The sequence below is a fragment of the Rosa chinensis genome, chromosome 3 (assembly GCF_002994745.2).
Source record: "Rosa chinensis cultivar Old Blush chromosome 3, RchiOBHm-V2, whole genome shotgun sequence".
In the NCBI taxonomy this organism is placed as follows: domain Eukaryota; kingdom Viridiplantae; phylum Streptophyta; class Magnoliopsida; order Rosales; family Rosaceae; genus Rosa; species Rosa chinensis.
The window spans coordinates 38,320,139-38,464,317 of record NC_037090.1 but is presented as its reverse complement, the minus strand read 5'-3'; the positions used below and the strand labels follow the sequence as shown (position 1 = coordinate 38,464,317).

General features: G+C 38.4%; 6 protein-coding genes and 1 long non-coding RNA gene across 16 annotated transcripts; 3 read left to right on the top strand and 4 right to left on the bottom strand.

Annotated features, from left to right (window-relative positions):
* Positions 1-23,138: 23,138 nt before the first annotated feature.
* LOC112194548 lies at positions 23,139-24,571 on the bottom strand. The gene is made up of 4 exons (XM_024334775.1): positions 24,242-24,571; positions 24,036-24,149; positions 23,314-23,762; positions 23,139-23,217 (listed from the first exon to the last, which is right to left on the bottom strand). The coding sequence occupies exons 1-4, from the start codon at positions 24,569-24,571 to the stop codon at positions 23,139-23,141; spliced, it is 972 nt and encodes a 323-aa protein (XP_024190543.1).
* A 4,808-nt stretch (positions 24,572-29,379) lies between these two features.
* On the top strand, positions 29,380-31,037 carry LOC112193148 (aspartic proteinase PCS1). Its single transcript, XM_024333200.2, has one exon. The coding sequence runs from the start codon at positions 29,505-29,507 to the stop codon at positions 30,804-30,806; it is 1,302 nt and encodes a 433-aa protein (XP_024188968.1). The 5' UTR covers positions 29,380-29,504; the 3' UTR covers positions 30,807-31,037.
* A 16,218-nt stretch (positions 31,038-47,255) lies between these two features.
* On the bottom strand, positions 47,256-49,791 carry LOC121052036. The gene is made up of 7 exons (XR_005807825.1): positions 49,654-49,791; positions 49,416-49,536; positions 49,134-49,209; positions 48,820-48,998; positions 48,653-48,739; positions 48,454-48,551; positions 47,256-47,495 (listed from the first exon to the last, which is right to left on the bottom strand). It is a non-coding gene; the product is annotated as an uncharacterized LOC121052036 (long non-coding RNA).
* Positions 49,792-64,941: 15,150 nt separating this feature from the next.
* On the bottom strand, positions 64,942-72,956 carry LOC112192569 (putative pentatricopeptide repeat-containing protein At1g09680). Of its 10 annotated transcripts, none has more exons than XM_040516425.1 (8): positions 70,801-72,956; positions 69,283-69,526; positions 66,984-67,214; positions 66,464-66,577; positions 66,176-66,352; positions 66,028-66,090; positions 65,792-65,844; positions 64,942-65,511 (listed from the first exon to the last, which is right to left on the bottom strand). In XM_040516425.1, the coding sequence occupies exon 1, from the start codon at positions 72,904-72,906 to the stop codon at positions 71,098-71,100; it is 1,809 nt and encodes a 602-aa protein (XP_040372359.1). In that variant the 5' UTR covers positions 72,907-72,956; the 3' UTR covers positions 64,942-65,511; positions 65,792-65,844; positions 66,028-66,090; positions 66,176-66,352; positions 66,464-66,577; positions 66,984-67,214; positions 69,283-69,526; positions 70,801-71,097. The 10 variants fall into 10 exon arrangements, with proteins under 10 accessions (XP_040372359.1, XP_040372361.1, XP_040372355.1 ...); XM_040516427.1 differs by having other exon boundaries at positions 64,942-65,506; XM_040516421.1 differs by having other exon boundaries at positions 64,942-65,844; positions 69,283-69,529.
* Positions 72,957-121,359: 48,403 nt separating this feature from the next.
* Positions 121,360-122,831, bottom strand: LOC112194547. The gene is made up of 3 exons (XM_024334774.1): positions 122,160-122,831; positions 121,990-122,092; positions 121,360-121,673 (listed from the first exon to the last, which is right to left on the bottom strand). Exons 1-3 carry the CDS (start codon positions 122,829-122,831, stop codon positions 121,360-121,362), a joined length of 1,089 nt encoding a protein of 362 aa, XP_024190542.1.
* Positions 122,832-130,721: 7,890 nt separating this feature from the next.
* On the top strand, positions 130,722-137,632 carry LOC112195367 (methionyl-tRNA formyltransferase). Its single transcript, XM_024335780.2, has 11 exons — positions 130,722-130,883; positions 130,980-131,042; positions 131,541-131,675; positions 132,632-132,734; positions 134,732-134,802; positions 134,959-135,063; positions 135,590-135,623; positions 136,388-136,488; positions 136,594-136,653; positions 136,713-136,916; positions 137,364-137,632. Exons 1-11 carry the CDS (start codon positions 130,749-130,751, stop codon positions 137,460-137,462), a joined length of 1,110 nt encoding a protein of 369 aa, XP_024191548.1. The 5' UTR covers positions 130,722-130,748; the 3' UTR covers positions 137,463-137,632.
* A 3,021-nt stretch (positions 137,633-140,653) lies between these two features.
* Positions 140,654-141,391, top strand: LOC112191703 (heavy metal-associated isoprenylated plant protein 21). Its single transcript, XM_024331106.2, has 3 exons — positions 140,654-140,736; positions 140,959-141,034; positions 141,102-141,391. Exons 1-3 carry the CDS (start codon positions 140,665-140,667, stop codon positions 141,389-141,391), a joined length of 438 nt encoding a protein of 145 aa, XP_024186874.1. The 5' UTR covers positions 140,654-140,664.
* Positions 141,392-144,179: the final 2,788 nt, after the last annotated feature.

The following is a 144,179-nucleotide window of genomic DNA, read 5'->3' as shown; positions in this document are numbered from 1 at the left end:
TCTAAACCTAGAAGTTAGCAATCAAGTCAGATCTAAACCTACCCTATGCCATCAACAACAAGAACTCATTCAAGAACAGTCACTCCAAAATCCCAGAAAGTACCCAAAAAGCCTCAGAAAAGCCAAAAACCCTCAGACACAGAATAACACAAAAAACCGTAAACATATCTTTTCTGTCCAAATAGAGCAAATACATTCACACAAACCAGACTAAAACAAGAACACCAAAAACACCCAGAAACAGAGCATACCTCAAATTTGCAGAAGCAAACGCCGACGAGCAACGAAGCAGACTAACCACAGAATGAACTTGATCACCTCTTCTCTCCGTCAAATTCTTTTCTTCCTTATTTCTTCCACTTGATCAACGGGGCTTCCAGATCCTTTCTCTCTAGTTCTCTCTCACTCGGAAAATTATGCAAAGACACAGAATGGGACAAAATGAGCGAACTCGACTTCATTTCCCCCTTAAATACTAACTCTGGCGGCAAATCTCGGCTGTCTCCGAAAAAGTAACCGCTTGCCATGATCACGCCACATGCCCCCACTAACCGAGATGACACCTCGGTAAAAACGACGTGCTCATAAATGCAACATTTATGTCGAAGCGACAACGGCTGCGTAGCGATGTCTTCGCGCACGCCATTCCTATCAACAGCCCCCACATGTCACTTACATTGTCAGAGGATCACACAGAATCTGGCCAAATAACCCCAAATTTCAAAAAAATCACATCCATAGTCACTTCTCTTCAGCTACGTAACTCATTTCCCGCTAATTAGCCTTATCCTCCGCTAATTAGCCTCATCCTCCGCTAATTAGCCTTATTCTCCGGTAAGTATCCTCATCCTCCGCTACGACTCACCAAACAACGAGTCAACGATCCGCCACAACATATGTGTTATCGCTAACAAATCCACTTCACCGCTAACACTTATCTCGTCTAAAACAAGCTTGCAAAACGAGTATACCAAATCATCAACCGACAACTACTGGCCAACATATCTCCGACATCGTTACTTCCGATAACAATCGACAATCACTCACCCGACATAATTTACATTCAGCGGAACATTCCCAACCAGGGATATCTCATTTATCATTGGTACACCGACCTAAACGAGGCGGTGCAGTCAAGTTCTTCTCCTCCAGGAAAGAGAAAGGGAACCATTAACACAGCTTACGGTAGCCATTGATCCGGCCGTTAAACTTCCCAACACTAAGGCACCGAAAGAGTGGGATCACTACCCACCGCCTCATGCTGTCAAACAGCTCCCCTCAACAAACAATCATCCGACCAAACGAAGGTCTTTCTTAGCCGAGGAGTGGGGGACTCCCTGGAGGGTCTAGCAGGGGCCCACCCGAAAGGGCAAAAGTGCTCGCTCAGACAAAATCCATGGTTGACGACGCACTCACACTGATTATGCCCGACATGTAACTAAAGGTTCCGCCTTAGTTGTGGTAACTCCCCAACCAAGAAATCCCTCCTTGACTGGGGACTTAGGGGACTTGTACATACATGGCACTTGCCGGCCATAATTAGCACTTAGACTTGACCATGTCACCTTGTCGGAATGACTTCAAAAGTGTAACCCCTGGAAACTAAGCAAGACAACCTCAACAGGCAACCCAACTCAGCAAACTGAAGTGTATTAGTCCCACATCGAAAACAAGACTAAGGTAACTCACTATGTCAACTATAAAAGGTCCACTTCTCTCTCTTCATTCATTACGCATTCAATAACTATTCACCGCTACATTTGTCAATACAAGTACATCGTTTAACTTTAGCATTGGAGGAGCGAAGACCGCCAACCGAGGTCTCCCTTCTTGACGCCGTTGTATTTCTCTTGGCAGATTAGCGGGATTTCATGAACTACACACATATCGGAAGATTGGACCCTCGTCCACGTTATCGGAAGCCGACATCATATGGCAGTATTCTGAGCATTAACACGTACTAATACAAGAACTAACTAAAGCCAACAAACAAACTAAAAATAAACTGGGAGTAAACGAAACCTATCAACATTTGCAGAGGATAGGTCACGCCCATACGAGCCAGTTATGAAGGCAGGTAAAGCATCTCACCAGCTAGAGCCAACATTAGAAGCACCATAGTTTGCTAAAACATCCACTACTGTAATTTTACAAGGGGTTTTCTACAAGTAATTCTGCTCTTAATGCATCATTTTTTTTCAGAATTTTTACATAAAGGGTTATTATCACAAATGATACCTGAACTTATCCTCTATCTTATCGATGGTACCTGAACTTCAATTTTGATCACAACCAGTACCTGAACTTTTCGATTTCATTTCAAATGGTACCTATCACTAACTTCCATTAATGTTCTGTTAAAAACTAACATGTGCAAAACACATGACCTATATTCAAGAGTAGTTTGACTAAAATACCAATTTAAATAATTTTGTTTACTAGATATTTTACTCAATTAATATGTTAATAAAAATAGAATTAAAAATGTATATCTACCCTCTTATGAGAATAAAATTTAAAAACAAGATTTCAACAAAAATTAATTTGTTTTATAGATACAGACAAAACATTTCAAATAAAACTATAAAACATTTAAAACCAAAAACTTATCAAAACTTTTGTAATTCTTTTTTTTCCTGTCATTCATATTTTTAATTGAAGTTGAAAGTTTTTCCTTTAGATAGTCTCATTTTTTATAGCCACATTGCCACAATATAAGTGAAAAGAAGTGATATTACAAAAAAAGAAGAATGTAATTTTACAAATTTATCATTGAAAAATGAGTCACATGTTTGGCAAATGTCAGTTTTTAACAGAACATTAACGGAAGTTAGTGATAGGTACCATTTGAAATAAAATCGAAAAGTTCAGGTACTGGTTGTGATCAAAATTAAAATTCAAGTACCATCGATAATGTCACACCCTGAATTTCGAATAAAAATATTCAAATCCGAAACGCGATAACTTAACAAGCACAAGAAAAACACATAGAAAATTTTTCATTTAAATTAAGCAACTAAACAAACTGAGCTGACAATGTCAATACCGACTCGTTCTTTAGAGTCATATATTACATTACAGATAGTTTACAAATTAAACTGAATGACAATTCAATAAGTAAACACACCCACCACAACTCACTACACAGCGGAAGACTTAAAACTAAGATTACCCTTCGACGTCCACGCTATCGAACGTATCCCTCAGCTTCGACGACGATTAATCGATATTCTAACCTGCACAATAAACCCTACACCATAAAATAGTGCACCAAGTTGAACAAAACAATCCCGGTAAGCTTTTTAAGCCCGTATGAGTAAACTCAAATAAAGTGACTCACGTCACGCATGCTTATAATTTCTCAACTCGTGAGAAGAATTAAATATTGTTGCTTTAATTCTTCTCACGAGTTCCACAAAATAATGCTTTCACCATCTTAGTCGAACAAAACAATATGCAATTTTCACAACAAAAACGTCATGTTCAAATTAAACAATAACATGCTCAATAATTTCAACCGAACTAAAAACCCACATGCTCTATCTCTCAATTCATTTTCCAATCACTACAAATCACAACCCAAAACTGTTCCCACAATAAGAATTAAGCAAAATCAGTAATCCCTGTATAGAAACTTAGTTCAGGAGATCACATTAAAACAAACAATACAAAAGGCAGTAATCCCTGCATATAACTTAGTTCAAGAGATTACATTAAAACAAACAATACAAACGGCACTAATCCCTGCATATAACTTAGTTCAGGAGATTACATTTAAAACAAACAATACAAACGGCAGAAATCCCTGCATATAACTTATTTCAGGAGATTACAATTAAATCAACATATAGAATGAGAAGGAAAATCAATAAGGAAGTCAAACAACTCACACTAAAATAGATGATCACCCATCAACCCCAAACACTCGAAACTCTCTTTTAAAAACATGTACTCTTGAGTGCCATAACACAAAGTTATCCCCCAAGAAGTACAACTGCAGACAGACTAGAGCTCTAACTGAATCGTAACCTGTCACCTCGGCCAAGGTTCAACCTTACGATATCATTACACCCAGGTTTACCACTGTAACCTTCGGACTTCAGACCTTTCGGCCCTCAGAACATAACCCAGGTTTACCACTGTAACCTTTGGACTTCGGACCATTCGGCCCTCACTGTAACCTTCGGACTTCGGACCATTCGGCCCTCAGAACAAACCCAGGTTTACCACTGAAACCTTCCGACTCATAATTGTCACACCACAACTCCAAATCACTCTTTTATCAATATAAATCATCAAAAGTCTACATATCACGATGCCGCACCATCCAGATAAATATATCACGTAAATATATATATATATATATATATGTAGTCACCCACTCAGGGATGCCACTAATACCAACTATAGTTTTACAAATTAACTACTCGAAAATCATTCTATAACAAAACATTGTTTTAACCTACCCATGAACCGTTGTCAATCAAGTTCATATATTTTAAAACAAATAATTTATTTTGATAAATATGATTTTGCATACTAACAATTAAATCTACTAAATTAAACATAACTAATTTATCAACCGAAACACCGTGAGATTTACTCACCTCCAAATCCTACTGTGTCTTCACACAAACCAAGACAAGTACAAAATTATCCATACTCCGCTCACACAATTTTGTCAATCACCTAATCACATCAAGGTCACATTCAATACAACACAAATCACACAATTCACAAAACACAATTATACAACGATCCAACAGTCGGATCGTCATTCGAGACCATCAATAAATCAAAACTACAAGTCGATCGGACGGCCAAATCCTCACGGATCGATAACTGAAACTATCGAAATCACAAAAATCCTAACATGCTCATACGATCTCCAAAATTTACGTATTGTGTATCAAAATGCTCGTATTAACGAGTAGATCAAAATCAGGAACAGAAACCATCCCTGAGGTGGCCGGAAACTGCCGAAAAACACCACCACAGGCCCAAAGTCAAAATTTGGCAAAACTCACAACATGAAAGTTCCTCATCTCAACTCCAATTGAAACTTTCATAACTTGCACAAAGTCTGAATCGAAGCCATATGGCCGGAATTTACCTCGCAATCTCTGAAACTCGATGAACCCTAGAATCACAATCTTCAAAATTCGACCGCCACACTTTGAATCGTTGCAAGCCGTCTTGGGTATAGAATTTACATCTTCTAGGCTAGAAAAGCCCTCAAGAATCAAGAGCTAAGGTGGCCGGAAATGTGGTCTCCAATCTGGGCGATTTGTAACTCCACCGTACGACTTCTCAGCCTTGCAACGCCCTCCACAGCTCGTTTCATGCTCCTATTCTTCCATAGACCTAAAGAGGGGATTGAGGCGAAGAGAACCCACTTTGAATCGCGTCCTATGGTGGCCGGAGGAGGGAGAACGAAGCCGGCGAAGGGGAGAGGGCGAAATGGGGGTCGGGACCGAAGAAAGAGAAAACTTTCTGAAAATGGAAAGTTGGTATTTTCTGAAATATTTTCCGGAAAAATCCCATATATACCAAAATAGAAACTTTTTCCGACGACCATAACTTCTTCATACGAACTCCGATTTTCGCGTTCCACATGTCCACGAACTCTTATCGACGCACTCTACAATATCCGTGAAGGAAGTTTTCACAGAATCCTAACGTATAAAAAGTCAGCCCTTGAATCAAAGCTTTCTGAGCGAATAATTGCCCGAACTAATTTCCGCTCCACCCTCGAACCACGAAATAGCTCAACGAACACTTAATTAATTCCCGGAAACCATTAGAAATTAATAACGAATTTCCGGGGTCTTACATTCTGCCCTCCTTAAAGAAATTTCGTCCCGAAATTTAAGCGCACTATCCAACAATTAGGTAAGGCTAACTCGTTCTCAAATCCAGTCCATGCCCTCATGCAAGTAATGCTCTTTTCATGAAGCATCCACAAGATATTGAACAAGTCAATTTCCCTCGACCCAAGTTGCTTTGTTGTCCCATCTGGAATACAAGCCGAACATCAACAATAGTCACATCAACATCCCCTCCAACTGTACCATGATCAACACACTGGATCACTTGGAGTCTCCATTTTCATCATAGGCACATCAATATGTTCCACACAACAGGAACACTAGGAGGTAAGGCAAACCCAAATGCCAATCTCCACCATTACCAAAATTGCAACAAGTCTGCAAAACAACAGTTCTATGCACAAACTACACAAGAGTCCAGAATCATGTCATCACGACAGTATCTGTAACACTTCATCGAAAATGCTACCCTTGCGTTACAAGAATTGCAAATGAAACCGTTATTTCAATTCAAATCAACCAAAGCCTATGCATCACAACTCAATAAGTGTCTACCCATCCTGGAACACAAAATCATTCTAAGGTCTAGCCCCACCTGCCCCCACACACGAATTATCAACTGTCATTGTAATTACAATCAAAAGTGGTATTGATACTCTACTACCACAACAATGACCATACTCGCACATAAATCAACACATAAATTTGCCACAGTGAAACCATTCCAAATCACAAGGAATTTGTTTCACCGAATCACAACCACACCAAGGTCTCGATCACCATCGATATAAGGCATGCACAATCACTCATCAATTCCTACCATCTCATAACCAAAATCACAGTAAGGTCTAGCCTCAGCTAACCTACACATAAGTCATCACAAAGCATTCCACAAACATAATCAACAATGCCGAAATGTCTACCACATCAAAAATCAGAGAAGCAGCTTTCCACAATCATTCCAATACCATACCAAGAACTCAAACCACACACAAGGTCAGTATAGATACCACGATGTCACCCTAAACACATAATAGTATGTCGAATAAAATGCTCCACTAAGACACCACACAATTAAACAAGATGACTATCCCCTGATAAGCACCTTCCACCCAATACCTCTACCAATCCAACTTAGGAAGGCGCAACTACACTCGATCAAATACTTGTTCCGACTTTAGATACAAGCATAGGTCAAACGCCATGACCCTAACCATCCAACTTCAATCGTACAAAAGGACATCACTTCCGTGAAACAAACATTGCCGACTCAATCAGAGTTCAATCCAGAGGTTCCTATTCCTCAAAAGACTACAACTCAAAGAAGCTACACCAAGCTCCTACACTTCACTTACAGAGCCGACCTATGCTCTGACGACTTAACACTCTAGACGACACCTAACACTCCATATACCCAATGACTATGTCAATACCTAAGAGTATATGATGGGGATCTGCTGCAGACAGGCCATCACTCGAGTAGTACTGACTGTCACCAAATATGTACCTTACGCTCTGATACCAAACTGTCACACCCCGAATTTTGAATAAAGATATTTGAATCCGAAACGCGATAACTTAACAAGCACAAGAAAAACACATAGAAAATTTTTCATTTAAATTAAGCAACTAAACAAACTAAGCTCACAATGTCAATACCGACTCGTTCTTTAGAGTCACATATTACATTATAGATAGTTTACAAATTAATATGTGACTCGTTCTTTAGAGTCACATATTACTGAATGACAATTCAATAAGTAAACACACCCACCACAACTCACTACACAGCGAAAGACTTAAAACTAAGATTACCCTTCGACGTCCATGCTATCAAATGTACTCCTCAGCTTTGACGACGATTAATCGATATTCTAACCTGCACAATAAACCCTACACCATAAAATAGTACACCGGGTTGAACAAAACAATCCCGGTAAGCTTTTTAAGTCCGTATGAGTAAACTCAAATAAAGTGACTCACGTCACGCATGCTTATAATTTCTCAACTCGTGAGAAGAATTAAATATTGTTGCTTTAATTCTTCTCACGAGTTCCACAAAATAATGCTTTCACCATCTTAGTCTAACAAAACAATATGCAATTATCATAACAAAAACGTCATGTTCAAATTAAACAATAACATGCTCAATAATTTCAACCCAACTAAAAACCCACATGCTCTGTCTCTCAATTCATTTTCCAATCACTACAAATCACAACCCACAACTGTACCCACAATAAGAATTAAGCTAAATTAGTAATCCCAACATAGAAACTTAGTTCAGGAGATCACACTAAAACAAACAATACAAAAGGCAGTAATCCCTACATATAACTTAGTTCAGGAGATTACATTAGAACAAACAATACAAACGGCACTAATCCCTGCATATAACTTAGTTCAGGAGATTACATTTAAAACAAACAATACAAACGGCAGAAATCCCTGCATATAACTTAGTGCAGGAGATTACAATTAAATCAACATATAGAATGAGAAGGAAAATCAATAAGGAAGTCAAACAACTCACACTAAAATCGATGATCACCCATCAACCCCAAACACTCGAAACTCCCTTTTAAAAACATGTACTCTTGAGTACCATAACACAAAGTTATCCCCCAAGACGTACAACTGCAGACAGACTAGAGCTCTAACTGAATCGTAACCTGTCACCTCAGCCGAGGTTCAACCTTATGATATCATTACACCCAGGTTTACCACTGTAACCTTCGGACTTCGAACCATTCGGCCCTCAGAACAAACCCAGGTTTACCACTGAAACCTTCCGACTCACAATTGTCACACCACAACTCCAAATCACTCTTTTATCAATATAAATCATCAAAAGTTTACATATCACAATGCCACACCATCCAGATAAATATATCACATAAATATATAAATATAATATATATATATATATATATATATATATATATACGTAGTCACCCACTCAGGGATGCCACTAATACCAACTATAGTTTTACAAATTAACTACTCGAAAATCATTTTATAACAAAACGTTGTTTTAACCTACCCATGAACCGTTGTCAATCAAGTTCATATATTTTAAAACAAATAATTTATTTTGATAAATATGATTTTGCATACTAACAATTAAATCTACTAAATTAAACATAACTAATTTATCGACCGAAACACCATGAGATTTACTCACCTCCAAATCCTGCTGCGTCTTCACACAAACCAAGACAAGTACAAAATTATCCATACTCCGCTCACACAATATCGTCAATCACATCAAGGTCACATTCAATATAACACAAATCAGACAATTCACAAAACACAATTATACAACGATCCAACAGTCGGATCGTCATCCAAGACCATCAATAACTCAAAACTACAAGTCGATCGGACAGCCAAATCCTCACGGATCGATAACCGAAACTATCGAAATCACAAAAACCCTAACATGCTCATACGATCTCCAAAATTTAAGTATTGTATATCGAAATGCTCGTATCGACGAGTAGATCGAAATCAGGAACAGAAACCATCCTTGAGGTGGCCGGAAACCGCCGGAAAACACCACCACAGTGGCGGCACCGCCACTGGCCCAAAGTCAAAATTTGGCAAAACTCACAACACGAAAGTTCCTCATCTCAACTCCAATTGAAACTTTCATAACTAGCACAAAGTCTGAATCGAAGCCATATGGCCGGAATTTACCTCGCAATCTCTGAAACTCAATGAACCCTAGAATCACAATCTTCAAAATTCGACCTCCATACTTTGAATCATTGCAAGCCATCTTGGGTATAGAATCTACGTCTTCTGGGCTAGAAAAGCCCTCAAGGATCAAGAGCTAAGGTGGCCGGAAATGTGATCTCCGATCTGGGCAATTTGCAACTCCACCGTGTGACTTCTCAGCCTTGCACCGCCCTCCACAGCTCGTTTCATGCTCCTATTCTTCCACAGACCTCAAGAGGGGATTGAGGAGAAGAGAACCCATTTTGAATCGCGTCCTATGGTGGCCGGAGGAGGGAGAACGAAGCCGGCGAAGGGGAGAGGGCGAAACGGGGGTCGGGACTGAAGAAAGAGAAAACTTTCCAAAAATGGAAAGTTGGTATTTTCTGAAATATTTTCTGGAAAAATCTCATATATACCAAAATAGAAAATTTTTCCGACGGCCATAACTTCTTCATATGAACTCTGATTTTCGTGTTCCACATGTCCACGAACTCGTATCGACGCGCTCTACAATATCTGTGAAGGAAGTTTTCACAGAATCCTAACGTATAAAAAGTCAATCCTTGAATCAAAGCTTTCTAAGTGAATAATTGCTCGAACTAATTTCCGCTCTCCCCTCGAACCACGAAATAGCTCAACGATCACTTAATTAATTCCCAGAACCATTAGAAATTAATAACGAATTTCTGGGATCTTACAGATAAGATAGAAGATAAGTTCAGATACCATTTGTGATAATTACCCTTACATACAAGATGCTTGGTCCTACTACTTGACAGGACCCGCCTCGGATTTCACCCTGAAATCCAAAGTGGCCCTGCGGGGCCCACCTTAGAAGAAATTCTACCAAAAATTTGGCGGAACTTCCCCTAAAATGGGCAACCCAAACCTGTAGAAAACATTTACACTCCTCAAACAATTCATCCTTATGCTCCTGGAGCCACCCTGCTCCCTAAATCAACATCAGTCTCCAATTCACAAAACACACATCTCAACTCGAAAAGCATAAATCTCATAGGAAATCAGAGCAATTCTAACAGAAAGGTATAAGAGGAAAACCTAATTCAACGACAGATGCAGAAGCCATGCTGTTGACTATGCCTCAACTCCGTGTACGCCCGACCTCAACCAATTCGCCTGCAAACTGGGCATTTGAAACCGAAGGGCCCAAGGGAAAGTACATAAAATACGTTAGCGTGAGTGGACAAAAATAAACAATTTTTAAACCAAGTGGATTTTATACTTTCCCACATTTATTTCCTTAAAAACCCTCGATGCATGTAATGATTTAGAAAACAAATCACGAGAAGCTCCGCTCAAGAAAAACCGACTAGACCGAGAGGAAAGATCGAAACTCAGATACTCAACAGGATAAGACCAGCCCCGTTGGTTACACGGAAATCAGACTAGGTCCCGCTAGTCGAGAAATGATAGGATATGGGGAAGAGATATCACCATACGGGCAATGGAGCCTCCAGGCTCTACCTACCCTCAACTGCCACTCACACATAGATTGTGCGAGGAGGAGAACTAATAACCTCAACTTCCACTCACACATAGATTGTGCGAGGAGGAGACCAAATAACCTCGACTGCCACCCACGTGAGGAGGAGAATAAATCACCTCTACTGCCACTCACCAACACAAAGTAGGTGAGGAGGAGAACAAGCTACCTCAACTGCCACTCACCAACACAAAGTCAGTGAGGAGGAGACCTAATCACATAACCCGCGTATGGTGAGGAAAAATCATCGAAAACCAGTAAATCCATGTAGCTTCCCCACATTTCTCACGAGATAGAAACCATGTATTCAACGACGTGACCCCGCACGCCGAGATTACTCTCAATCTCAAAATGGATAAGTGAGAAATAGGAATAAATCGACGGCGTGTCCCACACGCCCAGATATTCTCAAATCCGTAACCAAAACCGGAAATTAGTATAGGTAAATCCCATTTCCAAAAATCTCTCAAAATCTCCAAGAAGCCAACCAAATCCAAAATCCTTAATTAGGCATTCCCGATGCCAAAATTGAAAGTCAATAAACAATTGAGAATATCCAACTCCATTGAAACTCATCTTAAAAATCTTCCAGGAGCTTAACTCGGTGATTAGGGATATGCTTAATTCTAGAAATTTACCTCGGAAATAAGGAATTCATCAAATAATATAATAAAACAAAACCAACCTTTGAAGCTCATTATTGAAAGCAAATCCATGATATAATTCGAAATCAATTTCCGAAAATTAATTCATTTCCTCAAAAAGTAATATGAATAATCACTAGAGCATTATTTAAGAAAATAAATGCATGCATCGCTATTTAAAACAAAAGTCCACTCATAGTACTATTCCGACGATCACGCATTCGTGTTCCGTCATCGAGCAATAGCTCGGTACGTCGTCCTGTACACAATTATATTCCGTGAATAATTCTTCAATAATTTAATACAATTCCTAAAACCAATTCCTCATAATTTCACCTCCCAATTCTCCTCGGATTTAGCCCAAATTATACTACTAATACCAATTCGTTAATTTAAAGGTTCCAAGGCAGAACTGTGAGATATCCGACGGTCGGATTCTCGTAATTCGATAATCGAAACCCTAAACTTCAGAAATTCATAATTAATTCCAAGTTTCTCCAAAAATCACCAAACTTCACATACAAGCTCTACACAATTTATAGGATTTAATGGGCTAAAAACCGGAATTAAAACACTGTCCTACACGCCTCCACACGCCACCCACAGTGGCGGCGCGTGGGACTCACACGCCGGCGGCCACCACCTCCGATGGCCACCAGAATTCAACAGTAGCTGCAAAACCACAGACCCAACAACATTCTCAACTACAACTTCTCTCAATTTTACTTTTAAACGTCCGGATTAATCCCGTGAAGAAAACCCAGAAATGGTTTTCAGATGCCCTCTTCGATTCGACCTCTACACCGGAAATTGCAGCAAGAGGGGTTGGGGAAAACGTTCACCAGCTCGAGGAGTCCCTGCTGTCCACTTTTGGCGGTCGGAGGTGGTCGGAAACGATGGAATCGCCTGAAGGATCGAAATTGGACCTGGAAGGAACTTCACGTCGATTTGAGCTTTTCCGGCCAAATCGTTGCAAATCAAGGGCACCAGCGTGAAGGTGGGAAGGAGGCGAGTTTGTGGTGGCTTGGAACACGCCGGGGGACAGCCGGACGGCGTCGAATTGCAGCGAGGAAGCTGCTGCCCGAAGAGGAAGGGGGAGAGCGCGGGGAAGAGAGAGAGCTGGGGTGAGTTTCCGGAAATGGAAACCTACCTCGGTAATTTTTCCATATATATATAATTTTTACCATGAACAGTAACTTTCACATTTTCGCGTATAACTTTCGCATGCGAACTCCGATTTTTACGAACCACATACGCACGCGCTCGGTTTAACGTTCTCTACAACTTTCATGAAGAACATTTTCTCAAATTTTGACCCGAACAAAAAGTCATATTTTAGGGCCACTAAAAGTATTGAAACGACGGTAAAAATGAAAGTAGTTGTCGTTTACCGTCCAAATGACTAGTAAACGGGTAAGTGAAGATACGGGATGTTACACTACTGGTGAACGAGGCGATGCTAGGGTTTAGTAATAAGTTTATCTTTGTACATCTTTAAGGTTTGTTGATCAACTAAAATTACACTTTTAATTAGTGACTTGGCAGATTAAGTCATGCTTTCATATTTACTAGCTACCTTGTAAGTGGTGTTGAGCATTTATACATTTGGATGACAAGAGAAGTCATTGCTTAAGTTTGGATTCAAAATAATTTTTGAGAATAACACTCTTAATTAAGCAGAGAAAGTTGACAAGAAATTGTAATTTTGTTGTACTTTCACCAACTTGAAGTATTGGAAAGACAAGAAAAAGAAGATATAAAGAAACAAGACTAGACCCATTGTTGATCATATCAAGACATTTTTCTTAACTGAGCGACTGGGGCTCATCAAATTGAGATAGAGGCCAAAAACAAGAAAGAATGCCACAAGGGGAGTCTTGTAATTACCCTGGAGGAGTTGTCACAGAGAGAAGAAAACCACTACTAGAGACGGCAGGATGCTTGCGGCAAAGACTCTTTTCGGCTCTATGATTGGTGAACGAGGCAATGCTAGGGTTTATTAAATGAGGTGGGCCAGCCTTTTTGGTGAATGAGGCGAGCTAGGCCCAGGCCTAGGGCCTCCAATTCAAGAGACCTCATATCTTTAAAGAGGTATATATAATATTTTGTGTCAACTATTACTTCTTGAATGATTTTGCTGTAGTAGAAAGTGGCTGATGTGGCCCTGAAAATACCAAGGTTCGATTCCCACTTAGGCTTGTTCCTTTGTTGACTTTTTATTTTTAGTTTTATTCTTTTATTTGGTCATTCATATACCTTTTTAACCCTTTCTAGCTTTTAATTTTTTTTTTATTTGGAGCTGTTTATACTTTTAATTCATATGCTTTTGTTTTTTGATTGAAATAATTCATGTGCTTTTTTACCTTAATTTTTTGGGTATTTGACACCCAGTTTCTTTTTAAAATTTTATTTTATATGATTTTTTAATATTATTTTTGGTTAATTTTTACTTTTAAGTAGTTATATTTGAAGAAGAAAATAAAATTGTATTTCAAGTTTCATGTGGAGGTCTTATTTCAATTGTTCGCCTCAAGCCTCGGCCGGCCCAATAAATTAGTAATGCGTTTATATTTACAAAAGGTTTTCTGATCGACTAAAGTTATAGTCTTAACTAGTAAATTAGTAGAATAAACCATGGTTTTCATATTTACCAGGTTGGGTTAGACGAATTGACAGGACCCACCCCGGATTTCACCTTGAAATCCGAAGTGGCCCTGCGGGGCCCACCTTAGAAGAAATTCTACCAAAAATTTGGCAGACCTTCCCCTCAAAATGGACTACCCAAAACCTGTAGAAAAACATTTACACTTCTAAATCATCCATCCTTACACTCCTTGAGCCACCATGCTCCCCTAAATCTCAACATCTCCCATTTACAAGTACAAATCTCAACTTAACAACATTAAGTCCACGGTTATCAGAGCAATTCTAAAACAAAAGGTATAATAGAAATAAAAGTAAAGAGGGTGAAGGATTGATAGATCCTACAATACGGAAGCAGTGACAACTATGCCTCAACTCCATGCACGCCCGACCTCAACTAATCTAGCCTGCAAACTGGGCATTTGAAACTGAAGGGCGCAGAGGAAAAGTATTGAAAAACACGTTAGTGTGAGTGGACAAAAATAAATAATCAAGATAATTTAAATGAAGCAAACTTGAATACTTTCCCACTTATTTAAACTTATAAAACCTCGATGCATGCAACGTTTATAAAACATATTTCTTTAAACTCAAAATCTCGTGAAAATATACCAGCCCCCGTTGGTTAAAAGAGTCGGACTAGCCCCGCTAGTCAAGTAATAATAAAGGATATGGGGAAGAGATGTCACCATAAGGTAAAGGAACCCCTAACCTCGACTGCCACCCACATATAGATTGTGTGAGGAGAACTAATAACCTCAACTGCCACTCACAAACACAAAGTAAGTGAGGAGGAGACACTATCCGAACGACCCAAGTATGGCGAGGAAAACAATCGAAAACCAGTAAATCCATAAAACCATAAAGCTTCCCCAATATCTCACGAGAAAAATATATCTTCCAATGACGTGGCCCCGCACGCCAAAACATTCTCAAATCCGTAACCAAAGCCGGAAATTAGTATGAGCACAAATTCCTTCGGAAAATCCCATTTCCAAAAATATTCCAGAATATCTCAAAATTGGCTACTAAATATAATAGGTAATCCGGAAATCATCGCGATAAAATAAATCGTCGAAAAAAAATCACATAAATCATATTTCCAAAACCAATGCCGAATCTCTCTTGAAATCTCAAGAATTGATAATTAATCATAATAAAAATTTCTGAAAATTACCACTGAATAATAATAAGGTAAATATCACATAAATCAAAATTCTCAAATCGAGCATAAAGAATCTTAATTCAGAAGTTCAAACCAACAAATCAATTAATAATTCAAACCAAATTAAAATGCTCGATAATTAAATTGATAAATCAAAAGTCCACTCACAATACTATTTAGGAGATTGCGCATACGAGTTCCTTCATCAAGCAATAGCACGGTATATCACCTGTACACAATTATATTCCGTGAATAAACTATTCAACAATTAAATACGTTTCCCAAAATAAAATCCTCATAAATCATCTCTCCACTTCTTCTCGGATTCAACCCATATTCTACCACTCATGCCAAATCGTTAATTTAAAGGTTCCAAGGCAGAACTGAGAGATATCCGACGGTCGGATTCTCGTAAGTCGATAATTGAATTCTAAATTCCGGAAATTAATAATCAACACAAAACTTCTCAAATTTTCAACCAAATTCACATCTACAAGTTCTACAACAATTATAGGATTTAAATGGGCTAAAAACAGGAATTAAAACCAGCCTCCACGCGCCACCTACAGTGGCAGCGCGTGGGCCCCAAGCGCCGGTGGTCACCGCCTTCGATGGCCATCAAATTTTGGCAGCAACAACATCACAACAGACCCAACAATTTTCTTAACTACAACACATTCCAATTTTACGTTAAAGCACTCGAAATTGGCCGGGGAAGAAAACCCAGAAAAACCTCCGAACCCTAGAATATGCAATTGTCGATTCAACCTCCACACTGCAAATTGAAGTGAATGGCCTAGGGGAAATGATCACCAGCTTGAGGCGCTCCTACTGTCCCAATTTGGTGGTCAGAAAAGGCCGAAAATGGCTGAATCGCCGGAAAAGCTCAAACTGTCCCCGTGAGGAACCTTGCTTCGATTCGAGGTTTCCCGGCTAGCTCGTCGTAATCCAAGGTCGCTAGGGTGTAGAAGGGGAAGGGGCGCTCCTGTGGTGGTCGGTTGCATGCCGGTTGATGGCCAGACAGCAGTGAATCGAGGGGAAGAAGGGAGAGGCCGACCGGGAGAGGAGGGAGAGATTGGGGAAGGAGAAAGAGAAAGTTACCGGGTGGGTTTCCGGAAATAGAAACCTACTGTGGTAACTTTTCATATATATATATATATATATATATATATATCCAATTTATCATGAACAGTAACTTCCGTATTTCACCCATAACATTCGCATATGAACTCCGATTTTTACGTATCACATATGCACGCACTCGGTTTAATGTCCTCTACAACTTTCATGAAGGAAATTTTCTAAAATTTTGACCCAAACAAAAAGTCATCTTTTAGGGCCCCCTAAAAGTACCGAAACGACAGTAGAAGTGAAAGTAAAGGTCGTTTACAGTCCAAATGACTAGTAAATCGGTAAATTCAAGTTCGGGACGTTATACGAATGACACGATTGATTAGAATCATTAGCTACCCAGCTAGTAAGTGGTGTTGGGCATTTTATAGATTTCGACTGATAGGAGCATTTTAATGCAACGTTTTACTTGCTTTTCCCTGCATTTTCTGCATTATTTCCTTAATAAAACCCTGTTTAGGAAAGTTTCCATTCTTTGATTGGGAAAGTTCCTATTTGTAGAAAGTTTCTATTTTTGTAGTTTCTATTTATCATTTTTAGTAAGTTTCCATTTTCAGTAGTTTCTATTTTTCATTTTTAGAAAGTTTCCATTTGTTAGTTTAGGAAAGTTTCTATTTTTCATTTTTAGTAAGTTTCTATTTTCATTTTTAGAAAGTTTCTATTTTAAGTTTAGTTTCTATTTTCAGGACCTCCGAGCTAGAAAGTGGAAATGAACGCACGAATGGAAAGAGGAGCTTGCGAACATCAAGACGAACGAACATGAGAGAAAATGGCCCACACATTTGAGCAGAAATGAAGAAACAAGCTTTCCTAGTCCAACCAGGAAATCCTACAAAATAGAGGAAGGCTTCCCTAGCAAGTTTCCAACGCAACCATGAAAAAGAAATGGAAAAATAATGTGTTTTGCGTTGGAAAATGAGAAGGCTTGAAGATGAAGCAACGAGGCCCAAGAACTCTTTGGATTTTCGGCAAATTGGATAAAGGCCCATCAAAGCCCATGACATTAGGGTTTGTGACGCAAACCCTAGCACTAAAGTTGTTGTTGCCGTGAAATCCTAGAGAGAAACAAGGAAGATGACGTGGAAAATCAGAAAATAATAAGAAGATTTTGGTGGAGATTTTCTAGGGAGATTTTCTTGGAATGAGATATTCTTGGAAGAGTTATCTTGAGCCTTTGCCGTTTAAAGAGAGAGAGAAGCTAGGGATTGCCGTGAGAAATACAAGGAAGGAGAGAGAATTGCCGTGCGAATCAAGAAGTAAACAAAGAGATTTCGGCAAAAAGATTTCCTAGAGAGTTTTAAGGAAAGAGAAAAAGGTGGAAACCAAGAAACGGCTAAAAAGGAGTCTAGATTCATTCCTAGAATTCCTAAAGGAAGTTGGCCGAAATTAAACAAGAAAAATCAGAAATTATCTCAAGGAATTTCGGCAATATTTCTAGGGAATTAAAAGAGAATTTTGTGATTGGTTGCACCACCTCATAGGGCTTATGTGGCAAGCAAGCATTGGAGGAAATTATGTGGAGTTATGTCATTGTGCCGTGAGATTACTAGGGTTACACGGCTTGGAGAACAAAGGAAGCCGTGCTCCTATATATTCATCTCTTCTCTCAACGTCAAGGGGTCCGAAGTTCCATTCTTTACGTTTATACTTTGAGAAAAAATCAGAAAACTCTCTCTAGCTTAGCCGTGTTCTTCTCCATCCTCTAGGGCAACCACGAAGTTCAAGCAAGGCCAAGGAAGAAGAAGACAAGCCGTGCACACCATCCACCCTCCACCTTGAAGATTGCTTTCGAAATTCAAGAGACCACATCATCACTTCATTCATCTCATCTTCATCACGGTGTAATCCGATTCTCCTTGTACCTTTGCTTTGTATTTTCGTTGGTTTTGCCTTAGTTGACACATATGTATGAACAAGTATTGTTTTCTGAAATTTTATGATGAATTGTTAATTTTCAGATTCATATATTGCGATTTATGGTTGCTTTTGTGTGAGTGTTTGATTAAATTTGCATGATAGAAATCTTTTGTATGATTATCTTGAATGGTTCGAAACATTTAGGGTTTTTATGTGATTGTTGCTACGAATTTGAGAACATGAATCAACTTTTTGGTTTTGTGTTCTTGAATCGATAAGTAGTAAAGGTTTTGTACAAAAACCGAATTTAATCGAAGAAGATTGCAATTAGGTGGACTTTTTCATACTAAGTTGCACATTTGAGTTGATAGCCTTTCTAGGTGCTTATTGCGTTAAACATGTATGATTGACTAGCTTTCTAGGGCTTGAATGCATGTTTGATAGGATTAATCTAGGTGCTTTCGCTTAGGTTAATTAGCGTTGAAAGTAAAATATGGGAAATTGTTTGCTTTTGAACGTTTCACATGATCAACTCCTCTTGCATGACTATGATGAACAATGATGAACTTGAATCAATTTTAATCATGAGTTTCGACTTTGATCTTTGTTCTTACATTCCATTTATATTTTTATGTTTTTGCGTTTTTAATTATTTAGTTAGCTTTTATTTTCGAAAATAGAAAACCAAAATCAAAAATCCCCCCTTTTTCGTAAATATGTATATATTTTGTTTTATTTTTGTAAATATTATACTTTGTTTTAATTTTAATTGTTTAATTGTTTGATAATGACAGGTGTACCCTCAATCCCCGGAATAGAACGATCCCTATTTATTCTTTACTACTAATGACATTTCAGGGTTAAATTGGTCGCTCGATAAAAGCGACATCATCGACAAGAGAGCTTGCAGCTAGGGGCGTAACGTGTCACAGAGCTGGTTGGGCTATAGCCCAACCCAGAATCAAGGAGAAAAAGCCCCAAGTATAGGTATTGCCCGTAGTAGCCCACTTAAAATATATATGTGTGTGTGTGTGTGTGTGTGTGTGTGTGGTTGCTTTGGTAGATTTCTGCCGACTTCAGGAGGTCTTTATATATGCCAATATGCCATGTCCTGGTGTCCATTCTTTTGGTCATTAGAAATTTAGAATATTAGTTTGTTTATATAAATATTGCTCACTTGCTTCATCAGTTACTTAGTTTTTGTTTTGGTTATAAGTTATAACCTAGTGCTTGAATCTTGATGTTGGTTTTTGATTTTTGTATATATATATATGGGCTAAAGTCTGTTTAGTCCCTGTATTATGCCTCTCTCATCGTTTCAGTCCCTGACATTCCAATTTAATCTGAAAAGTCCGTGAAGTCTCAATTTCCGTCTAATAGGTCCTTTCCGCTGGAAATTAGGAATTGGCCTTCGGTGAAATGTCCAATATACCCTTCAGTTATTTCTTTTTTCTTTTTTTTCCTTTTTAATTTATTTTTTCCTTTTTTTCCTTTTCCTTTTTATTTTCTTTTTCCTTTTTAATTTCATTTTTCCTTTTTTTATTTTTATTTTTTTCCTTTTTCCATTTTAATTTCTTTTTTTCTCTTTTCTCTTTTTTCTTTTTCATTTTTTATTTCTTTTTTTCTTTTTTTTCTTTTTCCTTTTTTTTTCATTTTTCCTTTTTAATTTCTTTTTTTTTTCCTTTTTAATTTCTTTTTTTCCTTTTTAATTTCTTTTTTTCCTTTTTTCTTTTTTCTTTTTCATTTCTTTTTTGCTTTTTAATTCCTTTTTTTCCTTATTTATTTTTCCTTTTTAATTTCTTTTTTGCTATTTCTTTTTTTTTCTTGTTCCTTTTTATTTTTTTTCCTTTTTAAGTTCTTTTTTCTTTTTCGTTTTGCCATCTTTCTACTTCCTCAACCCACCAATCCCATTCTGATCAAACTCCACAACCCATCTGTTTCCCAATCAGCTCGGAAATTCGCCGCTAAACCACTCCCCTCTTGTTTTCACAGCCTACTTCTCTCTCTCCCACTCAAATCCCACTTTCTCTTTCTCTCTCCACATCAAGCCTCAATTTGGAAACTTTTCACTGAAAATTACCATTTTTGAACTTTTCACTGAAAACTACCATTTTTTCAAACTCTGAGGTTTTTGGGTCTTGCTCAAAATGGTGATTTGGATTTTGGGTTTGGTTGAAATGGTGGTTTTTGATGGCCAAGTTGACAAAAACCAGAAGTGAAGAAGAAGAATAGTGATGGAAAAGAAAAATGGTCGCTGGCGTGGAGAACAAGAATTGGGGTTTCGGGTCAATCTGGATTGGTTCGTCGACGTGGCGCTACTGATACAGCAGAATACGATGGTCATTAAAAAGGAAAAAGAAAAAAGAAAAAAAAAGGAAAAAAGAAATTAAAAAAGAAATTAAAATGGAAAAAGGAAAAAAAGAAAAATAAATGGAAAAAAAAAGAAATTAAAAAGGAAAAAGAAACAAGAAAAAAAGAAATTAAAAAGGAAAAAGAAAAAAAATTAAAATGGAAAAAGGAAAAAAAGAAAAATAAAAGGAAAAAGAAAAAAAAAGAAATTAAAAAGGAAAAAGAAAAAAGAAAAAAAGAAATTAAAATGGAAAAAGGAAAAAAAATAAAAATAAAAAAATGAAATTAAAAAGGAAAAAGAAAAAAGAAAAAAAAGAAATTAAAAAGGAAAAAGAAAAAAAGGAAAAAAAAAGAAAAAAGAAATAACTGAGGGGTATATTGGATATTTCACCCAAGGCCAATTCCTAATTTCCCGCGGAAATGACCTATTAGACGGAAATTGAGACCTTAGGGACTTTTCAGATTAAATTAGAATGTTAGGGACTGAAACGATGAGAGAGGCATAGTACAGGGACTAAATAGACTTTAGCCCTATATATATATACACACACACAGCAAGGTTCCAAAGAGGACGTCCTTGCTATACATAATCTGCGGATGGGTCAAGCACAGTCGTCCGTTTCTTTAAATGAAAACCAACGGCTCAGATCGATCTCTTCCCAAAAACCAACGCGAGTGGAAGTAGTAAACTCAGACGAACTGTACACTCTCCACTTCGATGCAACCAAAGTCTCCAGTTCTCCATCTCGTCTCCACCCAAAACATTGTGATGGTCTCTTCTCACCCAAAACCATTAACAGCGCCGGAGTGATTCCACCGGCAACGCCCGATATCAGTCACTACCGATGTGTTTATCTCCTTAGTCCTCCTAACTGCTGCCGCTTGGGTTTGACGATGACGCGGTCAACGGACCTCATCACCGGTGAAGACCCCGATGAAGGTCCCCAAGTCACCGTATAAGGTAAAACTTTGAGTTTTCTAAGTTTGAAGATTTGGGATTACTAATTTAATTTTGGGATTACTGATTTTGTTTTTGGGATTACTGATTTTGGGATTACTAATTTTGGGATTACTGATTTTGTTTTTGGGATTACTAATTTTGGGATTACTGATTTTATTTTTGGGATTATTGATTTTGTTTTTGGGATTACTGATTTTGTTTTTGGGATTATTGATTTTTCTGCAATTATCTACAGGTGACTCCTGATGTACATTTCCAAAAAGATTTGGGCTTAGATAGCTTGGATAATGGGAGATTGTAATAGCTCTAGAAGAAGAGTTCAAGCTTGTTTAAACATCTTTGTAATGTTTTGATTGTAAACAGTGACATGTTCTATCCAATCAGTTTTGAGGATTGGTTTTGTTCCTGCTCATGTTTTAAGTGCTATTTTTCATTATATGGATGTACCTGCTAGCTTGTGGTTAATGTGTCTTGGAGTTGAATGTGCATCAACCCCAATTAGCCTTATGGCCTTGGCTGGCCCCAATTTGACTACATTTTTCAAGAGTACTAGATGGACCCCTTGTTTTGAGTTTTCTAGTGATCCATTGAAGTGTTATTAGAAAGTTGCCAAAACCGTGCATTCAGGTCCAGTTTTGAGAGAGCTTATAGTTATGTAAAAGTCATTTATTTGTTAGAAGCACATGAAATTTCAAAAGAGCTTTTAGGATACTTATCTAGTGTGTGTGATTTTTCAGGTTTTGCATTTGCATGATTTCAGGTTGGCTATTGGCTTGATTGATTAGCTTTTGCGCTGGTTTCGATATTGTTGCTATTATTGGTGAATATTTTTATGAATTTTGTGATGTGTTTGATTCTTCAAGCTTGGGATGCACCGGCAATGAGTGACGATTTCTATTTGAGGCAGGTGGATTGGTTGCTGCATAATCAAATAGACCACAAAATCTGCAGAATCAAATAGAACCCAAAGCCTGCAGACTGATCAATGCATCCAAAACCTGTAGAATCAAACAAACCCCAAACCTACTGATCAATGCACAGTGCATCCAAAACCTGCAAAATCAAACTTACCACAAACCTATATAAAACCAATCACAGTAGCTATTTCTCAACAAACTCAAAACCACCACAATAGCTAATCAATAAAGCTAACACCGAACCTAAAATCATCTTCCAAATTCTAAACCTGAGAAATCAAACATGTACACCACAAAACCTGCTTACCTTAAACTGACCAAATCAGATGCAAAATCTAAAAAATACCAAATACAGAAAACTGAAAGCTTACCTTAGAGAGCATGTTTTCTGGTCGTTAACTGATGTGTTTGAGACATTATTATGCGAAATGAGATGATGAACAACTATCCTCATCCATACTAGTGGAACTTGAATCCCCATCTTTATCAATAGCAGGTCTACATAAATAAGCAAAAATAAAGTGATTAATATGAATCGATAAAAATGTTGAATAGTTTCAATAATATGAAACACAGGTATTTATAGATTCTTACCTTCCATGAAGTGTTGGACAATTTCTTTTGTCATGTGATCGACCAAATAGTCCACATCCATGGCATTGCCTACCTTGACTGTCCTTTACCTTAACTTTCTTCTTCTTTTTTCCTTCCTTCAACCTTCTCCCACACCCTTTTGCTCTCACTTGATCTGGTTTATTAAAAACATGCTGAATAGTATCAGTCTTGGTCACTTTGGAACCTACTGCACTTTGTCCACTTTCATTACTAATTAATGGTTTAATATTCTCCAAAAAAGCATCCAATGCTTCCATAAAGAGCTGTGTAACCTCATCACTCACCATAACCTTATCAATTGCATATTTAGCATGCTGGAATAGTTTAGTCCTTCTTGCAAGTAAAGCTTTGTTATCTTTTATCTCCATTCCATCAGAATCTATCACAACTCTCTGTCTTGCAGCTTTAGTCCATCTCTTCAAGATGTACTGAATAGGCAATTTATCAACATCTTGGATCTTAATCAAATATGCGAAAACATGTCGACATGGGAGCCCTTCACTGTCAAACTTTCTATAGTTGCATGATGCAAAATCAGAATTCTTTTCTTAAGTGAGTTCACGAGACTTACAAGTATCAATGTTCTTTCACATAACCTTAAACTGTTCTTGAGTGACATTTTCAAACATAAGTTCTAGTTTATATTTGAAGCTCTCTCTCAACTGTTCTTGAACTTCATAAAATAGTTTATGTGTATAAACCTTGGCCATATGATCTTCTATGTCAAGGGACATGACTGTTTTTGCCTTCTCATCAATATTAATATGATCCTCCTCTAACTCAGAATGGCATTGGTGAATAAGTTCCCTCTTAAACTGAACCATAAATTCCACTTAGAAACATAATTCTTGAAGAAAGAATGTTGACTCTCTGCTCTTTGACTACTTGACATACCAGCTGAGAAAACATGATTGACATATGCTGGTATCCATGATGAACGAGTTTCGTATATCGACTCCAGCCACTTGTTATCACTCAACCCACTCTTCTCAATAATTTCAATCCATCTTGAGTCAAACTCCTCTCTACTACATGAATTCCATATGTAGCTATGAAAGTCTTGGTAGGAATCCCGATATTTAATCGCATCTAGCTTCTCAGAAAATTTATTAAGAATGTGCCAACTGCAATATCTATGAAATGTTTGTGGGAGTGCTTCTGAAATGGCTTTAGTCATAGCAGGATCTTGGTCGGTAATGATCATCTTGGGGGCATTTTCTGGTGCATCTCCTGGCATAGCATGTAGAAATTCCTTGAATAACCAAACAAAAGTATCAGCTATCTCATCATTCAAGAATGCACAAGCAAAGATGATTGTCTACCCCTGATTGTTAACACCAGTGAATGGTGCAAAAATCATTCCATACCGATTTGTGTTGTATGTAGTATCAAAGATAACTACATCTCCATAAAAGCTATAAGCTTGTCTTGAAATTGAGTCAGCCCAAAAGCACTGTGTTACTCTGTTTTCCTCATCTCCATCCATTGTATAGACAAAAGAAGAATCTTTTTCTTTCTCATTCTCAAAATGCACGTACAATAGATCTCCATCACGCCCCTTCTTCTCTTCACGACAAGTTCTTCCATAATTATACAGATCATGCTGTATAAAACTAATATTTTGAATGCCACCTGCTTGAACACCAAAGAATTCAAACTGTTTATGTTTCTCCACATTCACCAAGCTTAGTTGCTGTGATAGAACTGTGTTAACTTCTGAAACACGACGGTGAGATCTCAACAAATGTACTCTAGGTGGGCTTGTTAATGGATGGTTGTGAGCCTCAACAAATACAGAGATTGCATATCTTCCAGACTCCTTCTTTCTCACAACTGCAATTCTCGCTTTACAACCCACTTTTGGTAATCCTCTCTTACGCTTTTCTCCTTCAACTTTGGAATCTCCTTGCTTATAACATACATACTCCTTCCTCATAAGTTGTTTCTTATCTTTGCTGGTCGCACTAGAATGACTTCTAATACAAAACCCTGCTTCTTTTGCATATCTATTGTAGAAAGCAGCAACATCATCTATTGTTTCAAACTCTTGGTATAATTTAGGCATCAACTCTGCCTTTACTTGAGGAATATAAACTTGATCATCCTCTGACTCCATTTATTTGAAACTGAAAAGCACACATAAGATCAACAATCGAAACAAAAACCAAACCCAGAAACAGAAAGAAGAAAAGTCCCAAATAAATATGGAAAAAAAGAACCCTAGATTTTGTAATTGGAAATCAAACAAATCAGAAAAGAGAGAGAATCCATACTGTAGATGTGTTTCTCTGCTTCCAAGTCTACAACTTTTGGCGCGAAAACTCCAAGGGATGTCGGGACCATAAGAGAGATGCAATTTTCATGAGAGAAAGGAAAAAAGAAAGCTTCGGTTGCAACAATTGTGCAACCTGAGTTCTCTTTCTAGTATTTGGAGACGAGATGAGAAGAGATTGTGGAGAACTGATCGAACCATAACCAGAGACTTCAATGCAACCAAAGTGGAGAGTCTACAGTTGATCGTTGTGGAACATATTAGTTCGACCCGCATTTTGGTTTTCAAGGAGATTGATCTGAGCCGTTGCATTTCATTTAAAGAAATGGACGGCTATGCTTGATCCATCCGCAAATTAACTATAGCAAGGACGTCCTCTTTGGAACCTTGCTATGTGTGTGTGTCTATATACATATATATATATATATATATATATAATTTTAATAATGATGCATATATATATATATTATTATAGGTATTGAATACAATAACGGATCACCGAAAATCCAAACGATACAAAAATCTTCTTTCATGGTTTACAAGTGATACTCCATCTAGTGGTAGTGGGAATGAAATTGGGAGTGAGCCTCGGAGGGTACGATTCAGTTAGTTTTTATTATTTTTCAACAAGTTTATGCTTGTAACTTTTAATTTAAGGGGTTTTGGCTTTAGATCCCCCCCTATTTTGAGGATGAGTTTTCCACTGAGTTCCAAACCTCAAAAGAAAAAAATTTACGAGCTTGCAAAATTTTTATGCACTTAAATCCAACCCACCCCATATTGAGATCTTGGATACGCCACTGCCTGCGGCTTAAGTTTGGATTTAATATATAATTTCATTTAATCACACTGTAAGACGCCACATGTTATTGTCAGACTTGAGTTTGAGATGTTATAGAAAAAAAAAAGCAAATAAAGTTTTCTTGCCTGACAAACATAGATACATTGTTTGTGCAAAGAAAGAACAAATGACCTGTGCATTTGATATGCTAGCTTCCTAGTTACGACAAAACACAAACCAAACAATGTTCTCCACGATGGATATCATAACTTACAATCCCGACAGAGGCAAACATTTCTTTCTATATTAAATTAGGGTTCTATCGATCTCTAGATTAAGATCATCAAATAACAAAGATACTGCGCGCGCGGCGTTCTTATTCCCTGCTATTTGTTTATAAATTTCAATAAATGGTTGTAGTGGTACTAATCTATTTATATGTTGGCACCCTAGTCGAAAACAATTTATATGTTGGCACGTACTACTGGGTTAATGGGGCACTATTAGGGTTGGATAAAGCAGCTTGATTAAATAATAAGCTCTGATATCATTCCATTGACTTGAACATATATATACATGGGTTTGGTTCCCATCAAACAAAGATTACTGTTTGGTAGATGAAACATCCAAGTTTTTTTAGGGTATCAACTCTAGGCGTTTTATGCTTATCTTCCTGTATTAATATGCAGCTGATGTGGCAATATAGATGAACCATTTTTGTAGGTTTATATATATGTATGAATAACCCGTGAATCATATCGATCTATTGTGTTAATAAAGAGTTAGATATGTATATATGCTGAGATCCAACACCTACCAAGCACGCTACATTATTTTAATTTCTAACGTATAATTAGTCATCTGATAAGGCCACAATGCCAGAAAAGAAAAATAATGGCAACTTAATTGTAAGTGGTGAGATTCCCTAACAAATTAACATGGATAAAGCTTTGTTGTTGTCTGCAGCGAGTTCAGTGTCTTTTGAAAATCTAATTAATTAGAGCTCGATATATGACGGATCATCAGCATGGTTGATTTTTAATTTCAATATTATGTCAAGAAAAATCAGAATCCTCTCAACTAAACCACTACCCTGCTACACCAAAGAAAATAAATGAATATATATGAACTATAGCAAGGACTACTACGTAGACGATACACAATTGTTCATCTAACATCTGGTATACCTATTCAAAATGGATGGGGCAGATACAAGGTGGAATAGTATTCTATCAAAACTCATAAATTTGTTAAACACTCAAATATGGATCATCTTTCAATAAGACTTGCTAAAGTTGAATCTAACTAATCTGGAAAGAACTGTTGATTGATATTTCACTATACTGGTAATTGGTTGTTAGAAAATTCAACTCGAGTGAATAGACAGTAATTGAGAATACTCCAAGTTAGAGAAGTCTTGTCTAGCTAAACTCGGTCGGAGATGCTCTGAGTCTATCTCATTAATATTACCATCTTATTCATTTATACCGGTCACTAGCACTATAAAAGCCAAACGCCAAAATTACTCCTGTATATGTACTCAAAATTCAAACGTCGTTTCACTCGTTTGTGATTCTTTTTATGTCTTAAAAACGAAAGGTTTGAAGACGACTCATGAGAGGCGGTGGAAGGAAATAAGAGAGGTGGATGTTAACGAGGGCATGACTTGACTAGGCTGTCATTTTTTTCTGTTTTGTGGTCAAACTTAGTCATCTACGTTATCACTTCTAACTAATTAGTGTAATTAATTAAATCAGTCAACAGTAGCATGAAAGTTAAGTGTGCCCTAATAATTACTGCTTTGACTCGATCATTATATCCGTTAACGTAAGTATCTGAGTTAGGTATCAAAACCATGCAATTTAATTATTTCGTTAATTGATTGGAAAATGATTTGTGGCCAGGTGAAATGTCATGTCATCTACATATATTACCTATTTGTCAAATCATGTCATGTAACTATTGAGAAAAATACAATCTTATCCTTTTAAAATCTAATGACTTTAAATTATTTTGGCTTTCTTCTAAAAAAAAAAAAAATTTGGCTTTCTTACATTTTTTTTTTTTTGCATTACACTCATGCTTAGATTTAAACAACAATTTTTTTTCTTCAATCAAGAGTAGAAAAAATTTAATGTAATTCAGTCAATAGATCTGCACGTACATTCGATTAATATATTTGTATAACACATGTATATGAATTCAACCTTTGTTGGGTTCCTGCAAATTTTGAAAATATAGTCAAAAATACATATTCATATGATTGTGTATATTTTTTTGTTCATTGTTTTCTCTTTATGTAGTTAGGGTTTAAACATTAGATCTGAATTTATTATTTTTTGTTTGTCTTTCCCCTTATATTTAGATTGCAGATGTTAATTAATGACTGCTAATTTGTAATTTTTTCTTACATCTTAATTTAGACATAAGTATTTCCCAAATTCAATTTACTAACGCTATATTTTTTTGAATGAAATTAATCAATATTTGAAAAGAAAAGTTAACGTCTATTTCTTGACACATAATTCAATATATTAATGCCATTTGGGAAGAAAAATTAAAGGAAAGAATTTAATTAAATGAAGAAAAATATTGATCAAAGAATCTGTAGACATATTTCTTAAATTAATATATAATTAATAATTGATATTTTTTTAGTCACCTAATTAAATTCATTAATATAATTAATTCACCCTCTAACATCTAAAAAGAAATGTAAAAGGGTAAAGTTGGTGTTGAAGTAGCTAATATGATGTGGCAAGATATATTATATGAAATTGAAAATAAATTTTTATTTACTTACATGACATAACACATAGAATTTGAGGCTACAAATCTTAAGTCTGCCCATATCATTGCCCTAATTTATTACAGACTCTGCCCTTAGTTGAGAAAACGCGTTTCTCCCTATACTCTCTATTCTGTGCCCTTTTCTTCTTTTCCCTTCCGCCCATTATTATTCTCCTGCTTATTCATCAACCAGCGAGAGCCACTTCTACCAGCAGCTAGCTATGGTAGTATAAATACTAATACCACAGCCAAACCCTACTGTACCCAACCCACTCAACTCACGCATCTCTCTCTCTCTCTCCTTTCTAATTCAAAAACATCCATCTCATGGCTCTCTTCTTCTTCTTCTTCTTCTGCTCTCTCTTTCCTCTCTCCCTCTCCTCCACCACCGCCGCCAATCTCTCTATCTCTTTCCCTCTGTTCACTCCACACTCTCGCCCAAGCACTACTAACCCTCTCCATGACTCTCTCATTTCCAGTAAATCAGTGGTACAACCCAAAGGCACCCCTTCCTACAACTACAAGCTTCCTTTCAAATATTCCATGGCTCCCATCGTCTCCCTCCCCATAGGCACACCTCCCCAGACGCAGCAGATGGTTCTCGACACCGGAAGCCAGCTGTCCTGGATTCAGTGCCACAAGAAGGTCCTGCGCAAGGCCCCGCCTCCGGCCTCCATATTCGACCCTTCCCTCTCCTCCACCTTCTCCGTCCTCCCTTGCAACCACCCTATCTGCAAACCGCGAGTTCCCGACTTTACCCTCCCCACCACCTGCGACCAGAACCGCCTCTGCCACTACTCGTACTTCTACGCCGACGGCACGCTCGCCGAGGGAAATCTCGTCAGAGAAAAGTTCACCTTCTCCAGGGCCACCAGCACCCCTCCCCTGACTCTGGGTTGCGCCCAGGACACCAGTGACACCAAGGGCATTTTGGGCATGAATCTCGGACGCTTGTCGTTTCCTTCCCAAGCCAAAATCACAAAGTTCTCCTACTGCATACCCACCCGCCCGGCTCAAACCGGGTCCCCTTCGCCGACCGGGACTTTTTACCTCGGTAATAATCCCAACTCGGCAACTTTTCGGTATGTTGACCTTTTGACTTTCGGTCAAAGTCAACGCATGCCTAATTTGGACCCCCTGGCCTACACGGTCGTGATGCTTGGGGTGAGGATAGGCGGCAACAAGTTGAGCATTTTACCTTCGGTGTTCCGGCCCGACGCGAGCGGGGCGGGTCAGACCATGATCGACTCCGGATGTGAGTTGACTTATTTCGTGGATGAGGCCTACAACAAAGTGAAGGAAGAGATCGTTAAATTGGTGGGGCCAAAATTAAAGAAGGGGTACGTGTATGCGAACGTCGCCGACATGTGTTTTGACAGTAATATCGGACCGTTGATAGGGGACATGGTGTTGGAGTTTGATAAAGGGGTGGAGATTGTGATAGCTAAAGAGCACATTTTACACAATGTGGAGGGCAAAGTGTGGTGTGTGGCGATCGGCCGGTCCGACATGATCGGCGCGGCCAGTAACATAATCGGCAACGTTCATCAGCAGAATCAGTGGGTGGAGTTTGATCTGGCAAATCGAAGAGTAGGGTTTGGTAAGGCGGATTGTAGCATACCGGTGTGATAGTATGAAGAAGCAAGAGTCAATATCATGCGCGTTGGTGGACAAACACGAAGGTCATTTTCGCGATGATGTGATACAAGAGACGTATAGAGGAGGCGAACTAGCTACTTGCCGTGTAATAAGTAGTGATATTAATGCTTGGACTATTCCGAGAAAACAACAAGCTAGATTGAAACTAATGTAAATAGAAAGGATGTGGGATATATTTCTAAATTTTCGTTTTTCTTTTCTTGTTTTCTTTTTTAATAAATGAGAATCAGAAACGTACAGTTCAACAATAAAGAAATAAAAAATCACATTTTAGGAAATAATGTCTTGTATCTAGAATTTTCACACAAGTCATTTGACAAGAAGGAAGAAACTTGTGGTCTTGTGGAGGACGTAGCTCCATAACATGCACTCAAATATCAGCATCCATTCTAGATTTAGAAAGCACATCAGCAATCTAATTGATCTCACGATAAATGTGGTTAAATCCCACAATGAAGAATCTGACTAGCAAAAAATTGACAACAGTTAATAAGAGTTTTACAAGAATGTAAATCGTCAACACCATGCTTGACTGAGTTTTTTAACACTTTAGAATCACTTTCAACTATCAGATATAAGCATGAATGATTATGAACCAATCTTAAGCCAAGTAGAAAACCCCATATTTAGGCATGAAGAACATATGCACACTCCATATTAGCACTGAATCCAGAAATCCAATTGCCATAGTGATCCCTCAAGACTCCACCAGCCCCAATTTTTTTTTTCTTTGAATAATAATCTCTATTAATTTTTTTTGATAACACTAAATTTTCATTTTTATTTTTAAATTACTAGCTGTAGATTCACTAAAGAGTGCACGCCAACAAAAATAAATATTTTATAAAAAATTAGATACTAAAACCAGAGTATCTAATTTACTTTATTTCTTCAAAAAAAAATAAGAAGAGACTCATGCAACTGAAATGGCAAGAATGCAATTCAAGTGCGAGCTTGTGACGCTTTTATAAAGATGGATATCCAACAACAAACACAACACAAAACACAAGTCACACAAGAGGATAAAGCAAAGATGTGGGATCAGGTGGATCAAGTGCATATATCAAATACGTGGCGAGCTAGGACTTGACGAACGGCAAGTGATGGGTTCCACGATGAGTTTGATCACTTTGATGCGTGTAAAAAAGAGTGTGGGTGGGGATGAGGGGCAACCTGGGCACCTTCGATTCAATTTTTCAGACCACATATTCCCGACACTCACATGATTCATATATATATATATATATTTTTTTTTTATTGTCATAATTTTTATTTTGGTCTTTGTGCCTCATTCACTCTTAAAGGTTTTTATCAAGTTGCCTTTTTACCTTAGCCATCATTTCAAAATTGTGAACGGTCACCTCAATTTGTGACTATTTATCCGATCGCTATCAAGTATTGCTATGTGTAAAGGAGTCTAACCGACACCAATATTAAGGAGATCAAACTCTATTTATATATCTATCTATATTATTATTAAGAGAAAATGTTTTGTTAACTAAAATCTAAAATTTTGACAGAAATGACTCTAGAAAATTAATAAATTTTGAAAATTAATTAAATTACAAGGACAATTATGACATTTACAAAATGTATTTTTATTAAAAAAATAAATAGAAATAGAATCCACAACCTACTTTCCTCTCATATTATCTCTTCTCTATAATAACCGTTTTCTTTTTTATTTTCAAAAAAAAAAAAAATTGCACATGCATGTGTGGAGAAATGCTAGTATTATATATATACAATATACTAGCCCGTCAATTGGTTTTTATTTTTTATTTTTAAATTAAAAAAGTTACAGTGATTTCTCTCCTCATTTTGGGAAAGTTTCTTTTTTCATCGGAGGTATTGCAATTTTTTCAAATATGATATAGTCTATTGACTATCTTATCCTCTTATAAAAATAATTTGTTTATTAATATCTATATTATGTGAAGACATATATGGTAGTTCAAAAATTTAACAATTCTCTCAATAATTGGCTTAATTATATAAGATATATAAGATATATATATATATATATATATATATATTAATTTGATTGGATTTGGGACCTCTCGATTTGATAATATCAATTGCAAATTTATTTTTTTTTTTAATCAAACCCAAACTTATAGGGTGGGTGCCAATATATTCATCTAAAGTCAGAATAAGTCGTTACATACCGTTCTGATGCCATTGACAGACAGACAATAAGATAGTGGTAGTACCCACAATGGTACATAAAAATAGACCCACTTATTAGACATGTCATGTACGAAGACATAGCTGAGAACCTCCTTTGGTACTACTCTAGAGGCGCTAGAGATACATAGAGTGTACAAACGTGTATTAGGTTTGCAAAAGGAAACTATTGTAAAAGACTACACTACAACATAATTTATGGACTAGGGAAAAAACCCCAGTCCAAAATTCGAAGCCCAAGAGGGCATCCACCAAAGAAAAACCACGCAAGGCCCATCAAACCTGGTTTGGGCCAATCCACCATTGTCATTCCCTCCCCCGCTGTACGTACCGGTCCTGCCATGCTCCGTCGACCCACGACCTACATCGCCACAACCACTCATTGTCCACGACCCAAATCGCCGCGACCTACGCAGCCACAAGCCAGTGCCACCACGAAAGACCCATCCCTGATCCAGATCCTCACATTCCACACCGCCATCGATTCGACCCATGGCGCCGTTGGCCAAGAACCATCAGCAAGCCTATACCTCACAACCACCGCCTCGCACCAACCCAACCGGAAAACCAACTGATAAAGCCCTGCGCGAAACCTCCCCTGACGGAGCCCTAAGAGCAGTAGACGTCCACCCATCCGGCAGCAGACCCGATGACGGCGGTGAGGCCAGAAGCCAGCCCCGATGTTCAGGCGCCGCCGGATGAGAAACCATATTGCCAAAAAGGGAAACCCGGCCTTAGGGTTTCTCAATTGCTGAGCTTCCTTATTATATAAGTGAAAGTCCAGAAACTCAGTTATTGCGAATAAAATTTGTTATTTCTGCTTATAAAAGAAAATGTGTCAAAATTATCAATCTATTAAATTATTTTTTTTTGAAAAGGATCAATCTATTTAAATTAAGTATTAATAATCCCAATTTTTTTTTTAAAAAAAAACTAAGTATTAATAATAAATAGAAAAAGCATTAAGAAAAATGGCTATGGCCTTTTGGGTACCAAGCACAAAGGCCATATGAAACGCTAGAAAGGTGCCAAGCAAACCTATTAGCTAATCCTCTCGTGAATTTTTATCCAATCTTCTTCTGCCAGCCTTCACCAATTATTAAGTTCATCATATGGAGGAGGTGATAGTTTTGAAATAAAGAGAGCTAGAGATCTTTTGCTTTCTCTTTGCTCCCATTTTTGTACATTAATTTGTTCACACATTACAGTTTCATGGTATTAATGCTCATTTAAAAAACAAAGCTTCAGGTACTTGCTTTATTTAATTGGTAGTACCCAAAATTTTTATGACTAAATATAAAGATACCGTAGGCATTTTTAACTTAAATGTCAAACAAAATGAATTGATATAATTTGTAAGTAAATAGATTAAATTACACATACATAACTGGGCAATGAAAAGCATAAGATTACCAAATTGATTGGCCAACATACTGTCTTCCCATAAACTATACTTGAACTAAATGTTAATCTTTGCTTCTAGCAACTTGATATTAGAGAGTTGAAACTGGTCCAGAGACTGCAAAGTTTTAAATTTAATTTTAATATGTATAGTGTAATTGGATTGTAATCTATAAGACTGTCACATTGTGAAATTAGATTATTGTTTTTTTGGTTGAATAAAGGCGTCGGCTGTCCTCAAGTCTTGATTAGTGAAAATGCAGAATATATGAGAAGGACATAGTGTCTAAATTCCAAATTACAATTTGCGTTACGAGAACTTCTATTGATTCGGATCCTGTTAAATGTTAACATGGTTAGATTAGAATCATGTTAAATGTTGACCTGGTTCTGAAAACTTTTGAAGATTCAATGATTCTGTTGGGTTTGTAGTCCCGTGACTCATCCTTAGGGACATCATATAGTACTGATATTGTATTGATTTAACTACAATAGATAAAGACAACCTCTCCTATTCATTAATGTGCAAATTGTAGATCTCCTATTCGCTCCACGTTATTAGAAATTTAATCCACTAGTCACACCTTTCACCTTGAAGAATGACTTCTAGTCGACCTATTAGCTATGTTACCAATATTTTAGCAAGAAAATTTGAGTGGCTACTAATAGTGAGTCTATATAACAACAAATCCCAATCAGACGAATCGGCTTTGGATACATAATATGCATATCAAATCACAATTGAACAACTAAAATTTTAGTTGTCGTTAGATATAAGGGTATATTCGTCAAAGTCAATGTGGTTGAAACTAATAGGATCCAAACTGCAATGTTTCACAAATTTTTTAGTCGATTTTGGTTATGAAAAATAAAAAACCAATGCCGTCAGTTTCTTGCTTGGTCAAATGGTCGCTGCCTCCTAGTAGCAGAGTGAAACTAAGTGTCACTGGATGTATTTTCCAGTGGCATCATGATGGGAAAGCTGTGCATATGAAAATTATGCTATGCTGTAATCGAGTCGCAGATCGAGTTATATTTCTGTTGTGTTACCACTGTGTCAAAGTAAATAGAGTCGTCAGTAGATCGCTCTTTGCTAGCTGGTGCCTTGTTGAATACAGTTGTTTAGTAGAGACTTATGATAGTATTTCAGGATGTTCTCTATATGCTTATTGTAATCAGAGGGTTTAGGCTCAATGTCCCCCCCCCCCCTCCTTGTATAATTAAGACTTAAAGACAGCCGTACCGGCCCTTTATTAAAAAAATAAAAATAAAAAACCAATGTCATCAGTTCGGTTAGCGATCAAATGTAAAAAACCAAATCAATGGAGCCAAATTCACCCTGAACATTGATATTATCTCCAATGTAGACTTAATCACTTTGAACAAAGATAATAAGGTGTTACTCTTAGAGATAATTCACTTACATTCATTTATAGATATGATGTATTTCTGGTTAATTGATGAATAAAGAGTGGCATGTACTTTTCAGCTAGAACATCATGTAAGATCAAATATGGACATAACACATATCATCATAAAGTAATTGATGATTAGCTTAATATCAATCCTAGTTTAACATGGATACAAACAGTAAATCAATACTAGTGACTTAATGAATAGTGTATCAATTCATTAAGGATAGTAATCTATTGCTTAGTCTACAAGGAAGGCTACAAGTTGTGATACATTAAGAATCTAACTAGGAAACCTAAACCGATATGGATAGCTTTAATGGGAAGCTTCTTGTGGTTTAAGTCACCTATATATACAGATGAATTGGTCCCTGATTACTACCGACGTTTTGCATATTGTTCTGTCCATTGAGAAGCAAGTTGGTAAGTAACAGAAGGCTATATTCAGTGTTCGTGTTTGCAGTTGCATAAGATGGAATCCATGCCAGTAATTGCTGAAGGTAAGCCTTAATCCCTTTTATGATTGTGTGCATATGTTGTGAGCATGTATATGGTTATTTTACAATTGGTATCAGAGCATAGGCTCACAAGTATCAAAATCGTTTTAGGGTTTTGCAAAACAAACACAAAAAAAAAAAAAAAAAAAAAAAGGGGTTTTTGCTTTACGGACCAAGTCACTGATCAGGTAACTGACCATGTAACTGGTCATGTAACTGATCAAGGTAAGTTACTTAAGTCAATTGCTGCATCTGGTTAAATATCAAGTTCACGCTTCCGCTGTGATTTTTAGCAGCAAATTGGGGAAAAAGCAAAAAAAAACAGGTTTTTCTGTGAAATTGATTTCGATTCATAGCATGATAATTGAATTTTGATTGTGCTCAAGAACACTAGTTGCATTCCCGGCGTGCGTTAGGTTAGAGTAGATGGTGACCGGATGAAATTTACAATTTCTTGATTGTTCTGTGGTTTCTTGGAATCGAAACAATTTTGATTGTGCTTGAATATGCATGATGAATTGATTGATGATATGGTATTGTATCTGTGATTGTGTAAAAATTGCATGAAGAACAAAAATCTCCCAGATTTTGTTTACACATTATTAAAATTGACAGATACGAGAGCTTAATTTTCTTACAAGGATGAATCTGGGTAGAATATAAAGTTAAAAGCTCATGGGTTTTGTGGTTTTCTGTTGGCATAAGTGATTATGATGCACAAAGCATTCTTCATTGATGTTGGCAGAAAACGATGATCAGGTAACTGACCAACTAGTCAGGTCACTGACCATGTAACTGGTCGGGTCACTGACCAAGTAACTGGTCAGGTCACTGACCATGTAACTGGTCAGGTCACTGACCATGTAACTGGCCAGGTCACTGACCATGTAACTGGCCAGGTCACTGACCATGTAACTGGCCAGGTCACTGACCATGTAACTGGCCAGGTCACTGACCATGTAACTGGCCAGGTCACTGACCAAGTAACTGGTCAGGTAACTAATCAAGTAACTGATCGAATAACAAAACTGAAATTGTGTTTTGTGTTTTAAAACTATGCTTCAGTTTTATCTTCCAAAGAAGTGGTCAAGTATGGTTTTAGAATACAAAACAGCAATATGCGTGCTTGATGAAAATAAATACGGATACTTAGAAATTTTTCTTCTGTCTAAAGATGTGGATAAATTTCTTTGGATAACTTGTTTTCATTGAACATGGTATATTGATAAAGAACTCCAGGATGTTATGCTTCTGCTCAAAAGTGTTGCTTAACATTATTTTTGGTTATGGACTGATATGAATGCAAGTATGGATTGTTTAGGTTTTCTGTATGTTCTTGTTTTGGTTGCTTAAAGCTAAATAAAACACAGAAAACTTAAAGTTATTTTCTTTACAAATTGAGAACTCACACGAATTTTTGTTTTGCTCCTTAGGTAACTCTTACATGAACTTGAACAGTGTCTTGATGCTAACTGGAACCAACTATAGAGCTTGGCTAGATTCTGTAGAGAACTATATGGGAATGCATGAGAACATAGACTATTGCTTCACTGAGGATAAACCTGAAGAGTTAACTGAAAAGAGCACTAAGAAGGAAACTGATCTTTACAAGAAGTGGCATAGATCCAATAGAATGGCTAAGAACCTCATTCGTACCTCTATGTCCAAGACTGTCAGAGGAAGTATAGAAGAACCTGAGCTAGCATCAGATTTTTTGGAACTCATAGGTGCTAAGTTTAAAGAAAGTGAAAAGGCAGAAGCTGCTAGGCTAACCAAGGAGTTTCATGATTTGAAGTACATGGGTTCAGGGGGAGTTAGAGAGCATATTATGAAGATGATCAATATAAATGGCAGACTCAGGGAGCTCTTGATGGGGTTAGGGATGAGCAGGTAGTGCATTATGCACTACATTCCTTGCCTAACAGTTTTAGTCATCTTAGGACCAGTTACAACTCTCAAAAGGGAAACTGGACTCTAGATGAACTTATATCCATCTGTGTGGATGAAGAATCTAGGATCAAGGAAGAAAAGGAACCTGCTACAACCATTAACCTCATTGAGAAGCCTAAAAGGAAAAAGCCCCAAAATAAGCTCAAGCCTATCAAAGCCATAACTAAGAGTTCAACAGCTGCAGTGGCCAAGGAAAATAGGCCATTTAGGTTCAAGTGCTACTTTTGCAAAAGAGTAGGACACATGAAAAAGGACTGCACTGGCTATAAAAATTGGTTAGCCAAAAAGGGTAAGATTTTTTCTAATACAGTTTTTCTTTAGAAATTAATCTTATAAATGTTGAACCACAGTCTTGGTGGATAGATTCAGGCTCACCTATTCATATTACTAATTCTTTGCAGGGATTCATAAGGAGGAGAATCCCAAAAAGTGATGAAGTGAACCTGTGTGTAGGCAATGGCATGAGAGTGGCAGTCAAGGCTATTGGAACCTTAAAGCTCGATTTAGGATTAGGAAAATTGTTAGTTTTGGACAATGTTTTTTATGTACCTTCCATGAGAAGGAATTTGGTTTCGGTTTCTCTTTTAGTAAAATCTGGTTGTAGACTTGTTATGGATAGTAATGGAATTCTTATTTCTAAAAATTCTGTTCAAATTGGTTCTGGTGTTATTATGAATGATTATTTACAGTTAAATTGTTCAATGGCTCAACAAGAAATTTTACTTGTTGAAAATAACACAAACAGTACTAACACTTTAATAGGTGTTAAAAGAACCAAACTAAATGAAAAGTCTGCATTTTTATGGCATAGAAGACTCGGCCATGTTTCAAAAGAGAGACTGAAAATTTTGGTGAAAAACAACATCCTAAATGAACTTGATTTTTCTGATCTAACAGACTGTGTTGAATGCTTTAAGGGAAAAATAACTAATACTAGAAAGAAGACTGCATATAGAAGCCAAAATTTATTAGAACTCATACACACTGATATATGTGGACCATTTAGGCATCAAACTATCTGTGGGAATGTGTATTTTATCACATTCATTGATGACTTTTCTAGATACAGTTATATTTATCTACTTTCAGAAAAGGCACAAGCATTGAAAGCCTTTCAAATCTTTAAGTCTGAGGTAGAAAATCAACTAGAAAAGAAAATCAAAACAGTAAGGTCAGATAGAGGGGGAGAGTTCTATGGAAAGTACACTGAATCCGGCCAACAAAAGGGTCCATTTGCCTTGTTTTTGCAAGACAATGGAATTAAAGCTCAATACACAACACCCTATAATCCACAACAGAATGGTGTTGCAGAGAGAAAGAATAGGACTCTTTTGAACATGGTTAGATGCATGATGTGTACAACTGGTTTGCCTAAATTTCTGTGGGGTGAGGCTTTAAAAACTGCAAATTATATTTGCAATAGAACACCTAGCAAAGCCATAGAAAATACTGCTTTTGAGCTTTGGTGTGGCAGGAAACCTAGTCTTCATCACTGTCATGTTTGGGGATGTCATGCAGAAGCTAGGATTTATAATCCAAGCTTGAATAAACTTGACCCCAAAACTGTTAGTTGCTATTTTGTAGGTTATCCAGATAAATCTAAAGGCTATAAGTTATATTCTGCTCATCATTCACCTAGAATTTTTGAAACACATCAAGTAAAGTTTCTAAGTGAAAAAGTTCACAATACAAACCTTGAGGATTTAACCTCAGTTTTTGAGGAAATTGTGTCAGATGAGAATTTAAGTGTAGCATTGCCTTTAGAACAAGATGTAACTGATCATGTCACTGGTCACGTAACTGACTATGTCACTGACCAAGTAACTGTCCCTGGTCGAGTAACTGGTCAAGTGACTGACCATGTCACTGACCAAGTAACTGTCCCTGGTCGAGTAACTGACCAAGTCACTGACCATGTAACTGTACCTGATCAAGTCACTGCCCATGTCACTGCCCATGTCACTGACCATGTAACTACCCAAGTAACTGTACCTGGTCATGTCACTGCCCATGTCACTGACCATGTAACTACCCAAGTAACTGTACCTGGTCAAGTCACTGCCCATGTCACTGACCATGTAACTACCCAAGTAACTGTACCTGGTCAAGTCACTGCCCATGTCACTGACCAAGTAACTGACCACGTAACTGGTCAAGTAACTGAACCTCAAAATCCTCCAGTAGCTCAACCTAGAAGATCACAGAGAGCAAGAAAACCAACTTATGGGGGGGAAGAGAGTGACTACATTGTTTATCTACAAGAAGCAGAAATTGAAATGGACTGTGCAGAGGACAATGATCCAACTACATTTAATCAGGCCATTGAAAGTAGTGAATCTCATCAATGGCAGCTAGCAATGGAAGCAGAAATTAATTCCATGAGTCAAAATGCAGTTTGGGAATTAGTTGAACCTGACCCCAACCAGAAGCCTATAGGTTGTAAATGGGTTTTCAAAACCAAAAGAGATGCAAATGGCAATGTAGAGAGACATAAAGCAAGATTAGTTGCCAAGGGTTTTACACAGAAGGAGGGCATTGATTTTACTGAGACTTTTTCTCCAGTTTCTACAAAAGACTCGTTTAGGATAATCATGGCTTTAGTGGCTCATTTTGATATGGAGCTGCACCAGATGGATGTTAAAACAGCTTTCTTGAATGGTGAACTAGATGAAGTGATTTATATGAGGCAACCAGAAGGGTTTGTGCGAGCTGGAAGTGAAAACTTAGTGTGTAAGTTAAGAAAATCAATTTATGGCCTAAAACAAGCTTCTAGACAGTGGTACAAGAAATTTGATTCTGTGATTTCTACTTTTGGATTTACAGAAAATCTTGTTGATGAGTGTGTTTATTTGAAGACTGTTGGGAACAATTTTATTTTTCTGGTACTCTATGTGGATGATATACTTTTGGCTAGCAGTAACATTAAATTGCTTAAAGATACCAAGAGTTTTCTATCAAGGAATTTTGACATGAAAGACTTAGGAGAAGCATCCTATGTACTAGGTATTGAGATTAAAAGAGATAGGGCACAGAGACTACTTGGTTTGTCTCAACAGAATTATGTTACCAAAATTTTAAAGAGATTTGGTATGGAGAAGTGTGCAGCTGGAGAAGTTCCCATGTCCAAAGGAGATAAGTTAACCAAGAAGCAAAGTCCCAATAGTGATGTTGAGAAAGAAAATATGGAGTCAAAGCCTTATGCCAGACTTGTAGGAAGTCTCATGTATGCACAAGTCTGCACTAGGCCGGATTTGTCTTTTGCAGTAGGGATTTTGTCAAGATTCCAATCTAATCCAGGCCATGAACATTGGGTAGCTGGGAAGAAAGTGTTGAGATACCTGCAGAGAACTAAAAGTCACATGCTAGTTTATAGGCAAGTGGAGGATCTGAAACTCATTGGATTCTCAGACTCGGATTTTGCAGGGAATTATCCAGACTCCAAGAAGTCCACTTGTGGATATGTGTTCTTGCTTGCAGGAGGTGCTATTGCTTGGAAAACCATGAAACAAACACTTGTTTCAACTTCTACTATGCAAGCTGAATTTATTGCAGTATATGAAACTGTGTGTGAAGGACTTTGGATTAGGAATTTTCTCATGCAGACCAAAGTATTGAGTCACATTGTGGCTGGAACACTTGTAATTTATTGTGACAATGAGGCTGCAATTTTCTTTAGCAAGAACAGTAAAAGGTCAAATAATTCCAAGCATATTGATCTAAAGTATTACAGTGTTAGAGAAAGAGTAAAGCATGGTGAAATAGCTGTTTTGAGTATTGACACAAATTCACAGCTAGCAGATCCTTTCACTAAGGCATTGTCAGTAGCAGCATTCCAGAAACATACAGCAAGCATTGGAATTTTAGCTAATTTAGATGCTTAGGTTCAGTAGAGAGTTAGTCCAGTTGGAGCATTTAAAATTCTAAGGTTTTTTGAGTTCTTGTGTTTTAGTTGTGATCTTTTATTTTGTTTATCACAACTTGTTTGTAATGACAGATTTTATTATTAATAAATTTTGAGGTATTTTCAGATTTTGGTTATTACTGCAGTTTTGTTGAATGTTCTGAAAATTATCGATTTTGTGTTTAAAGTTATACTTGCTATCAGATGGCTTAAATCATGTGAAGCATGATGTTAAGGTTCAAGCAATATCTTTAAGCCATCAGTGTTCAGTAAATTTGCTTGAGTTTTTGGTTTTAGAAACATAAAGTAGGACCTAATATATGTTTACTTGTTGATACACATTAACATATATTGTATCACTTCTGGTTTGACATATGTGGATTGCAGGAGCTTGTGTTTGTGGTTTTGAAACTCTGCATTTTTGTTAAAATGTATACTGTTTCTTGCTCTGCATAAGTAACTGTGATCTGACCATGTTGGAATGGATTTTCGATTTAAGTTTGTTATCTGGCGCGCACTTCAGTAAGTTAAGTAGGTTTTGATGTTCTCTGGTGCAAATCATCGAGCATGATATGTGTGAGTCCAAGGGGGAGATTGTAAGATCAAATATGGACATAACACATATCATCATAAAGTAATTGATGATTAGCTTAATATCAATCCTAGTTTAACATGGATACAAACAGTAAATCAATACTAGTGACTTAATGAATAGTGTATCAATTCATTAAGGATAGTAATCTATTGCTTAGTCTACAAGGAAGGCTACAAGTTGTGATACATTAAGAATCTAACTAGGAAACCTAAACCGATATGGATAGCTTTAATGGGAAGCTTCTTGTGGTTTAAGTCACCTATATATACAGATGAATTGGTCCCTGATTACTACCGACGTTTTGCATATTGTTCTGTCCATTGAGAAGCAAGTTGGTAAGTAACAGAAGGCTATATTCAGTGTTCGTGTTTGCAGTTGCATAAGATGGAATCCATGCCAGTAATTGCTGAAGGTAAGCCTTAATCCCTTTTATGATTGTGTGCATATGTTGTGAGCATGTATATGGTTATTTTACACATCAACCCACTATACTTTAGTTGCTAATCGCCTACATTTGTCAATTATATATGTCACACTTTTTCTATAAACTTGTGATCTATTTTGTTTTGTTTTGTTCTTAAAAGAGAAAAGAGGTTGGAGAAAATCTAAAAAAGGTGAAGTAAAGGCTGTAAAGCTAGTGAAAATGCGAGTGATGATGATGACTAAAGCAGTGAGATGAAGTTAGTTTCAACAAGGTGGTCAACAATGGAAGCACCGAGTGGGCTTCCAAGATCTCATTCTCATTATAATCGTCATCATAGTATGGGGGGGACCTAATATGGAATGAAAATAATTATGGACGCGAGCACACGAACGAAGTAAATGATATATAGATAGAAAGCAAAAGGTCGACAACAGCTGGCTAAACTCGATCATAAAGAGGAAAGGCCAATGTGCTACTTGCTTAGCTAGGTTAGATTATCTATGCTAAGCTAGCTGGATCCATCTCTTTCAAGTTTGAGCTGCCACTTCTCGATAACCTAACCCTAGAGCTCAGTGAGCACTCCATCTCATACAGCTAGCCCTAGCTCCATCTCAAGTTTCGACACCAGCTTCTAATTAATCTTGCAGACAATATAATTTAAATTTTTTTACCGACACTCTCAAAAAGTTAATTGTTATATACGTACGAAATATCTGAATTAAGAAAAATGAACGAATCCAATCGAGGAATGAATAGTGTACGCGCTCCATAGGTTGTTGATCCTTCACACTCAAGGAGGATGCAATGCTTTTGATCTGTACATGAAAACACGGAGTCCGGACTTGTTACTTTGGAAAAAACCAAATGACCAAGTCATTGTGCAAGTAGATGCTAATAACGGCAGCGCCTACAAGCAAAGATGGTTTGTCATGTTTAATGGTCCCCTGCACCAACGCGTTTGTATGGAATGAAGCCAATGCCAGCTTTCTCTTGGTTTTGGCGTAGATAGCTCACCACTCTCTCTTTAATTTGTGTCCGATTCCCTGATTCTCTGTGGATGGCAAACAAAACAAGACAAGACAAGTTCACTTGATGATCGAGAAACCAAGCAACTACGTGCACTTCACTCAAATCTATCTATCTATCTATCCAGTATTTATTTACTGCTAGCTCCATCGATCTACTGTGAGTGACTGAGCGTTTAATGCATGGCTGGATCAACACTCCAAGTCTTCAACAAATGAAGAGGAAAAATAATTCCAGTCAGAATTAACATATATACAGATAATAATGACCGAGGGAGAGAGAGAGAGAGAGAGAGAGAGAGAGAGAGAGAGAGAGAGATGTATGCAAGTACAATCAGAAATTCTAGTTTAAAGCAGAAGCTTCTTAGAGTTTAACACATAACTTTTTCTGTTTTAGCTCGTTGTTTTTTTGGTAAATCGATGTTTGCTTCGTAGGATGTTCTTGTTAATTATAATTGGTGAAAATTTAAAAATATTTGATTTTTATACTACAATGTATAGTATGTATTCAAAAGTTCCGAGATATGGCGAACCACGAGAATTATGCAACTCCATTTGCTAAGCTCATAACAAATTGATTACGAGATAGCTCCAACATAATCGACAATATATGCAGTCCCTTGACATTAAAATGAGTAGATAATTTTTGTAAATTTCAATCGAACGGAAAATCATTAGGGTATCTATAATCATGATTTACCATCATGAACATGAACGGTTTAGGTTGGACAAAAATTTAGTTTGTCTATAGATTTGGTATAGTTCAAGGCCTTAATTATTTATAATTTAGCTGAAAATTTAAATAAGCAATTTACTTATAGAGACCTAAAAATTAAATGGTCGAAATAATGAGATGTAATTGAAAAAAAAAAAATCCCTACAAGTGATCTTTTAAAATGACAAAAAAAACAAAGCCTTAATGGATTTGTTGTTGTTTGCTATCTTGATGTACTAGTCTTACAATTACTTCTGATACAAGTTGTTAAAATTCATTTTCTAAAGCTACCAACAGAGAGTTGTAGTAAGGGAGTTTCTATTTATACCTAAAAAATTGGTATTTGGACCTCTATTTTTTTTCAAGTAATAGTTGACTTTGTTAGCTCATATCAAATTACCAACAAAAACACAAAAGATGGGAGGGAAAAAAAAAAAAAAAGGTCTCCTCTTACCTCTAGTAGTCTTCAACTTAGAGAAAACCTTCTCCTTCAACACAAACCCTAAAATCATTGATCATTGTATCGTACCATTATCTAACTTTGGTTTCTTGATTAGTACTACTAAAAACTAGAAGCATCCATTTGAGAAAATTGGAACTTTGGTTATGCAACTTGATTACGTGGTATGATGTTCTCGATTAGTACTACTGTACTCAAAACTAGAAGCATCCACTTCATAAAAACTTGGAATTTGGTTCTTGGTTTGATTAAATGGTTCGATTTGGCACCATATTTTTTTTGTGCAGGCCATTGGGAAAAAGAATTTGTATTTGTCCTTATAGTGTCCAGTATCTAGTTGTGTTTGATCTTACTTTGAATGGCCTTTTATTTAATTAGTCTTTTATAATTGTAGGCTTTTCGATGCTATCTTTGAATGGCCTGAAAGGTTGGTGCTATTACTCTATCTAAGACCATCTCCAAAAGATTGGTCTTTTCCACGTGGAGGCTTTTACTGGTAACAAAAGACGTATGGAGGCACTCCAACCCATATGTCTTATCCTATGTGTAAATGACATATGGAGCTGGGCTGTCAAATTTGACAGAACAAAATCAATCTGTCTTTTGTTTTTGTAATCATTATTTCTCTCTCTTCCTTCTCTCTTCTCTCTCTCCCCACAGAGCTTCTTTCTCTTTCCTTTTCCAGTTCTGCATCTTCTCAGGCAATTGACCCACAATAACATCTGCCGGTGTCGACTTGGACGCAGTCCTTCGACAGGGTTTTGATTTCTAGCTTTGCGAAGTAGAGATCGGCGTCGGAAGGGTGGCCGTTGTCGCCCAATTCCAGATCCGCAGATCATTCAAAATTGAATCAAGGGACTAGTGAGTGAGTAGTGACAGACTGAAAAAGAATTCGGCGATGGCCAAGTTGACTCAGCTTGAGCAAGTCGCAACGATTCTTGGCCCCGACCCCCTCGCCTCTTTCAAAACCCTAATCTCGTTCCTCTTCTCCTCCGATTCTGAGCAACGATCCCAGGCCGAGCTCGTCTTCAACATCTGCAAAAACTACGATCTCGACTCGCTCTCCCTCACACTCGCTCACCTCCTCCGATTCTCGCCCTCACCGGACTCCCGATTTATCTCCGCCGTCCTCCTCCACAATCAAATCCGCCTCTGGCGAAGCCTCTCTGAGAACACACAGTCCACGATACAACAAGAAAAACAGAGAAGAAGAAGAAAAAGAGAGAACATGACTGACCACAAAAGAGGAGAGATAAGAAGAAAGAGGAAAAGTGATTTTTTTTTTATATATAAAAATTCAGAAAAAAATAATAAAATAATATTTGAATTTAACACATCTATTGGAGTATAAATTTGTCAAAATTGACAATTGCCACCTCAACCTTCAAATTCAAATTTGACATGGGCATTTTGACTCAACCATTGGAGCTACACTACAAAAAAAAATTCAATTGGCCACGGCGCAAAACCGTCGCCAAAAGCCAAATTGCCGTCGCAAAAGACCAATGGCGACGGCAAAATTGCCGATGTCGTTGGTGGCGTGCCCATTGCTATTTGCGACGGCAATTACTCCGTCGCATGAATTTTGGCGACGGTATTTACGCCGTCGCATGATTTTTGGCGACGGCATAATGACGACGCCATCAGCAATTTTGCTGTCGCCAAAGGTCATTGGCGATAGCAACATTGCCGTCGCAAAAGTGCATATTTTTGATTAAAAAAAAAACTTGGCATGCAATTTTGCATACCAGATTTTCTTTTTTTGAGCAAAAGAAGCCATATAAATCATAAATTTCACATGTTTTTTCACATTATTTCTATACATTCATACAACTTCACCAATCTTGAAAAATACAAAAACATTCAAAAATTGAAATACATAATACTAACGCCCGGTAGGCTAAGTATCATGACCTACATACTCTGAGCTATTGAGGTGATTGAAAATCTTCTTTGCCTTGATGAGCCATATTCAATTGCTAACTCATAAACCTTGGATGTTGCAGCAGCCGATACTTGATAGGACTCATTGTTTTGACAAATCCCCAAGCTCCCTTGAACTCATACGTCCTTCATAGACCATAAAATATTCCTGCACATTCTTGAAGAAACCAAAACAAAGTCAGCCAAGTAAAGCCAAATTACTCTCTTCAAGCTCACTTTACACCAAACATAATATCTAGAAAGAATAATTAAGTAAATAGCAGAGCTACACTATTATGAAATACACTGGACAAAGTAAAGAGTTATAAGAAACTTTTTAACGAATCTGACCCACAAGTCTTAAGAGTAACTATTGCATCATAAAATGAAACAGAATTGAATAGACAAACCAATCCTTTATGCCACAAATAATATATAACTAATTACAGAAGCCCTAATAAATAACCTAATGGTTTATGATGGCCAATGATCATTGAAATCAAGGCATGAAGCAAAATTAAGGTAACACTTTGAAGTTGTAGTAATGTCCTTGTGATTCAGGATTATCATGAATCTCTGTTGTTCAGTATAGACAGTGAATCAATCAGTGTTCATAGCTTTGGAATCGTAGATATTATTTCTATCAATAATAGTTTTATATAGGTTTCATTCAACTCTTTTGACTAGATAGTCCAATTACACAATTCACAGAAAGAAATTCCAATGATAGCTTTTGGATTTGATCACACACATAACACTCTTGGTGGCATAGTTATGAAGCCATGCATATAGCAAACTAATGGTGACATTTAATGCACAAGGCAAGCAAACTTGTAGTAGAAGCTGGACTCCCAGTACTGGTTATTTTGAAGGGTTAGTAGTATAGAGAACTAACATAGTGCATAAAAATGAAAAAAATCAGCAAATACTAAAATAAAATGCACATTCATAACTGGAATAAATGTTTTGAATGACTCAGATGCATCACAAACCCTGAAGGAGCATTTTTGCAACAAATATGACATAAGCAAGCCTAAAATTATAGGAAGCGTTATTCAGCCTCAGGAACTAAACCTATAATTATATACCTGATGCTCATTTCCACTTCTGTAAACATATAATCGTACCTTGACCTATTAGGACTGCACATCGTTGGCCAGCTGTAGCTTTGAGCAATGTATTAAGATCATATGATGTGTAAGGTCCATCTGTCAATCTACCAGCCCTGAAAGACATATAACTTATATTCATGATAAACAACAGTTTTAAGAATATATAGCTTATTAGTAAGCTGCCCTAGTTTAGTTTCTTAGAACGTTTCGAAACCTGATTATTGTAAATGGTAGACCAGAATTACAAAGAACGTCTTCTCCCATCTTCTTATACTTGTGAACACCGAAGAGGTTCATAACACTACAAAAAATAAAGCGTCTTAAATCAGTTTCAAACCTCACTACAATGAAATCAATTAGACTTAAAATAATTAGACCTACCTGGCTTGACGAAAGAACTCCTTTCCATCAATTCGAGGAGTACAAATAGATGCACTCACCACTCACCATGAATAAAAGCAAATAGATGAAATGTCTGTAAATACCTTCATCAGCTGTGTTCCCCATATCAGTAAAACCAGTTGACAAATATTGTGCCGAGTAACCATTTGTCTCCTCATCTGGCAAGGCAAACAATATAGCACATTGCCCATCAACCAAAGGCAACAAACAAAAAATTAAGTTAGGAACGGTAGAAAATGTGGGCGCCATCATTAATCTACAGTTAAATTAATTACAGAGGTAAGCATACAAACCTTGAATCTGTAACTCCCATCCACATTGACATAACAACCCAAGACACTGTGTGCTTCCAGAATCCCAATCAAAACTCTATAATACATCAAAAACATAAAAGGGGCATCAGGCAGATATAATAATGGATACAAAGGTAGGCTTGTGCCTGTATTAAAGAACTTAACAATGATTCTTTAATATGGAAAGAGAAAGAAGCTAACAATTATGGGGTAAATTATGAAGTTAACAATTAATATTTTAGCCTCTGAAGTAACTGAGTAAAGGGTAAAAATGTTCCTTACCCTCCAGCATAACTTAATATTAGAAATTGTTTACGGAATTCTAGTTCACCCAGAGCTACTAAGTGTGCTTCTCCATGGTCTCCAGGTTCCTCTATAACTGTGGACCTAGTGATACTCTCACCTGCAGCAGCAGCACACTAACACTGAGCCAGCAATGAATTTAATATAACATTATAATCATAATAACTACCAGCTACAATGAAATGGATGAAACTGAGAAAGTTAGAGTATGACGGACCTTGAAACCTCTCATGAAGTTGTACAGGAACATCAGCAGACAGTCTCTGATATGGAGAAATGCAGACGGCTTTTGATGGAGAACCAGAGGGATATGCTGATTGTCCTTGAACAGGTGTTTGATCAGTACAACAAACATTCACAAGAAACAAATTAAACTGTTTAGTTAAACTAGACACTATCTCCCAGGATCAAACGATCTAAGCGGGAGAGCAACCTGGGGAAGGGGAAAACATCACCATGAAGACATGGAGGGAGAGAAGGGGGGGGGGGGGGGGGGGGGGTGCACAACAGTTACATAAATGGAGACAAATAAAGCAGAAAGCAAAAGAAAGAGATCCTACAAAACAGAGTCAGTCCCACAAACTTAACAAGCATAGGATTCTTCTAGTTAGGTAATTCCAAAAGAATAACATAGCTGCAATACAAGGAATTCCATAAGAATAACATAGCTGCAATACAAGGAATTCATAACATATTTATCCTAGGCTATTTTATGTTTATAGGTGAAGTACAAAAATTACAAATGAATATAATTGGAGAGCTCCTCCCAACCTAGTCCATCCTTCAGATTAATTTTAATCATCTTACGAAAACCATTGCAAAGGATTAAACCAATTAAGGGATAACAAAATTTGAACAGAAACCAAGTTGATTACAACCAGACCCTCTTTCGATTATCTGCACAAATCCTCAATACCCTAAAACAAATTGATTACAATTAATATTTCAACCTATAGAGACTTCGGTGCTTATACCCACTACCATTACCCAATTGAATATCAATCAAGGTTCAATAAGGCATAACCCAAATCCCTCAAACAGTCACCCAATTGATGATTGAACCCTAAAATAATCCTAAAATTCCAATAATCAAGCAAAAAACAAAACTGAAATTACAAGATACTTACAATATGCAATAGAAGATTCAAGCTGCAAAACTCCCAGGAGCCATTGCTGCAACAAACCAAACCCAAAACCCAATTTCACCAAAAACCCAGAAATCCAAAACCCCCAATTTCCATCCAAACACCACAATAACCAAGCCCAGAAGAATGGAATCAAGACAATATTCCGGAAATTCGAAACTCCCAATCAGACCTGAGAAGTATAGAACACAGCCTACACTATTTCAATTTTGATTAAAGTGAAATAAACACATAACAGGGGAAATTGAGAAACCAAGAACTGGGTTTCAGATTTTAGATCTTCAAACAGATCTGAGATTTTAGAGAGAGAGAGAGAGAGAGAGAGAGAGAGGACAAGTCACTATCGGCCAGATTGGGTTTGAGGAGAGGGTCGGACCGGAATCAGATTCGAGGATAGATTGAGAGAAGATTGATGTGTCGTCGGCCCACTGTGCCCATGCCGTTGACCATCATCCGCGGAGGAGATTGGGGGAGAGTGAGTCTGAGAGTCGGAGAGAGAGGGATGAGATTATGAGAGTTTGAGAGATTGCTATGGTCGACTTCGTTGTCAGGACCGGATGGAGTGAGCGGGAAATAGCAGATGGAAGGAGCGGGACCAAGAACAAAGTTTCTGAACCCAAAAACCTAAAAACTTGCAAACATGAAAGAAAATGTATAAAATGAAAATACACGACGGCATGTATTACCGTAGCTAAAATTAAAGAAATTTGGCGACGGAAAGAATATGCCGTAGCCATTGTGGGTATATTTATGCGACGGCGACGCCATGCCGTGGCAAATAATTTTTCTCTTTGCGACGCCACATTTGCCGTAGCGAATTTTAGATCAATGGCGACGACATTCTCACGCCGACGCTAACTGGTGAAGCTAAATGAATTCTTTTTTGTAGTGGAGATGCTCTAACTATCTAATTGTTGGATTTCTTTGTTTCCACTTCAATTCTCTTATATTATACTTTCATAGACTTAAGAGCATGGTAGACTTTTTTTTTTGGTAATACAATAGCAGTCCATAGAGACCAGAAGGCCAGAAGAAACATAGCAAGAAAACATAATAGAAATCAAACTAAAACAAAAGCCAAACTATGATAGTTAGAATGGTACCTAGCCAACCCAGATAGTTAGAATTTGTACACCAGCCTTCTAAACATACTGATATCAAATTGTGAGAATTGAAAACAAAGAATTATTTGGTCACTACTGGTTTCAAAATTTCACCAAGTATTGTAGTTAGCTATTTTTGGTCCTTCATTCTTCTCCTCTTGGCTTTTTTTATTTTTTTTTTATCAAAGTTTATTTACTTTCAGGAACAACAACAATAAGACAATGAATCTAGTCGAAGAGGGGTTAGATTGGAGTCCACAAAAGACTATACCAACCAATTTACAACTAATTGATGCGGCTGAAATAGCCTCACAATTTAACCCTGCAAAATGTAGTTGTCAGTATAGGATAAGCAGGGATCGTTCAGTCCGGGGATTGTAGGGTACACCTACACAAAAAGGTCAATTAACAAATAAAAGAATAAAATGGGGGGTTTTGGAATTTGGTTTCTAATCTACTAAAAATAAAAACAAAACAAATAAAACTATATACAGTGATCGACTTCCCTAACCTAGACCAGTACCACTCAGAAATTACTAAGTGTAAAAACAGAAAATCCATTTCAACATGCTACAAAAATGTGCCCACCTTAAATGCCTAGATAAGAGCTCAAATGAAAAGCCTCAGCGGATCAATCCACTTATCTGATTCATTCTAATGTAGGCTTGAATCGGAAAAGTCCTTACCAAGCCTAATACTACTAATTTTCGAAAACACTCAGCGTAATTCTCTTAACTAGTAGTATTATCTAACCCTCGAATCAACTCACACGTGCAAATTAACCATTAGACATAGAATTTAACACGTAATTTCCAGAATCATTTAACCATTGAACATAGTTTTTACCACTTTTTAGAACTAATTGCTACTTGTTTAACTCAGCGCCTTAACAAATAACAATTACTCTTGGCAAATTAAGAAAACACACAAGAACTCTCACCGTTATTCTAGCATGCAAACTTATGAACCTAACTCTGAAAATTACCTAAACACATAAAAGGGCACAATATTGTAACATGCATCATAAAAGAATTCTCGAAATTAACTCAATAATAAACTGAAAATCTCAAAAATATTAATAAAAATATTCTGAAAATTCCGTGTCTCCAATTACACAACTCGCAAATTGAAACACACAAAACCGAAACAAAAATTATAAGTAGAGTCATAGTTACACTTTGAAACTTTCCTCAGCGGCTTAGCAACAAGGTGATGAACTTGTCTCTGCTATGGTGGTGGAGCGTCCTTGACTCAGCGCCTTAGAGCTTTGTAGATTGATGGATGGATGGTGGTCACGGTCTTGTAAGATATGGAGGTTTAAGGAGTGAATTGGGCAGTCTTGGAATGGTTTTTGGCCAAGAAGTGATAGGCCAGGAAATGATCTTGGCTAGGAAGTGATCTTGGCTGGGAAGTGATAGGCCAGGAAATGATCTTGGCTAGGAAGTGATCTTGGCTGGGAAGTGATGCAAATTCAGTTCTCGACGTTGCCTATTTATAGGGGAGCATTGGTTGGCTTTCCCAACTGAAACGTCTTCTTTATGGCCTTAACTCCTCTCATAATGGGGCAATTCCTTTAATTTCCAAGCTGAAACGTCTTTCTCTTTTATTTTTCCAGCTGAAACATCTTTTTCTTTTATTCCTCAACTGAAAACGTCTTTCTCTTATTTATTTTCCAGCTGAAACGTCTTTCTCTTTTATTCCTCAACTGAAAACGTCTTTTCTCCTTTATTTCCCTTCTTCATTGCTTGGTCAAATATCTTAATACTTTATTTTATGACTCCATCATTGATGTTTCCAAGAGTTCCACCAGGCAAGGTTTCCTACAACAAGCAGGAGAATATCAGAATTTTCTAGAAAAAATAAAATGTAAAGACCGCAAAAATAGTCGACAGTGAGGAATCCTGATCCAGGTAGGATTTTTCATGAATTTTACTTTTTCCGCTTATTTCACTCCAAATACTCAACAAGACTCTAAAAACGACTCAATGACTCAAAACACTAAACTTAAGGGAGAAACAAGGCTAAAATGGGGCACATATTCAATAATATTGTCACACTTTTTGCTCCTATCACTAATCAGGTGAGTGATGTTGAATACTATTCACAATTGTATGTGCAAAGGCGTAAATCATATATATATATATATATATATATATAATTCTCTTTATTCCCTTGTTCATACACAGGTAACACATGCCATATATTAGGTAAAAAAAAAAAATTGTGATTCAATATACAAAATATAAATCCCATCATTGCTAGGCTCTTAATCCCTTAATTGTATGTTTGATGAACATTAAAGCAAAATGATGGGCATATCAGATGGCTACATGCACCTTTGATGATAATTAGTTAGCTGTTTGCAGAGCTTGCATAGGTGCCCTGTAGTCATTAAATTGGTTATGCAGATTATGTAGGTAAGCCTTCTCGCGTAGAGTTATAGAATTGTATGCAAAAGTCCAAATGATTTACATATGTGATTATAGAGTTGTTTGTTTGCAGAGCTTGCAATATATGGGAGAGGATCCTCTCCTGTAGTAACTAAATTGGTTTTGCAAATTATGTAGGTAAGCCTTCTCGCATAGAGTTATAGAATTGTATGCAAAAGTCCAAATGATTTATATATGTGATTATATAGTTGTTTGTTTGCAGAGCTTGCAATATATGGGAGAGGATCCTCTCTTAAGCAAGAAAGTTGCCTAACCTTCCTAAGCTTTCAACCACGTAATGACACGTGTAACAGAAACATCCAATGATCCACAATAGTGCCACGTAGTGATTGACATCAAAAAGACAAAAACCAATGATATTTTTCCACACCGATACACTCTTCTAATCTTCAACCTCCAAAACTCTCTTCTAGACCAAATCTGACTTGATTTTACTTCCACTCAATTCCACTTCGGTTCAAATTTTCTTGGTCTTTGTTGAGTTCTTGACTCGTCCTTATGAGTTTTGATGGTTCATAAATTTTCTTCTGGGATTGGTTAGGATTCACTTGATGGGACAGAATAGGGAATGCTAGTCACCAATTGAATTGGTGTTGTTTCAACCATGGCAAAAACCCAGACTGATCATAAATACCATAGAACATCTTGCTCGAACTTCCTTCTGTGACCATGTGGTTAATCTTCTGAGAGCATTGGAGTTGCTCATGCCTTGATGATAGGTTTTGATGAAAGAGTTGTATTCCCGAATCCCGATGGCCCTATAATAGTAGCAGTAGAGGTAGGAAAGAGGGATCAAGGCTAGCTTGTAAACACAATTGATGGAAAGAGGGATCAAGGCTTGTAAACACAGTAGGCCTTGTAATTATTGGATTTTGATGAGAGGAATCTGAGGATAGATCTAATACCATGCTATCAAACCCAGAACTCCAGAAGAAACACAATTGATGGTATAACAGTTCACTCAACACCCTTAACAAATACTCTTAAGTGGATTTCAACGAATTTGATGGGAGCTCTTGATTTTTTTTGAAAATTTGATGGGAGCAGTTGTGATTGTGCTCATTTTGAGATTCCATTTTGCAGTGTGGTAATTGATTTCGTTCATATGACATGTAATTTCAGACTCAAACGTAAACCCAGGTTGTCTATTTAAGAAGAGTGCACAGGGGCTATAGAAGCAAGACATGAGATTTTGGGTCTGGTGATTAGGAAAAGAAGAACAAAAAGAAGAAAGAAGAAAGAAGAATGGAAGTGATGAAATGAAGTACAGAGAGAAGAAAAAAGTTTAGCAAAAGACAAAATAAAACTCAAAACTAATAGAGAAAAATCATGTGAGTTTATTGTGTACCATTGGATCTCTTAATAGCCATGTGGCGTTACCTCCTTCAAAACTTAGGTAGCTTAGGTAGATTGTGAGGATAGGAGAGGATCTGGATCCGCAATATATATGTATATATAAGGTGTATATAGAATTATTTGGACTAATATTGTATGCAAAAGTCCAAATGATATATATGTGGTTTGTGCAGATTTTTGAAAGTAAAGGTGCATTACTTTAATGGGTCCGTCCTATTAATGGAAGAAAGACTAAACAATACGTATGGAATGAGAGAAACAAAATAGAAGCAACAAAATTAATTGAAAAAGAGAGACTACCACCTGAGGATGCTTGTACTAGTACTCGAGGTTTAGGTAATATGTTCCCCTCGCTGTACAATTATCCATCTATTATTAATAATAATTCCGGGCGTGGGGCTGAGCCTCCCAATTAGGCTGGGTTCCAAACCCCGTTTCAAAAAAAAAAAAAAAAAGACTACCACCTGGAGATTTTTTTTTTTTTTCAAAGGTAAAATAGGATTATGAATTGTTCAAAATTTGAAGGAGGTCCCATCTACTGATTCTAGAGGTATGAATAGAATATCAAAAAAAAAAAAAACTTTTATTGATTTTATTGGACGATAGACATTTTGGGAAAATTAGGGAGGTATAGATAGCATATTGGTTATTTGTAAAAGTAAGTTGGAGGTCTATTAATTGGGGAGGTCCAAATATCAACTTTGGATGTATGAATAGAAGCTCTCTTGTAGTAAAGAAGAATAAATGTGCCAACCACAATCATGGTGCGTCACTTTCAGCCTCACTAATGAGCCCTTATAAGATAAGGTTCACCATAGTCATTGTTACAAAGCAGAATCAAAATGCCTTTTGAAACTAGAAGGTACTATATAATTGAGATTTAATGAGCTTCTTTCAAAAACCAATACTGGACTAAGTCACTGCAACTATGAGAAATGTCGATCTCAATTAATCCCAATGCATGAAAATTGACAAATTTGAAAATCATGACACAATGCACATAATGGAGTAAACAGAGCACCATGAACTCTACTTTTTATTCTTTTTATGTAGAATTATAGACCTAAATTCAAACAAAGATAGCAACCCATGATAAAGTTGCATAGTAAAGCAGTTGAATCATGTCAAGTGATTTGGATGCAAGGCATGAGAAAAGTTTGTCTGTAAGGAGAAAGAAGAAAGAACATCACATCACATTACTATATCCAGAATCAAGAAAAGATATCATTTATGCAGGCTAGCCATATTAATTAATTTTAGATAGGAACACATACCAAGGATATGGGGATAACGAACTCGCAAATAAGATGACAAACACATGTTTTAGACTTGATTCACAATCTCCCAAGGTCATTTTCCCCCCACCTTCAGACAATTTCTCTTAATGTGACATTTTGACACCATAGTGGCAGTAGTGAAATCTAAGACAAAACCTAGACTTGAGATTGAACTTGAAGGATGCTGAAACACCTCTAGTTCATAATCTAAACACTCTTTTCCTAATGTGTTTTCTAAGAAGATGATAATAAGTATAGACCTTTTACCTACAAAGATGTCAAATATCAACAAATCTAGGCTTTTGGTATAGAATTCTAGACTTTTAAGATTTGTTACTAGTAGGAGGCTTCCACGGGTCGAGAGCTTCTTTGGTGATTCAAGATGTTTGATTTGAAGGTTTACTGGACATACTTTTATGCAATTTTTCTAAGCTTTATTGATAACTAAATTGAAAACTATTGATTTTCCTTATTCACACTTAAGATTGTCAATTGTAGCAAGGGTAAATAAGGATCTTTCCAGCAGAAGACTATAGTTCTAACTACTCAAAACAATCTCGCAAAAGTGACCACTATTCCTAGCGAACAACAGTCGAAAACCTAATTAAGAACCTAATCTAAACTACTCAGAGGAATATGAAAATTTACAAAGAAGTACTAGACACATAGGAAGTCCAGCACACAAAATTTTAGATTATTCGGAGTTGATTTACTATTCTAAACAAATACGAAAAGATAGAGGACAGAAAGTGACGAAAATAGATTTTGATTTGGTTTTAGAAAACAATGAGAATAAAGCTAGCTAGGGAAGATGCATCCACCCCTGACAATCACACATAAGACAATTTGTTCAATTCTAATTCAATTAATCTAGATGAAGATGCTTAGGTGGGCTCAGTACGCTTGAACACAACCTATTACCCTTTCTTACTTCGTACGCTAAGCAGAAAGTGTTGTACACCTAGGCTATTCTCTACATGCAACCTAAAGGTACGTTTATTAGATTTAACATGCAGATTTGAAAGCGGTAGAATCTTAACATGCACACTAAGCATGCACTCAAAGTATACAAGCAAGAATTCATCAATGAAAAAGTAGTAAATTAAAGTCTCCTTGAATTAATAGAAAAACAAATCAAAAGTCAAATCATCTTGTAGTTCATGTCTAGGGGCTTCAAGCAGCCCCCTAACTAATAAAAACCTAGTTAAACATAGAAAAAACAAACAAACTAATGAAGGAGAGGAAGAGAGAGAGCTGCTGCATATGGATCTCCTTTTATATACTTAGAGGTTGTCTTCATCTTTGTTGTTGTGTAGGAAATCCAAAACTTAAAAGCATTAGGGTTAGCGTGCTCAGGTGGAATTTTCCTATTGGCTCTTGACCTTGATGACTAATTCCAACCATTCACATCGCGCCATTCGTCCATATTAAGTTGGAATATGAAGCACAAACTCGTTCTCGGGCTACATGATGGTGTGATTTGGGCTTCAAAACATAAATTCCTGTCCAAGCTCATATGCATGCGCTACCTAACCTTCTTGTACTAAATTGGCCATAACTTTCTCTAGAAAAATGATATTGGCAAATCGTATAAAGATCTGGAAACTAAACATCCAAGGCTTTCCATATAAAGATCATCATCTGGTTCATCGTGAGTTGGTCTCAATAATGTGTCGAAGTTGAGTGATCTGCACATGCATATGTGCTGATTTTGCTTTTCAATCCCTTTTTTGCTTATTTTTTTCTTCTTTTCTCAAAATACCTATAAAACAAATAAATAAAGTAAATAACAAGAAAATACACTAAATTAACAAAGAAAGTATATTAACGTTATTAATATCGCATAAATATGCTCCTATCATTTATTTGTCATACCCACTCATTTCCATGGAAAAAACATGCTTCAATGTCACATGAACCCATTTGAAGTTTGCAAACTCCACATAAAGTATACTAAAGACTTTCTAAGCAAACTTTTGTTTAATATCTAATAACATGTACAACAACAATAGTTTTATGCTGTATTTCCATCATTTGTGCCATTTATAAATCGGTTGGACTAGCAGCTACTGGTTAACTCCAAAAATCCACTACCCAAAAAACTAAAATGGAAGTAGGTAACTAAACTTTTTCAGTAAAAGGATTATTAAGATGACTAAACAAAAGACTATAATATCTCATTTTTTAGAAAGAATGAACAATATTAAGATCAGAAACCAAATGGACATGTAGAAACTTTATGTACAAAGAATATGGGTTTTTTACTTCAACAGTGTCTGAACTTTTCGAGGACTTTTGAAATGATACCTGAACTTTCAAAGTTATCAATGTGATACCTGAACTCATTTTTTCGTATCAACGTCGTACCTGCGGTTGATTTCCGTCACAGAACCGTTAACTATAACCACGTGCGCAGCACGTGAGGCACAAAATAAGGGTAAAAATGACATTTTCCACTTCCTTTAGTTCTTCACGGAGTTTTTTTACTTCAATAGTGTCTGAACTCTTCGAGGATTTTTGAAATGATACCTGAACATTCAAAGTTATCAATGTCATACCTAGACTGATTTTGTCGTATCAACGTCGTACCTGCGGTCGATTTTCGTCACAAAATCGTTAACTATGACCACGTGCCCAGCACATGTGGCACTTAATGAGGTTAAAAGACTAATTTACCCTCAAAAGTATTGTTTTTTATTCTTTTTGATTTCTTTTTTTCTTTCTTGTTTTTCTTTTTCGACGTCTTCTTCTCTCTGATTTGTCCCCTCTGATTGGAAGCCATGGCTGCAAATCAGATCTCACCTTCTCTCTCAACCACCCAACTTGTTAAAGACACACAATCTTCTCCATTGAATAGCTAATTATATGGCTATAATATTGTGCATCAGTTTTGATTTCGTTGTTAATGTAGTTTTATTTCTTCATGTAAACCTGTCAATACTACTCCTATATATTGTACACAATGTAATTGCACAAATCAATGAGAATCAGTTTCTACATGGTATCAGTAGTCTTGGGTGTCAAGCTTACCTCCTGTGTCGTGTTTCTCCCGTTGTCCAGTTTCTTTTTCCTTTATTTATTTATTTATTTTTTCTCTCTCATGGCTTCCTTATCTAATCCTCCCTCCCAAAACACTGCTCAATTTACCAAACTCAATGAAACAAACTACCTGGTCTGGCTCCGTCAGCTTAAACCTTACCTTCATGGTGCCAAGCTTTGGGGTTATGTCGATGGGTCTATTCCTGAACCCACTGCCACCACAACTACTGCCAGTGAAGGCAGACCTGCCACCACCATTCCCAATCCTAAGCATGAAAAATGGTTCATCATCGATCAACAAATTGTCAGCATTCTCACCACCTCACTAACCGAAAACGTGGCTTGTCTTACCATAATCTTCTCCATTGAATAGCTAATAATATGGCTATAATGTTGTGCATCAGTTTTGATATTCTGCATCAGTTTTGATTTCGTTGTTAATGTAGTTTTATTGCTTCATGTACACAATGTAATTGCACAAATCAATGAGAATCAGTTTCTACACAACCCTTTCCAAGCACTACCTGACTACAACAACATTGAACTCAGCTAGATCGATATGGCTACCTTGCAAAAATTCAAGCTCCTCGCGCCACTCAATGCCCCGTCGTTGCCTGAAGCCCCACGCGCAGCCCATCCGCCAGCCCCGTCATCCACCTCCGCCGCCGTAAAACCCTCAGATTGTTCCTCATCCTCCCCAACCGCCGCCGATTGCCTCGCCGGAGTACCTAGTCCGATGCTCCCACTAAGTACTAATATTACAGCCGCAAATAACCAAACGCTGATTCTTTTTTAGACAAATATTAGAAGCTGGAATCAGTGAAATGATCATTGCCCCATTGTTCGATAAATCATATACATATAGATATAGTTATACACAGAAATGCAGTCGCGAAAAAATCAGTTTTGGGTTGTCTCCCATCATCACCATCCTGCACCTTTTCTCTGCTGTTGAGAGAGAGAAAGAGAGAGACTCTCAGTCTCCTTCACTTTGCATATTTTGATTCAATTACAAAGACACGGACTATTTTTGAAAGTTAGTTGCGGTGAGGAAGCCGAGTGCCACGACGGCGTGGCCCGCCTCCTTCATATCTCCAGCAAGCTGCATAAGAAGGTCTGGATTGCCGCCGGCCATATTCTCTCTCTCTCTCTGATCCCTTTGTCCGATATCTCAGGTAAATTCCAAGTCTCAGATCTGGAGGCCAAGAGTCGTGAAACCGTCTACGCTGCTCTGGCCTGCAATAAATTCAGAGAAGCAAAGTTGTGCTTGGAGAACTCCGACTAGATGGAGTCCCCGACGGTGTCCGTCCATCAGAGAATTGGATTCAAGTTTTGCTTTGGGTTTTGCATTTTGCTAGGAAATGTCATCATCCCATCTTATTGCATTTTGCAGATGAAAAAGGAAATAGAAATGGAGAAGAATAACTGAAGGTACGACGGGACACGTGAAGAACTAAAGAAAGTGGGAAAGGTCATTTTTACCTTTATTTTGTGCCTCACGTGCTGGGCACGTGGTCATAGTTAACGGTTATGTGATGGAAATCGACCGCAGGTACGACGTTGATACGAAAAAATCAGTTCAGGTATCACATTGATAACTTTGAAAGTTCAGGTATCATTTCAAAAGTCCTCGAAGAGTTCAGACACTGTTGAAGTATATACTTTTAAGGGTGAATTAGTCTTTTAACCTCATTTAGTGTCTCACGTGCTGGGCACGTGGTCATAGTTAACGGTTCTATGATGGAAATCGACCACATGTACGACGTTGATACGAAAAAATAAGTCCAGGTATCACATTGATAACTTTAAAAGTTCAGGTATCATTTCAAAAGTTCTCTGGGACTAATGCACTATGAGGTCAACAGCTTCAACTGAACAAAAGCGCAGCACAAGTAACAAGGTTCAATCAAATCCATGCAAAGTCAATGTGCTTGCTTCTCATATCAGACTGGTCAGAGGGTTTGAAATCGGACTAGATGATAAATGATCATAGAATCACTTATTGGCAGCTCTTCCCAGCACCTGCTAACGATGAAGAAGGGGAACAAAAAAAAAATCATCTCCAGATCGATGCAGGTAATTAGTTAATTGCCAATCTCTAGCTGCTAATGGTGTGCGTTTTATTTAGGAAAAAAAAAAACCTGCAAAGACTAGCCAATGACTCTCGGTTACTCTGTTTCCCCAATTTCCTTTTACAAAACCTCCTCCTCTAAAAGTTGATCTAATCATCCTAAATCAGCAACTCATCAAAAAATGGACCATGGGCATAAGCCAAAAGAAATAACTTTAAGGGAACCTCCATACAATTTAAAAATCCATTCTTTTTGTGCTTATTTTCAATCCTTGGCTATAAAATGGAACAAGGAAGTTTAAGGCAACAATCTTCACCAACTAACTTTCTTAGAAAAACTAAAAGGTAAACAAAAACATAGATCATCCACAAAATAGTTACCTTATATACAAAGGACTTTAGGGTTTTGTAAGAATTATTTTGTGGACTCATCATTATTTATATGAAGTAATTACCTTAATAGGTTAATGATTTAAGAATGTAGTGACTGAGATTTTTTTTTTTATATAATCCTGATGGCTCTAAATATATTGTGCTCTTGCTACCTAAGACCCTAGTAACACTTGCTCAATCAACTCATCGGCAGTACTGAACTAGAGGCTAAGGTATGTGCTTTAGGTGAATGTTACTTGCAACATTTTTTTTCCAATCTTTTCTTTACATTTGGCTAGGTGAATGTCTTTTCCAATATGTCCGAACTGGAGAAATGCTTGAAGAAAGTGAATGATGATATTCTTCCAGAGGTCAATGAATGCTTGAAGAAAGTGAATGATGATATTCTTCCTAAGGTCAATGATCAAATTCTCCCCAAGATTAACGAGTGTCTTGACCAGGCTTCAAGTCTCTTATCTGTGATGAAGACTGGAGCAGTCTTGGGTGGGGGAGTTGCCGTTTTTTGGGCTGTTTTTGTGATTTGGAAGATTTGCTTTCCACCTCCACCCCCTCCACCACCAAGAGATTTGCTGGTCTTGCTCTATCTACCACCACCACCACCACCACCACCACCATCAGCAGCAGCAGCAACTCCCCAAGTTGGTTTAGGATATGTCACTGGGATATGATTAAGTTCTAGGCATTGGGTAGGTAGATAACTCCATACTTTTGTGAAATTTGATTCATTTCAAATTATATCTATTTGGGCATAGGTACGGCAGGTAGTTTCAGAGTTGAGGTCTGATGTTCTCTTTTGTTAGGCTCAAGTAATGTTGTCCATGTAACAAAGGCTATGAAGTTCATGAAAATGAGTAATTTTCTTTAAGAAATGCTCACTGAGACTCTTTATGTATTGTTTGCAATGATTTCATGAGTCTTTACTAATTCCATTTACTGGTTGAATGTATTACGAATTCTTCGTTATTTTAGTCCAACAATTTCATGAGTCTCTACTATTTCCATTAACTGGTTGAATGTTTTACGAATTCTTTGAATAAAATTGTCTTGAGATGAATGCTATTTACTCCAAATTGGTGTCGGTGATGAGTTAAATGAGTTGAATTTTTCTCTATGCTGTATCACCCTTTAATGCTGTTTTACTTCAGACGATAACAAGTCTTACTTACAATGTCATTTTATGGTTGATATTAGAAACGAATTACACGTGGAGTATAGTTACCTTGTAAACTAGCTACTGTAGCTATGCAGTTACTGCATTACAAGACTTATTAATACATTTTGTGTGCCAGGTTGTATCTTTTAATATGAGGGCACCTAAATCTTCTCCATTCCCTTTCATATGCTATGAATTCACTTATTCTTTGTTCCAATTTGAAAGTTTTATAATTTTGGTAATGCAATCTTGTCAGGTACTATGCATATGTGGTATTGTCAGGAACAGTGCTTGTTTCCTAATAACTACTTTTGTTTCAAGATAACTAAATTCCTCTCATTGGTATTGTTGGGAGTAAAGGAGTGGGGGGTTTGCCGTTATTAGATGGTAGACAATTACATTTCAGTCAATCTGAATAGATATTAGCTCCAGTTCTAAAGTTAGGTTTAGTCACTCTAGGAATCTCAGGTTTAGTTTGGTTTTTGATACTTTGTTTCAGAGGTACAAAGAGGTTCTTGAACAAGCTACTTTGTTTAACAAATGATATTTGGCTGATGACTACTTTCTGTATATAATTCTGATTCTTCTGGGAGAAGTCCGGACAACATACAGGCCATCCAAGTTGGTCATGTCAGCCTTTTACCTTCATGTTTCTTGAGTGCTAAGTTGATTTAGTTTGTATCAAATAAGGGTTGCACTTGCATTTACCAGTTAAATTACTTGAGATTTTCTGCATGTACTTGCATCATCTTCATGCTCTATTTATTGCAACCAATTCTCGCTTAAAATGTCAATTTATAAATGCTGAGTTTTGAAGAACAACTTGAAGTTCGAGTTACCTATGTCATGATGCAGGTGTATACAGAATGCTGGTGTGATGGGGTTTAATCTGGGAATCAACCAACCAGATGATAGGGTTTGGGAATCACTCACCAAAAGAACAGAGTAAATTCTGAGGTAAACTTTTAATCACGTTAATCTGCCCCACAAGGCCAATATTACATGATATACATGAAAGACACAACTTGATTGTTATTCAAGTTTCAAAAGGACTCTCACTATAACCAAAGATGACTTGACAGCTTTCTTATACGCATGACTTGTTTTAGAGAAGGAATTAAATTACTTCTTGCACGTCCAATGGATATTAACTAGAAAATGTGCCCGCGCTTTGCTGCGGAGCAATGGTTGTTTGCAGTTTGTTTCAAAGTGACTTAATTTTGAATAATCACGTATATTACATTTGAATACTACTGGATACAAAATGTAGTCACTCAGTATTGACAATTATACGATTCCAGAGATGGCGTTTGGTGCTTTTATTCTAAGATTTTAGAGCTAGAATTATGACCAAAAACAATTCAGTCCAAAGTAAGACAGATACCCACATCACAATGCAAGCAAACAGATATCAAAATATCTATGTTCTGCTTTGCTAGACACTAAAACCAAAGATGGTATATGGTTGATGTGAATTTAAGTTGAAACATCTAGCCCATCAACTAAATAGCCCGAGCATCAATGAAACATCGTAAAATTGCATTCAATACTAAGAAACAGAAACAAAGCCTGAAACTTCCAATGTGATCTCTTCTCAATCGATATAGACCTTATTCCTAAGTTCCACCAATCTGATTGAATATTGATGAAGATTATAGTTTGGCCCCTATGTCAAGTTTCTAAATCTGTGTATCAGTGAACATCCAACTGCTGCAGTTGTAGAAAGAAATGAGAAGCTACTGCACTATCTCCACACCAAGTAGAATGGTCTGCTTAGATACAACTGAATTCCCATACAGGCACCCCCAATCCAAACTAATTGAAGAAGCTAGATAGCAATGGTGCCCGCGCCTTGCCGCGGGGTTTTTTGTTGTCAATAATTTACAATAATGATAGATATGAATGAAAAGACTTGATTCTTGATCACAATGATAAAAGAAGAGACAAAATGTCTTCTCTATAAAATTGTTTGGTTTACATTATTGCAGTTTACAATAACATTCTATCATAGCATTCTATGACAACATCAAGTGTTGCAGGGAGTAGGGAATGCTAACGTAAACGAATAGAAATGTTGTAGCAGCTGCCCTAAGAGTCAAGTAAATGAATTTCAGAGACACATGAGGATATTCAATATGTCAAATTAGCTTTGAGGATATTGAAAAATAAAATCGCTTAATGCAGAAATTACACTGTTTTAGCAAGTAGATTGACATATATCAAGAGGCAAATTCTAATGACATCACATAAGAAATGATGATGGAAATCTATTTTTTGGTACTGGAGAGTGGAATAAATGCAAAATATGATATAGATCTTGCAACATCAATGATCACTATATACCTGGTTTTAGTTCTAGAAGACTCACCTTAGAAACTGTGTTAGCCACTTTGCCACAGCATCACTTGTATCTCTTCTCTCCTACATTTGCAAATTGAAATATTTGTTCACATATAGTGGATATCGCTGAATTAAGCGATGAAAACAGATGAATTAAGAATATAAAATTCATAAACTTTGATTCAATAAAAGCAGGATCTGGACAAAACATTTTCTAAACTTCATCTTGTAAAATTTCATCTTCACAGTATCAAATAGTTGCACCTCTCATTTCATCTATTTCTGCAAGTTGAGTAGAATTATTGCTTGTTAAATGCCACGACACTCCTGCATATAAGAATTTAAAGTAAGAATTAACTATCATATTTACATTTTTGAATGCTTTGAATATTATATAAATCACTATACCTACCGATTATACTTGTACCATCTTCATTTGAACTTCCATGAGCAAACAAAGTTTGGTCGAGAATAACAGTTGGATTGAGTTGATTCCTTCTAATTCATTTATCAAGATGTTCCAACATGTTCAGACTTTTATTGCTGGTTTGTGCACTCCGACCTCCTCCTACCATTGTCGGTTGACATACTATAAACAAAATTTCAAGAATATTACTGACTTTCAATCTGTCAAGGCAAACCAAATCTTCTTAAAAGCATTATCAAGACCAACATGCTAAACCTGATAATAGATGCTCACCTTGCTTCCACCTCCTTGATTTGATCTGATGTTGTTCTTGATGATCATCATTTTCCACACAATTAGCTTGCAAAGATCTTTTCGCTTTTCTTTTTGGAATATCTGATGCCATGACTGTATTTTCAATGTAGCATTTATCAACTATACATGTAAAATTGGTGCTGAAAATAAGATCACAGAAAATAAAATCAAAAGTAACTTCAAAATTTTTAACTATACCCATATAACATACATCACAAACAGCATTAAACAAAGAAGATAAGGAGAAAAAAAAATTAAAAATCAAAATTCTAATCTAACTGACTTGATCATTAAACATAGAAAAAAATAATGAAACTCCAAAACAAAACTGAACAGACAAAGTACAAATATCTACACATTAAAAATTTTGCTAACCACAAATACACAAATTTAGGTCAGATACCCATTACCAAAACAATGGAATAAATCCCAATTACATCCATCTAAATCAAGCACAACATCTATTTAAAAAAAAAAGATCCAGATTAACCAATGGTACCTCAAAACAATAAACCGACCGGCAGCAAGTCTGAGATTTTGAGCAAGAGCGATTTGGATTGGGTTCTTTGGTTTTGGATTTGTGTGCGAGGAGAGCGAGAGAATTTGTTGATTCGAGAGGGTTCACTGCGACTGGTGAGAGAAAGAGCAAAATAGATCGATTTGCATTTGACTAAACGTGATGGAGGCTTATCTGCTTTTTTTTCTCTATGTATGCAACTCGAGGGCAGAACTGGAATTTCACAGGTGAACAGTGATGAACAGTGTAGGAGATTTAGTATATAGTAAATTAGATTGCAGCTGGTCGCTTAACTGATGCATCAAGTCAATTAAAAACTATATTTGTGTAGTTACTACTTCACCAAAACCATCTTATTGCCAGCTCTGCAAAAGCTATAGCGAAATCACGCTAACGTGCTACTGATGTGGTCTTTTCAGGGGCGATATTACAAGCTAGGTTTTGCCTTTTGCCAGGCAGCTGCAGGTGGACTCCCACCCATATACAGCATAGCATAGATAATGTGACGAATAATCTAATAGACAATTTCCATACCTTCATTGCTTGTTGCCTTCCATTTTCTACTTGTGTCAAATTTGGTAGTAGAATTGCTTAGTTTTTCTGTTTGATGAACTTTCATATTGATATTAATTGGCAACTTTTTCATGCTTCAGAGGCATTTAGATGATCAAACGCTCTACAGCATTACTGTACACAACGCAGTAACAGTTGCCTTAGTATTGTCCCAAAAAAAGGGCTCTACTTGTAAATCTGAAACCCGTTTCTCAAATTCTTGAATCATTTGCTCTTCTTGCCTCAAACTTCGGTTATCCTACTTGACGATCTATAGTTTCTTCAGTAATTGAACTGCATAGAAACTACAGTCCTGGTGTCTTCACTAAAGTCAGAGATGGACATACAGGAATTGAAATTCAAGAATTCATTGTGAAGAAGTAAGAAAGCAAGATGACAAAACACACTTCTATAACTATCAAACACACACATACAGAGACCATACTTTCTTCTGGGGCATTTGTACAGCTAAATTGCATCTAAAACAGGATATATCTTTCTTCATTAGGAAAGGGAAGCCTATCCATATCCAGCAAAACATGGATAATGAACTTACAAACAGGAGATCAAAGAAATTTGCAATTACACAAACTAGGAAACAGAAACCACCTAAGCTACATTCCAAACAAAGAACCGTCTGATAAAAACTAAAAGAGAATCTTCCCTCTCAGCAAAATCCTGAAATAAGGACTGTGAAAGCTACATTGTCGAGTGCAATCTCTTCTTTAATCATCTCTTTCTTATCTCTAAGGCTGATTCTAACTCTCCTCTGTAGATCCATCAATAAGTGTAGTATAAGTGATCTTGTCAGGCTTGAAACCTCAGGTATTCATCTCCTCAACAAGCTTCCTAGCTTCTTTCATATCTCCAACCTTGCAAAGGCCATTTATGAGTGTATTGTATGTAAGTATGTAACTATATATGGTTTGATACCTCTCCCTAACATTTTCCGATACATTTCCAGCGCCAGATCAAGATTCCCATTCTTAGACTGCCCATCAATTAAAGTGGTAAATATGACGTCATTCAGAACCAAACCCTTCACACACATTTCATCAAACAACCCATTTGCATCATCCAACCTCCCTTCCTTACACAACCCATTTATTAAAACACTGTAAGTAAACAAATCAGGACACATTGTTCTCCCCTCCATATCTGCCTTCAACTTAAAACCCTGCTCTAGTAGGAGGGTTCCACAGGTTGATAGCTTCTTTGGTGATTCAAGATGTTTTATTTGAAGGTTTACTAGACTTAATTTTGACAAAACATACGTCTTTTATGCAAGTAGTCTAAGATTTGTTTGTCATGCCCACTCATTTCCATGGAAAGCATGCTTCAATGTCACATGAACCCATTTGAAGTTCACAAACTCCACATAAAGTATACTAAAGACTTTCTAGAGCAAACAAAATTTTATTTAATATCTAAAGACATGTACAACAGCAATAGTTTTATGCTGTATTTCCATCATTTGTGCTAGTTATAAACTGGTCGGAGCCTACTAGCAGCTACTGGTTAACACCAAACATCCACTACAGCTACTGGTTAACACCAAACATCCACTACCCAAAAAAGTAAAACGGAAATAGGTAACTAAACTTTTTCAGTAAAAAGATTATTAAGATGATAAAAGACTACAGTATCTCATTTTCACAAAGAATGAACAATATTAAGATCAGAAACCAAATGGACATATAAAGGACCTTATGTACAAAGAATGTCATACCTTGACATATATATAAGTAACACAATTTTCTGGGGACTAATGCACTATGAGGTCGACAGCTTCAACTGAACAAAAGCGCAGCACAGGTACAAGGTTCCATAATCTGATTATTTGTACAGCACAGGGTTCAATCAAATCCATGCAAAGTCAATGTGCTTGCTTCCCATATCAGACTGCTCAGAGGGTCCGAAATCGGACTAGATAAATGATCAAGGAATCACTTATTGGCACCTCTAGCCAGCACCTGCTAACGATGAAGGAGGGGAACAAAAACAAAAAATCATCTCTAGCAACTAGTAAAGAAAACACTTCTGTAATTATTAAATATATATACAGACAATACTTTCTTATAGGGACATTTGTACAGTCAAATTGAATCTAAAACAGGAATATATCTTTCTTTATTAGGAAAGGGAAGCCTATCCACTTCCAGCAAAACAAGAATAATGAACTTACAAACAGGAGATCAAAGATATTACAATCACAAACTAGGAAACAGAAACCACTTTTAAGCTACATTCCAAACAAAGAACCGTCTGACAAGAAATAAAAGATAATCATCCACTACCCAGAAAATTCACTCAGTATGCGCCCCTCCCCCTCCCCGGGCGGCGGATGAGGAAGTATTAGACTAAAGGGAAAGTCTCCCAAATAGTCAAATGTTTGAAAAGACTAATCCCACACTGAGGCTAGGAATCCAATCCTATCCCAAACTAACTCCATCAACGCCTTCGTTCTCTTTGATGCTTGGCAGAGTGAATTGGCTAACTCTATACTTGGTCCAGTTCTATATTGATCAAGTCGAATTCCTTCCGGAGGAGGAGAAATGATGCAATAGCTACAGGTTGGTTAGAGAATAAACACCCTCTTTGGAAGCCTAAAGACTAAGCCAAATGAAGTCTCCATAGTAGTTTTAGAGTCTAAATTAGTACTAGATAACAAGTAAATAATCTTGAGTTTTATTAAGAGTATTTACAATTCTAATTAAGTCTTTGGAAAAATAACTTTTCTTTAAGTACTGCAAGGGTTTCTTGTTATTTATCAAGTCTTCTATGAATCTTCTGCTCTTCTATGAGTCTAAGAGAGATATATTCTGGCTTAGGCTACCTCTTGCATGCCACATCAGATTGGGATGAAAAGAATGAATGAATAAATACATTTGAGTTTTCTTGAAGGCTTGGTGCCGGGTTCCCTCCCCTAACATTTTTTTCCCTACCCGTACAGCAGCTATTAACCTTCTCTTTCTCCTAAAATTATTCTGTGTCTTAAACTTTTTGCATTTCCTACACCACTGTGATTATTCTCACACTCACCCTACCTTTGTTCTACACCACTCTTTGAAGGGCCATTTATTCCGTTGCAACACAACCATACCAATAGCTAAGGAATATAAATTACTTAATATTCAATATGCAATTGTAATCCAAAAATGAATAAATAAACAAACATCCAAATTCCTGATCACATTAGGATTTAATATGACAAGATAAGTACTCCACATTAGAGTTAGGTGATTACCATTGCAACATCCTTTTTGAGACTTGATGCTAGAGCCCCTTATATTCTACTTTACTTGATCTATCATGATAAATCAACTTCAATAGAAAAAGAACATGATGCTCATATTACCAATGGCTTTTGAATATTCGAGTGGCCTGCTCCTCTGGGGAAGGGAAAGTGCTAAGTGATGAATGACTTCTCTCTAGTCACTTGTTTCTTTGGTGATTCTAAGTCATTGATGAACCAAACTTTCCGGTCAGCAAATGAACTCCCTTTTATTTGAGCAAATTGCTAACTTCTAACAACTTGATGCAATCATCTCTTCGAACGCTTTTTTAAAGACTTATTTAATTCACTGACTAGAGAATTATACGAAGCATAATCAAGAACAAGTCCTTTCTCACTCCATAGTTTCTCAAAGTCATCTGGGTTTCCATGCTTGCAATGTCCTTCTAATAGAGTGTTGTATGTAATATCATCTGGCACCACCCCCACGTTAATCATAGCATTCAACAGCATATTAGCATTTTTCATCTGTCCTTGCTTGCATAATCCATTCATAAGCACATTATAGGTCACAACACTTGGTACATGACCATCACCCTGCATGTCCTTGAGCAACTTAAAACCAATATTAACATCACCCCTTTTGCAAAAACCATCAATGAGCATTGTATAAGTGGCATCATCAGGCTTCATGCCGGCCTTTAACATCTCCCTCAACATTTTTTCTGCCTCAATGATTCTTCCCTCTCTGCAAAAGCCTGAAATAAGGGCTGTGAAAGCTACATTGTCGAGTGCAATCTCTTCTTTAATCATCTCCTTCCTTATCTCTATGGCCGATTCTAAATCTCCTTCTTTGCAGCATCCATCAATAAGTGTAGTATAAGTAATCTTGTCAGGCTTGAAACCTCTCATATTCATCTCTTCGACAAGCTTCCTAGCTTCTTTCATATCTCCAACCTTGCAAAGGCCATTTATCAGTGTATTGTATGTAACTATATCTGGTTTGATACCTCTCCCTAACATTTTCTGATACATTTCCAGCGCCAGATCAAGATTCTCATTCTTACACTGCCCATCAATCAAAGTCGTGAATATGACGTCATTCGGAACCAAACCCTTGACACACATTTCATCAAACAACCCATACGCATCATCCAACCTGCCTTCCTTACACAACCCATTTATTAAAACACTGTAAGTAAACAAATCAGGACACATTGTTCTCCCCTCCATATCCGCCTTCAACTTAAAACCCTCCTCCAGATTGCCAGATTTACAATAGCCATTAATCAAGGTATTAAAACTAACTACAGTTGGGTTCAAACCCCTGTTCTCAATTTCATCGAACACCGCCTGGGCCTCTCTGATATGACCTTGCTTGCACATTTTATGCATCAAAACATTGAAATTATACACATTGGGTGGAAACCCAGAATCCAAAATCTCCAAAAGAAAGCCCCAAGCGACAACAGGGGTGTTGAACATGAACATTTTATCAAGCAAATGACCACAAGCCTGAAAGGGTATCCGAAAACCGTGCTTCCTAAGCAACCTAAAGCACTGCACGGCATCCCCCAGGAACCCAGAATCCGTGTAGGAATTGATCAAAGCATGAAAGACGTAATCGGAGTGGAGATGGGTACCTCTGGTTTGGAGAAGGGAAGCGAAGACGGAGGCGGCGGAGCCCTTGCCCTTGCGGGAAACGACGAGTCGTAGGAGGGAGAGGGCTTGGGGGAACATTTGGTGGGAGGAGAGGAAGTGGGCCATGGTGAGGTAGGATTGGAGGGTGTGGCGAAAGGTGGGGCGGGAAGAGAGCCAGTGGAAGAAGGAGAGGAGAGAGTGGGAAGGGAGGGAGTCGGGGTTGAGGTTGATGAGGTTGATGACGTCACGGGCGGTGAGGGAAGGGAGGAGCTTCCTGAGAGGGAGAGGGTTTGTGTTGCTGGTGGTGATGGCGTCGGAGAGGAGGGAGAGTAACGGTTCCTCTTTGTCATGTTCACGGCGGCGAGGAGGAGGAGGAGGAGGAGGAGGCTTGTACCAAGGGATGGTGGAGAAGCATAATTTGTAATTGTGGGGAGGAAGCAGAAACTGATTGCTCCTTGCCATTTTGGTGAGCGCCATTTTTGTTCCCGTCAGCACAAGAAGGTCCGTTAAAAGCACATGAAGGTCTGTTACTATAGAGTACAGACCTCAATTTGTAATTCTCGTTGTCGGGGTTTTAGGCTGTTTTTTTCTTTTAGAAAAAAAAAAGAAGACTAATTCTCAAAAAAATAATAATTAATCTTAATGACTAGAAAACTTGGGCCAACTTTTTTTAACATTTTTATAATTATAATCTACCTCGATACAGAAATACATTAATTCGAGATCACATAGAGGATGGAGCCATATCACATTTATATTAAACATATATATCGATACATTAAAGTGTGTCAAGAATACTTCGAACCAACTGGCCTACCTCGCTTTCTCGCGGGACCTGCGACCATAGACGCCACATCACTGCCATTATGGGCAGTGGCACCAACTCCTGGTACCTTAGGAGCGGCGTTACGTCCAGTATTAAAGACGTCGATCCTTTGAGGCACACTTGCAGCATGTATATGTGATCTCGTCACTTTGGCAGTATCAGAAAACGCATCAGGCAGGTATCTGCTACATTCTGAAGCTTGATAATTCTTCACACTTCAAGTTCGGACTGTACGGTACAGGGATTAAGATGAGATATAGTGGGGACAGACCACGACAATTCCTGTCTTTTCTGCTGAACATTTGTGTTCTTATCTCTTCCTAACATCAAGAAGATTGTCTTATCAAAGTGATAACCCACAAATCTAGCGGTATAGAGATCGCCTGTCAAGAGTTCCAAGTAGCAGATGATAATTGGAGCCTCATATCCAGCATATATATCCATTCATCTCTGTGGACCCATCTTAGTACGTTGTGGCGGCATAATAGTCACATAAATGGCATACCCAAAAATGTGTAAGTGCGAGATATCAGGCCTATACCCAGTCACTAGCTGTTGATGTTAGAAACTGAAGGCTCTAATTAACGTTAAAGAGAAAAGAGAGAGAGAGAGAGAGAGAGAGAGAGAGAGAGAGAGAGAGAGAGAGATAACACCGACAAATATAGTGGTTCGTCTCCCACTTTGGGGGAGACTACGTCCACTTAAAACTTTACTATGTGTCGTGCCTTGAGGCTTAACAAGATTACAAGAGTTGTAATGGGATGATGAGTAAGTGGGAAGGAGTTCCTTTTTATAGGGAAGAGAGGCTCCTTCATTCCCTTGTTTTCCAATGTGGGACACAAAAACAACTATTCTAGTCTAGAAAAGCATGTTGTGAAGGCAACTTGGCAAGGTTGGGAACTTGACTTCCCGACAAGCTCTTGAGCACTTCCGACCATCATGGCGTAGCTTGGACTTCGGGCTACGGGATGCATATCTTCGTTGGGTCCCACTATGGCTCGTGCCCGCCCCCCCACCGAGGGTGTTGTTTATGCTTGGTGACATAGATACTAGCCTTGCTAGTAGAGGTATCTACAAGTCTCCGAAGTTCCCAAGTGAGAGGAGCTTCTTGGTTGGGGAGTTATAAACACGATCTTATCAAGCATAAACAATGTCTGAGAGGCGCCTAGCCCATACAAGTCCCCGAACTTGGTAAGTAAGAAGGGACTCGTTAACCTGCACAATAAAGACAAGAAAAATGCGCATATGTAGAATGCTTGTAGTATTGGGCAACATACGTGAGTTGCATTGATATGCATTGGCATATCCGAATGTATGAGGTGCACGATACATGTTGATGTATATATGTGAATGGCGCCGAGTATGATCGGTTTATGACATATATGCTCGAGAATGCACATGACTGTGTAAGCATAGTAAGAATGAGTATATGAAGTGAATATGATGCATAAAATGCATGGTGTGCTGTTGAGTTGATGAGGTTACACCCGTGAGGCGTAAGTTGCACGAATGCCGTGAATGCGAGAGTTTGTAACTCAAATGTGAACGTTTATGTTAGTTTGGTTTCCGCTCGTATTAATGGAACGCGAAACGAATTCGATTTGTGACAAATGACAAATGGTAGAAGAATTGAATGTTCCATTAATGTGCATTATGCCGAGGAGAAGCGAGTGTAAAGCTCGGGAATGCCGAGAAGGCAAGCACTTGGAAACTCGGGGATGCCGAGAAGGCAAGAGCGTTAGAGCTCGGGGATTCCATGAGGCATTAATGGGTAACTCGAAGGTGATGCCTTTAGGCATGAGCATAACTGTTGCTAATTATGTTGGGCCGTATGTACAAGTTCCCAAAGTCCCCAGTCAAGGAGGGTTTTCTTGCAAGGTTGATACCAAAGCATAGCTTTGTGCCGTATATCGAGCATAATGAGTGCGAGTGAGTCCTCCATCTAGAATTTTGTTGGAGCGAACGCTATTGCCCTATCGGGTGGGCCCCTGCTAGGCCCTCCGAGGAGTCTCCAACTCCTGGTTATAGACCTCTGTATGGTCGAAAAATTGTTTGATGAGAAGAGCTGCGTTTGAGCAGTGGGTGTTAGGTGGCGAACCTAATCTTTCATACCCAAGCGTCGGGGGTTAACTGCTGGATCAATGGCTGCCATGGGCTTTGTTAACCGGTCCCTTTACTCTTTCCCGGAGAAGAAAATCTTGACTGCAATGCCGCGTAGTGGTCATTGTCACTGTGAGGCATTGCCATACCACTTGGCGGTTAACGGTCACCAAGATGCGACGGAAGCTATTGCTTGGTGGTTGAGGGTGTCGCTTGGCGGTTAGCGGAGCTTTGCCTAGCGGTTGCTCCTAGCGGGACATTTTAGCGGAGGCTCGGCTCTGGGCGGTACATTAAGAAGAGGAGTTGATGCTCCGTCAAGAAGAGGAGTGAGTTGATAGCAATTGTCGCTGTTGCCAGATGGTTTTTTGCACTTGTCGGAGCACTGGTTGATGGGACATAAGGAATTGAAGCTTACTGCTGCAATTTTTTTTATACCGCTTGCATTGATCAAGTTTGGAGATGGTGCTTGGCGTTTGGCGCTTTTGGCGGTGAATAAGATGTGATGGGAGGCTCTTGTCGCTCGTCGAGCAGAGTTAACAGGACGAGACGACCCTTGTGTGCTTATCTTGGGCCTAGGCTTGACGTTGGCCTTTTGCTGCTAATGATCAATCAAGAGACTTGCGGCTAGATGCAACAAAGAAAGCATTTAGGAACATTTGTCAATATTCTTGATGAGAAGCTCTGTTAATAATCGCCTTCAAGACTAGTGAGGGGAGGCTTCGTCGAGAAGTTCCGCCAAGAGTGACGCTGACGGTGACTACTTATATGTGATGCAAAGCTTGACGCAGGTGATTGAGAATGGGCTTTTGCTTCATGGAGCATGACATTGACTAGAGGTGGAAGTTGTCGTTGACAGCCAAGAAGAGAGACTAGTTTGACGCCAAAAAGGAGAGCTAAATTGTCCTTATGGGTGCTCAGAGTAAACTTTTGGGTGTCCAGAGAGGTTTGGTAGAGGAAGCAATTGGCGGAGAGGATGGATCAAACAAAGAGGCTTGACGCTGAACAAACCAAACTGGGTGTTGGACCTTGGCGGCCGTCAACTACGAAGGAAATGAAGCTTGGATTTTGCTGGAACTTGGCACAACTTGAAGCTTGGCGGTGCAAGAGTTGGTGTTGTTACTGCTGGGGAGTGATGCAACGAGGAATGATGATTGAGTTTTGGGTGCGATAAGGAAGTCGGGGAGATGGGGCTCTGTTAAAGCCCAAAGCATGAGGTTCCGTCACATGACTGATGGCAAGCGGCGGATGAGCTCTTCAGCTTAGAGCAATAAGCTCTTCAGCGGATAGCAGGTGGCGGATGCTGGTCGTTGTGTCGGCCATTACATTAGGTGAACTGATCCGCTAACGAGGGTTTATTGCTTGTGAGGTTGGTGCTTCAATTAAGGTTTGCCGGCGTTGACGTGCGTGAGATTGAGCGATGACGCTGATCAAAGAAGATGAACAATTGCAATTGAATGAGGATGTCGTCCGACGTTGAGGCATGTGTCGGTGGTGATCAAGGAAAAAGATTGGGTGGACGCCAAAGATGGAGGTGATGCGGCGTCAACTCATTTAGTGAATAGCCAAAGGATGCAATGTTGATGACAGAGTGCATCAAATGAATAGCTGAAGGGTGTAGTGTTGATGATGGAGTGCGTCAAGGATAGCGGAAGTCGTAGCTAGCAATTGGGTGGCCAGAGTAAGTGAGTACCGACAGTTGTTTTATTTTTTATTATTTTTTTATTTTATTTTTTTTTATAGAGTTGGTGTTGTCCCGCCCTTAAGAATTGCCGTTAACCATCCTTTAGACTTGAAACCTTTGCAAGCACTGGGAACAAGTTTTAGGTTGAAAATTCTTTTTTGTTACCGCCAAGGATGGGATAATGTTGACGCTAGAGCAGCGTGCAAAGTTAACAGAGAACAAGTTGCCAAAGAAAAATGCTGGCGTTGACTGGTTTTGAGTTTGAGTTGACTTAACTCAAGTGTGTGAAAAAGTGACGAAGCCTTTGTGTTGGTTTCCTACAGACGGTGCCAATGTTGATGTTAGAAACCGAAGGCTCTAATTAATGTTAAAGAGAAAAGAGAGAGAGAGAGAGAGATGAGGCCGACAAATATAGTGGTTCGTCTCCCACTTTGGGGGAGACTACGTCCACTTAAAACTTTACTATGTGTAGGGCCTTGAGGCTCAACAAGATTACGAGAGTTGTAATAGGATGATGAGTAAGTGGGAAGGAGTTCCCTTTTATAGGGAAGAGAGGCTCTTTCCTTCACTTGTTTTCCAATGTGGGATACAAAAACAACTATTCTAGTTTAGAAAAGCATGTTTGAAGGCAACTTGGCAAGGTTGGTGTAACGTCCCATATCTTAAATTAACCGTTTACTAGTTATTTGGATGGTAAACGATAATTACTTCAACTTTTTACTCTGTTTTGATACTTTTAGTGGCCCTAAAAGTTGACTTTTGGTTCGGGTCAAAATTTAAGAAAATTTCCTTCATGAAAGTTGTAGAGGACGTTAAACTGGGCGCGTGAATATATGGTACATAAAAATTGGAATTCGTATGCGAAAGTTATGCCTTAAAATGTGGAAGTTACTGTGGTAGATTTCCATTTCTGGAAACCTACCCCAACTTTCTCTCTCCTCCTCTCCCTCTTTCCCCCGCGTTGGCCTCTCTCCTTCTCCCCTTCGTTTTTCCACCATCAGGCCACCAAACGGCGAGCCCCAGTGGCGGTCGACTCATCTCCTTCCCCCTACACGCCTGTGGTTGTGGGTCGTCGTGATTTGGCCGGAAAAGTGAGATATCTGGTTGAGATGATTACTATAGCAGATCGAAGTTTCCGGCGATTACTTTCGATTCCGGCCAGAAAACCCGGCATAGTAGAAGCGCCTCGAGCCATTTGTCATTTCCCCTCAAGCTTCTCTACGGCCTACCCGTCCGTCGGCCCATTCCAGTCCTCCGAATGACTCCTGGAGATTACAGTAGCTGGGATGCCCAGAACCATCGAGCCAAAATAGGACATTGGCCGTCCTCCATCAGTTCAGTGGAGATTTCTTGGTATCGCTAAACGCGGGCACGAGATCTGGCTCGCTGGAATGCAGCATGTATTACACACACTATCGATTTATGCTTCCATCTTCCGCGCAGCGGCAATCGTTCGCCGCTCACTGCCTTTCTTTGTTTCTGGAATACCGCCACCAACACATTTGACTTTAGATTCGGTCAAATGAGCATTACTCTGCTGGATATTCTTGCCATCACCGGCTTGCCCATCGATGGCGAACCCTATTTGCATGGTCAATTCGATTCTGTCAACTTCACCTCGACCATGGCCCAGCACGGTCGCAGCGCCCACAGTGGCTCCTACCCGCGATGGTTGGCGTATTACTGTCGGGAGCACACAATACGACCGGCGGAATCGCTTTCCTGGAGTATTGGCTCTGCAATTTCATCTTCTGCACCTCCTTCTGCAAGCGCATTAGTACTTGGACTCTTCTGGCGACGGCCCTCTACAACGGCCGCAATATCAAGCCACAATGCATCCCTTTGACACTAGCATGTCTGGTCCATTTTGGATTTTGGACTTCTGGATCCAAACTTACTTTCCATTCTTCCGCCGTGATGACATCCTGCCGCTTCCGCCGGATGACCAACTCTTAGGTCAATGGTTCAGCCGCGAGGAAAGGTACTCATCCCCTCCCTACTCCGAATGTTTTTCTTATCTGTACCTTCTGGATGAGATGCCATACTGCAATATAATCTTGGATAGAAGATTCCCACCTTTACTTGAAAATGGCTTCCTTCCTGGCGATCCTCGCTACAGTGATGGCGCGATCTCCTGCTCAGATATCAGGATCACTGCTGAAGAGCTTAGTTACGAGCTTTACGCTCCTAACCACTTCGCTCGCCAATTCGGTCTCGTCCAACTGGTGCCATTTCCTCTGTACGACGCCTGGAACTATAACACTTCTTGGCGTAGATTCGGGCCCCTCACCGGGCCTGTGCCGGCACAAAGTATGCTCGCATTGGTTGATCTTTCTGATTGGGCTCAGGTTATCAACGCCGTGGATGGGACTGAGGAAGGATAAGAAGACTGGTGGGAAAAGGTCTCCGTCAATTGGTGGACCCAGCGGGATGACAAACTCTTTGCAGCCATCTTTGGAGAACTGAAAAACCCCTACCCTGTAGATGTTGAAATGCTCGCTCGCTTCTCTGAGGATGCTACACAACCCCAGCCTCTTCCAGCAACATAACCGGTGCGAGCCCCTCGCCAAGCTCAGGCTGGTATCGTAATCCGCGAACCCCCTCTAGAGGTAAGTATCTTAGTTTTATCCTCTGTATCTTCCTTCACTACTTCGTTTTCACTCATCCTTCGCTGTATCAGGGAAATGCGCCACGTTCTGGCAACCGCACAATCCGTGCTTCCCCGGCCACTGGCTAGTCAGGAAAGCAGAAGATGGTGATCACGGAGCCCGAAGTTGAAGATTCCTCCTCTGACGAAGATAATCCGCAAACCGTAAAAACCCTCTCTTCTTAGGATTATGCTTTCTCTCTGAGCTAAGTCTGATCCTTTGATTCTGGCAGGTTACTGCTGCTTTGGCTCTCAAGCGCAGCCGCTCGGACCCTCGACTGACCCATGGGAAGAGGATGAACCAATCGTTGATCGACTGGTAAGAGACGGGAAACCCACGTTAGAATTTATTCGCCCTCTAGTCCAAATCCTATAACTATTTTGCTCGCAGGTTCATCGCCGGTCATCCGGACAAGCTGGGGAAGGCTCTTCGGCTGCTGGTGAAGGGACATCTACCTCGCCTGCCCAAGCGCCCACGGCTTCTGGTAATCTTCCACCTCCTGCCAGCACTGCGAGCGATGCACCATTGGCCTCAATTCCGGTGCAGGTCATAGACGACAGTTCGCCCAAATCGGAAGAAGGAACAGCCCCTTCAGACACACTGCCTGAGGAATTGATCACCGTACAACCCTTAGCGCAAATAGCGCTTGATGCAATTCCCGATGAAGCAGCTCAAGAGCCTGCACCGATAGCAATCCTGCACGTGCCTCCGGTCGCAGAGGTATACTCTCTCCTGAGCATAATGCCTTAGTCCTTATTTTATTTTCTGTGCACTCTAATAATTCTTCCTTAACCACAGAGTCCTGGTCCTACTGAGGAAGCAGCTATCGCTGCGGAGGTATCTGTCGCTGATCCTGCTGAACCAGTTGGTGAAGACATAGTGATTCAGGAGTCTGCCCCCATGCTCCTGAAGTGGGAGAAGGGGTAAATGCCGAACCAGAGACGGAAGCGGTTCCTATTATAGAGCCTCAGGAGGCCCCCGCTGCTGCTGCTGTTCCAGATCCACTGCCTGAGCCCCCTTCCAGATTGGAAAGGCTTGTTCGCGTCCTCGAAGTGGCCCCTCTAGGAGTTATAGATGAAGCGCGGGATGGGCTACAACGACTTCTGAGCCCCGACATCTTACTGCTGGGTGCGTCTGCCAGAGCCCAGGAATACTTGATGGTTCTTCGCCGCGAGCAAACCATCACTGAGATTGAGTTCACCGAGATATATGAGCTGCTACAAAATCTTCCTGAGCGGATTAATGAGCGAGCGGCCGCAACTGCGCAAGCCAGGCAAGCTCATGCCCACTACCGGGGCCTTGCGCAACAGACAGATGCTTCTCGCGACCTCTTAGGAGATAGGGCCATCCTTATTAGAGATTTGCGGATCACGCAAAATCATCTTCGGACCCAAATCCAGGAACTTCAAGCCCAATTGACTGAGGTGACAGCCCAGCTTGAACATGAGGAACTCTGCTTGAGCAACCCTTAGCGGCCTTTGAAGCATTGTCTCAAAACTTGGCTCAAGCCCGTGAAGCAGCCCGACAAGCGGAGCGAGCTGCTGCCGATGCTAGTTTCCGCCTGGATGAACACTTACTTCGCTTGACCCATACGGGCCGAAAACTCTAGGCCTCTTATGTTAGGCCCTTTTGTGTTGTATGAATAATACTATAATTAATATTTAATATTTAGCCCACTTTGTTTGGCCCAAATATGACTTTAAATTCTGGTAATTTATCACCTCTTTATTGATATCGAAATTTTTGAAAAGATAATTCCGAATTGAGCGGTTATCTCCTTGGAGATTGCCCTGCTTCCCACGCGTTTTCAATTACCTTCATTTATGAGATTCTAGCATTCAATTCCATTGATACTCTCATTGATGGAGTTGAAAGTACTTCAACTGCCCATCACGCAGTTGAGATTACAACGGCTGGAGCTATAAATACCTGCACTTGGGGAAATCATGAAGCCAAGCAACCATGTCTTCTCCAGAGATAACTTCACGAGCCTTGCTACTTTTCCTTCAGTTTCTAAAATCTTCCTCCCATGATCTCACCCTTAGCCACAAATCCATAGGCTTCATGGCTTAATCTCAAAACCTAGGTAGGCCTCATGGCCTAATCTCAGGTCCTGTGGCGTGTCTTTGGTTTCTAGGAATCTGGACGAACTCGCCAGTCTCAGTTAAACTGAAGAACACGCCACGCTCCTAACGCGGCAGAACCAGATTTTGAGGGGTCCGTCCCCTTCGATTGTCCGCATGGAGCAAGGGGCGGAGAGGCGGAAGGCCACTTTGAGGCCGACTGTTCTTTTTCCGCGGTCTACCTACGGGGTCCGACCACGAGACTTCTGTTTTTCCCCTGGAGGTAGATGTGGTTGTGAGTCGCGCTCGCTCTGGATACCATCTCCAACCCGGAGCATAGTCACCTGGAAGGGGTACGATGGATTATTCCCTTCCCAATTCCTCCGGTATAGACGATAGCAGTTGCGACTCAGATCAGAGGAGGATCTGGGTGAAGAGAGGAATAGTGCCAGCGGTACTGCCCAGATCCTTCTTGCCGCAACCAGATCCAGCCACTTTTAAAATTTGTGTTTCTTACTATTTTCAAAGCCACATTTGGCCTTATAATTGCAAGTGTACCCATGTCGATATGTTTTTTGTACTACCTTTGGCTGCAAAGCCACTTTATAAATGAATGTTTCTTTGAGCATAATGCAAAAAATTGCCAAGAATAATAAAGTCTCATGTACAAGCCATCATGTACATTCTTAACACAATTTGTCAAGGATAAACAAGTATGAATATATTCTTAGCACTTGATGAATACAATAATAAAGCCTCATGTATAGGCCATCACGTAACTATGGCCTCCTGTATAGGCCTGAATATAGAGTTGCCCCCCAATGTTCATCGGTGAAGCAAATACCTGAGATGAAGGCCACAAGAAGAAGGCCTGGAGAAAGACTTAGAGTTGATGCGAACCAATGAAGATTATGGTTGCCCCCCTGCCGGGTCAGAAGGTTAATCAGGTGGATCCTCGAACTCCCAAACACTAGGATAGTATTTCTTCAAGAAACGCCTGTTGATGGGGTTGCGATGGATGTCACCATCGATGTCTTTGAGGTGAAAGGCCCCTCGTTCCAAGATGCGGTGGACAACAAAGGGTCCCTCCCATCGCGGAGTCCACTTACCGCGGCCGGTTAACTTCTCACCAAGGGGTAAAACGGCTTTCCAAACAAGTTCTCCTTCTTTGTGACTACGACCACGTGTCCTCTTATCGTAGGCGTGGGCGATACGCTGTTTCTCCATCACCAAATTGTCCAAAGCCGCTAAGCGCTGCTCACTCAAATCTTCGTGTTCTTGCCACATCGCCTGAACGTAATCTTCACCGATCAAATGATGCTGCTCTTGCACGCGTAGGGAATGAACGTTGATTTCCAAGGGTAAAACAACGTCGTGACCAAACATGAGTGCATACGGTGTCGTAGTGGTGGGATTCCTCTTGGATGTACGATAAGCCCAGAGTGTCTCATACAAAGTATCGTGCCACTGTCGGGGGTTTTCCACCAGCATCTTCTTTAACAAGGTAATAATAATCTTGTTGCTGGCCTCCGCTTGACCGTTGGACTGAGCATAATACGAAGTGCTGTGGATGAACTGGATGCCGAAATTATTGACAAGTTGTTCGACCGGATCTCCCATGAACGCTGCCCCCCGGTTTGAAACGAGCACCTCGGGGATCCCAAACTTGCAGAGAATGTTATGAAAAATGAACTGGCGAATGGTGCTGCCAGAGGCCTCCTTTAAAGGCTCAGCTTCGACCAATTTGGTGAAGAAGTCAGTAGCCACGATGATGAACTTATGTTGGAGAGAAGAATGGGGGTGGATCATCCCAATCAAGTCCAATGCCCAGCCTCGCGCGGGCCAAGGCTTAATTATAGGTTGCATGGGGATGTTGGGGACATGCTAGACCGGACCATGTGCTTGACAATCTTCACATCCTTTGGCATTAATGCAATCCTTCAAAATCTTGGGCCAGTAATAACCGTGTCGCCGAATAAGCCATCGCATTTTAGGTCCTGCTTGATGAGCTCCACATATCCCTGTGTGCGCTTCACGCATTAGTCGTTTTGCTTCGCGGCCATAGACACACCAGAAGTCTATGCCATCTTCCCCACATCGTCGCAGCTCATCACCCCTGAGGAAGTAATTTAAGGCGAGAAAGCCAATCTTCCTATCGGCTGTGGGGTCTGGTCGCTTGAGGTAATTGATCAACGGGATGCGCCAATCAACATCAATAGGTTCTAGCACCGCGACCACTGGATCATCAGGCAGATCAGGCCGTGCGAGCCATGAGGGTAGTGTGCGACGCTCAACTTTCAGAATACGCTCGCGAACCCCATACTTCAATGTAATGCCTGTGGCCAGTTGAGCGAGCTCATTGGCCGTGAAATTGTGCTTGCGAGGGATGTACTCCAAATCGGCATCGTCAAATTGATCCAGAAGCTCAATGGCGTGGTTCAAGTACGGTACGAGCAACCAGCTGACACATCTGTATTTTTTCTGAAGCTGATTTATCACAAGCTGAGAGTCGCCGCGGATCTGAACATCCCTCAGCCCTAGTTCCAATAAAACTTCAAGCCCGATAATAAGAGCCTCATATTCTGCCTGGTTGTTCGTACACTTAAACTCCAGTTGGAAGGAATAAGAAAAACGATCGCTCGCTGGATTTTCCAGAACAATTCCTGCCCCTGCTAATGTTTCCGTTCTAGAGCCATCAAAGAATAATACCCAGGGCTGCAAGGAGATTGTGGCTTGGTGCCATACTGCGTACTCTGGGATGCGCACCAAATCTGGTCGAATCGTAGTGGCGGACGCTATTTCTAATTCCTCCATCGCGGGTATTTCCAACATAGGATTATGTGCCAGAAAATCCGCGATGGCCTGCCCCTTTACAACTTTTTGAGGTACGTATTGTAACGAAAACTCGGAAAGGGCCAGTACCCACTTGCCAATGCGGCCTCTTAAAATAGGCCGCGACAACATGTATTTGACCAAGTCAGTTTAGGCAATGATGCAGGTAGTAAAGGATAACATGTAGTGTTGCAGCTTGCATGCTGAGAAATACAAAGTCAGACACAGCTTCTCCATAGGGGTGTACCTTGTCTCACAGTCTGTCAGTGTCCGGCTTAGGTAGAATATAGCATGCTCAATACCCGCTTCATCATCCTGAGAGACCAAACTGCCAATGGAAGCTTCGGCCGCTGATATATATAACTTCAATGGAAATCCGGCCCTCGGCGGAATGAGCACTGGTGGGCTCACTAGGTAGCTCTTAATTCTGTCGAAAGCCTCTTGATGTTTAGGCTCCCAAACAAACTCATTCTGCCCCTGTAACTTCAGCAATGGCGAGAAGGGCTGGATTTTACCTGCAGAGTTAGAGATGAAACGTCTCAGGAAATTGATCTTACCCAACAGACGCTGTAATTCCTTCTTCGTTCGCGGGGGGGGGGGGGGGGGGGTGCGTTGATGACCACGTTTTCCTTGTCTTCAGGGACTTCAATTCCTCGCTGATGGACAATGAACCCAAGGAAATCTCCTACTTGGACCCCAAAAACGCATTTAGCGGGGTTCATCTTGAGCTTGTGTCGTCGCATTCGCTCAAATACCTTCCTGAGATCAGCGATGTGATCCCTTTTTTTTCGAGATTTCACCACTACTTCATCGATGTAAACCTCTAGAATCTTCCCCAGGATATCATGGAAGATTAGGTTCATGGCTCTCTGATATGTCACGCCGACATTCTTTAGTCCAAAAGAATGACCACATATTCAAAAACACCAGCGAACCCGGGACACCGGAATGCGGTTTTATACCTATCCTCTTCAGCGACCAGAATCTGGTGATATCCCGCAGTGCCATCCATGAAGGACAACAATTCATGTCCCGCTACGGCGTCTACTAACATATCCGCAACCGGCATGGGGTAAACATCTTTAGGTGTAGCGAGATTAAGATCCCTATAGTCTACGCAGACCCTCATCCTGCCATTCTTCTTGTGAACGGGCACTATATTAGACAGCCACTGATTGTATTTGGCGACCTTGATAATACCTGATTTATGCATTTTTTCGACCTCCTCTTTGACGAGGACTTGACTCTCTGAATTCATTCTTCGTGGTTCTTGCTTCACGGGCCTTTTGTCAGGGAGCGTTGGTAGCTGATGGCAAACCAATTCTGGTGATAGGCCGGGCATATCTTCATACTTCTCCGTAAAGCAATCTTTAAACTCTAGTAACAAATCGGCGAGCCTCTGTTTCTAGCTAGGCTCTAGGTAAGTGCTGATAGCCACTTCCATTGGCTCGTCCACTGTTCCCAGATTAATCTTCTCAATAGGGTCTCTGACTCTGGGAGGTGTATCGTCCAGCGCTACCGGAGCAAGCTGAATGTCTATTTCGTCCTCTCGCTCTTGATCAGAGAGCTCTTCATAGACGACCTCCAAGGTCGCGATTCGATCATAAGCCTCTTTTTCCACTAAGTATGATGACAGTCATTCGTATATCGAGTGGAAGGCCTCCACCTCCTCCTCTGAGAGGTCGTAATCCATTAATCATTTAAGGATTTGGGCATAGCGTGGCCGGGCCTCTCTAGGCCTTCTTTTGCGAGCGTAAGCCCCCACTGTGCCAATTCAGAGGCCGTCACCCCTGTGGGGCAGCCTTTATCATCGATGCCACTAACCTGTAATGGAGTAATAGGTTTCAAATAGTACCTGGCATCTACGTAGTTAGCCGAGACTGGGAATGGACGAGGGTCCGCTTTGATCACCTCAGCTGTGTCCGTCTCTCTATTCCACATAACCAGCTCCTGATGAAGTGTCGATGGTACGCAATAACTCCGGTGGATCCAGTCTCTGCCCAAAATAGCACTATAGGCCGCATAACAATCTGTTACAAAGAAAGCATACACCCCCTCTGCTGGACAAACCTTAATTCGTAAGAATAGCAATCCTAAGGTCTTCGTCACAGTTCCCGCGAAATTCTTGAGCGTAAGGGACGTGGACTGGATCTTCTCCCTCTTGATCCCGAGCAAGTGCATGGTCTTAGTAGTGACGACATTAACAGCGGCTCCGGTATCAATCATGATTTTACTAACTTTGGTACCGCCAACCTCTGCTGTGATATATAGTGGTCTCATGTGTTGGACCATAGCTGGCGTTGGCTTGGAGAAGTTCATGAATGGTCCTTTGTTTGGAGCCTCCTCTGTTTCATGAGGGACAGCCTATTCCACAGGTGTCGCGGTGGCTGATGTGACCTACAATGGCTGCGCATTCTCTTCTTCGGCTTCCACACAGTCCTGAGCAGCGACTGTTAATGCATATCTCACGGGGAGCACATAAACCATATTGCAAGAGACGTCGGTCATATCTGTCTCCTCCATGTCGTCTTCCAAGTTAAGCTTAGGTTCCTCGACAGGGGTATCGGCCTGGAACTGTTTAGCCAAACAATCCACCAACGATCCTTCTGTGAGGCCCTTTACCTCGCATTGCTCAAGCTCTTGTACCACGGAAACCCTTTTAGGAGTTTCTGGTTCCATGCGCGCGTCTGAGGCAGCGACGACTATACTTTGGACTTTCTTGGGTCTCTACTGTAAGGCGTCAGTAGTCCTGTCTTTGCCCCACAGTGTCTTAAAGACTGAAGTTTTGGCTTCTGGTTCTTCGCGAAATAACCGGCGCCTGACATGCGGTCGCCGGTTTCCTTTCGCGCAATCGGAGGTGTCCGCTCCTCAGTAATCCTGCAAAACACACTGGGCTTAGATGCCCCTGTCAGCGAATCCGCTTGTTTGTTAAAGCTGCGGGGTGGTCTTAACGGTTGAGCAGCTAACGCCTCCATTTCTCTTTGATACTGCTCAGGTGACTTGACCAGTTGTGAAGGCTTAATCAGGCCCTGGTCCAGAGCCTCTAGCACGCGCTTGGCTTCCCCAAACCGTCACTGCAGTTTCCTCTTTTTGGAAGTGCTTATTTCCACAGCCTTCCCCTTTTCTTTGGTGTACTACCTTCCTTCCTTGATGGTGGAGGTCGGCGCCGGTGGGATATAAGGCTTGGTCAACACGTCCTTACCCTTGTTCGCGATCTTCTCTTCACTCTACTGCTCAACCGCGGCCGCTCTCAGTTTTCTGAACAAATTGGAGTCCTTTGGGGATGGTGGTGACTCCATTTTCTCTCTTTCTCTCGGGCTAGAAGGCTGATAGTTCCACGATGACGAAGCCCACTTGACAGGCGGTAGGGAGCCAAAGCGAAATGTTTGCTCGACCTCTTCATGCGATACTTGAATGCTGCACTCTTCTTGGCATCGCGAGCATAGGACCACGGGCGAGGCTTGACTGATTGATTTAGCTTTATCCTTTGCGGGTGTTTCGTCCGCTGCGGATTTCTCACCTCGCTCCTTCGAGCTCAAATCCAGAGTCGGTTTCTTTTGCTTCTGCTTGGTCTAGTTCACATCTACCATGTTGATCCCAGTGTCAGGGAAGGGATCTAGATCTACTAGCGCTGCTGCCATGACCGGAGCTTCCACATGCAAACTGCCATTATTAAGCCATACCTGAATCTGGTCCTTGAGTTTCACACAATCCGTGGTGTTGTGATTCCACAAATTATGGAACTTGCAATATTTCTTCCCCTTCAGATGTTCTGGTCGGGGAAAAGGTCCAAAATCAGTCTTCGCCATCTTTGCCATCTTCGCGGCAATCATTTCGTCGAGAATCTCGTGCGCCTTGTTGGCATCATATGTGTATGTAGCGAACTCAGGTTTGGTGAAAGCCACCGATTTGAGCTTGACAGGCTCCTTGGAAATTTTCAGCTGCTTCAAGGAGAGATTCTTTTTTCCTGTTAACTAGTAGGGAGCGACATCATTCTCCTCTTCCTCATCGTCATCCTGGACCACCTCTTCATTGTTGTGATGGTAGTAAGGGTCATAAGTAGCCGGCTGGAAGCTCAGGGCTGCTACGGTACGGTGTTTTCCCGGCAAGTATGTCCCCCTGGATGCATTCTTCCTTGCATCTGTTTCCCTAAGGAGATGCTCGAAGCTACCCACCTCTGTGATGAGTTCCCCCATCGACTGAATCATGCTGCCATGCTGCTTCTTTCGTTGACGTGGTTCCAAACCCTTGACCGCCAACTTGACTAACTCTTTCTCAGGTAGGATGACGTTCAGCTTGGCTTTCTGAATTTGAAAGCGCTGAAGATAGGCCACAGCGGACTCTGTAGGATGCTGGGCCATCTGGGTGAGAGAAGCCAAGTCTACCTCAGGCTCGATAGTTCAAAAAGTTTCTTGGAAGAGCAATTCCATTGCAGGCCAATCCGCCACTGTTCCTGGTCGAAGCTTGGAAAACCATCTGAAAGCAGCTTCTGAAAGAGAAGTACCAAAGATCCTGCACTTGAGGATATCATCATTCTGGTACTGGCCGTACTGTACCCTAAACCTAGCCAGATGAGTCGCCGCATCCTCGGTGTCTTCCCCAGAAAAGGTAGAAAATATAATATTCTTATAGCCCCCGGGAAAAGGTGCGAGCATGATATGTGGTGGGAAAGGTCCCTCATAAACCCCATCCGGCTGGGCCCTAGGGTTAGCCAACCGGATCATCTCCTCTACCTCATCGCGTCTTACATATTCTGGGCCCGGAGGAGGAGGAGGTGTCGCCACAGTCTGGCGAGTAGCCTGCACAGGTATTGTTTGGTTTACAGTTGTCGGCCCCTCTCCGACGTGCACAACGCGGGTAGTAGCCTGTTACTGGAGAGTCACTGTAGGCGTTTCTTTCGACAAGGGTGTTATCTTGATAGGGGTGCCGGCATGGTCGATCCCGTAATAACTCCCTGGAAGCTCTTGATACACATTTTCTGCCCCATCGCTGTTGTATTGAATGAACGTAGCGGAGTTGGATGAAGTTCCTGCAACTTTTGAGGCCTGATGTTTCTGTCTGGTGGCCTGTCCGCTCAACGAGGTAGATTTTTCCTTGCTCTTTACTTTTCAGCCTTGTAGTAGCAACAGTAGCTGAGGAAGAAGCAGCATTGCTGCTAGTCTTCTCACGCTGATTTGGTGGTACGTACTTGCCTGAACGGGATGGTTGGCCAAGAGAGCTAAGGATAGCATTAGGGTCCCCTAAAGCTTTGTTCAACACTTCTCTCGCTTGGTTCAATTCTGCTCTCTCCATGGCCACCTCGTTCTCCAGGTTAGCACCATCCTTGCGAAGACCTCTCATGTCTGACGCGGTCTGCTTGGCTTGATTCGCGATAGCCTCCAAGATCTCTTTTTGACATTGATTCTTCTCGCTAGCGATACTGCGGCATGTGCCCTCACTGCACTCTCTGATTGTGCGATCTGTTGTCTAGTATCTTCTACATGTCGGGTAATTCGCTGATCTAGATCACGTATGAGCTTATCTGTCTTTGCAGTCTCCCTTTCGAAATCAGCGGCTATCTTCTTGCTATGGTTTTCGATATTTTCCATGATGATTGCGAACCTTACCTCGGAGGTTGCTCCCTCTGGAATAGGCTTCGGAATAAAAGCCTCTCTTTCTCCACTCCCCACCGTAGTGGTGATAGTGGTGGGGATAACAGGCTCGCTGGCCTGATCAGTATTGACACTCCGACCCTCAGTAATGGTCGGGCGACTCTCTTCTCGTCCAGTTGACATGTTAGGCGATTGGGACTGACGAGAGAACCTTTGAGTCACTTGTTCTTCAGAAAGACCACGATAGTCCGCGCGAGAATGCGGCCTGTAACTGGAGGTCTTATTCTAGGAGCAGCTAGCGTAAACCTTTTGGTAAGGGTTTTCGCTAGACTTCCCAATGGTTACTTTCACGAAGAGACAATATTGCAGGAACCACTGGGCGTGCCAAAATGTTTGGCTCCAAAACCATTTGGTGTGCAAACTGTCTCTTTTGAGCTTGTGATTGCCCAGGCGTGCCAGCACCGTGGGGTGCAGTCGTCGGGGTAGTCCCTTGACCTGACTTCTTCTTCAAGCATTTTGGACGAGGAGAGCACCAACCTCGCCACAGGATTCTTCTCTAGCCTTTCGGGAAAGGACTTTTGCCTTACGGATAATGACTTTGGGTGTGCTCTCTTTGGTCACCAAATCGATACTCAACGTTGTAGGTTGAGCAGAGCAATCACTGGGAAGTTCTGAGAAAGCACAGGGTTTGCTAAAGCGTATCTTTAGCTTCGTTGGGTTGCGAGGGCTTACCCTTGCTTCGCTGGTAGTATATGTGGCAGTAGCATTGACAGTCGGCTCGGAGAGACTAGGACTGAGAGTACGGTCGCCGAGTTTCAACAGGGTTGAAGGTTTGCTCCGGGGAGGCTTTGTAATCGCTGTGATTGATTGATTCGAGAGAGAGAGAGGTCTCCTTAACTTTGTAATGCAGTTTTTTAGTGTTTAAACAAATATACCCTCAATTTTAATGGCTTTTAACGATAGAATTAACGATAGTGAGTTAAGTAAAAGACGGATGTAAAAGTGAGTGAGTTAAGTAAAAGACGGATGTAAAAGTGAGTGAGTTAAGTGATATTGTTGAAAATACAGTGAGCTAAGTGTCGAATAGGTCATAACTCAGTGACCATTTGTGATATTTTCCTCCCTATTTGAATATGTTCTAAAGTGTGCCCTTTTGGAGTTGGGGTAATGGGTACTTTTAAAGCACTCCTCTTGGTTAAATTGCCCTTTCCTAGTTGTGAGTTTGATTGGATATTACTGTTTGGTGATGGATTTTTTATGTTCAATTCGAGTAGCTTTGGATGTGTTGCTTTGAATTTGATGCTTTTTGATTGTTTAGTTTGGCATTAAGAGGGAGATGAGTGAATTATGGTCTTTTACTACTGAGTTGGGTAAACCAGTTTAGTTTCTATTGAGTTGAGTGAATCATGCAGATGGAAATGCAGCAGAGCATGTAGGTTCCATCATACTCTCTCTTAAATACAAGTTGGTGAGTAACACTAAACATACAGTAATTTACCCTCAAAATAAATTCAGGTCTCCCTTTCCACTTTTAATAAAATGGAAAATTGGAAAGTCTAATTTTACATTCATAAACTTAACATGGTTTTCTCTTGCGCAATTGCATGATAAATCTTTAGGTGTCTCTTTGGGAGTTACTTGGATGTCTTATTGTTTGTTTTGAAAACATATTTTAATTGTCATATTCTAGCCTGTCAAAAACAAAAGGAAAAAAGTGTATGGCTTCTAAGGTATGGCATACAACTTTCATTATAGATTTGTATTCCAGCTTTGCATTTAGAAGGCTAAGGAACTTGATTTTCCAATTGCAAAGTTTCTATACATGAATTGTTTGGTAAAATTGATAACAAGGCTACCAAGTACATTGTAACTTGGAACTGGTAGGCAAGTGATGTTCTTGCTGTAGATTTTTTGCAAAAAGATGCACGACTTGCCGTTAGTGGAGAGATAGGAAAGCCATGTCCTGGTGGAACTTAAGAATGATCTCTATGTTGATACTGCCAGATTAAATGGTCCTTCTTTAGTCACATTCTTCCTGTGTGTCTATTTATGTTTTACGTGGCATATGATATTTGCACTTTATTTATTCATTGGATTCTCTCTCTGGCTCTACAGAAAATGATGGTAATTTTCACAATACTATCATTTTTGTTAATTCGTGTGCACATCAAATGGAGCTGTAGTTGTTAAGCACCTTTATGATCCATCTTGATTCCCCATTGCATAGAACTAGATAGGGTTGGTATTAGAAGGTGGTTTCTTCTCCAATTAAGTTTCTGTTGCTATGGATTCACCTCATACTTATATAGTCCATGGTTATTTAGCATCTTTGACTTTTATGGGTAAGAATGTAGGAAGGGGAGGACTAAAACTTTCTTTTCTTAAGTTAAGGAATTAGATTAAACCCTGTAAGTTGTTCATTACTGATGTTAAAATTGCTATTACACTAAATACAGACCGAGTTTTCATACATCTTGGAACAGGCTGCGTGTGGTTTCTTTGTTTGATACTGTGTACTTGAGAGGAGCTGGCTCAGTGATCAGGAAATTATTGTCCATTGATTGGTACCTGGAACACATCACCAAGCACCATAATGGGCATCAATAGGTGTCTATAGAAGCCCTTTTTGAATTCCGATGAATCTCATGGAGCTTACAAATTTATATTGAACAGGTGATGGTTGGATGTGTCTGCTTCTTTTTGAGAGCATTATTACACCAATGCTGTGGTTAGATTTGTTGGAGTTTAGTATCCAAAAAAGATTTGTTAGAGTTCAATCTAGGTCTAAGGTTAGTTGGGAATTTATCTGCAACTGTAAGTATTTTTTTTTTTTTGTTACAACAAAAGTGAGGATCTTTACCACATATGTCAATTCGAGTCTGAAAAATGGCTTATGTTTTTCCTCCTTCAAAAGTTTGTTATGTGGTATCATAAGTTTGAAATGTGGTATCATAGGATGTGAATCGGTGCCTATGATATTGGGTTTTTTTTTATCTGTTTTTTAACTTAATTTGGTGAAATTTGCTTAGCTGAAAAAGATGGTATTTAATAATATGTGGGGAGACGGGCATGTCTAGTAGTAGGAATATGATACAGTGATATACTGTTATACTTCTGATAGCTTTGTGTTCATTCTTTTTCAAAACCTCTATATATAGATGATTTAGAAGCAATGCTCAATGAAGCTATTTGAGTCATCTCAATATGTACTGTTGTAAATACAAGAACAGAATTACCCAGCCTAATGGGATGTTGTCAATAGGCCAACAATCAACACAAAGCAAGAAAGATAAGATCAACAACACACGATATGTTGACGCTGTAAAACCCTCCTAAGAGGTAAACAACTGCGGGCACTACGCCGGTAAAAGATGATCCACTAATAAAAGATTAGTACATAAAGAATTCACACAAACTCTACTTACTAGAACCCTACTAGAAAGGCAGCTTGATCTTGTCTTTGCTACTGAATCTGGAAAGTGGATCTGATCACCTTCGTCAATCTTGAAATGGCACAACACTAGACTCGGTTGTCAATCACCTCAAGGCACGAACCATGCATGAATGCAGCACACACGGAAGCATAAAACCAAGGCTTTGAAAGAAGGTATTTGAGATGATGATAATCCTTCAAGAGTTAAACATGGAACAACTCATGAAGAATTATCGAAACAAACTGTTTAAGCTCAAGGTTCTCTCCAAAGAAGTCGTAACCCTAGACTGCTCAATAAACATGTATTTATACTTGCGAGACACTGGAGCAACGCTAGGGTTTCTATTGTGCATGGGCTTTTAAAAACGTTTTTAATATGCATGGATAATAAACACTGTTTCATAGTAAGCCCGTTTTTTATATTAAGAAGACTCAGCAACTTAGTAGACAGAAAACTATGCTATCCTAATCTAGGATAGAAGAGCTTGTTCACTCCTAAAAGTAACATAACACACATGAATGCAGACTTACCATTTGAAGTTGCTGCGATGAGTTGAGTAGCGAGTCTTGTATGTGATCCTCCTTCTGAGTTCCACAATTAAGGACTATTATAATACATATGACTCTTGATTGTTTAGCTAGGAAATGCCAATTACACAAATATGACACTAACAACTGTGATAGACGATGGTAGCATAGAGAAGGTATGGTTCGTCACACCACTTTCTTAGGTGACATTTCGCAACATCTGATAGTATCCTGATGGATTGTATTACAAATACAGAGGCGAAAGAGGCGACGAGTTCAAGATCAGGAGCAGACCTACAAGCCTATTTTGAATCGATTATGATTTTATGAAGAGTGAGGAGGAGGAAGAAGAAGTTGACGACAATGGACAGGAAGTGTCAAAAGGAAGGTCATCTTTGAGATCATCAATAGGACTTTTTCCTTCAAACTACAGGTACCAAAATGTTTGAGACAGCTATAAGTCTATAACAACTATGAAGAAGAGGAATATCTAGCAGATGAAGAAAGTGATTTTGATGAGGATGATTACCATGGCGATGATGACTACTGGGGTGGTAACAGTGATATAGATGATTAAAGATTGTACCAAGCAGGGTTTCCCAAGCAAATTTTCTCTTCATCTATAAATGGGGAATTGCAATTGTGCCGGTGAAATCTAAATGCTGGAGATAATATGCCATATGCACATTTTGTATCGAGTCCAATTGAGAATTTGAGTCAGTGAAAAGCAGCCAAAGCAAAAGTAGCAGCACCAAAGCAGCAAAAGGAGAATGTCGTATCATTTCAAGAACCAAGAATTCTATAGAGCAGATGAAGTTGCAACCAGTTCAAACCTCTTTTGCAAAAAAATGCCAGTCCATGCCAGCCTTTCGAGTTGGATAAGGGAAAAATAATGCGATGGATATAATCTTAAGCTTGGTTACATTGTGGATGGCGAAAACTGAGGAGGATATTCTGCAGAAGTTTATTTGAGGCTGCTTTTTGGTTTTCTAGCGCATTTTGCAGTGTGGTATTTAGCAAGATTGTTGTTGGGTATTTCTTTCTGATTCTTTCAATTGTTCTGTATATGAAGATTTTGTTGTGTAGATTTGCCCAACTGTTTGTGCAAGTATTTGACAGTACAAGGAAACACAAGTCATGGATTCCAAATCCTTCATTTGTTATTTACAGTGCAAATACATGTTTGTAATTACAGTCTATTATTCCAACTATTGGATTATATTTTTTATGTTTGATGTAGAGTATACCAAGTTGTTTGAATGGTTTTCAAATTCTTCATGGCTAATAATGCAGCACAGAGTAGATTATATATGCCAATAATGAGTCATATGGAGGTATAGATTCCGTATGAACATATGATGTAGATTGTAGAGTCAATTCATCAAGAGAAGTTCAATGAAAATTCAGGGAAAAATAAGTTAATATCAAACTATACAATGATCTACATATTAAATCAGTCACCGAGTGTTTCTATAGACCCCCCACAACAGAGCCTTCGTGATCCCGAAAGATTCCCCCCAACCCGGCCAAACCTGTGTCCAAGTTAAAAGCAGCATCCACGTTAAGTTTAATAAACCCAGCTGAAGGTTTACTCCACCTATGTAGGACCCATAGACCATTATCACGAACAGGAGGAGAGTGAGCAGTCTTATAGTCATTCCACCATCCCAGAGTCAAAGGCACAATTTCATTACAGGATTTACATTCCTCATCCCAAATCCGTGAATTCCTGTTTCTCCATGTAGCCCAAATCAACATTAGGAAAGGAGAAAAGGCCGCAGGAGCGAGTGTATAGATAGCAATCAACCAATCTGCCACACAGGATGCATTAGTAAGAGTGGGGATATTAGCCACTTGAAGAATACTTACTGCATGAGGACAATCCCGAAGGGCATGGATAGTAGATTCCACTTCTTCATCACAAAAAGAGCATCGGGTATCCATATCAATACCTCTTTCACTAAGCCGACTTCGTGTAGGAAGAATATTGGAAGCTGCCTTCCATGCACACACCTTCACATTCCCTGGTACTTGAGCTTGCCAAAGTTGCTTCCAGAGAATGGCACTAGGATTAGGAGTAGAAGAATCATCCTCCAGAATTCTACTCCTAGCAATATGATACACAGACTTCACAATAAACCTGCCCTTCATATCACCTCCCCAAATCCACCTATCCGCGTGGTTAAGGGGACTCAAAGGCAATACTTGAATTTTGTGCACAATGTGTGGTGGGAATAAGGTAGATAAAAGCGGTAAATTCCACACACCTAGAGAAAGAAACAAATTGGTCACCACCGCAGCACTTGCTGCTTGGTAGGAGCTTAGGTCTTCTCCCAATAACCATGTGTCTGACCAAATATTGGTTGACAATCCATTTCCAACATGGCGGTGAATACCGGCCCGAAGAATATCTCTGCCCTGTAAAATACTCCTCTAAGCATAAGAGGGCTGGTCACCCAAGGAGGCTTCCCAAAAATTACACTGAGGAAAATAAATAGCTTTGAACCAACGCCCGATTAACGAGTCTGGATTTTGAAGGAGCTGCCATCCTTGTTTTGCTAACATAGCCAGATTAAAAGCAAATAAATGGCGGAACCCCATACCTCCCATGCTTTTGGGTTTGCATAACTCATCCCATGCACGCCAATGCATAGCCCATTTCTCCTCCGTACTACCCCACCAAAATTGGGCAACCAGTTGATGAAGCTCCTGAATAAAGGATTGAGGTAGCAGATAACAATTCATAGTGTAGAGTGGCATTGCTTGAACTACCACCTTGATGAGAATCTCCCTTCCTGCACTACTCAGTAATTTAGATCTCCAACCTGTCAGTTTCTTAGATAACTTATCTTTAATAAAAGCAAAAGTCTCAGTCTTGGAACGTCCCACAAGAGTTGGAATGCCTAGATATTTTTCATGTTTCGATACTACCTGTACCCCCAAAATTTGTGCTAATTGGTCACGCAGATGGGGAAGAACACTACCACTAAACACCACATTACTTTTCTGGAGATTCACTTGCTGACCGGATGCTTCCTCATAGGTATTAAGCAAGCGACGGATCCTGTAACAATCCTCAGAACTAGCAAAGGAATATAGCATGCTGTCATCAGCAAATAGTAGATGACTAATTATAGGTGCTCCATCACAAATACGCATACCCTACCAACTTCCATTCGATACCGCATGAGAGATGAGAGCAGATAAACCCTCCGCACACAAAAGGAATAAATAGGGTGAAATAGGATCCCCTTGCCTTAATCCCTATTGAGGAGCAATAAATCCCTTAGGTGCACCATTAATGTGAAAAGAATAACATACCGTAGAAAGGAAAAACATAATCAAGTCAACCCACTGAGTAGCAAAACCCATCTTTAACATGAACTGACGAAAGAAGCTCCACTCCAACCTGTCATCGGCCTTGGTAATATCTAATTTGAGGGCCAAGAAACCTTCTTGTCCACGCCTGAGCTTATTCATATAGTGGGCCATTTCTGGAGCCACCAGAGTATTGTCAGAAATCAACCCGTCAGGCACCAACGCACTCTGTTGGGGGGAAATAATGTCTGGTAGAAAGTTTTTTAATCTGTTAGCCACAACCTTGGAAGTAATCTTATACAACACATTGCAGAGAGCTATGGGTCGCAAATGTGACATAGTTGTCACTTCCTTGACTTTCAGGATGAGCACTACATGAGTAAAGTTCAAATCCGGGGGCATCTACATTCTAGTCAGCATCGAGATTACCACATTGCTAACCTCATGCCCAACCAAATCCCAATATTTCTGAAAGAAAAAAGGAGACATACCATCAGGCCCCGGTGCCTTAGAAGGATGCATCTGGAAAAGCGCCTCACGGACTTCCTCCATAGTATAAGGGGCCAACAGAGAAGCATTCATAGACGCCGTAACTCGAGGTGAGATGGCCTGGAGGACAGTATCCTGAGCTGCAGAATCAGAGGGTTGAGAGCTAAAAACTGACTGAAAATACTCCAAAACAACTTTCTCGATCCCTGGAGAAGACTCCTGCCAGATACCTTCCTGATCAAAAAGCCCTTTAATTCTATTCTTCTGACAACGATTAGAGGCTCGCTTATGAAAGTATTTTGTATTTCTGTTACCTTTCTTGAGCCAAATCTCCTATGATCTTTGGCGCCAGTAAGTTTCATCAATAGACATTAACTCATTCAGCTTTTTAGACAGCTGCAACTTGGCCTCGTGGTCAATCGGATCAAACGGTTTTTGCAACAAGTCGTTAAGTTGAGAACGAATCACCTCCACTTCATTCCTACGGCTCCGAAACACAGTGCGGTCCCAGACAAGTAACTGTTGGCCAACCCCCTTAATTTTTTGACAGATATTCAGCATAGGATCCCCGGTAGAAGCTTCGTTCCAGGCTTCCTCTACCTTCTAAGAAAAACCGTCATGGGTATACCACATCTCCTCAAACCGAAACTGCCTTCTCCGTCACTCATGCACCGGTGGAACACAGCGTACTTCTAGTAACAAAGGAACATGATCCGACCGACTAGGGTGCAAATGCACTACTCTCGAAAAACCAAAAGCAGCCCACCACGTCGTGGAAGCAGTGCACCTATCCAGCCTTTCTTTTGTCCCGGAATCACACCAAGTATACAAAAATCCTGCAGCCCCCATGTCTTCCAAATGGCAGTCTGTCAATGCTTGACGGAAGGCCTGCATCTGCCCTAAACTTCGAAGCCTTCCACTTGATTTCTCCCCCAACTCCAATATGTCATTAAAATCTCCTGCAACAACCCACTTCTCTAGAGGATCCCGGGCTAAGGACCTAAGCAAATCCCACGAAATATGACGTTGCCCGGTTTTCGGGTGGTCGTAGAAACCAGTAAAGCGCCACTCCACGTTGTCTGGACCCTTCACTACCGCATCAATGAAGTATCGATCAACCATTTTAACATTGACGGTGATGGAGTCATCCCACAGCAAAGCTAACCCGCCTGCTCTGTCAACTCGATCGGAATGGGCAATCTGAGAAAGACCAACCGATTTTAAGAGCGACTGGTGCTGCAGTTTCGTGTAGTGAGTCTCGCTGAGAAAAACCAAAGAAGACTTATGCTTCTGGATCAACGACCTGAGGGCATAACGAGTTCTGTTATTCACTATCCCTTGACAGTTCCAAATCAGACAGCTCATAATGACGAGAACAAGGTGTACTCGTTGAATCCGGCAATCGGCCCTGCAGAAAACCCTAGGAACCGGAGGCGCAAACCCTAGGTCTGAAAAGTTCTCCCTCCTGTTTCTCACCAATACACGGGGTTCATGGTTAACATATTAGAGTTTCTTTGTTAGCTAATCATCTTGTTCAATTAAGGTTATTCAATTATGTTTTATTTTATTTATTATTATTATTATTTTATCTTCCTACTCTATTCCTTCAGCACTCAAGAAAGAACAAAAATATATATCTATATGCAGTCTGAATGAAAGCAATGTAACACTATAAGCCCAAGGAATCTGTAACTTGAACAAAGTGGATTTTCATGTTTCTGCAAAACCAAATGGAGTTGTTGTCACCCTCATCTCTCACAAGTTTACAAACACTTCTCATATCCAAATCCTACAAATTTCCATATTCTTTTTATTTTGATTTTGTCAAACTATTTCTACAATGAATCGTTTGACAAAATGGTTGATGAAAGGTTAAGAAGATGCCGTCACGAGAAACCGTCGAAGATCCATGATGATGTTTGCTATTGCCTTGCAAATATAAACTCTGGAAGATGAGGAATCACAATGGGGTAGCTCTTCAAAAGGTCATAAGTATACCGCTAGAACTCTAGAGCTTATGCTCAAAGCTCAATACTTAATAGATCCGTGCAGGTATGAACCAAACATATTTTGTAGACGATATAGAATGCAACCTTCAGTCTTTGATAGGATGATGCGTGACGTGGCCAACTCTTCATTGTGCCTCCAAGAATCCTTTCTTGAACCCATTTTTTCTAAGAGAAAAATTTAAGAACAAGAAGATGGGTGAATAAATGAAAAATTTTGAAGAAGATGGAAGATGTTTGGTGTGAAGAATTAGGAAAGAATGAGTAGACTTTCCTAAAATTTGCTGTTCCAACGGGTAGATTTTTTCTTCTTCAATTTTCTGGGTTTTTTTAATAATTTTTTTGAATAAAGATAGAACTAATAACCATCAATTTAATAAGAGCCATGATTTTTTTTCTTCAATCTGGCCCGTCAGATTATAAATATAACCGTTGAAGTTAAAAAAAAAGAAAATAAAGAAAGAGGACATCTGAACCGTCCATATTCAAACTGGACACATCACTGTCGTCCAATACATTACCATTGCAAACTCACAACGGTCAGCAAGGGACATGTAATACTTTGGAAATTCGTTATTAATTTCTTGGAATTTCCTGAAATTAATAAAGTGTTCGTTAGTACTATTTCGTGGTTCGACGGGAGCGAGAGTGTTTCAAACGAATAATTACTCGAAACATTTTATTTTTGAGGGGTTTAGGGTTCGCGGAAGTTTTTACTATTTTGGGAAATTCCAATAAATAAAAAAATTCTGAAATTAAATTAATTTTTCTGATTTTGGAAAGTTTCCAAAAACGGGAACCTATTTTCTCTCTATGAAAACTCGATCCCGAACCCGACCCATTTCTTTCTCCGGTAATATCTTCGCCGTCTAGCCACGGATTGGGGCGCCACCGGTCCCATTGGAAAGCTCTCTTCCTCTCTTCAAGTCCGTGGTGGTGTGTGGCCCGATTTGAGCCGTACAAGGTGCAGCAAGGCAGAGAAGGCAATGGCGGCGTGATTTTAGACCCGTAGTGATTCTCTTAATTCCAGCCACCTTCGGCGATGATTCTTGAGGGCTTTTAAGGTCCAGGAGACATAGATGCTTCCCTCCAAGCGGCTTGCAACGATTTGAAGTGTGGAGATCGAATTGAGGATTTGAAATTCTAGGGTTTCAAGAGCAGCAGTAAAATTGGGATGCAAATTAGGAGAACACAACGTCCTTGATTTCTCAAAACTGACTTTCTAATCTGAGGCTTTGCAAAAGATGCCTATAGCTTTCCTCATAATAAGATAAGCTTTATTTTTAGTTGCTTTACCAGAAAGGATGACGTCATCCGAAAAAAAATATGTGGGATATTGCTGGACCATCTCTTGACACTTTGACAGGCTTCCACTGATAGTAAGCACAAAATGAGAGAGAATGTGGGAGTTCTTCATGCAAAGAATAATAAAGGGGACAAAGGGTCACCCTGCATGATTCCACACACTGAAGTGAAAGAGTCGGTCAACTAATGTTAAAATGTCTACATGCCTATACATGCAAAAGTTGAGTTACATCACTACATTTCTTTCATTTGCAAACCGTCAAGGGGTTGCTGCCTCCTCTTTCCAGCCGCAAATTAGGAGAAGAAGTTTTTGCATCTGAACCCAAGTTGCTTCAACGAACAGAAAATCCTTTTTAGCTTGCAAAGCTTTCTTCACCCAAGTGTTCTCGTGGATACAGTGATTATAAAGCATATGCTGAACCTTTTCACGCCCGAAAGAAATCTGAGCAGGGAAGCCTAATTATTTTTTGCCTTGTTTGCTCCCATACTGGAAACATTTTCTTCACATTTTAACATCCTACCATATGCTTTATAATCACTGTATCCATGAGAACACTTGGGTGAACATTTCTTTCGGTCATTATCACTTTGGAAATTAAGCAGAATATGTAGCCAAAATCATGTTTTGTTCTTTGTAGTATCTATCTTCATATCTAGTTCTTTTGGTACCCCTGACTTTTGTTTTAGGTGACATGCCCAAGTTGAAATTGTATTGCATTGTGTTATAGTCTGCCTTTTTTTTTTTTCCTTCCTAGTCTACTTCTTCAGCACTCAAGAAAGAACCAAAATATATCGATCCATATGCAGTCTGAATATGAAAGCAATGTAACACTACAAGCCTAAGGAATCTGTAATCTGAACCAAGTGGATTTGCATGTTCCTGCAAGAACAGCATGTGCTAATACCACTAAGGAATCTGTAATCTGAACCAAGTGGATTTGCATGTTCCTGCAAGAACCAGTCTACAGCACAACATGTAAAATGATAAAGAAATACACAAGTTAGAACAGATACTCACGCCTGCAGCAACTGAGGATTGTGATTGCTTCACCTCAATGATTTGGATGTCAACTTCACTACCCGATCCTTTGTTGAGTGCTCCAACTTCTTCCTCACTCCATGCATGCCCAATGCTACATTGGTCAGCAGGCGGTGGTGAAGGCTGCTCTTCGATAGCTTGCACCTCCTCTTCTTCTCTAATTATTTCTCGCTGTCCTCCTGTTTCTTCCACTCTCGATACCTACCTAATGCTACATTTTTCAACAAGCTGCTGTGCTGGCAGCTGGTCATCTGTTTGGACCTCCATTTCTTCTTCCCTCCCTTCTTTCTGTCTTTCTCCGGTTTCCTCTCTCTTGACATGCTCAATTCTTTCATTTTCACAATTTCTCAATTCAAAGTTCTTCAGAGGCTACAATAACAAACATAAACTTATAGATTAAATCAAGATTGTACTCATAATAAGAAGACAAATAGGCAGGTATAATGAACAAATTATTAACACATAGAAACTAACATCAGTTGGCCATAATAGATCTTGTCCTCTGAGCAATCCTGTATGCAGTCCCTAAATGACACCTCATAATCATGCTACTGATAGGAGCATTTTAATGCGACATTTTAATTGTTATTTCCTCATATTTACTTAGTTATTTCCTTAAATGAATCTTTCTTGTTTAGGAAAGTCACTATTTTAGAAAGTTTCCTTTTTTAGTAATAGTTTCTATTTTCAGGTCCTTGGAGCAAACAAGCTGAAATAAGCTCAAAAGGGAAAGAAAAGCTGGAGAGAACTCAAGGACTGCCTAAGTGAGCTGGAAAAAAAAAAAAAAAAAAAGTTTTCCTGGTCCAACCAGGAATCCTGTTTTAACCAGGAAACCTTGTCCAAAAAAGGAAACTTTGTCACAGCAAGACTCCTGAGCAAACAAGAAAGCATGAGCAGAAAAATAAAGGAAGTTGACGTTGAAGGAAGATTCCTGGAGGCACTAGGAAACTATAAGGCTTGAAGATGACGCAAGGAGGCCCAAGAATCTTCTAGAGTATTATGGATTTCGGCAAAATGGATGGAAACCCAACAAATGAGGGTTTTGTGATGCATGAGAGATATTCTTGGAGATTTAATTGTGCTTTGCCGTTAAATTCCAAGGAGGAATGGAGAAAATAATGTGAAAATCAGAAAATATCAAGGAGATTGATGCCACAAAAGGAAGGATTGCCTTGGAGATTTTCTGGGAGAGAGTTTTAAGGGAAAACAGATATTCTTGAAAGATAATTGTGTGGTTGCCGTGAAAATCAAGAGAGAATAATGTGGAAATCAAGAGAATATATGGAAGATGGCGTTGGAGGAGAATTAGGGAGAGTTTTTAAGGAAATAAAAAGTGTAGACAACAAGGAGATGCTAAAATCAAGTCTAGGTTCATCCATACAGATATTGTGGCCGAAAATAAATCAGAAAATCAGAATTTATTAGGGAGTTATTTTGGTGAGTTTTTGGACAACACAACAAGGCTTACGTGGAAATTTTTGATTGGTTGAGTGACATGACAAGCTGACGTGGCATTAACTGATAGGATGGAGCTGTGTCATGAAGCCTTGATTTCCCTTATAAATATCCTCCCTCCTTGGACGTTTGAAGTTCCACACGTTACAATTTTTCAGAAAATTACTCGCTCATAAACGTCTAGCCTCTCCTCCTCTCTCCATCCTCTAGTGCACCCACGGATTTCAAGCAAGGCCGAAGAAGAGAAGGAGCCGTGAAGTAATTCATCCATCACCACCCTTGGAGCTTGCTTTCGAGATTCAAGAAACCAACAACATAAATCATTCATCCTCATCTTCCATCCACGGTGTAATTCGACATCTTCTTTGTAACCTTGTTTTGATTTTCGTTGGGTTGTTTCTAGTTGACATTGATGTTTGAACAAAGTTATTAATTCTGAAATTTATATAATTGAATGAGATTTTCCATTCCTATATTGTGATTCTTAGTTGCTTTTGTGAGATTGTTTAGTTAAATTTGTTTGATTGAAATCTTTTATGTATTTATCTTATGTTGTTCGAAACATATAGGGTTTATATATAATTGTTGCTAGATTTAAGAACATGATTCAACTTATTATTTTGTGAACTTGAATCAAAAGTAGTAAAGGTTTTGGACAAAAACCGAATTTAATTGAAAAGGATTGCAATTAGATGGACTTTTTCGTACTAAGTTGTTCACTTAAGTTGATAGCCTTTCTCCATGTGTATTGCGTTGAACATGTTATGATTAGCTAGCTTTCTAGACTTTGATTGCATGTTTGATAGGATTGATCTAGGTACTTTCACTTAGGTCAATTAGCAAGGAAAGTAAAATATGGGAAATCGTTTGTTTTCTAACGTTTCACATGATCAACTTCTTTCTCATGACTTAGATGAACAATATTAGGGTTGAATCAAATTTGATTATAACTTTGGTTTTGATCTTTATTTCTCTCATTTCATTTTTGTAATTATGGTTTTTGTGTTTTATTTATTTTCTTTATTTAGTTAATTTTCAGAACTCTAAATCAAACCCCCCCCCCCCCCCCCTAATTTCGTAAATATGTTCATACTTTGTTTTATTTTTGTAAATAATTTACTTTGTACTTATTTTGATTCCTTTTTTGTCCTACAATGACAGGTGTACCCTCAATCCCCGGAATAGAACGATCCCTACTTGCTTATACTACTAATGATATTTATAGGGTTAACTTATATGCTTGCTTTGAGCGTATCAGCTACAATAATCATGAAGCACAGGAGCCATGTACTCTTAGACATATGCTTATAATGACAATAAAACCTATATCAGAAATGCCTCAAATGAAGCTAATACAAGTTTGACTAACTTGTGTACATATATATGCTAATAATGAATACTGAAAACAACTTTATTACTCGAGTAAATTTAATAAATTGCAGAGTACATAACACAGTAACTTAAGTCAAAACTTGCTTAAATAAAGTACTGAAATTAAATGGAACGTCAAAAGGTTATTGAAATGAGCTTCTAATTAGAAAGTGTGGTGTCTGTAGTCAAGGAAAATATTCTGCAAACATAGAAGAATAAGCACTCCCACACATTCAAAACATCAAGTGTTCCCAAATTCACAACATGACTAAAGGAATAATGCATTTGGTCCAACTGATGATGTTGGAAATCTTAACCTGAAATAACAGTTTCAATGAAGAATAATCTGCATTGTAGTGCACTCAATTAATAATAGCAGCACAAACTTAATGTTTGAACAATGTAATTTAGCAGAATATTGGGTATGCATACTGATCGAGCTGAAACCTTTGCATTTGTATTATTATTATTGAATAGGGACAATTATATGAACACAGAATCAAAAAGTTCTCGAATAACTCTGAAATTTGACCAAGGAAAAATGAACCAAAATTACAATAATTTAGAGTAGAAGATCCTCTAATTCCTGATGCTCCTACTGATCCATTAAATTATATGCATTCATATGTTAAGAAAATCTAAAACAAGTACTAACCTTATATATTGATCATGCACATTCTTTTGGTGTCGAAGATTTCAAAAGTGAAACCACTTTAACTTATAGACGATTAACCAGATGAACAAAAACCAATGACAAATTTTTTTTTTTTTTTTTTTTTTGTAGAGAACCTCATTACAAGCCCAATGTATGTATCATCTCATACAAACTAAATACGAAGCTATGATATAAATCATGCATAAATATATTTGATAGTTTCCAGAATCATTGTTATCTCTATCAAATATCAATTATTCCCTTTATATGCAATGCCAAAACTAGTTCTTAAACTGAAGATAATTATGACAAGGTTGCTGTAATTTACTGAAAAAAGCTTTTCACTTTTAGCAAGTGAGTGAATCTGAGCTCAGAAGAAATGAAGGGTGAAGGGCAGTCCACTTAAATTGAGTAAGCAATTCTGTTATGGTCTAATATGATATTTCTTCTTAAAAGACTCAAACAATTAACTTAATTAGTCAAAAACTTGTTAGGAGGTTAATATACCATAAGACCAAGAAAACTGAAGTGACTGAAGAAAAGTTGGTGCTCCATATTGGATTCACAGCAAACACCCAAAATCAATGGAATGACAAAATGACAAATGACAGCAATCATGCTAATGAATAACAAAACAAGAGTTGAAAATGTATTTTTATTCAAAGAATTTGCAGCGGATAATCTGTGACCCCTTTTACAATGGTATAGTACGTACGTTGCACTACATTGTGACAACCTCTGAAGGTGATTTTTACCTCTTGTTGTATACTAATATTAAACCTTAAAGGTGTGAATGTTTAAACCTCCTTTAAAGTTTAAAATTACAAGTTTTCAGTCCAATACTTTTGGTAAACCAGAACTTCTAAACATAAGATTGCTATGGCAACACGGAATGTTTAAGAGCTCTAATTTAACCGCGACCAAAAAGGCTGAAGTTTTATGTGTTTGATTCAAGGATCATGAAATGTATTCCCGTCAAAGCGAATACCGTGGAGATTGTTTTGAATTTAAACAGTGAAGGGAGAATATTTAAACAGCAATCACACAGCAATTAAAAAAAGAAAAAAAAGAATGCAAATTGATCACCAAAGAATACAAAAGGCTATCAGAAATTCCCTAATCAAATAAACACACACATGCCCCAACTAGGCTATGATACTGAAATGCAGAAGAGAAACTCTTGTCAACCTTCATTTAAATTAACAACATATAAAGTGAACCAAGAGACGTGCAGAGTGAAAAACTGACACTATGATGTATGTTTAAGCATGCTTTGCACTCCTCAAAATCGCCCGAGGGGACATTACTCAATACCTGCACAGTGCTACAACGTTCAACAGGGTGCTGGCTGCTGGTCGACAGCTTCATCTCTCCAGACATTATGTTTGCTTCTCAATTCAGGGTTGTTCACCTACAGTTCAAAAACATAAGCTTGAGTGAAAGTTTGATCATGTACGAATGAAACAAGTACAAAAACTAACACATCCAATCCATTTCTGATGGAATATATAGCAAATCAATTTAAGTATAGGTACCTCGGTGACAGATGCAGTACGCCGGTGAAAAACCAAGAACTGGGTTGTCTGCGCCGTAGCTTCCGACGACCCAACGTTCTCTGGCTCTTCCTGCGGCTTCGTACCACTTGATAAACTGACCCTAACCCTCCCACCCCTTTTACCCTTCCCCCGCTCCCACTCTAACTCACTGAAGTTGTCAACTTTATGGCTCCTCAGACCCGTTCGGCTCCGTTTCTTCTAGCCTCCATCACCATTTTCACAACCCTCTTGTCTCCTTCTCCCCATCTTAGCACCTCCTTGCACATTCTTCATTCTTTTGTTTCGTTTCAGGATGACAAACCCATTTTTCTTTGCTTTTGGACACAAAACTTGAGAGTGAAAGTCTGATCATGCACTCAACTTTTGCTGACTTCAGCTAGCTGACCACTGACATGACAGCCTTTAATTCAAGAGGCTTAAATGCCGTTATCACAAGGTTTCAAATTTCGGTTTCGGTTTCGATTTCGATACTTTAAATTTAAGGAAATTTCGGAGAAAGTTTCGATTTCGGTGAAAATTTCGGTTAAAAATAAAGAAATTGTTAAAGGAAAAGCACGTTATGTGCCTTCGTCAAAGAAACAGACGAAGAGGGAATCAAACAATTACAAATCACAGCTCAATCAGCATTTAGTATCATCAATGTAATTGATATTTCCGTTGTAATCCTATCCCTATATAAAGAGGTTATGAATGAAATGAGTAGACCAATTCCAATTGCATTTTACTTTTACACGTTATCAGCACGCTCAAAGCCAATAGCCAAAGAAAAAAACCATAATTTTATAGTCTCTTTCTTCTTTCCGTTGAAAAAAAAAAACCAAGAAAAAAACCCTAGCTTAAAAAAAATAAAAATAAAAATAAAAAACCGGCCGCGAACCCAGCTGCAACCCACGAAGCCTCACCTAGCGCCTGCGCCTGCTACACCAGCCAAATTCACTAGACCGGCCAGCCCACACGTACCTGTTGGGTGCCTTCTTCCCTTTATCCTCCATCTCAGTTCCGCTTCCAGAACCCAGAACCCATCTGGATCATCCGCTCGGTCCGACTGCGTCGTTGTAGCCTCACCCGATCCCGGCACCGCCGAGCCGACTCCAGCCCACTGCCCCGCACGCATCGCCCTCGCTCCTGCATCCCACAGCCGGCCTTGTCCAGCCCCACAGACCGGCTCCGTCTTCTCCAGGCCATCATCTCCAGTCGCTCCCCTGCAGCCCATCTCCTATGCAGCCCAGTCCCAGCCCTTGCCTTGCGCCTGCTGCGTAGATCCTACTACCGCCTCCAAATGTCCAGATCTATCTTTCGGCTGCACATCGTCCGATCCAGCCTCGGCCTGCTCGCCCAACAGCAACAGCCCTGCAAGAAAAAAAAAGGACAGAGAGAAAAGAAAGAACAAAGAAGAAGAAGAAGAAAAAAAAAATAGACCCGGCCCAAAGTAAAAAAGCGGGCCCAAAAAAAAAGAAGGCCCTGCGGCCCAGAAAAGAAAAACAAGAGAAAACGCAGGCTAAGAAAGAGAAAAAGAAAAAGAAAAGAAGCAAAAGCCCCATGGCCCACTGCTGAAAAGAGAGAGGAAGCGGCCCAGTTTTTCTTAAGCCCAAAAACATCGCTACGCACGCCTGCATCAACACGCGCGTGCGCTAGGATTGTTTCTCGAAATCAAGTATGTTTTTATTTTATTTTTGGCTGCCTTATTTATATTTCACTTTTCATATATGTGTTATACATATTCGTGGAATCTAAAGCATGTGAATTTTATTTATGTTTACTATTCTTTTTAAAGCATGCTCTATATCTTATTGTTTATGTTTTTATTATTTAAGAAATTTTGAGGATGTTTTTATTTTACCTACGCTTAGATAATTATGCCTACGCATGCCTTGTTATTGTTTATATTTTATTTTGAGCACGCCATATATATTTTGTCATATATTATTTGTGTAATTTTGAGCATGTCCTGTAATTTACGTTACTACTTCCTATAATTGTTTTATTTAGCATGTTATATAAATTGCGTTTTGCCATGATAATGAAAATTCATGCGCATTATAAATACTCACTTACCGTGATAAAGCATTTTCACGTAGCATCGAAAAAAATGTGACAATTACGAATCTTGGTCTAGAAATCTAATTCATATTTTGGAAAATAATTTACGTGGATGTCTTTATGACTGCGTAATTTATATCTTCTCTCTTGTTTTATTTAGATGGCTGATCCAACTCGACTTGAGTTTGACATCTTGGACTCAGAAGAACTTGAGTACCATCGTTGGGTTTCCGATGTAGAAACTGCCTTTGTAGCAAAAGACTACACTGCCACCATTACTGACCCCAAAGATGATGAACTATCTAATAAGGTGAAAGCAGATGCCTTAATGTTTCTGAGGCGACATATTGATCCTAGCCTACGCTGGGAGTACCTTCAGTTGAAGACACCCAAAAAATTGTGGGATGCCCTTAAGGGACGTTTTGGGAACATTCATGACACTTTACTCCCAGAACTAGCTATTCAGTGGAATGGAATTCGCTTGCTTGACTATAAAAAGGTCAGTGACTTCAACAAAGACATGTTGTGCTTAAAAGCACGTCTCAATTTTTGTGGAAGGGAAATCACAGAAGATGATATGATCTACAAGACTCTTACCACCTTTCCTAATTCAATTTTTATACTAGCGAACCAGTATCAGTTGGATTATGACAACAAAAGAATCACAACCTTTAATAAGTTGATCAGCCTACTGCAAGTGGCTGAGAGACATAATGAGATTCTCTTGAACAACAATGTCAGGCCCACTGGGATAAAGAAAATTTCCGAGGCTCATTATGGAAAAATGAAAGGTGAAAAGAACTCCAATGCAAAGGGGTTTAGACGTGCTGATCCATACCCACGTGGCAACCATGCACCACGTGGAAAGGGACATGGGGATCATGGAAACAAGATGCAAAAGGAAAGAGTTGACAATGAACCATGCTATAAGTGTGGATTCATTGGGCATTGGTACAAGAACTGCCAAGCAAACAACAGAGTAGCAGCCAATTACAAGAGGTATAGAGAGTCTAAAGAACAAGAGGCTCACTACATGGAAGAAGAAGGTCATGACCTAAACGTCAACCTTACAATTGCATACTTCAATGGCAAAGAGGAACTTGCTAAGTCAATGGATGCTCTCAATCTTGACTGATCTGCTTTATTCATTTTATTTTCCAAAGATAGTTGTGAAGGCATAATGCCTCATTTTTAATTAGACTATTATTTGGTCTTAAAGAATGGTTTGATGAATTAGATTTCCGAACAAAGACCTTGATTTGCTTATCGTTGGCTTATTGATAAATTTTGAATTTTATTCTGAAACACTGAATTTATTCAAATTTGTTTACACATATTTACATGGTTCGAAATAGCACTATAAAGATGTAAAGCAATACATCTAGAGAAAAAATTATTAGAATGAAAAGATTATCATTCTACTAAAATAGAAATACTCTAAAGAATATGAGATATATTTAAAGTCAAAGACACTCTGTATGCACCAAGAGCTAATCGAACCTTGTTAAGTTTCAAAGATATTTGTGTCAACTGTTATCAAGTAGAAACACACTATGAGAATGGAACTGAATACCTTGATACTAACTCTAATAAATGTGGAAGGAAAAACATTTTAGAGAAACTTATGAGTCAATCTAGTGGACTATACCTCACTACGCTTCGGATCATTGAATCCTATGTTGTCACCAACAATGAAATGTGGGACACTGACTCATACAGGCTTTTGCACGACCACCTAGGGCACCCCAGTCGTGACATGATGATCCGTATTTTAAAGAACTCATACGGACATCCCTTCTTTCAAGTGAAAAATAAAATGGGACAAAAATCCGTCACACTGTAAGGTGTCGGTCCTAGTACTGCTCAAATGCAGCCATTGCCTTCTGAAGTACCAGAAGCACTACCTCCCTCCCATTGTGCCTCATTGACTATTTCAAAGGCAAATCACTCATTTTGTAAAGCCTGCTATTTAGCAAAAACAGAATCAAGACCTTCCTATGCTAAAGATACAAAACAAAACATTCCATTCTTACAAAGGATACAAAGAGATATCTGTGGACCTATCCATCCAAAATGCGGACCATTCAAGTACTTTATGGTTCTGGTGGATGCTTCGACAAACTGGTCACATGTCGCTTTATTGTTCACAAGAAATGCTGCAAAACTCCTAGCACAGATTATACGTTTAAGGGCTCACCACCCTGATCACCTTATCAAGTCTATAAGGCTTGATAACGCTAGAGTTTACATCAAAAGCATTTGATGATTATTGCATGACTATCGGGATCGATGTAGAGCATCTTGTACCCCATGTGCATACACAAAATGGTCTCGCAGAAGCCACCACCAAAAGGCTACAAATGGTCGCTAGGGCATTGGTTATGCGCACCAACCTGCCTATATCTGCATGGGGTTATGCAATATTGCACGTAGCTTTACTTATTCGTTTCAGACCCACAGCTAGCCAACCATTTTCTGTGTACCAGTTGGTATGAGCCTGACATTTCACACTTACGCATATTTGGTTGAGCAGTATATGTGCCTATTGCGCCCCCACAGCGCACCAAAATGGGTCCTCAGAGACGATTAAGTATTTATGTTGGATACGAATCCCCAACAACTATCTGCTATTTGGAACCGTAGACAGGCGATCACTTTAACGCTAGATTTGCGGACTGTCACTTTGATGAGACAGTTTTCCCGTCGTTAGGGGGAGATAGGAAAAAGGATTTTCCAAGGGAACGACAGGAATTGTCGTGGTTTGTCCCCACTCTGTCTCATTTTGATCCCCGCACTTCACAATGTGAAAGTGAAGTGAAAAGAATAATCGATCTTCATAACGTAGCAGATTCGATGCCTGATATGTTTACTGATATCGCAAAAGTGACGAGATCACATATACCAACTGCAAATGTGTCTGCAAGGTTAGAAGTCCCCAACAAGGGGCACGGTGGTGCAGATAGAGGCACTGCAACCGCACTTAGTGGAGGTATGGTTGAGGCCGTGGCTCCCCAAGGAAGAGGGGGAGGTCACTTGGTTCGATTGACACTCACCCAAGGAAGAAGAGGGTGAGTAAGGCACAAACCAATCATCAATGTATAGAATCCCTCTCATGATATTATCTCTGATTATAGTAATGTCCATGAATCAATACTAGAGGATGCTCCGATGTTTGAAATGATTCCAGAGAACAAAGAAATCTCAAAGGATTACGAGAGTGCATATGAGTTGATAGAAAGAACTTCATACACATTGATGATATATACTGTTGCTTAAGGAATCATAGAGCACGATGATATCGAACCACGCTCTGTTGAAAAATGTCAACAAAGAGCAGATTAGCCTAAATGGAATGAATCAATCCATGTATAATTAGATTCTCTGACAAAAAGACAGGTATTTGGTCCCGTAGTGCTAACCCCACCAAGTGTAAAGCCTGTAGGACATAAATGGACCTTTGTCAGAAAGCGTAATGAGAAGAATGAAGTCCTAAGGTACAAGGCTCGCCTTGTGGCGCAAGGTTTCTCACAACGCCCTGGAATTGACTACGAGGAGACATTCTCTCCCAAAAATGGACGTTATAACATTCCGCTACTTAGTTAGCTTAGTAGTTTCCAAAGGACTGGAAATGCAGCTTATAGATGTGGTTACTGCATATCTCCATGGGGATCTAGATTTAGAGATATATAAGAAAGTGCCTGATGGCCTTACATTACCCAAGCCAAGTGACTCTAAACCACGGAGTGCGTTTGCAACTAGGTTGAAACGCTTACTTTACGGATTAAAACAATCCAGGCGGATGTGGTATACCCGTCTAAGTGACTACTTGATTGGGAAGGGATATAAGAACGATGAATTATGCTCCTGCGTATTCATAAAGAAAAGAAGTTCCAGATTTGCAATTGTAGTAGTATATGTCGATGATATGAACATAACTGGTACTCTTGATAAAATAAGAGAAACCGCGAGCTACTTGAAATCCGAATTTGAGATGAAGGATCTTGGGAAAACTCAATTCTATCTAGGCCTTGAACTAGAACACCGAGTTCGTGGAATATTAATCCACCAGTCTGCATATGTCCAAAAGTTAGGCGATATAACATGGACAAAGCACATCCTACTAGCACTCCCATGATCGGTCGAAGTTTGGATGCAAGGAAAGATCCATTTCGTCCAAAGGAAGATGACGAACAAGTGTTAGGAGCTGAAATTCCCTATCTAAGTGCAATAGGCGCATTATTGTACTTAGCCCAATTTACTCGACCAGACATTGCATTCTCAGTGAACTTGTTAGCTAGATTTAGCTCAGCGCCAACACAGCATCACTGGAATGGTATCAAGAACATCTTCGATACCTAAAAGGAACCATTGACTTGAGACTGTTCTTTCCCTACAGAGAGACAAGAGGGACCGCAGATGGAACTGCAATCCCTGAAGAAAATATTGATGGCGAAAGTGCCACTCACTACACTGAAACGCCAAATGATGTTTTGGTTGGTTTTGCTGATGCTGGGTATCTTTCTGACCTACATAAAGGTCGTTCCCAAACTGGTTATGTATTTACCAATGGGAACACAGCGATATCTTGGAGATCAACCAAGCAAACCCTTGTGGCTACCTCCTCGAACCACTTAGAGATCATTGTTGTACATGAGGCGGTTCGTGAGTGTGTATGGTTAAGAACTATCATTGCACATATTCGAGGGATTAGTGGTTTGAGTTCTACCACTGAAGAGCCTACTTGCATTTATGAACACAATGCAGCTTGCATCGAATAGATGAAGCTAGGTTGTATTAAGGGTGATAACACAAAACACATATCGCCAAAGTTGTTCTACAATCAGTAACAACAGACCCTCCTCAAGATTCAAGTGAATCAAGTAAGGTCTCAGGAGAATGTGGCAGATTTGTTCACCAAATCACTGCCTAAGGCCACATTTGAGAAACATGTGAAAAGCATAGGAATGCGAAGACTTTGCAAGCTCACTTGATTAATGTAATGATCAGGGGGAGATGTAGACGTCAGGGGGAGTCTAACACACACATGTCATTCTCAAATGTAGAAGGTGCGTTGTGCTCTTTTCCTTCGACCAAGTTTTATTTTTGTCCCACAGGGTTTTTATTGTTACTTGGCAAGGTTTTTAGTGAGGCAACAACTCATGCACCATTTCGTCTTTGACTTGGCACAAGGGGGAGTGTTAAAGGAAAAGCACATTATGTGCCTAGCTTCGTCAAAGAAACAGACGAAGAGGGAATCAAGCAATTACAAATCACAGCTCAATCAGCATTTAGTATCATCAATGTAATTGATATTTCCGTTGTAATCCTATCCCTATATAAAGGGGTTATGAATGAAATGAGTAGACCAATTCCAATTGCATTTTACTTTTACAGAAATCACATTAATTACATGTATAAAATGATATTTTTGAATGAAACTTTTACATAGACTAAACTAACCTACAAAAAACCTATTTACAATTTAAACTCTCTAAAATTATACATAAATAATAGAATTGTGATATTTAATATGGACAAGATCACGACGAGTAATTAACTAAAACTGTAGTAAGTTGCTAAACACTATCTATAATTCTATATGTAATTATAAATGTTCTGTATATTGATAATGTGAATGTGATTTACTTTTTTTTTTTATGGCTGGAACCCAGTGGGAGGCTTGGCCATCACGCCTTTTTCACTAATAATTAGAAAACTACAACCGGAGGAGCGGGGGACGTAATACCAAAACCTCGTGAATCAAAATAAACAAGAGTACAACAAAAGCAATATAAAGTATTAGTAATAAGAGCTACTACGATGTGGTTCGATCCATGTTGTTGAACTGTTCTCATTTAGTATCATACAATACTGCTCCCAAGTACATGAATTTTGGAAATGATTTTGGTACTTCATCACATGGGTAATGTATGTGTGTTGAACTCTTCCCACATGCAATCCATACACTAGGCCAAAAAAGCGAACAGACAACGGACCAAATTCGTTGTGTGATTTGGACGATCTCCGTTGTGTATCGGAGCGTTGTGTGATGAAAAATGGTACAACGGTGGAAACCTGTTGTGTGAATCACAAACAGTCAACACTTATTTGGTTAAAACTGTTGTGCCTTCTCTCGGCAGATGGTAGCCACAGTTGCTGCGCAGTCATGCTGCACATGTCATTGGCATCATTCACACAACGAAAGTTGTTTCCGAGCCGTTGTATGAAAGGCGAATCAGACAACAGCATTTTATTTTCTCTGTTGTACGAGTTATCCTCACACTTCACTTTTGGAAATTTTATTATTGTGTGTTAGTTTTAGATAACGTATTTTAGTTATTACAGTTGTGTGATTGTAAATCAGACAACGTATGTTTGTTAGAACCGTTGCATGTTATATAAGGATTCATTGTGTGAACATCCAAATTGTTACTTCAGACAACATTATTAACATTAGAAATTTTGTTGTGTGATAATCATCTTTTTTGGATTTTGTGCATTGATAATAATGCTCATTTTACCTAATGAACAGTGACTAATTGTGTGAAGTTTACTATATTAGTGCTTGAAATCATTATCCAATGAACAATGATTAATATTTACGTCAAAAGCAATGTGATACATCAATAAAATTCCAATATATCCACCAAATATTGAATCCAAGTAACATGTCATTGCTATAAAGTTTCCTAGCTAGCTGAATTTACATGATGAAAGAAAATATATTTTGCTTCATTGCTTGGTATTCCATGCTTGATCACTTAATGACTCTTTAGGCAACATTTCACTAGATATTCCCAAACCTGCAAACAGAATAAGCAAAATCCAAGGTTATGAAGGAATGATTCAAACTAATTAAAGCTAAAATAGAAGAAAACATTGCAAGGTAACATTACCAAGCCTTGTACACTAAGAGAAGCAGAGCTATAATATATGTGCAAGCATAACAAACAAATAATACAATTTGATCAAACAAACAAATAAGCATATATAACATGAAATCAGCAGATGTAAACAACCCACTTACTCTATCATAGCTAAAAGTTTCAATTGATCAAACAAACAAACACGCATAACATGAAATCAGCAGATATAAACAACCTGATATTCTGACAGATAACAACTCTCAACAACATGTGGTCTTAATTCCAGGCTAGTCAGTTTTGAGAGAGAGACCTGCAAATCAAAATCATCAGCCAAAATCACCCCAAAGATAAATTTAAGAGTTCACAAACAATCAAATCACTTACTCCTACAGCTAACAATGTTTAGCAAACAACATAGTACCTATCCAAAAGCGAAATGGACATTATTTACAGTAGTTAAGTCAACCTGCATTACAATTTTCATTAAGCAAAATTAGAATATGAAGCAAGTTTTTAGGTTATACTCATAATCATATTGGAAAAGAAAAAAGATCATCTAGTATGTTCCAATTCATCAAGCTTTTTCCACAAGTTGGACATATCATAAATGGACTTTGAGTAGATAGAGCATGAGACTGCACCTAAGACTCAGAGTTATGATTTTAAAATAAATTTACGGTTACCTTTGGAGCCATCCAGTATGGAATTCCCTTTACGGAAAGATTCTCTACGTGTAATGACAAACAAGCCAATTCCCAAACTCCTATTGCACAGGCTAACAAGGTTTCAAATATAATAAAAAAACCACAAGATTGATAATTCATAAATATGATAAAATAAGAAATAATAGGTTATTTGGGTACCAAAGTTAAAACACAAGAATTGATCACTGAAGCAACATGGAAAAGCAATTGACATGATGCAAACAAGCCCTATTAACCATTGAATTGTTAATTAGAAGTATATTTGGTCATGACCTTAATCCCGCAGCAAACCCCTGCAATATAATGAAGTTTGCAGGGGTTGGTTGTTCAAAGCTGAGTTGAGAGGAGAGCTCAGGAAGGGACAAAAATGAAGCTAAGTTATTTTAAAAATTGATGCACTTGTATACCTAAAACCACACCATCCCTACACGAGAGTTACATGGCTCGCAATTGTTCGTGATTCTTGTTCTCATCCTTCCTCTACAATTCCTACAATGATTAATCTTATCTCACAGTAACAACTTTTGGTGCATGCATCAATTGATTTCAAAATTCAGTCATTTCCCATTCAATATATCCAAAATATAAACACACAGTTGACAATCCAGAGATTTAAACATAAATTAACAGTTTGACCTTTTACACCCAGATGATAACGCAAAAAAACAATATTGCAAAGAAGATTGAAAACTATCTTGTTTACTGAGACAAGCACAACATCAGTTGTGGATCAGTTGATGGAACAATATTGTTTTTCATTCTTCAATATTGGAACAACAGAACTTTGCAAAACTACTTCACATAAGTTATCAACAGAACTTTGCAAAACTAAGTTGCTATAAAAATTGACCTGGATGTTAATTTTGCTTAGATTTTATAGACTTCCATTTTGACAACATTTCACCATTTAGTTATATAAATGGAGTATAACATGATGCAGACTAAGAATATATAATTATATATAGAGTAGAAAATGAAATTCATAATGATATAGAGAGAGCATTTCCCCATTTATAGACTTTTATTTTGGATAAAAGAACGAACACACTAAGCAGAGCACGATCATAAACAAAATGACTAGATATGCATACCTGCAAAGAACATAGCCAATAGGGTGCCATTGGAGATCCCACACACTGTCATCGTGTGTATTAGCAATTTCAACCTGGGGAGTCTCATGCCTGTGCATCAGATTGGAATACTGTTGCCTTCCAATCTAGCAGAATAAAATAACTCGAACAAAAGGGAACCATAAGTTGTGTATGAGGCCTCAGTCATTTTTCTCCAGTCATCAAATAGACCATGGAGAATGTAATTCAGCTTTCCACTAGAGATATCATAATTTATTAACGTATTGCTTCCAAATGACGCAACCCTACTTCACAACCCGCACACCTTGCATTAGTAATACCCTACTACACTCATAGTCAACTTCCATCCATAACCATCGCAAAAAGCTTAAGAACCAGAACCAAACTACTAAATCCAAATTTCTCCTGAAATGAACAATAAATTTGGCAAACTATAGGTCGGCTGCCTGAGTCCCCACCTTAAGAAACTTGGAACACAAATAACTTAGGTGCTATTCCAAAAATTTCAATAAATTCTAGGTGCCAAATATATTTTTACAGAAGCCATACAGTATGTAAAATAACAGGATGCAGGATCATGCAGCAAGTACTATTTGTCAATGTTTGCTCACTTGGCTGTCACAATATTTAATTATTTATTGCTGGCTTAATTGTTATTTAATTAGACCATGACATTCATGATAAGTAAAGATCTAAGAAATGAATAGATCAAACTACTCTATAACACTGATTAAAGAAAATTGACACACAGAAACTATGGATCAGGAATCGAATTTACCCAACAAGCTAATGGAAAATGGATCCATCAGAACTCCCACTGACAAAATATTCTTCATGAAAAGGATGCCAAGCCAGAGCTAACAAAATTTAACAATGACAACCGTAAGCACTATAATCTTAAAAGATATTAGCAAACACACTAAATGCACTTGAAAATTTGGCCCACTATTAGTCTGTAGCATAAAAAAAGACGCAGGGGAAACTGAGAGGAAGCTTTCAAGATACATATCACACAATTTTATTAAACAATACAACTAGCTAAATCATTTGAAAGCTCATATTGCCCTTAGAAAGATCACATATGAACTAAATTTCTACAACTGAAAACAAAGAAAGCAAATGCTTCATAGCAAAGAACATATCACATGTTCTAGACTTTTAGTTTTAATTCTGATAAGTAGCAAAGAAAATATGATCTTCCCCACCATTTTTTAAGAAACCTACAAACCTTCTACCTTTGAGACAGAAATTCACATCCCAATAGCCATTATCCTTAGTTAAGTAAACCAAATCAAAGCCTACAGGATAATTCAGGTCGAATCAACAGTAAGTATATCAGAGTTAATCCATAAATTTAACTACGAATCTAACTAATTAAATCAATTTTTTCAGCTTAGTGTTCTGCATTTATCAGTAAATTACTCGTTCATATGCCTTTGAACTTCAAGTAAGAGACAACAAACATCTACATTGACATGAAATTGAACCAAACCCTAACAATTCACACTCGCACAATCACAGGCTCATCGAACAAAAGAGAGAGAGAGAGAGTACTGCCATTTCCAGATCTGTTTTCACAGAAGCTTGCTCCTTCACCAATTTCTCTGCAAACGAAGAGAACGAACAAGAAATCATCTCGGAAATTCAAAATCACCAATGAAATCAACTAGAAAACTGACAAATTCTAATCAATCAGAACCTGCGGTGAGCTTCAAATTCGCCAAGCTTCCCAACAAAGTCGACTCCGGCGGACGTAAAGAGTAGGCGAACGTCCTCGGAGGTCCTTCTGAGACCGATTTGGATAGGGACTTGAACTGATCCAAGCTCCTCATGCTCGGAAACCCTAGCTTCTGGATCTTTGGAACTCGGATTGATCGCGCAGAGTAAACCCTAGAAACGAAAAATCGCTATCTTTCTCTCTCTTTGGTGCTCTGAGACTTCCTAGAGACTACCCATTAAGTTTTTTCCCTTCCCTATTTCCCAAATCGAATAACCTAGCTAGAGGCAGAGATGGTTTTGGTCGGGGTTTGTAGAAGAGGGAGAGCTTTTGTTGGGGCTTGTCAGAGAAAAACTAGGTCGGGGTCTGTCGAGAAAGGGTTCGTCGAAGTTTGTCAAGAAGATAGAGAGCTTTGTCAAAGAAAATAATGCGTCGGGGTCTGTCGAAGAAAGGGCGTTTGTGAGGGGTCCATAGCACGAATGCCTTGGCCAAGTGATAGTGGAGTGAATGTCTCTTCCAAGGCTCTTTCTCTTTTTCTTTTCTTTTTTTTTTTGCTCAAGTATACCATGGTCCAAATGGGTTGATTTTGATATATGGTGAAGTCATCACTTGATACATGAACAAGCAATCAGACAATGGTTTTCCACATAAATGTTGTCTGAATGCCACTTTAAATTTTCACTTTGCCGCCTATTGTTGTCTGGGTGGAGGGAAATGAATTGGGGGAGAGGTTGGGGGGGAATAGTTTGGGGGGAAATGTTGGTGGACATATTTCTTTCTTGCAACTAGGTTAGGCATTACTCATTCATACAACACAAATAAGTCATTTGGTTGTGGAATCATCAATTACCAGATATATTTCAATCAAAATTTATAGGTCTTGAGGGGGAATGAGTGCTATCTTAGGGCAAATATAGGCACGTCCAAACCTTTCCCTCTTGATCGTACAACACAAAGTCAAAAACTGTTGTATGATATTTTGCACGCTACTCTCATACAACAGATATAACTATTCTGTTGTACTATGTAGTATCAATTTAAAGCTAAATTTGAGTCAAGCTAGGAGGAAAATCTGCCGCTATTTGTTTTTTCATTCACACAACGAATTATTCTTGTAAGTGTTATGCAATGATCTTCTAGCTAAAAACTTCATAATTTTAACAGCCTTATACAACGTAAGTTTTGTAAACGTGTTGTATGATTCACTTTCCCTCATCACACAACAAATTTTTTTTTTCGTTGTGTAAAAAGTGTTGTATGTTAAGGTTATTGGCCTAGTGATATATCGGAAATTGTGAAATTACCCAATATGGTGTTTCATTGAATGAAGATGCGGAATTTGGGATGAAGAATGATCAAAAAGGCCAGATGTGCTTCCACCTTGTAAGCTTGATCCAATTCCGTAAGTACTTTCTGAGGTAGAACTCATTTCATGATGAGGATAAGGAGAATGGAATGGGTTAGGGATCACTATATTGAGTTCCTATGTCCATTGAGCGAAGACTTGAAGAAAGTGATTCAAACTCATTTAGAGATAAATGGCTATCGCGTCTTCCTTGTGTATCTCTAGCTCTAGAATTGTATTCACTATTTGCACTAGGATCATCATTACTATATTAGTTGTAGTGCCATGATTTGCCACTCCCCCTGTCATTTCCATAATTCGCCTCACGATTAGTGTCGTCATAACTACTATTGTCACATGAGTTATCACGTCCACTACCACCATAGGCATGATATCTTCCACCACCACCAGTATTACCACCATCACCATCATCATCAATTGATTTTTCACTAGTGCCTCTTGATAATTTATAACCACTTTCATCAGAATGATCTCTTACTTCTTTCTTCATTACCGTATCCACATCAATTCCCATTCCACGAGCATGCGTTGCTATATTTGGATTTGGATTTCCAGCTGCATCATCTAAATGTAAAGGTCGAACCAATGTTATATTAGATCAGCAGTTTCCTCCGCACCTATATCTGCAGCTATATTGAATAGGTCTAAATAACTGGTCTCCGCAACTCTATCTGCAGCGGCTTTTGCATCTCGCAATTGTAGCTTCATGTTGTAATAACAATACACAATTTGCTCGAGTTTGTTATGTGCCAGACGATTTCTTTGCTTTGTATGGATAAGAGAAAATGTCCTCCAATTTGGCTCGCAAGCAGAAGATGATGTGGTTTGAGATAGGATCTTCATTACCAATTTACTAAGTGTAGGTGCATCACCCTCATACATGTTCCATACATGTTCCACCATTCATATGTAGTCATTGCTTTCCTCGCAGCAATGGCAGCTGGTCTTCCAAATCCGTATAATGAGTCTCTAAAGCTTATAATCTGCATGAGAAAGAATTAGGAATGTTCGTAAATGAAAATAACAATTAATCAAATATAGAAAATTTACCTCATTTCCGAATTGTGCGATGCCTATGGAGTTTGGGTCTAACTTTGTAAAAACTGAGTGAAGGGCGTCTAGTAGCTCTGGATCATCACCAATTCCTTCACTATGCTGGAACATTGGATTCAAATAATAAGCTGCTGCATGTAATGGATGATACAATTGCTTAAACCATCTATCGTCGATGATTTTTCTGACCCAAATTGTATTCCTGACTTCTTCCAGCTTTGTTCTCACATTCTTAAATAAATCATACAGCATTGGCATTGTCGGGTTAACCTCTGTGTCAACTATTCGAAGAACACCGTATAATGGCTCGTAAATAGAAATCACTGCTTGCACATTGTCCCAAAACATGTTTTCAAGAATGAGTTCCTCTATACGTCTTCCCTCCTTGCTTCGACTATATTTGCTAGTAACACAGTCATCACAAGTAAACAATTGTTTAAGTCCAGCCTTCTTTTGGAAAAGGCTTTGAAGAGAAATGTAATTAGTGGCAAACCGTGTTGGTCCTGGTCGAATCAAATCACCACTACATATTTTTCTCACATTTGGACACTCTTGTGCTCCAATTATCACATTTTTGTACTCATGAGATTCCGCTTTGTACGCAGCAACATTGGTATATATAAAAAACTTCTCACATAATCGACCAAGCTTCTCCTTGAGGCTTCCCATTGACATGGAGTCAATGATGCTATTTTGTTTTGCAGCATTGGATTTATAGAGTGACTGTGGGAATGAAGCTTGAGGTTGGTCTCCATGCTCTTATTGTACACTTTTTGATCTATAAAATTTTGGTTGGCTTCGACTTGTCCCGCCAGGCCCTGAAACACCTCTACTTATACCTTGCTCCCTTTCCCATTCTGATTGTCTTGATGCACTCATAGCAGCTTTATAATCACAGGGAACTACATCTTGCTGACCTACAAAACCTTCATCTTCATCTTTAGAGTTCAATTGTTGTGATAACCATGATCGCAATTCTTCTCGAGTATCATGGATTATTGAATCCTTTTGATATTTTGCAATACATTTTCTCCTCATCCATTCTTTTACTAATTTTTGAACTTCTGGTCGTACCTTATCACAAACTCATGTATTCTTGGCAGGATCTAATCCAGTCAAGTGGAACTTAAATCGAGTGATACCACCACTCTTTATGATCGTATTACAAAACTTGCATACTGTACCTTTAGTTTGGCCTTGATATGGAAAAGCATAATTCCAAGTTGGGTCTGGGTATGGAAAAGCATACCTTTAGTTTAGCATAATTCCAAGCCGTGACGGAAAATAACCATAGGTACGATAGAGATACGAAAAATTGAGTCTGGGTATTACTTTGATAACTTTATAAGTTCGGGTAGGCCTCATCACATGGCCCTTGGGCCCTAAGCCCGCCCGGCCCGGCCCTTCCATTAGGGCGGGCCGGCCCGACCCTTTTTTATTTAGGGTAGGGTATGGGTCACACAAATAAAACCCGGCCCTACCCTACGGCCCGGCCCGATTGAGCCCGTAAGGGCTAGGCCCGACCCGGCCCTAAAAGTCTGGCCCTAACCCGGCCCTAAAATTTATTTTTTATTTTTGTTATTTTCTATTACATGTGTTATATGTATAAAACTATGGAAGTGTAGAAAATTATTTCAATTTGCCATATTAGGAAATGAATCTTTTAAATTAAGCCATATTTTGAGAAGAAAAAAATAATTTTTTTTTAAGAATTAACCGTTAATTCGGCAAAAATGCCGCCGTTTTAATATAATCTTATGAGTATTTTAATATTTACCAATAATTACTGTTAACTAATTAACTGTAATAATTACAAAGCTATTATTTCAAATTGGACAATATATTCATGTAATACCAATTTTGAAATAAGTCAAGTAATCAACATAACTAAAAATAATCAATTGGTCGAGTTGAAACCATTTTACCAATGTAATGTTAACTTCTTAATGAGCAAAATGGGGGACGAAATGGAATTTTTTAAAATGCACCGCTGGATGTTATTTTCATATGAATATATGTTAGTGGTAGAAATTTCAACAATTTCCGCCTTCGTTTGGACCTCGATCTACCCGGTCAACTCAATACCCTAAATAGAACATAAAACAAATATGCTCTTAACCGGTCCTTGGCAATTCACTTTTTTCGATCTTTCAGCTCCCACACTCTCATGGGTAGGGGGTCTACTTATGGATGTCAAAATTCCGCAACGTTTGTCAGCGCATGGTGCCGCTCCCCTTAGGGAAGTTTGCTTGTGCAAAGCGTTGACCGCTCCGTTAGGTGCCTTATTCACGGCGGATCAGCCTAATTTCTTTACACAATACCTATCACTATTGTATAAACATATAAGAATTTTCCGATTGATCGATTTTCATTTCAAAATTTTTGGATCGCACATAATCCTTATATGTCTTGTAATGTAGTATAACTAGTTTATTAGGCTTGTTACCCTCCATGAGCAAAATAGGGGACGAAATGGAATTTTTTAAAATGAACCGCTGGATGTTGTTTTCATATGAATATATTTTAGTGGTAGAAATTTCAACAATTTCCGCATTCGGTTGGACCTCGATCTACCCGGTCAACTCAATACCCTAAATAGAACATAAAACAAATATGCTCTTAACAGGTCCTTGGCAATTCATTTTTTTCGATCTTTCAACTCCCACACTCTCATGGGTAGGGGGTCTACTTATGAATGTCAAAATTCCGCAACATTTGTCCGCGCATGGTGCCGCTCCCCTTAGGGAATTTTGCTTGTGCAAAGCGTTGACCGCTCCGTTAGGTGCCTTATTCACGGCGGATCAGCCTAATTTCTTTACACAATATCTATCACTATTGTATAAACATATAAGAATTTTCTGATTGATCAATTTTCATTTCAAAATTTTTGGATCGCACATAATCCTTATATGTCTTGTAATGTAGTATAACTAGTTTATTAGGCTTGTTACCCTCCATGAGCAAAATAGGGGACGAAATGGAATTTTTTAAAATGAACCGCTGGATGTTGTTTGCATATGAATATATGTTAGTGGTAGAAATTTCAACAATGTCCGCATTCGGTTGGACCTCGATCTACCCGGTCAACTCAATACCCTAAATAGAACATAAAACAAATATGCTCTTAACCGGTCCTTGGCAATTCACTTTTTTTCGATCTTTCAGCTCCCACACTCTCATGGGTAGGGGTCTACTTACGAATGTCAAAATTCCGCAACGTTTGTCCGCGAATGGTGCCGCTCCCCTTAGGGAAGTTTGCTTGTGCAAAGCATTGACCGCTACATTGGGCGCCTTATTCATGGTAGATTGGCCTAATTTTTTTACACAATACCTATCAATGTTGTATAAACATATGAGAATTTTCAGATTGGTCGATTTCTATTTCAGAATTTTTGGATCACATATAATCCTTATATGCCTATTAATGTAGTATAACTCGTTTATTAGGCTTTTGTTATCTTCCATGAGCAAAATGGGGGACAAATGGAATTTTTTAAAATGCACCGTTGGATGTCGTCCGTGTATGAATATATGGTAGTAGTAAAAATTTCAGTGACTTCCACCTTCGGTTGGGTCTCTATCGACGCGGTCAACTCCATACCCTAAATAAAACCTAACACAAATATGCTCATAACCAAGAATTTGCAATTTTTTTTTTTGATCTATCAGCTCCCACACTCTCATGGAGAGGGGGTCTATAACCTGCTATCAAAATACGGGGATGTTTGTCTGCAAAAGGTGCCGCTCCCCTTACGGAAGTTTGCTTATACAAAGTGTTGACCGCTCCGTTTGGTACCTTATTTAATGCAGATCGACATAATTTTTTTACACAATACCTACTACTGTTGTATATGCATATGACCATTGTCAGATTGATTAATTTCAATTTCGAAATTTTTGGCCCGCCCGAATAAGCCCTAAATTTTTTTTATTTTTTCTATTTTTTAATTATGTTTCTCTTTTTTCTATAGTATGCAATTTATCTATTTCTTTGTAATTGATTTCATAAGTTTTGTTTTCTTTAATTTCTATTTTCTTTGTTACACAACAATTAATATTGAGAGATTTATATAGATGGTTAATTGAATATAACCACCTTAACTAATATTAATAAATGTTATAAGTTACAAGTGTGTGTGTGTGTATTAAATATGTTCAATAAAAAACAATGAGTCTTTTATTACCAATATATACCATTAAGCCATATTTTGAGAAGAAAAAAATAATGTTTTTTTTTTGTTAAACAAAATAAGGCCCTTTTTTGGCCCATTTCGGCCCTATTTGAGGGCCGACCCGACCCGGCTCTTTCGACCCTAACGGATCGGGCTTTTCGGGCGGGTAAGGGTTAGCATATTTAAGCCCTGGCCCGACCCTACCCGGCCCTAAATTTTGTTGACTTTGACTAGGCCCGGCCCGACCCGACCCTAAGCCCTAAAATTTAGGGTAGGGCCGGCCCTAGCCCGGCCCATGATGACCCCTAAGTTCGGGTATTATATTATCAGTCACCCAAGTCTCTAGACACTGTTGGTACAAAAAATTCTTGTTTTAATGTAATCTCATGAACTAAACTCTATGCAGGGATTAATACGATTTCTGTTGATTGTTTTTAATGTGATCTCCTGAACTAAGTTTCTACACAGGGATTACCGATTTTACTTAATTCGTATTGTGAGTGCAATTGTGGTTTGAGATATGTAGTGAGTTGTAATGTCATAATTTTGACAAATGCTTTATGTTGAGAGGAAAGAAGTGTGATTTTGTGGGTGTGTCGTTGAGACTAAAAATGATTTGAGTCGTCACCAAGATGACAACTACTTTTGTTGAGACAAATAAAGGTTGGTTTTGTAGATTATTGTGTTTCAAAATGTTTAAAACGTCACTTAAGTTTGATTGTTAGTTGAAGTATTGTGAAATTTGATGCATAAGTTGAGAGTCAGAGCATGTGGATTTTTAATATGAGTTAACTTACATGAGCATGATATTGTAGGATGTGAAACTTGATGTTATTTGTCGTGATAATTGCATATCGATTTTGTTAGGATGAGATGGTTTAAGCATGTTCTCCTGTTTGTTTGTTTTGAGTTACTCACACGAGCTTGGAAAAGCTTACTGGGTTTATTATTTTAACCCTGTGCACTATTAATCAATGGTGTATGGGGTCTATTCTGCAGGTTAGGGTGAACATGATGGAGCTGTGGTCTCTTGCCATTGCAGTCGTGAGTTTAGGAACTTATTGTTATATGTACTTGTTAGTCTTCCGCTGTGTAGTGAGTGTGGTGGGATTTTCTGCTTATTTAATTGTTATTTCAATTTAATTTGTAAACTTGATGTAATGAAATATATGAGTCTAAAGAATGAATTTGTACAGACATTGTGGGTTCAGCGCATCATTTTGTACTTGTTTTAAAAAAAAAAAAAAATTTCTAGATATTTAGTGTTGATGTCTGAAGCATCACGCTCGGAGTATTTGTGTTTTATTAATTTGTGTATTAATTGTGCTTAAAAATCGGGGCATGACAGTGCGCTTCAAAGTGACTCTGAACATGGAGGAATAAAGGTAATTGTGAGAGATGAGGCTGGAAACTTAATGGATTGAGATCTACTTATTATTCCAAAAAAAATGTTTATTTTTAGGTATAATAAGTCCTAAATAGAATGCAAACCGGGTTTGAGAAATTGAAGTTGTGTATAAAAGATTTTTCGATGTAAACCCTAAATCCACTATACCCCACTCTGCCTATTCTTGATACTAGTAAAGTTTTAAACCGTGATCAATTTTATAAATTTGACATTATATTTCGTAAGAGGGTGAGAGATAAGTGGATCTCAATAACATATGTTGGTGAATATTGATTATTGGAATGAAGTCACGTGTCTAAATATCACTAGATTCATGAAATGGGTGAGGCAAAAAAAAAAAAAAAAAAACTGTAGTTTCCACAAAAAAAAAAAATTATTCCTTTATTTTCAGCGGTCACTCAGCATGACTTAAATTTCTGATGAAAAATCTTCTCAAAAAAAAATAAAAATAAATAAATAAATAATAACTAGCCTCTTAACACACGCTAACGCGTGTGTCAATTTACTTTTTCTTTTTGTTATATATTTATGTAATATTAATCTGATTTTTTTTTGTTTTCAAATAAGAATACTCTTTTCAAATTGCAATTGCAATTCTAATGCAATTGGGAAAGAACTGCTCCCAACCTCCCACGTTGTGTCTTTTTTTTTTTTTTTTTTTTTTCATTTTCTGTTTTTTATACTTATCAAGTTATTATAGCCTATATACATTAAATTGCAGATTTTAAAATTTAATAAAAGAAGGGCAATTTCAGGTATTTTGAAAATTTAACCTTAAGGGTTGTTTGCTAATGGATTGAGATCCACTTATTATTCCAAAAAAAATGTTTATTTTTAGGTATAATAAGTCCTAAATAGAATGCAAACTGGGTTTGAGAAATTGAAGTTGTGTATAAAAGATTTTTCGATGTAAACCCTAAATCCACTATACCCCACTCTGCCTATTCTTGATACTAGTAAAGTTTTAAACCGTGATCAATTTTATAAATTTGACATTATATTTCGTAAGAGGGTGAGAGGTAAGTGGATCTCAATAACATATGTTGGTGAATATTGATTAGTGGAATGAAGTCAAGTGTCTAAATATCACTAGATTCATGAAATGGGTGAGGCAAAAAAAAAAAAAAAAAAAACTGTAGTTTCCACAAAAAAAATAAAATTATTCCTTAATTTTCAGCGGTCACTCAGCATGACTTAAATTTCTGATGAAAAATCTTCTCAAAAACAAATAAAAATAAATAAATAAATAATAACTAGCCTCTTAACACACGCTAACGCGTGTGTCAATTTACTTTTTCTTTTTGTTATATATTTATGTAATATTAATCTGATTTTTTTTTTGTTTTCAAATAAGAATACTCTTTTCAAATTGCAATTGCAATTCTAATGCAATTGGGAAAGAGCTGCTTCCAACCTCTCATGTTGTGTCTTTTTTTTTTTCATTTTCTGTTTTTTATACTTATCAAGTTACTATTATAGCCTACTAGCCTCTTAACACAGGCTAACGCGTGTGTCAATTTACTTTTTCTTTTTGTTATATATTTATGTAATATTAATCTGATTTTTTTTTTGTTTTCAAATAAGAATACTCTTTTCAAATTGCAATTGCAATTCTAATGCAATTGGGAAAGAACTGCTCCCAACCTCTCACGTTGTGTCTTTTTTTTTTTTTTCATTTTCTGTTTTTTATACTTATCAAGTTACTATTATAGCCTATATACATTAAATTGCAGATTTTAAAATTTAATAAAAGAAGGGCAATTTCAGGTATTTTGAAAATTTTACCTTAAGGGTTGTTTGCTAATGGATTGAGATCCACTTATTATTCCAAAAAAAATGTTTATTTTTAGGTATAATAAGTCCTAAATAGAATGCAAACCGGGTTTGAGAAATTGAAGTTGTGTATAAAAGATTTTTCGATGTAAACCCTAAATCCACTATACCCCACTCTGCCTATTCTTGATACTAGTAAAGTTTTAAACCGTGATCAATTTTATAAATTTGACATTATATTTTGTAAGAGGGTGAGAGATAAGTGGATCTCAATAACATATGTTGGTGAATATTGATTATTGGAATGAAGTCACGTGTCTAAATATCACTAGATTCATGAAATGGGTGAGGCAAAAAAAAAAAAAAAACTGTAGTTTCCACAAAAAAGAAAAATTAGTCCTTTATTTTCAGTGGTCACTCAGCATGACTTAAATTTCTGATGAAAAATCTTCTCAAAAACAAATAAAAATAAATAAATAAATAATAACTAGTCTCTTAACACACGCTAACGCGTGTGTCAATTTACTTTTTCTTTTTGTTATATATTTATGTAATATTAATCTGATTTTTTTTTGTTTTCAAATAAGAATACTCTTTTCAAATTGCAATTGCAATTCTAATGCAATTGGGAAAGAACTGCTTCCAACCTCTCATGTTGTGTCTTTTTTTTTTTTTTTTTTTCATTTTCTGTTTTTTATACTTATCAAGTTACTATTATAGCCTATATACATTAAGGGTATGTTTACTTACTTGGAATGGGAGAGAATGATTACGGAGTAAATTTATTCCTGCGTTTACTAACACATAAAGGAATTTGAATGATTCCGAGTAAAAGTATTCATGCGTTTACTAACATATAAAGGAATTGGAATGGGTGTAGGTCTCACCTCTTTATAAGGAATCGATTCCTGAATACTCAGGAATTTGATTCCGAAGGGGGGAGATGGGTTTAGGAATCAACTCCTCGGGAATCAATACTGATTCATTTCTTCTCCTATTCCAGTTGTCTCCGATTCATGATTATTTCCATTCCAAGTAAGTAAACATGCCATAAATTGCAGATTTTAAAATTTAATAAAAGAAGGGCAATTTCAGGTATTTTGAAAATTTAACCTTAAGGGTTGTTTGCTTAATTAATACTGATAATAATAATAATAATTCCGATGTAAAAGTAAAAATGATATAACAGAGGCGTTATCTGGTGTTGGTCCGACGCGTAAGATAAGGTGAGGAATGAATTCCTCCTCACTGATGTTGCGTCGGTTCTTGTGCTTCAACGCCTCGCCTCCATCTTCTTCTTCTTCTTCTATTCTATGCTTCTCTTCCAGCAGGAATAGGAAGCCCCTAGTCTTCTTAGGCTCTCCTCAGGTGCCCTCTCTCGCCTCATATTACGTGGATATGAATGATAAAATGTGCGTTTCGTTAATTTTTTTTTATTGCCGCTAAATGTGCGTTGTATCGAAGGTCTCTGCAACTGTTCTTGACGCCTTGCTGAATGCATCCGGTGGCCCAGATTCTCTGTTTGAGGTGTGTTTTGGTTCAACTTATATGTAACTGCTTAGTTTACTTCACATGTTCTGCTTTCCATTTGTTTTGGCCCATTTTTACTATTCTGTTTTGTTCTTGCTTTATGATATATAAGGAACCCCATCTTATAATGGCTCTACACAAAATGGTTATGTTTCATCTTGCATTCGTGTTTACATATAATTAAAGGTTTTGTAATATTTTGTGGAAGGAGAGCGCATATTGGATGTTCTAAAATTAAGAAGAGAGTTGAGGTTTTGGTATAGTAACCTTATCAATTGGTGGCTTGTGCTTTAGTTTTTTTCCTTGTCCTTGTGTTGGTTCCTCATAGGGCATAGCTAAGGCTTATTTATTTATTTTTCCCTCAGTTCTGCCACTCTTGTTGAAATTTAGGCTTTCCTTGAAGAAATTATCTTTCATACAAGCAACGTTATTTTTCTTATGAATTGACTTTGACTAATTGCTTTGCAAGATAGATGACTAATTTGTATGATTTAGGTTGCAGCAATTGTGACTCAACCACCTTCCATGAAGAATAGGGGGAAGAAGGTGCTGCCGTCTCCTTTAGCACAACATGCTCTTGACAGAGGCTTTCCTTCAGAGCTCATTTTCACACCTGCACGAGCTGGAGAGGTAATTTGGTATCATCTTTTGTTATGTATTGCTTATAATTTTATAAATGACCTATATAGCCATTAGTTACAACAGAGTTAACTGTAAAAACATTTTGGTTAGCCTTTGTGCTGTATAACTGCAATCTTTCAGTTCTTATACTGATGAAAATCATAAACTCACAACTCTTGTAATAGTATTGCATTGTTCAGTTTAGTGGGAGATAGTTTGAGATGATTATGAAGCTCCACAATTTCTTCTTTAAGTGGATATTGACATGTGTGTGTCTGTGCGTGCGTTCGTATATTTTAAATCTTCCATTTACTAAATAATCAACCATAGGATTACACATGAACTCTTGTTTACATGCCCATGGCCCCAAATTATTTGCTGACTTGGTATCTCTTTAAATACGTAATTAGTGTTTTCTTATATTTTTAAATACATGCACTGCAGAACCTTTTAAATTTTAGCCTGCAACATGAGCAATGTTTTATTATTTCATGTTATATGAGACTGCAGTTTACATTGAAATTATTGATTGATATAGTAATGCTGTGTTTCTCTGTTAGTTATTTCTTTTATTAAGGTTTTAACTTGGGTGACATGGTACCTAATTTTGGATCCAATTTGGTTGAGAAATTTTGTATTCTGTTATGGGTAGCATCCCATCGTTTGCTATATTGTTTGACCTACCATTTCTTTTAACTTGCTGGGATACCAAGTGCAATTTTACTTTGTAGGCATAATTACTAGGCCAGTAAAAATAATATGGCATTTCATACATAACCATGGGAGTAGCCTTTTAGCAGTAGCAGTGATCCAATACTGTTTCTTGTTACATGACAATGATTATAAGAGTTTTCATATATATATTCTCAGTGTTTCTTTACATTACTGTTTCTGAAGATTTTGACACTTTCAGAAAATGGTCATTTTATTTGAAGAGGGCTCATATATGCATACTGTATGTGCAGGATATGTTCCTGTCCAGCTTAAGAGCTTTGAAGCCAGAACTTTGTATCACTGCTGCATATGGGAACATTTTACCTAGCAAGTTTCTTAATATCCCGACTTTGGGTTAGTTGAATGAAATTTTCTAACGACGTTTATACTGTTTTCTTTTCTGCAACATATGAACACAAATGAACCATACTTGTTAGTTTATGTTTAGTCATCAAGACATTAGAATTCTGTCTATGACTATTCAAATGTGATGAGGATATCATAGTCAAACCTTTTAAGGTTTATGAGCGAAAGAAATGGAAAAAGAGAGCAGCTAGTCATTCCCTTTCCATATGGTTTGATTAATTGCTTTCATTCTAGAAGTCTCTAGGCGGGTGTCTTTCAGTTTCAGTTTGGGATTTTTAAGGTTTCTTTATTATTTCAGTTTTAGTTAGGAGTTTAAATTCCTTTATTAAGTCTTTTATGCTTTAGTTCTGTGAAGTGTAATAGCCCTAGCTATGAAAGAGTCTTTAATGCCAGTTAATATGAGCTATCTGCTCAAATATAAATAAGTGTAAGTGCCAAGTGGCCAGATATGTCTTGATGAATAAAAATTCAGAGTGTTTCTGAGTTTTCCTGAGATTGGAGTGTTGGTGTGAAGCCTTGTGTGTGAGTGAGAAACCTGGGAGGGATTCCTAGTTCTTAGTTTTCACTTTCTACCCTACAAAACCCTGTGCGTTAAAGCCCTAAACCTTAGAGTTTGTTGATCCTGGTGTCTAGGCAGTGAATTTACTGCATCAAAATGCATGGCTATGTGATAAGCATGTTTACTTGAGTAGGGAGTTATTCCAACGTGCACATTAATTAAAAAGAATCAGGAGAAATTCTGGGCCCGCATGTGCCCTACATGAATTGAGGAAGTACATTTTGAATTCATTATTTATTGTCTTGGCTAGAATGTATTGTGTTAGTTTCATCTGGACCAGACGAGAGTGGTTGCTGGAGTCTCATTGTTAATATTCATTCATTCTAAAGGCATTTGATGATCAACCCCGCCAATCCTCAGCTCATTCTCTTTTCCATAATATGGACTAAAGTTCCTCCTAGTTGAGGGTGTTAGCTTGGATAATTGCTCTAGGAAAAGTTTGATACCTGTGCCATGGTTCAGAGGAGTTATTCCAATGTTCACATTAATTGAAAAGAATCTGGAGAAATTCTGCGTTTGCATATGCACCACGTGAACTGATGAAGTGCATTTTGAATTCATTATTTATTGTCTGGGCTAGAAGGTATTGTTGTTAGTTTCATCTGGACCAGACAAGAGAGAGTGGTTGCTGGAGTCATCTGGTCAGTATTCATGTAAATCATTCTGAGGGCATTTGATGGTCAACCTCTCCATTCCTCACCTCATTCCTTTTTTCCATAGTATGGGCTATAGTTCCTCCTAGGTGAAGGGTGTTAGCTTGGATAATTGCTCATGGAAAGGTTTGACACCCGTGCCATCATCCAGAGGCGAAGGCCTGATATGTGTCTTTCCTGTAATTGATGTGTACTGTTGAGATTTTTCAGAATGTGTGAAGCATTTGTTTTTATGATGTGCAGTTGCATCAACTCTATGGAACAGGGTTTTTGGGGAGTCAAATCTGAGTTGGGACAATCCAGCAGATGGTGTTGCCTTATTCTGTGAAAGGCATGAGATATAGAAGTCTCTTTATGGGAGAGAAGGGTTTGGTCTTGGGAAGATGCACTGTAATGGCTGTTTCTCAGGTCATTTGTATGGAGAGAAACAAGAGAACTTTCAATCATGTCAAGGGTGAAGGAGGAACTCGAGTTTTTGTTGGTTTAGGAAACTCTATGGGCATCACTTTCCTCATAATTCAGTCGTAGTTCTTTCTATGCTTTACTTTAGAACTGGAATGCTGTTGTTGTTAAGTTTATGTTGTTTTGCTTGAGTGCAGTCTCATTTCTTTAGATAATGTTGTCAGTGAACATCTTGTTCCTCATGTTTGTACTTTTTAAATTTTTTAAGAAGAATGTTCTAGTGAGAAATAAAATTAAGGTCTGAATTTTGCTTTCCCTCATGGTCATCTCTGCCAGCATTGTTTCTCAATCAAAAGTGACTACCTTCTCAGGCACAGTAAATATACACCCAAGTTTGCTGCCGTTGTATCGTGGTGCAGCACCTGTTCAAAGAGCTTTGCAGGTGTTTTGAGATTTGGTATTCCTTATTTCATATAATAATGGAAATTAGCATATATGTTAGCCACATGTAAATTATTGCGAAAATTATAACTTCTGCTAGCCGCGTGTAAACTTTCTGACTCTGGATATTATCTAAATTTTTTATTTTCCAAATTAGGATGGTGTCAAAGAAACAGGAGTATCCTTAGCATTTACTGTCCGTGCACTGGATGCTGGACCTGTGATAGCCAGTCAAGGACTGGAAATTGATGATCAAATTAAGGTATTAACAATGCTTATATGAAACTTATGGGTGCAAAAGTTTTAGATTTTATACGTGATATTTCTACTTCTCAGAAAAAGAATGCATAATTCTTAAGTCTGAGTCAAATACTGATTTTTCTGGAGGAAGTAGTAGTGCACAAGTTGTGGTGGAAGATCTTTGATACATGCTATCTTATGTGTACATGTTTTTTGTTTTTCGGTACCGACAAGTAAGTTGAAATTATTGGCCAAAATAAAGGGAAAATGGTTGACCTTTATATCTGTGATGCCAAAGTTATGGGTCCAAGTTAGCAATGGCCCATATAGATCAAGCAGTAGCTGTACCTTCGCAAGATCTACGAAACATGGTGGTTTCTGTGTGCTTGAGGATACAACAATGATAGCCAATACTGATGTTTATTCCTTACATTGAAATTTTCCCCTCTGGAATAACCTTTTAGATTATTCACAAATATCAAAATTATGTTAGGGTTGCTGCAACTTCCGAAGCAGTTCCTCATTATATCTATTCTGGGTAAATGCAGGCACCAGATTTGCTTGCTCTCCTATTTTCTGAAGGTACGCTTTATTCTGTTAGTCCCCTTGTCTTAAAAACCTATCTCATGGATTGTAACTGATTCAAGAACAGTTCTCTTTGTTTTAATTTAAAAAAAAAAAAAAAAATCTATATTGCCTCTTCAGTTTCATTAACAAGAGCCACATGTTGCTACATAAGGTGATGAGTCTTATAATATATATATATATATATATATATATATATATATATATATATAGAGACTTGTATATATATGTATATATGTATACTTTCTATGATCTCCACATGTCTTGTCTAAGATTTAATCTCTCTCTCTCTAAACACACACACATATATGTGTGTGTGTAATTATTTTTTTTTTGTTTATTTGAAACCTATCCGGTATCCTGTTTCTGAATTTATTTTTATGTCAATGGAAAGTAGATTGGTCCTGTATCATTTCCAAGACCAAAAAAAAAAAAAAAGCCCTAAGTAACTAAATTAATAGGTATTGAAAAAAGATGCAGATTGCTCTGAAGATTCCCATCTAATCTTTCTTTTCCAAAGTACAAATTTACGGCATGAATACCTCATTTGCTTTGAAGATTTCTAAGGCTGCCTCACCAGACGGCCAATAAATGTTGACACGTCTTATTTCACATATACCACTGTCCTGTAGTACATTTACATTGAACAGTCGCTGTTGTGCTCCATAGTTTAGTTGATCTATTTAAGTACGATCAATATCACCAGTTTACTGTTGCTTCAGTTACAAATCATTTAAGTAACCTACTTGCTTATTATGCAGGATCCAAACTATTGATTCACCAGCTTCCTTCCATATTTGATGGTTCAGCTAAATTAAAAGCGCAGTCCCAGGATGACTCTAAAGCTACATTAGCTCCAAAGGTAGTTAACTAAGTAGTATATTTGTTTGCTGCAGCAGAGCGGTGGCCTAAGATGTTTTTAATGGTTAGTTTCTTGTGCAAGTATAATTTATTTTGTGTTACATAGATTTCTCCTGAGGAGTCATGGCTATCATTTGATCAGGAAGCTGTAGTCCTACATAACAAGGTATGGTCTTTCCTTTTCCTAAGATTTTATTACAGAGTGACAACTTGCAACCTCTATAGGTTCGTGCATTTGCAGGATGGCCTGGAACTCGAGCTAAAGTTGTAGTTGTTGACAACAAAAATGGTCACCGCAATATACTGGAGCTTAAAATTATCACAACCAAAGTTTGCAGCCAAAGCAATATTCATGTCAACCAAGCGGATGACATCTCTTTTCGAAAGGGTGCATTAGTATTCCCCTGTGGTGGGTCCACATCACTTGAGGTGCGTTTGCATTTAACCAATATCTGATACTGTCTAGTATTACTGCTAGGATAGGATCATGACATACGGTTATGCCGTCTGTTTTCTGAACCATTTCTAGTGCTCTCCAAGGTGTTGTTCTTGTAAGAACACATTTACCAAAATTGTTTTGGAACACATTCTATCCAAACACCAACTTTCAAAAGTCATGTGTTACTTTCTTGTTTTATTTATTGTTGTGTTCCCCCCACCCAAAAAAAAAAAAAACAATAAGAAGAAGCCTTTCTGTGATCTATCCTATTACAAACTGAATCTTACGATTTTGCCTTTTTTTCCTGTAGTTTGTTTATCATCTACCTAAACACGTCGGAAGAATATGGAATGGTGCATTTGATACCACCAATTCTCCGACTAAATGTACATTGTGCTTTCAAATTGATATATATATTTTTTTGGCAACTTGATCAGGTGCTGGAGATTCAGCTTCCAGGTAAGAAGGTTATGAATGCAGCTGCCTTCTGGAACGGTTTACGTGGTCAACAACTTAAAAGATTTGTTGATGAGTAATATTGTAGGTTCTTTTTTTCCTTCTTTTCTACTAATTCATTTAGTTAATTTCATTGGAATTGATACTCGATCAAAGATGGGCAGATGTAATGTTATCAGAAAATTGTTAAAATTTGGTATTTGTAATAATACTAATAAATAGCAGATTTCTCGAGATAGTTTCTTATGAAGTGTGTGGTTATAGCATCTAAAAGGGGATCATTTCACTTTTGGAAGGAAGAAAGGGTGAGAAAGGAAGTGTTGGAGGGGGCGTAGGCTGATAAATTAAAAATCAGTCTTATTTTTAAAAGCGAGGCTGACAATGTAGAATTCCTGATTCATTTTATGCTCAGATTATCGTCGAAGCATCGACAATGCTAAAAGGGCACTTTTTTTTTTTTCCTCTCTCTCTTGAATAAAGCACTTTTCTCTTTTATGATGCGTAAAGTGACATGCGAATATGTGGCTTTTCTTTATTAAAACAAAATAGCCACAGTATATCTAAAGGAGCTTTGCAAGTTTTGAAAAACAAATTATTATAATTTAATTTATTTTATAGAATTCCCAAGCAGGTCAATAAATTCAAAAGCCTTTCCAAGTAGATTTATGTTTCCTTACGAACAAGGTTGGTTGAAAATTTGTTCAAGGTCCGATGTTTCCTAATCATGTTTTTTGCCCTTGCTTCAATTAATTGTGTTTATGCTGTCTATTATTGTCAAACAATAACTAGCTTATCGTCGAAGGATAAACTTTATTACAAAGTCACAAATCCGACAGTAACTATATTACTATTGAACAACTACTGAATACAAACAAGAAATCCTGAATCTTTAAGGACTTCTTCAGACTCCGTTAGATCTAGTAGTTGTGGCTTCTTGTTGTGCCGTCGGTAAGAATGCGGCAAGGATTGGCTGGGTTTGTTTGGTGATCTGGTAAGGATAGAGGTGACAAGTACAATGTTAGTGCTCGTTGATTTGATGTAAGAAGAAGAGTAGGGGTGGCGTTTTGCTGGAAATCTTGACGGCGGTGATGATAGGTGGGCAGAAGATGGCCAGTGCTTTTGCTAGCTTCGCTTGTGTTTGGGGTTGGGCCTTGGGGCCTGGACTCAAATTTGGGTTATCTGGGTCGATTTCATGGGCTTTCAAGGAGGGTGCCGTGCCACCCTCACTTATTACTTAGTGATTTGGGCAGGCCTGGCCTAAAAAATAGACATTCTTGAGCAGTTGAGTTGATATATGGTCTAAGGCCAATCGTGTTCAGATCATGATTTCTATCGGAGTTGGTAATTATCTGGGATAAGACTAATTTTTTTCAAGCAGCTTATGGGTAAAGGGTTGCTCCTATTTGTTTGCTAGGAAGGTGTTCTATTAGTACCACAATGACCTACAAGCTAATGGGAGGCTAGTCAATTTTTTTCCCCCTAGGAGACACTGAGTTGTTTTTTGTTTATAAGATAATAGCAAATTCAAAACAGATTTGTAATGAGTTGCATTTACTTGATAGAGTTTCGGGATTCTTATCTGTTGTCCTATTCAAGTACATGTTACACTCTAGCCCCTTTTTTAATTACTATTAACTCTAATTATATAAATATCCATTTAAAAAAAAAACTACTTAATACAAAAGAAATTGGAATTGATATCACTTTTTGACAATGAAAAGTTTATTCTTTGACAATAAAAAGTTTATTGGTTTGAAAATCAATTTCTAATTGTCACATGCAGACTGAAATAAACTTCTAATTGACAGTTTTAAGTTGTTATAATTTCTGTTTTTAAATTTAATGCATGTGGTTGAAATCCAGTTTTCCCTCATTGTCCCTTAAAACTATCCATCCTTTTCCATTTATCTATACTATAAAAAAAGGCTTGCGGTTTGGTGTAACTGGCTTCAACAAATTTTGTCAGTTATGTCACCACTATGTTAAAACAAATAGAGTAGCTAGAAGAGCACTCTTTGCTAGTTGGTGCCTGGTTGAATACATGTTTTCGGTTGAGACTTGTGATATCATTTCAACATGTTCTCTAAATGCTTATTGTAATCAGGAGTTAGACTCATTGTTCTCCTCTTGTATTTGACAGTTTCATTAATTAAGGTTTGAGGGCGACTGCATCATTCCTTTATTAAATAAAAATATAAAATAAAATTTAAAAAAAAACATAAAATTGAGAAAGTGAGTGAGAAGAAAACTTTCACATTCTCCTCATAGGGGTGTAAATGAGCCGAGCCGGAGCTAATACCAAGGTGATCATGTTTGGCTTATTTGATTTTTTATTGAGCTCGAGTCGGGCTAAAGCTTGAAATTTTTTTTCCATGATCAAGCTCGGCCCGGCTTGAATATTTTTCTTAAGCTCGAGCTAGGCTCGGCTCGGCTCAATTTATTGGACGAGCTCGAGTTTGAACAGGCTTGTCTTGGCTCATTTAACTCTAAATTAAAAAAAAAAAAATTAAAAAGGAAGAAAGTAAATTTAAAATAATAATCCAAATTTGATGACTAACCATCACACAAATCTCTTTTGACTTTATTGTAATATGTTTTACTTAAATGCTCAGATTCTTTTCCAATTGAAAAGGAAGATAATAAACTCGAGCTACTCCAATAAATTCCAATTGGAGAATAGAAAATTATATTTTTATTTATATTATAAATTTTCATGAGTCGAGTTTTAACAAACTCGAGCTACTCACGAGTTAGACGAGCCGAATATATTATTGTTCAAGCTCGGCTTGTTATTTTGTCGAGCTTATTATTGAGCTCAAGCTCGGCTCATTTATCTTACGAACACAAGCCGAATGAGCTAAAATCGAGCCGAATATGAGTCGAACACGAGCTGTATCGAGCCTATTTACAGCCCTATCTCCTTATTTCAACAATAACACTTGTATCGCATGGATATAAAGTTAGTAATTTAAAAGCAAGCTATAATTGGGGTTATAATCTAAATAAATTTACAAAAAGCAAACTTACAATTATTCCCACTAACCAAACTGATGTATAATAAATTAGACCCAGAGCAAAAGCAGTGTTTATTAGCCGATGCTTTGTGGGCATTTTATTAGACTGAAGATTCTAACCAATGTTTTCTAGCCAATGCTTTATGGAGCATTCTATTTGACTCTAAAATTCTAGCCAATAAGCAACAAATCTCCTTGTAATTTAGTCATATAAATACCAACTCTCAGAGTTGGAGTGTATCAATCAATCATCTCTACTCTTTGCTTAATGGGTGCTCTTAATTATCTTTCCAACTTTTGCACTGTCACTAGAACAAGGACCAAGAGGAAAACAATGCAGGTACTCATCATAATTATTACATACCAATTGGGCAATAGTAGAATGACTAGAATCATGAAATTAAACACTTCATCCTTGTACTAGTTCTCCTCCCCAGCTTTAATTCCACTCTATCTGCATATATGTATGATGTATCAATAGAATAGGTGCAGATGCCATAGCTAGTTTCCTCTGAGGAGTTGTCTGCTGAAACATGGATTATGTTTTCCCATTGATTCCCAGAAAGGTGAGATCAATGTCAAAATGGATTGTGATGGCTATGAAAGAAAAGTTAAGAAGGCTGTTTCGACTATGAAAGGTCTCTGTCTCTCTGTCTCTCTCCAATTACATCTATAGTCAACAAACCATGCACTAATAGTACGCAGGTGTAGAAAGTGTGGAGGTGAACCGAAAACAAAGTCGGGTAATTGTAAACGGGTATGTGGAAGCAAACAGGGTTTTGAAGAGAGTTAAGAGTACGGGCAAAAGAGCTGAAATTTGGCCATACATCCCTCAACATCTTGTCCATTATCCACACGCCTCCGGAGCCTACGACAAAAGGGCACCACCAGGTCACGTTAAGAATACATTTGCTTTTCCGGCCTCTGATGCATCTGACAACAACATTGTCTCATTTTTCAGTGATGTCAATGTAAATGCTTGTTCTATAATGTAGAATCTTACAAAATCAAACAACTTGCCTTTAATTTCCTTCTTAATCAATCATACCATAGTTGACTACTTGATTCCAGAGTTTGAATAAATCAAATTCTAAATGTCAATGGACATCAAATGTTTGGCTCAATTGATTTGAGTGTGTTATCAACTTATCTAATGTAGAACAACAAACACGATCATTAAAGTTGGAAAGTATATATTTACATTGCGGTTTATCGTATATGGAGATTAAGAACTAGCTATGAATCATATGGCTTTAGGTCATTGAAAATCATTTGCATAAACAAATAAAATGAAAACATATGGATTTTGAAAGCAAAGGTTTTTTTTGAGATTTTTATTTAAAAATTAGATTAAGTAATTTCAATGACGAAAAATAAAATAAAAGTAAGATAGATAGATAGAATGATGGAATGCATAACACCATAGGACCACTATGGAGTTCAAGATTTTCCTCTCAAATTTGAAATCATATAAAATGATGATTATTAATTCAAATGATGTTTTCCATGTTTTGTCAGGTCTCTACTTAACATTTAAAGGCTGAAAAGAAAGCTAAATCCATTACTTGTAATTGCATTGATTATTTCCTAGGCATAAAGAAGAAAGAAGGTGTATAATTTAATCATCATACTTCTCGATTTCAATCCTGATTTCCTTAAGGTTACAAGTAACCGAAATTTGGCGCATTAAGTTTTGTCATCAATTGTAACTCTCTATCAATTATTACCATAAGTATAAGATAAAAAAGTACTTTTGATAACAATACCTTGCGAAACAATTTTAAATACTACCCGACATTCAAGAGAAGAATCACCAGAGTTAAGAGTGATCGGAGAACCACAATTGAGAGAATCTGAAATGGAAATAGAATTAAGCAATGAGTATTCCACCATACTCATGCCATAATATCAATTGAAGGGAGCCCTTCTAATGAGGACTACTAAAATGAGGATTAGTTGAGGACTTTCTAAATAACGGTTTGGAAGACCCACTTTTCGATTACATTATGACAAATCAACCGTTAGATGTTTATGTATGCATGAGTGGTCCTCATTAGAAGGGCTCCCATAAATTGAAATACAAATTCTCCAATTCTATATTCCAAGTCCAACTCATCATGACATAGATAAAGGAGGGCTAAACCTAAACCATACATTAAGAGTACAAAAAAAAACTAAAGCAAGAGTACACAAAGCATATGAATAACATCAATTTTCCCAATTACGCATAGTAAAGGAGCTATAAACCATTCTAACAGAAAATTTCAATTATGTATTCATCTAATTATATGTTTTATTGTACATCCTCTTATACCCAAAACCATAGCAAACTATAAACACGAATACTCAGTAGTCAGATGTAAGGAGTCAAATTTAAAGTAAGCTAAAGCTGGGAATCCATATGAAAAATTAGGTTACTTGCAATTGGAAAAATGACCTAATAAAAAATTCTCTTAGCTGCTTGATAAAGATCCTATGATCCGATGAGACTCTCTCTCTCTCTCTCTCTCTCTCTCTCTCTCTCTCTCTCTCTCTCTCTCTCTCTCTCTCTCTCTCTCTCTCTCTCTATGTGGATCAAACCGGTGATCAAAATCCAACCCTCCCTCTCTTTCTATCTGAAATACCAAACATGGAGGCCAGATGGCGTGATAGGATCAGGACAGCAGTGAGGGACAAAAACATTAAAGAACAAAGAAAAGAGGGCAAAACTGTCACTTCACTTTTCATTGAACATTAATGAATAGTGAATTCACGTTTGATTTTTAGTATAGATATACCTTATTCTTTTACTCAAATTTTTTATATAATTTATAGGACAATTCTTAGGTTCAGCCTTGGGGTGAACGAGCATATTCACTTCTATTGTCGATTAACATACTTTTACTTAATAAATTTATCATCCAACGGTTCATATCTTAAATTAGCTTTTAAAGACCATCTCTGTAAAAATTCAATCGAATAAGAAATCATTTAATTATCTAATTGAATCAAATAAATGGATGGTTCTAACAACACTTACTACTATTATGATGAATCGTCTATGTATTTCATAGAAATGACTAGCTAAAAGCTCTTCAAGTTGATTGATTTTTTATAGAGCTAATCTTTTTATGTGTTATGCAGGATGAATGGTTGGATTAGAAAATTATAAAGTTAAAATGCATTAATTGCAATAGAGGGTGAATATTGTTCACCCAGGGGTGAACTTAAGAATTGTCCTAGTTTATATAAGGTCAGTTGCATACTCAAATTGTTCCATACCTGACTATTTGACTATTTTACCCTTCCACCTAAGAAAACCAACTTTCTCTCTAAACTCCAAGTCGCGGTTCTCAATCCTCCTCCATTCACAGTGTTCCCGCGAATCCAATTCCAAGCCCAAACCCCAAATCGAAACCATTATGATCGAGAATCTGACCCAAATTTCTCTCTTAGATTCTGATCTGAGCTAGAGATGGAGCTCGGGCTCAGATGGGGGCGATCAGATCACCGATCATGTCGTTGGAGTCAATAGCTTCAACCTTCTCGCCAAATAATAGTACTGCTTCTTCACCGTTCATCTATAATCGGAGATCAAAGTTATTTTGTTGACTATCTCAATCAGACACTGCACCAGAGCACCTTTATCTTCCTCTATAGCTGTATTTTTGCTCTGATCTCAATAAGTGACACCGTATCTGATTTGATTGATTCTAGAGGACTTGGTATTGAAAGAGAGCGAAAATGAGAGCATGTATTAGTAGTCGTCTAAGACCCCGTTTGGGATTGCTTCGCTTTTAAAAA

Coding starts and splice junctions, on each gene's coding strand:
- LOC112194548 (XM_024334775.1), bottom strand. CDS start 24,571: ATGCCAGGAGATGCACCAGAAAATGCCCCCAAGATGATCATTACCGAC. Junction 24,150..24,241: donor TACCAGCATATGTCAATCAT/GTTTTCTCAGCT, acceptor TTTATGGTTCAG/TTTAAGAGGGAACTTATTCA. Junction 23,763..24,035: donor TAGAAGATCATATGGCCAAG/GTTTATACACAT, acceptor TTGCCTATTCAG/TACATCTTGAAGAGATGGAC.
- LOC112193148 (XM_024333200.2), top strand. CDS start 29,505: ATGGCTCTCTTCTTCTTCTTCTTCTTCTGCTCTCTCTTTCCTCTCTCC.
- LOC112192569 (XM_040516421.1), bottom strand. CDS start 72,906: ATGGCGCTCACCAAAATGGCAAGGAGCAATCAGTTTCTGCTTCCTCCC.
- LOC112194547 (XM_024334774.1), bottom strand. CDS start 122,831: ATGGGAAGCCTCAAGGAGAAGCTTGGTCGATTATGTGAGAAGTTTTTT. Junction 122,093..122,159: donor TCGCACAATTCGGAAATGAG/GTAAATTTTCTA, acceptor TTTCTCATGCAG/ATTATAAGCTTTAGAGACTC. Junction 121,674..121,989: donor GTGGAACATGTATGGAACAT/GTATGAGGGTGA, acceptor CTTTACATTTAG/ATGATGCAGCTGGAAATCCA.
- LOC112195367 (XM_024335780.2), top strand. CDS start 130,749: ATGAATTCCTCCTCACTGATGTTGCGTCGGTTCTTGTGCTTCAACGCC. Junction 134,803..134,958: donor CTGTTCAAAGAGCTTTGCAG/GTGTTTTGAGAT, acceptor TTTCCAAATTAG/GATGGTGTCAAAGAAACAGG. Junction 136,917..137,363: donor GTGGGTCCACATCACTTGAG/GTGCGTTTGCAT, acceptor CAACTTGATCAG/GTGCTGGAGATTCAGCTTCC.
- LOC112191703 (XM_024331106.2), top strand. CDS start 140,665: ATGGGTGCTCTTAATTATCTTTCCAACTTTTGCACTGTCACTAGAACA. Junction 140,737..140,958: donor CCAAGAGGAAAACAATGCAG/GTACTCATCATA, acceptor ATTGATTCCCAG/AAAGGTGAGATCAATGTCAA. Junction 141,035..141,101: donor GGCTGTTTCGACTATGAAAG/GTCTCTGTCTCT, acceptor AATAGTACGCAG/GTGTAGAAAGTGTGGAGGTG.